The sequence below is a fragment of the Pelobates fuscus genome, chromosome 4 (assembly GCF_036172605.1).
Source record: "Pelobates fuscus isolate aPelFus1 chromosome 4, aPelFus1.pri, whole genome shotgun sequence".
NCBI classification, from domain to species: domain Eukaryota; kingdom Metazoa; phylum Chordata; class Amphibia; order Anura; family Pelobatidae; genus Pelobates; species Pelobates fuscus.
The window spans coordinates 8,741,166-8,885,344 of record NC_086320.1 but is presented as its reverse complement, the minus strand read 5'-3'; the positions used below and the strand labels follow the sequence as shown (position 1 = coordinate 8,885,344).

At 41.9% G+C, this 144,179-nt stretch overlaps 2 protein-coding genes across 2 annotated transcripts; both read left to right on the top strand.

Annotated features, from left to right (window-relative positions):
- The first annotated feature begins 5,609 nt into the window (after positions 1-5,609).
- Positions 5,610-16,181, top strand: LOC134607678 (cytochrome c1, heme protein, mitochondrial). The gene is made up of 7 exons (XM_063450220.1): positions 5,610-5,726; positions 10,218-10,408; positions 12,816-12,942; positions 13,847-14,004; positions 14,854-15,014; positions 15,316-15,416; positions 15,731-16,181. Exons 1-7 carry the CDS (start codon positions 5,640-5,642, stop codon positions 15,833-15,835), a joined length of 930 nt encoding a protein of 309 aa, XP_063306290.1. The 5' UTR covers positions 5,610-5,639; the 3' UTR covers positions 15,836-16,181.
- Positions 16,182-31,332: 15,151 nt separating this feature from the next.
- LOC134608271 (neurogenic locus Notch protein-like) lies at positions 31,333-121,785 on the top strand. The gene is made up of 22 exons (XM_063450966.1): positions 31,333-31,462; positions 32,439-32,824; positions 39,083-39,119; positions 40,070-40,213; positions 44,559-44,681; positions 51,576-51,716; positions 54,985-55,110; positions 55,292-55,414; positions 57,073-57,195; positions 63,644-63,766; positions 65,074-65,196; positions 65,791-65,913; positions 70,310-70,435; positions 74,147-74,275; positions 76,306-76,398; positions 112,529-112,624; positions 113,276-113,371; positions 114,737-114,832; positions 114,902-115,003; positions 115,215-115,320; positions 115,672-115,788; positions 121,427-121,785. Exons 2-22 carry the CDS (start codon positions 32,576-32,578, stop codon positions 121,503-121,505), a joined length of 2,475 nt encoding a protein of 824 aa, XP_063307036.1. The 5' UTR covers positions 31,333-31,462; positions 32,439-32,575; the 3' UTR covers positions 121,506-121,785.
- The last annotated feature ends 22,394 nt before the right edge of the window (positions 121,786-144,179 follow it).

The window sequence follows — 144,179 nt, the reverse complement described above, 5'->3', positions numbered from 1 at the left end:
CAGGGCACTGACCGGCAGGAGGTCAGATACCCTGTTAGTCTGGGGGGTAAAGGGGAGAAGTGTGGCGAAACCGAACTCGCCACGTGTCCTTGGAGGGGGCTGCTTGCCTGCCTCTTGCCTTTGGACTATGGACCAGACCTTATGTGAATGTGTTAACCCAGATAGTTATGCCATGGAGCCCATTCGTGTAGTTAAAGACTTCGGCTCCGTGGCGAGTGAACTGTGTGAGTAGGATCTGCGCGCTATTCGGTAGTTTTGTGCGCGCAGATCCCAGCTATCTGGGGATATGTGAAATGTCTGTGTGTTATGTGTAAATGTGACTTTATGTATTTTAAAGTGTTTTATGTCGTTTTGCAACCATGTGGTTAATGGAGTCTGCCTCTAGTCCTGGATAATTGGATTACTTCTCCAATTAACTCCAGGGCAGAAGGGAGGAAACCAGGGTGCATTGTGGGGATGTTTTTCTGCTAGCCAGGAGGGACAAAATATACTTTTAGTAACATTTGAACCCCTGGTCGGATTCATGCCATTTTTTAATATGTTGTTCCCCTGAATGGATTGATTGTGGATATGTATTTTTATGTGAATGTGATGTATGGTTTTAAAGTTACGAAAGTTGTGTAAAAGTATATTTTACACTGTATGCATAATGGGATTATGTGTCACACTAAGGGGAGGGGATGTGTGGGAGGTAACATCTTTGTCATTGGTTCTTTTATGCCTCCCCCTGGGTGTGGCCTGTATGTGTGAGTTGGAAACAAAAGCCAGGCTGGATGGGCCAGTCCAGAGTTCCTGCTTAACTCTCAAAGTGGAGTGTCGTCTCATTATTGGGGGAGGATTCGTCGTATGCTGTTCCAGTTTGACTGCTAGGAGTGTAAACCTATTCGTATGGTTTTTCCTATTCGGCTGTATACAGCATTCATATGATAGAGAGGATTCCTATGCTTCTCAGAGTCGGTGGTTGTGGTGTCTGCTGCAGTGCTTGAAGTCCTCAGGAGCGCTAGGAGCATCCATTAACGGAGGTACCAAGTCGGGGTGCCAGGCGATCCGTTACACTCTCCTTCTTCAAACTCTTCAATCGCTTGGCCTCTGTGACTCTGTCCTCTCGTGGTTTTCCTCTTATCTCTCCCAACGCTCATTCAGTGTCTCTTTTTCTAATGATACCTCCTCCCCTCGTCCTGTCTCGGTTGGAGTCCCCCAGGGCTCCGTCCTTGGTCCCCTTCTATTTTCTCTTTATACTGCCTCTCTTGGCAAACGTATTACCTCTTTTGGATTCTGCTACCACCTGTACGCTTATTATTTATTTATTTATTAAAAATTCTTAAGAAAACGCAGTCTTATTACCCATAGGGTCTCGATGCGCATACCAGCAATAAAAACAGACAAAACAATATCCAGCAAAACCACAGCATTATAATCACATTCATTTGAACCAAGTTAAAAATTTCATGTAATCCCATACGCCTGAGCAAATAAAACTGTTTTTAAGCTCCGGCGGAATTTCAGTAGATCATTCTCAAGTCTTAATGTCAGAGGCAGGGAGTTCCAAAATTGCGCTCCCTGAACATCACTCGTTCTCCCTCCGCACTTTTTCTTTTTAAAATTTGGAATCTTCAATAAGGCTAAATCAGCCGATCTCATGGATCGACTGGGAGCATAGCGTGTGAATTTATCCTTCAGATAGTCTGGTCCCATACCATGGATTGCCTTATATACCAAACAACCATTTTTAAACAGAACCCGTTCACGAACGGGCAGCCAGTGCAAGGCTCTTAATGATGGAGTGATATGGTCATTGCGGGCCACACCCGTAAGTAGCCTTGCAGCTGCGTTCTGTATCAACTGTAGCTTGTGTATGATGTTCTGAGGCAGTCCAAGGTACAGAGCATTGCAGTAGTCCAATCGGCTACCGATGATGGCGTTGACCACCGAGATTTGATCGGAGGGGGTAATGAATCTAAAAATAGACCTCAGAAGCTTCAGGTGGTAGTGGCAAGAGCTTACCACCTGATTAATCTGGGGCTTCAGTGTCAACCTGGAGTCGAAAATGACTCCCAGATCTCTGACCTTGGTGGCAGGACTCGGAGATGGAGAAAACGAGTCCGGCCATGAGGGAAAGATACTACTCACCTCCTGGTTACTGAAGATGATGCATTCAGTTTTGGAGCCATTAAGTTTTAGATAATTGGCTCCCATCCACGACTGGATATCCTGTAGGCAGGAAGAAAGATTGATTTGATCCTCCTTTTTCTTGGCCAGGCGAAAGTACAACTGGGTATCGTCGGCATAGATATGATAGGGAAGCATGTGGCGGCGGATGATATGGGTCAGAGGCCTCATATAGATGTTAAACAGGATTGGAGATAAAGCCGAACCCTGGGGGACTCCACACGTCAGGGAGATGTTAGAGGAGTAAAATTTCCCCAATTTTACCCTTTGAACCCTGTCGTGGAGAAACGAGGTCACCCAAGCCAGCGCCCTGTCATCCACACCAGCCACAGTAAGTAGCCTCTCTGTCAATCTATCATGATCGATGGTATCGAAAGCCGCCGATAAATCCAGGAGTACCAGGGCAATTTCCTCCCCTCTGTCCAAGGCCCACAGGAGATCGTCGTGGACTTTAACCAGGGCAGTCTCTGTCCCTCTACCAGGTCGAAATCCCGATTGGAAGTCATCCAGAATGTGATTAGATTCCAGGTGAGGCTGAATTTGCCATACCGCCGCTCTCTCGATGATCTTGGCCAAAAAAGGCCAGCTATATCTCTCCTCCCCAGACCTCTCCCCTGCCGTCCTGCAACGTGTCACTGCTTGCTTTTCTTCCATCTCTGACTGGATGTCCTCCCGCTTTCTGAAACTCAATCTCTCAAAAACTGAGCTCCTTGTCTTTCCTCCTCCTAATACTGATCCTCCCCTTTCGCTCTCCCTTCAAGTTTCTGGTACTAACATCAGTCCATCCTTGCAAGCGTGCTGTCTTGGCGTCATACTTGACTCTGGTCTCACCTTTGAGCCTCACATCCAGCATGTTGCCAAATCCTGTAGATTCCATCTTAAAAACATAGCCTGCATCCGCCCCTTTCTTGCACCAGATACTACCAAGAAGCTTGTCCATGCTCTAGTAATTTCCCGCATGGATTATTGTAACTGTGGCGAAAACAACCTCGCCACTGTGAACTGGAGGAGCCTGGTTGCCCGCCTGCTGCTTTTAGATTATGGACGGACAGCTAAAGGGTTAATTTTACTGTGCAGAAGGATTTATTTCTCCCTTTCTGCACAGCAGTTCGGTAGATTCCATCTACCGAACAAACAGCCGTTTACCAACCTACCCAGAGCTGTGGGAAGCTGGCCCGCGCTGTTAATGGGCCACCCAGAGGCTGGCGTGTGCCTCCCATCTACCTCCCTGAAGCCGCGGTTAACCGCGGCTTAACAAGCGTGTTCCGGCAATTGACCACCCAGTAGCTGTGGTTAACCGCAGCTTAATTGATTGTTACTGGGTGGTCGCGGTTACACTTAGCCGCCACACGATGGCGGTGTTCTGGAGCTCCCCGGGCAGCCAACGCTGTTCTGCCCGGCTTTCATGCAACAAACCCGGACACTGTTACGTGCAGGCACCGCTGAACCTCCAGCCCCTGGTTCTAATTCGTGCAGATTGAGCGTATGCATAGAAATTTGGTAGTTTATTTTATGTGAATGTTTCAACCCAGATAGCCATGCCATGGAGCCAATTCGTGTAATTAAAGACTCCATGGCAATTAAACTGTATTCGTGTGGTCTGAGTGCCATTCACCTAATAATGTGCACTCAGACCTGAGCTATCTGGGGATATGTTAAATGTGTATATTTTCTGTACCATTTGTCCTATTGTATATTTTAAAGTGATATAGTATATTTGTATCACCACGTGCATAATGGAGTCTTGCCTCTGTCCTGGGAGATAATTGAATTACTTCTCTAATTATCTCCAGGACAGAGGGGAGGAAGCCAGGATGCATTGTGGGAAAGTATTGTGGCTGTATGTACTAAAATGATACATGTCTGTCTGCTGTTTCAGTCTCCCATTTGGTCCCCTAGGGGAGTGTCCACCAGATGGGAGACCTGCATAAATACTGGGCAAGTAGCCCTCAGTAAAACAGATTCTGCTTGACCCTCAAACCGATGTGTCGTCTCGTTTTTGGGGGAATTGGATTGTATGCTGACTGCCAGGAGTGTAAGCGGATTGTATGCTTTTCCTGTTCGGCTGATTCCAGGGTTCGTGTGTTTCCAGTTCGGTAGTTGGTGAATTCGTACAGTTTGCAGTTCGAGAGATTGGTGCTTGCAGTAGCTGCTGGTCTATGGGAAAGGGGATTATCGCCTAAACGATTTTTATCCTCTTGTGAGTGAAACGGTCCGTTACAGTAACCCTCTCCTGATTGGTCTTCCCAAAAGCCGTACTGCACCCCTACAATGAATGCTGCTGCTAGACTGATTTTCCTCTCTAGTCGTTTCTCTCACACCTCACCCCTCTGCCAGTCCTTACATTGGCTTCCTGTATGCTATAGGAGTCAATTCAAGGTACTAACTCACACCTATAAAGCACTGAACAATTCTAGCCCCTCTTATATCTCCTCACAAATCCATAGGTATGTCCCTTCTCGGTCTCTCTGCTCTGCCCGTGACCACCTCCTGTCCGTTGTCCGCACCCGTACGGCCAACTCGCGCTTGCAGGACTTCTCGCGGGCGGCTCCCTTCCTATGGAATAGCCTGCCTACCGCCATCAGACTCTCCCCTAGTCTTGCATCTTTTAAGAAGTGCCTTAAAACCCATCTCTTTAGGAAAGCATATGGCCTCCAAGACTAACCCCTACCTCACATACCTGTCTCCTGTTCTCTCCTAAAGGGCAGCCCACCTTATTTGATTGCAAATTCCTGTCCTAATGTGTTTTACACCCCACCTCCTATAGAATGTAAGCTCGTTTGAGCAGGGTCCTCTTCAACCTATTGTTCCCGTAAGTTTATTTGTAATTGTCCTATTTATAGTTAACTCCCCCTCTCATAATATTGTAAAGCGCTACGGAATCTGTTGGCGCTATATAAATGGCAATAATAATAATGCTACTGGGAGTATTATTGCTGAGGAGCTCTGTTACTGGGAGTATAATTGCTGTGGAGCTGTTACTGGGAGTATAATTGCTGAGGAGCTGTTACTGGGAGTATTATTGCTGAGGAGCTCTGTTACTGGGAGTATTATTGCTGAGGAGCTCGGTGATAAAGTCACTGCCCAGCTCCATGGCTGCAGTAAGTGCACACAGAGCTCTGTCCTGTGTCTGACCCTGAGAGTCGCGCATGCGCAGAAACCCGCCTGTCAGAATCCCTCTGCTGCCGCCATCTTTGTACACCCACCGGAAATGACGTTGTGGTTGGTCTGTTTTGCTGCAGTGTTCTTTCTGTCTGGTTATCCATATCTCCTTCACTCCGGGGTGTTTGTGGTCACATGACTGCGGCAGTGAATAGGGCCAATATGGGCGTTGTGGCCCTGGGAGGTGCTATATGAAGGTGTACCAATATGGCGCCGACTGACAGCAGAGCACCAAGATGGCGTCGGCGGCGTCGGAAGTGACGTATACCGGTGTCAGGAGGGCGGGAGTTCCTGTGAGGCCGAGTAAGATGGCGGCGGCGTGCCTGGTGCTCCGGAGGTCGCTCAATGCCGGGTTACTGCGGGGTGTCCGGGCGGGCTGGCCAGGGGCCCCCCAGGTGAGAACAGAGCGCGGGCCGGGCGGGCCGGACACAGAGAGACCCCGGGGGGAGCGGGGACACAAAGGGAGTAACCGGGAGAGAGGCACTCAATGAAGGTCACCCCCTGTATACCGCGCACCGTGCCTCTCTCCCTCTGTATACCGCGCACTGTGCCTGTCTCCCTCTGTATAACACACACTGTGCCTGTCTCCCTCTGTATAACACACACACTGTGCCTGTCTCCCTCTGTATAACACACACACTGTGCCTGTCTCCCTCTGTATAACACACACACTGTGCCTGTCTCCCTCTGTATAACACACACACTGTGCCTGTCTCCCTCTGTATAACACACACACTGTGCCTGTCTCCCTCTGTATAACACACACACTGTGCCTGTCTCCCTCTGTATAACACACACACTGTGCCTGTCTCCCTCTGTATAACACACACACTGTGCCTGTCTCCCTCTGTATAACACACACACTGTGCCTGTCTCCCTCTGTATAACACACACACTGTGCCTGTCTCCCTCTGTATAACACACACACACTGTGCCTGTCTCCCTCTGTATAACACACACACACTGTGCCTGTCTCCCTCTGTATAACACACACACACTGTGCCTGTCTCCCTCTGTATAACACACACACACTGTGCCTGTCTCCCTCTGTATAACACACACACACTGTGCCTGTCTCCCTCTGTATAACACACACACACTGTGCCTGTCTCCCTCTGTATAACACACACACACTGTGCCTGTCTCCCTCTGTATAACACACACACTGTGCCTGTCTCCCTCTGTATAACACACACACACACTGTGCCTGTCTCCCTCTGTATAACACACACACACACTGTGCCTGTCTCCCTCTGTATAACACACACACACACTGTGCCTGTCTCCCTCTGTATAACACACACACACACTGTGCCTGTCTCCCTCTGTATAACACACACACACACTGTGCCTGTCTCCCTCTGTATAACACACACACACACTGTGCCTGTCTCCCTCTGTATAACACACACACACTGTGCCTGTCTCCCTCTGTATAACACACACACACTGTGCCTGTCTCCCTCTGTATAACACACACACACTGTGCCTGTCTCCCTCTGTATAACACACACACACTGTGCCTGTCTCCCTCTGTATAACACACACACACTGTGCCTGTCTCCCTCTGTATAACACACACACACTGTGCCTGTCTCCCTCTGTATAACGCACACACACTGTGCCTGTCTCCCTCTGTATAACACACACACACTGTGCCTGTCTCCCTCTGTATAACACACACACACTGTGCCTGTCTCCCTCTGTATAACACACACACACTGTGCCTGTCTCCCTCTGTATAACACACACACACTGTGCCTGTCTCCCTCTGTATAACACACACACACTGTGCCTGTCTCCCTCTGTATAACACACACACACTGTGCCTGTCTCCCTCTGTATAACACACACACACTGTGCCTGTCTCCCTCTGTATAACACACACACACTGTGCCTGTCTCCCTCTGTATAACACACACACACTGTGCCTGTCTCCCTCTGTATAACACACACACACTGTGCCTGTCTCCCTCTGTATAACACACACACACTGTGCCTGTCTCCCTCTGTATAACACACACACACTGTGCCTGTCTCCCTCTGTATAACACACACACACTGTGCCTGTCTCCCTCTGTATAACACACACACACTGTGCCTGTCTCCCTCTGTATAACGCGCACCGTGCCTGTCTCCCTCTGTATAACGCGCACCGTGCCTGTCTCCCTCTGTATAACGCGCACCGTGCCTGTCTCCCTCTGTATAACGCGCACCGTGCCTGTCTCCCTCTGTATAACGCGCACCGTGCCTGTCTCCCTCTGTATACCGCGCACCGTGCCTGTCTCCCTCTGTATACCGCGCACCGTGCCTGTCTCCCTCTGTATACCGCGCACCGTGCCTGTCTCCCTCTGTATACCGCGCACCGTGCCTGTCTCCCTCTGTATACCGCGCACCGTGCCTGTCTCCCTCTGTATACCGCGCACCGTGCCTGTCTCCCTCTGTATACCGCGCACCGTGCCTGTCTCCCTCTGTATACCGCGCACCGTGCCTGTCTCCCTCTGTATACCGCGCACCGTGCCTGTCTCCCTCTGTATACCGCGCACCGTGCCTGTCTCCCTCTGTATACCGCGCACCGTGCCTGTCTCCCTCTGTATACCGCGCACCGTGCCTGTCTCCCTCTGTATACCGCGCACCGTGCCTGTCTCCCTCTGTATACCGCGCACCGTGCCTGTCTCCCTCTGTATACCGCGCACCGTGCCTGTCTAGCAACTTATAGAGTGTAACTGTATATTTTATGCTATTACCTGTATTGTGTAGTTCATCGAATAAAAGATCAATGTATGCAGCATTCGTATGTTACAGCACACCAATACCGCTAATGTTCAGTCTGGTTATCCACGAACAGTGAATCACCGCACTGTTCGTGGAATAAGCAAAGTACCGAATGGGAGACCACCCCTAGCAGGTCGTTTGTCTCCAATTAGGTACTTTGCAACAATGTATCCGTGCTAATTGAGGTCTGTTGCGGGTTGCCACCATTCATATACCGAATACGTGGCGGCGGCTATCTTTGTTCACGGAAAGCCAGCAGGGTTTCGTCGTTGAATGCCTGGAACCAAATTCCGCTACTTGGCAACACAAGCCCCGCTGGACTTCTGAGCTGTTCGGGAGTTTTCCGTTTTCTGGACTTTTATTCCCTCCGTTAATACAACCGTTTGAAACTAAGTGGTCCTGATACTAAGTTCGGTTATTTGTGCTGGGATCTGAGCGCAAGTTCACTTAACTGTGCGCCCAGGTTCCAGCTATGTAATAAAGGGTTTAATAGCTGCCTAGAAGAATATTACGTTGCTTATGGATTTTAATGTAAAAACTGTATTTCTCTGTACCAAGAGATCCCATTAGCAATGCATTCTGGGTTAAGTATCTCCTTGGTACAGCAGTGTATGATGGGTATTCTGTCTGTAAAACTCAGTCCCCCATGTAGTCCCCTACTGGACAAACCCTGTAATGTGACTTGGGAAACCCCTTACATTTGTAACCACATACTGTGACCTGTGATTAAAACCTCAGTTGACCTCCAAGCTATGTGTCGTCTAGTCTTTGGGAGAAAGGGATTGTAACGACGCTACCTGGATTTTACCTACTTTATTCTGTCTGCCAGCGGAGATACCGTGGATAATACTACTACTCCGCTACACCTATATACTTATTAACCCTTAATAGGGAACACATGGGATGGGCGGCAGCATTGTAACAAGGCTGTGTGATACAAAGTAAATACAAATACAAAAAGAGAAGTCCTGCGCTCACTCCCATCACTACTGGGCCGGCAGCAATGACTACAGTACACATCAGTCCCAATATATAGTAAAAACCAAAGAAAATAAAGTTACCTGCGCTCTCTCCTTAATCCCTATGTATATTTAGACAAATGGAGGTCATTTAGTTGCTCCAATGGCCATTGGAGGGAATGCCCGCCTGCCCAAGCTGGTAACAGTTTATCATATGACTGCGTTTAATAGCAAATTCTATTGCAGTGCAGGAAGATGGTTTGAAGGCCTTTTTACTAGGTTATGTTGGTCCAATAAACTGTTCAGGACATCTCGTGTAAATAGAATGTGAGCTGAGTTTTATAATTACCCCCACCCCCCCCCCAAGAAAAATCAAAAAACGTGAAGTAATTTCCCCACAACAATTATGGGATATCAAGTGTTGTGATTTTTTTTGTTTGTAACTTTATTTAGAATCTGTTTTATCTTCGCCCCTTTTGTCTGTGAATTGGATGAGTCCATTGTAGGTCACACATAGAATGTTTTTAACAATTTAGTAGATTTAGCCGCATTGAAAGCATGCCTGCATTTATTGGGGATATATCGAAACCGCTTGCAGATGCTGCTGTACTGTTGTCTGCAGCCTTTGTAAGCCCCCAGTCAGGCGGCTCATTGAGAAGTTTTTAAAAGTAGCCCTGGTGGGAAGGCAGGGCGCTCTAGCTTAGCACGTCTGTCCACAAATAGGAAGAAAACCAATTTCAGAAATACCTCCCTGGCTGTTGGACATTAGTATGAAATTATTTTTTAAACATTCAAATTTAAATCAGCCGTTTATAAACTGCAATTAAGAGGAGATCCTCTCCTCCTGACACACAGCAGTACTCGATGGGTGGAGTGTCACTTTAACTGAAAATGGCAAATTTAGAAGTATTTATCCAAAATCTCTGGACCTTGAGGCCTGTAAGGTTTTTATTTTTATTGCTGGTCTCAGGAAGGGCCAGGAAGGGTGAACGCGTAAATCTGATTAAATTTACGTAAAAGCTATTTCTTTGCGTAAGAACTGTGCAAGTCCCAGGCATTTCCCTCAAAATGATCACATTTAACCATGTGGTTCACTTGTCCCAGAATTGTTGCTTTTCGCACAATTACATCTGTCAATGGCTTTCCTTTTAGGCAAACATGTCGTTTTCCAGCATGTCCTCTGGCAGGAAGGTGGCACTCTCCACACTTGGTGTCATCGTCGCTGGTGGATCTGGCTTGGCTTTTGCACTCCATCAATCTGTCAAAGCAAGCGAATTAGAGCTGCATCCTCCAAATTACCCGTGGAGCCACAATGGTTTCCTCTCCTCTCTGGATCATACCAGGTACTGTATCTCTCTAGGGGTCTGTAAATCCAGTCAATGTGTGTCTTCGTAATACAGATTAAGGAACAGCGCACACATAAAAATACAGTTTTACATTTTATTAGACTGCTTAAAATCACCTATCGCAGCAAACAAATATAGGGAGTCAGTTCCACCATATGGGCCATATTGTATCAAGCCCACCACTACGTCACAGTACCCCAATATCTGAGGGTCCTAAATTAATTCCAACATGGAATAATACTCCCAGTAACAGAGCTCCACAGCAATAGTGCTAAATAAGCTAAAGAGCATTGTGAATATATATAATGCAAAAAGAGGTGGTTTAGGATATTAATGTCACTTTTATTAGAATTATTTTTGGTATAGAACAGATATATGCAGTGTGAGTATATACATAAAAGCACGATCACTTTAATGGTTTAATTTGGACACATGTTCTTGAATGGTTTCACTTTAATTGTGCATTATATTATTTCACAATGCTCTTATAACAGATTAATAAAATACACTTTAACTTATTTATCACTAATGTTTCCCATGTTAAAATTAGTCTAGAGCCCACCGATATTGGGGTAGTGTGAAGTATTGGTGGGCTGCCTTAAAGGGATACTATATAATACTACTAAAAATCAAATGTGGGGTTTCAGTACCACCATATGGCCATATTGTGTTAAAGGGACACTATAGTCACCTAAACAACTTTAGCTTAATGAAGCAGTTTTGGTGTATAGAACATGCCCCTGCAGCCTCACTGCTCAATCCTCTGCCATTTAGGAGTCAAATCACTTTTGTTTGTGTCCATGCAGCCCTAGTCACACCTTCCCTGGCTGTAACGGTCAGCCTGCATGAAAACAAATGGTTTTATTTTCAATCAGATGTAACTAACTTTAAAGGTTTATCTCCTTCTCTGTAAATTGAACTTTATCTCACACAGGAGGTTCCTGCGGGGTCTAACAAGCTATTAACATAGCAGGGGATAAGACATTCTAAATTAAACAGAATTTCCAATAAAGATATTCTAAACATTAGATGACTCGCTAGGAAGGCTGTGTAAGTCACATGCAGGGAGATGTGATTAGTGCTGCATAAACAAAGTGATTTGACTCCTAAATGGCCCAGAATGGAGCAGGGAGACTGTAGGGGCATGTTCTATACACCAAAACTGCTTCATCAAGCTAACGTTATTTTGGTGACTATGGTGTCCCTTTAACACAGTATGGCTATATGGGGGAACTGAAACCCCATATTTGTTTGCCGAGATGATTTTAGATAGTCTTATAAAAACTACTCTGTTCCTTAATCTGTATTATGTATAAAATTTGGTCTCTAGGGCAGCACCATTCCTGTAAAATGCGTGTTTTTGGGTGTGCCTGCTTACTATTTCCATGGTGTTCCTTCTGGTATAATTTAGCAGAGTGCAGTAGAGGTGCGAGTGTTCTCACTTGGCTTGTACAATGGCTCAGAGACCACTCGCAGTCCGTATCATCCTATACTGCTACAGTAAATCATAATATGGTCTGTATTAGATCCTTTATTGCATTTCTAACATTATGTTGCACTCTGATACAGTGAACCTGTACAATGTCTGTCTCCAGGGGCTTTATTTATAAATGTTCAGGAGTTGAATAAACTTACTTGGCAATACTTTTAGAATGTATTATTGTATTTTGCTGTTTGCTTTTATTAATCCTTTCGCATGAGTTAACTACTTGTGATTGCTAAACCATATGTCCCATAAACCATTGCTTGGTTTCTCAGTGGAGATTAGAATCCGCTAATAAACCGCTTCCTTTTTTTTACAGAAGATTCTTATTTGTGGCAAATGAGGGTTATATTTAGGAGTATCAATATTTGTTTTAACTTTTTTATAGATCATCAGGAATGTCATGCTTTTTTCTAACTTTCCTCCAGTATGTACTGTCCCTTTAAATGTAGAGATGGTTGACTTTCAGGACTGCTCATCCTTAGCTTGGACTTTTACCCAAACCATCTTTTTAGATTAGTGTTTAGCTCGGTACTCCCACCTTAGTGTTGTAATACACTAGTTAACACTTCTGCTTAATTTAGAGACAGCCCCTCACATGAAGATGATGGGAACACCATGCACTTCCGCCCCTTGCAAAGAACCGCTTGGACCAGTGACTCCACCTTCTCTTAGAGCAAGAGCGCCTTGTGCAAGCCCTTCCCCTCTGCTTACTGCAGGAGTGTCTGTCTTGTACCAGGCTCACCACCATTGCTTGTCTTTATATTCATTTTACTACGTGTTGCTCTTTGTGTTTTGACAAGAACCAGCCGGGAGTACTTCCCCTCTTTATATAGGCTGCATTGTCCACTTACATGGGATATTTAAATAAATTTACCAGTTAGAACGTGCAGTTGCTAATTGCAGTTTCCTCTCCCTCAGTGTCCGCCGTGGCTATCAGGTGTACAAACAGGTGTGTGCTTCGTGCCATAGTATGGAATACCTGGCATTCAGGAATCTAGTCGGAGTATCCCACACAGAGGCGGAGGCCAAGGCCCTGGCTGAAGAGGTAAGTCATGCTATCCAACCAGCAGAATGATCCTCTTCTTCCCCACAGTGGATTGGTTCTATCCCCAACTACACTGCTTACCTGTATGGTGCTGTACAACTCCCCCAGTTCTCCTAGAGTGTCTTCTTCATGCAAGTCGTGTCATAGACCTTAAGGGGACATAGTAGGTAAACCCTTTCATGTCACTGAATTAATTATTGCACCTGGAGTCACCTTGCACAGATGCTTTATTCAGTGTAAATATTTTTATTGGCTTTTATTAAGCGCTAACATATTCCAGTGCTTTGCAATTGGGGGAAAAAATACAGTGTGATGTCTACAGATCAATACAGATGGTAAGAGAGCCTTACCCATGACCTGACATCTATACCATGCTCGAAAAATAACACTAGGATAGGAGCCCTCTGCTCACCAACGCCCCCTACTGTAGGAATGGCTGTGATGGGCCTATAGTGGTCAGCTGACACTCAGCCAATCACAGGAGCCCACTGCTGCTCAGTATTCCTTATTAGCTCAAGCAGCCGGAAGTGAATGAGGCAGGAGATTATAGTTTAGCAGTAAACAGTTTAACGCTGAGTGGAAGGACAATGCCAGGGGATTCAAGTCACTGCAAAAAAATTTTTTTTTTTTTAATGAGACCAAATTTAGAAGAAAAAACACATTGTCCCTGTAAAAAGAAAAATCCCCTTTAAATGACGCAGCACATAGTCTGTATATTTGTTCACTTTCTACGTATGAATAACATTTTTCAACGCTGTCCCCACAAAATATGCAGCTGGTTTTAGAAGCGATGTTTCAGAAATATATGGTTAATCCCTGGGTTTTCTCCAGCTCTTCCCAGAACAGCTGTAGGAGCAATTTGTAGTAACTGCAGCCTGATGTTAAATCCTCCCTTGTCTTTCAGTATGAGATTCTGGATGGTCCGGATGATAACGGGGAGATGTTCACTCGTCCGGGAAAGTTGTCGGACTACTTCCCAAAGCCGTATCCAAATCCTGAGGCAGCCCGAGCTGCAAACAACGGTGCGCTGCCCCCCGATCTCAGCTACATTGTAAACGCCAGGTAAATCAAACTCTGCTTTATCTACCTTTATAATTGTAATGTTTAGAATCCAAAGATGTTTTTCATGTTAAGGAGCTGACCTATCCCTTAGTCCCTCACCCCAGTCAATGCTGCAGAGGTGTTTACTGGGTTAAGAACAGGTGGAAGTGATGTCATTCCCCCATGCTCTGTATCTGCTCGATACGAATTTAGTCACTAAAATGAGAAGTGAAATCAATTTCAAATTAAAGACCAAAGTAATCGAGCTGTGAGCATATCTGACCGGGAGACGTTTTCTGGTTCTGCTATTTTGTCCTTAAATTTTAAAGTCACTTTGAATTCCCTGAAATTCTTATTTTAGTGAATAGTGTTTGGAAGGGGGAATATCTGCACAATGCTGTGCTTCTGCCAAATTATGCGTCTGTATATAAATAATCTTAATGGTGCATTTTACAGCACCCCTGGTTTGTATTCTACTTTATCTCCTGGGTACAGCAATCAAAGGAGGGCAAACGGGAGATCCCCAGACGTTGTACATCTGCAACTTGAACGAGATTTCATCCTAAATACGAACAGGGTGATTTAGTAAACTGAGTTTCACATTTTAAGATCAAAATAGCTGCACTGGAGAAATTCTTACTCTGCTTCCAGTTAAACTTCTTTCGTTCACACTGAATTCTCTCTCTAGTGATAAACCCTGTTAGAATGTATGTTTAAAACGTTTAAGTTTCCCTGAAGCCATGTCTAATTCAGACTGTAGGTTATATCACAATCAGCCACTAGGTGGCAGTATGTAATTTCTGATATGCTGGGTTATTGGTCTGATGCTGGTTATCTGCCTGTCTGACTAGGAATGAATCTGTGTTCTAGGCACGGCGGGGAGGACTATGTATTCTCTCTTCTCACTGGATACTGTGATCCTCCAGCTGGGGTTCCATTGAGGGAAGACCTTCATTACAATCCCTACTTTGTAGGCCAGCTCATTGGAATGGCGCCACCCATTTATAACGAGGTCCTGGAATATGATGACGGTAAGTAAAGTTGATGTAGAGCTCCATGTGTCCAGACAAATCATGGTTATAACCCAGCCCTTCAGGCCCTCTATATCTGCAGGAAGACCTTTTAAACATTTATTTTCTTATGAACTTTCACTTTGAATTTGCAACCATTCTCATTTTAGTAAATGACATGTAAAACTGGAAATATACATTGTTGGAGATGTCTATTTTAATCTAGCTGGTAATTAGGGCATTTCCTGTCCTCGTTCATTTAGCGCCCTCTCTCCTGCCCTGTTGTAAATGGGTTCATTGACGCCTCTGTGTTTGATTCTAGGAACACCAGCCACCATGTCTCAGGTTGCTAAGGATGTCTGCACATTCCTGAGGTGGGCCGCGGAACCCGAACATGATCATCGCAAGCTCATGGGCCTCAAAGTGAGTCTGTCAACACTTTCTCTACTTAAAGGGAACTGTCACATGCTTAATTTTAGCACAAACTAATAAATATCTAAAAAAAATAAAAATAAAATACTAATGGTAATGCTATTTAAAACTTGTATAATAGATGACTATATAGTATATTGGCATTGTAAGGTTGGTATTTTTGGGAATGCAGATCATTATTTTTTTTTATCTGGTTAGAAAGGGGTTTAGCCGTGTGTTTTCTGGTCATGTGATTATGGTGGGTGTTACTCTTGATGCCCAATAAGAGCCCCCCACTAAGGTGTATGTCCCGCTTTCTCTCCCAGGTGCTGTTGATCTCCTCAATTCTGATCCCTGTATTGTACTACATGAAGAGACATCGATGGAGTGTACTCAAGTCTAGGAAGATTGCTTACAGACCGCCCAAGTAAGGATTGTATGATCACGTCAGCACTCGAAGAACTTCCTCATACAATGGGTTCGTGGCTTCCTCTGGGACAATGCGATGAATAATGTTTCCAATTGGTCCTTTTCCTCCCTCTGAGCAGGAGGTGGGATTTTAAAGAACGCGTATCCTTGTCAGATTATGAGACCACTTTGCATTCATGGCTCTCGTTTTCTGTTTTTTTTGTTAAATCAAAATATTCATCTGCTTCATAAGCCATCTAGGGAGGAAAAGGGATTTATTGGGCATGGGAGAACACATGGTTTGAAAATGTCTGTCCATTCCCTTCACGGGGAATCTAATAAATTAAAAATATTTCTTTTAAAACCAAATGGATGGTGGGATTATTCTCTCTTATTCACATGTTGAAGGGTCATCCTAAGCAAGTGGTTTTTTTTTTTTTTTTTTTTGGAGTGTTTCATTCCAATTCTATATATACATAGGGGTTAAGCCCTGAGACACTACTGGAGTATTTCTCCAGTGTTTTAGGCTCAGAGGAGGAGATCTGGCGAGTACTGCACATCGGTATACTTAGTTGTTTCAGGGTTTAGTACCCTCACACCAACACATGGCAGGCTTATCATCAGATAAATCCACCAGAGATGCATGGTACACAGACATTGATTCGGTCTCCTCTGAGCAACCTATGAATGATTCAGTTACACATTCACACATAAATTCAGCCTTTAATCATTTGACATCTTTGTTTTAACAACAAATTAAAACTGGGTGGGAAATTGCCTCCCTGGAAAAATACCTGAGTAAAGATCTGATACCAAGAGGAATTAGAGTACAGAATATTACTGCCTCCCACATTGAAGAGACAATGTATTACTGAATGGGAGGAGGCAGCTGCAACTTGTTCTCGTAAGTTCATGGATATACTGTGCAGAGAAAAACTACTAGTGGGTTTTAGGAAGTAGAGGAAGTTGAAAAGATCCAGCTTCATAAAGAAGATCCAAACTTTGGACAACTAGAAATCATCAGACTCAAAAACCAGCTTTATTTCAGTCAATCATAAAAACACGGAAACACTCTAAATTTATGAGAGATTCCAAGGATTTCAAAACAGGGAATGCATATGGTAAATCTAAAAAGAACAGGAGAATTTACTTTGACCAATTCTTAACTTCTGAATACGACACTAGCGGCTCTGAGTCTGATGGTCCATCTATTTCCTTTGATTCCAACCCTAAGGGTATTCTTAAAAAGGAGTGGTTTTTTTTTTTGTGAGACCAAATTTAGAAGAAAAACCACATCCAAGGACAAGAAGTCGATCATTCCTACAAAATCACAAAAGGAGGAAAACCTATTGACAAACGAAAGTCAAATTGTTACTCTGTTCTCACATTATTTATCTACATGAGCAATACAAGTTCTACATAGAGGCATGTCCTTTGTCCCCACTCCAGAATTGAACAAGTTCTATTGGACAAAGGACATACACCTCTTTGCACATAAATTACCCTTACACAAATGTCACTGTATCCAAAGACATGACTCTCCTTGACAACCTTGTAGGTCTCCTCAAAAGTAAAGAACTTTAAAAAAAATAAAAACTGCACCCATCACTAATCTTAAAAATAAGTGAATTTACCCCACATATATCTGAGTTCAAATACATTGATCTCTTCGTGGAACTCACGTGTGGAGAAATTGAAAAAAATTGAGGAAGATTTATCCCTCCGACATAACTTAAATGCTAATGAAAAAAGGGCACTTAGGGCCACCCGATGGGCCCTCTCCTTCAGGGGCCCGGTCAGCGCTGTTGCCGTGGTACAGCGCGACTGAGCCCCTTTAAAAAAAAAAAAAAAGGAGCCGCAAGTGCTGAGGGAGGAAGAGCCGTGCCGACTCCCATCATCCCCAGCCACCCTCCTGCAAAGAAAAGGTAAGAGACAGGAGGGTGGCTAGAAAATGAGCACTGTGTGTGTGTGTGTCTGTTTCAGTATGTGTGTCTGTTAGAATGTATCTGTGTCCTTTTTGTATCAGTGTGTGTGTGTTTGTGTCTGTCTGTGTATTCCTGTGGGTGGTATTTGGAGGTGGGCCCCAGGGGGCCCAGACCCTGAGCTGAGTTAGGGGCCCCAAAATTTCTGGTGGCGGCCCTGTGCCAAACCTCAGGTCTAGTGTACCTACTGACGTGTAGCTGTAACCTAAAATATGTGGGGAAAACAAGCAAAGCATTTAAGAAGCGCATTCTAGAACATGTCAATTCAGTCAATCCATTTAGGCTTATTGACACCCCAATATCCAAACACTTAAAGTTACATCATGGGGGGGTCTTCCCAAGGGCTACGTTTCAGTTGAATAGAAAAAAATAAAACTGGGACCAAGAAAAGGTGATCTAGACAAGAAACTATTCCAGAGAGAGCGTTTCTGGATGAATAAATTTAAAACGTTATCCTCGTCTGGGTTGGATGAAGGTTTTTCATACACTTCATTCATATCTGATTGAAACTACTGTCTCATAGCACATATATGTTGTAACGGCACCCTGGGCATAAAAGGGGTTAAAAGCCGTTTAGTAGATCTTCCCCTTCCAGAGACACAGGCACAGCTACTGCAGAACCCCAAACTCCCAAACTGGATACCAAGTAGCACTCCAAACTCCCGAACTGGAACCTCACGAATAGCTGCTAGCAGCTGAACAGGAAAAGCACCCAAGCAGCTTACACTCCTGGCAATCAGTCTTTAACAGCATACAGTAAATCCCCCCCAAGAACGAGACAAAGCTCCGTTTTGAGGGTCAAGCAGTGAACAGACAGAGCTGTGGGTTTGTTCTTATATACACATTAGTACCATGCACAGGGTTTTGGAAAACAGAATCAGCATACTCCAAATACGAACATATGTCAAAATCATCCACATTGGTTCAAAAGTTAGATCGTAGTCCTTTGTGACCAAAGGAAGCATGGCTTTTCTGCCCAAAACCCGTTCCACAGAGTCTTCTATCCTGGAGATATTTGGGAAGTAATCCAATTATCTCCAAGGCCAGAGGCAAAACTCCATTAAACACATGGCAGTAAAAAGACCGTAAAATACAATAAAATACACAAGGTTACATTTATTACATAAAATACAGACATGCAACATATCCCCAGATAGCTTAGGTCTGAGCGCACCTTATTACTGAATGGCGCTCCGACAACACACATACAGTTCAATTGCCATGTAGCCAAAGTCTTTTATTACACGAACAGGCTCCATGGCATAGCTATCTGGGTTAAATGAGTTAATTCAGTAAATCCGAGAATCTACCGAACGCCAGAGCAGAAATACATGAATAGACCTTTCTGCATAGGAAAATAAAGTATTTAAATGCCGGTCCATAGTCTAAAGGCAGCAGGCAGGCAACCAGGCTCCTCCAATGCACAGTGGCGAGATTGGTCTCGTCACATATGTCAAACAGAGTATACCATCACTTCTTTATAACCAAAATATCTTCCTTTTAAAAAAAAAAAAAAAAAAATGTATTCTTTCTCACAGCAGGTACAGTTATACGCCATTAACAGTTGGGCTTGTGCAAAAGCCCTAAATACAAGTCGAACTTATTAACAGTGTGCTATAACATGCAAGCCGATAGGCCCGCTCATTCTTTACAGATTTTTCAAACAATACTGTCCGCCGGGGATTTTTTGATATTGGTTCAGGCACCAGGATACACATGAAACTTTGATCCCAACGTAGCATTCAGTAACCCATTTGTTTCAACGTTCTTTTATTTATGTTATTAGGCCCGACTGTAGCCTATTCCCTTGTAGAGCAAGGAAATAAAAGAAAAAAAACAAGAGAAAAGAAGGAAGAAGAGGTAAAGAAGAAGGAGTAGGCGGGGGAGGGGGAAGGGTTAGTTGCCTTTTCAATGCCTTAGTCTCCCATACCCCCATACAGTCGCTCTCAGTCTCCTCCCGAACCCACTAGACTGTTGTCCCATGGTTCCCAAATCCTCTAGAAAACTGTCGTGGTCCCTTTCACCCTGGCAGTCAGGTTGGCCATTAGTTTGCTTTCCTTAATCCTAGAGAGTACGCCCGAGAACGTCGGGCCCTCCAGTGACAGCCACGCAGTTGCTACTGCTCTACGTGCACTTAAGGTGATCTTATGCACCAATTTCTGTTCTCTCCTGGTCCATCCCCCAAAATATCCTTCTTATGCTCTCTTCCATAACTATACCCACTACATTTATTGACCTGGTTCCCATATATAGCCATTCCATTTATTGACCTGGTTCCCATATATATATCTTTAATTTTACTATGGACACAAATGGTGCTAAGATACACAATTTGATTATATTTAAATTTGTAACAATCTTTCTTGACATAAGGACATCTTCATTATTACCTTTAGATTTATCATGAGCACATAGCAGAGACTTTTACAAACAAATAGTTTGTTATAAACCATAAAACGATAATACAATAATGTGAGCTACACACTAATAATGAGCATTTGAAAAGGTCAAAACTAAACTATACCACATATACATTTGATAGATACATAGACAGATAGATCGATAGATTGATCGATCGCTCTATATATATATATATATATATATATATATGTATGTTACGACACTCACCGCCAGGAGAGTGAAGCCGCCGCTTAACGGATAATCCCCCTTCTCCAACAATGCAGTTTCAGTTCAACCGATCGTCAGAACTCCCGAACGGAGCATACGAACACGGCAACTCCCGATCAGCAGTCCATACGAAATCCTTTCACAGCTATAAATAACGAAAGCGCTGTTCCAATAGTCATCCCCTTCCCCACAAACGTGACAGAAGTTCCGTATTGAGGGTCAAACAAGATCTGGCTTTACTGTGGGCTACCCGCCCGTATTTATGCGGGTCTTCCACTTGGTGGACACTCCCCTAGGGGACCAAATGGAAGACTGTAATTACAGTACGACAAAAGTACAGTTCAGACAGACCTCCCCCATAATGCATTACGTTTCCCGCTTCTTGGCCCTGGAGATAATGAGGAAGTAATGCAATTATCTCCAGGACAAAGACACATCGCCATTTTAAACATACATACTGAAAGTACATGAAACTATATAACTTTAATATAACCGAACATTTTACATTCGTGTCACATATCCCCAGATAGCCGGGATCTGAGGGCATATTATTGACGAATAGCGCTCCGATCCTATGCGTATAGTCCAATCGCCATGGAGTCAACGTTTGTACGGTCTTTCGGTATACAGTGGATTCCATGGGAAGGCTACCTGGGTGCAATACTTTAGTATGTGGTAGAACTACCGACTAGCTGGTGTTCGTGCAGGCTCGTCGAGACAGCTAAGCGACCCGTTGGTTCAACGGTGTTCGGCAGTACGAGTGTTCGTTTTTAGTTCCAGGAAATCCGGGTCGAACACCGCTGGGCTTTCGTGCTTTTAAAATGGCCGCTGCCTCGTGGTCGACATACGAACTGCGGCAGCTTTGTTCGGTCGAAATAGTAGTTCATACGGATGGATAATGGGAAACAGTCAGTACATATATGGGCAGAAAAACAGACGGATCCAATACAATAGATAACCGAATGGTTTCGTCACAATGTATATTCCCAACCCATCTAACTGATGGAACTCACTAAATAGTGCGTTATGAGGTCGGTTCACCATTCCAACCGACACTACTAATATTGGTAATATACTTTATGATAATCATGAAGGTGGAACACGATACTCAGTTAAATCCTTTATTGTAATCAAATAAACATAAAGATAAATAAACGTTTTATGGCACATTTTCTCCCGCAATGGCAACACCAATTTTAAGTATGAGACACCCAGATTAATTTAATATGAGGCATAGTAATAGTGAATAAGCTTCATAATATCCAAAAATGGTATGCTTTAAATGTAACACCTTTAGAATCCAGCTCGGTATTGTAAATTGAAAACAAACGAGACTGTAACACAAAGGTAAATTTGACACTTCATTTCAATGAAGGGGTGAACATCCAAGTAAATAGATACATTACTGCAGAATGTTTTCAAAGAACGCAGGCTCTCTGATCCCGTTAAGCGGGATAGAACGGGAATATGACATTCGAACAAATCGCTATAAAGATACTAACAATCACTCATAAACTTTGCCAACAATTGATGAATAAGTAATAAAGTTCATATCAAAGCGGATTGCATGACAGACACAACTATCTATTCACTGATTGGACCGCATTCAAGCGGAGCTTTGCCTAACTAATTGTATCATTCTCCAGGGCCACACCCTTAAATGAACGTTTGTCCTGGAGAGGGTGACTCCGAGAACTTTTACTACAGAGAACAATCAGAGCCAACAGAGAACAGTAAGTTTTGATATTTTACTAACAGGACGTTCACAGAACCACTGACTCAGTGAATGCTGTTAAAGATGGCAAGATAAAACAAACAGAGGACAACAGAAATTCCACCAGAATACAGCCACCAGAATCATAGCCACGTAACAGACTGAATCATGATCTGACATCTGAACCTGCAAATGTGAAGGAGAAGGATGAACCGACAGACATGATACATTCACCGTTAACATGGAATGTATGAAAAATGAATCATCAACATCATTATCAGAAAGACTCTGGAGAAAACAGACTGAACCTGAATTATCTTATACAGTAAGAAAGAAATGCTAAGATGGAAGCAAAAGGATGCTAGAAAATTGGTTATGGTGTCTCCTTCTTACAATCTGCAGCATTATCATAACATCAACCCTAGCTGTCGTTTTAAAACTGCATTGGGATTATGTTAACAAGCAGGAAGCACCTGAACTGAATTGGACTGCACACTATACAAGTTCTGTGATCGTGAGGACTGCCTCCAAGAACTATCTCAAAAGGAGAGACACAGCTCACAGTGAAATGAATACACTGATATTTCACAAGGAACCTATTGAGATCATTCAAAAAAACGATTATACATAAGAGAGATGTGATTGGACTATTACAAATCCTAATAATGGACTCAACGATGATGGCAAAGCATGCTGAAAACAGAAAAAGATGAGACAGATGCTTGTGAAAGACTTTGGATGCACCTATGAAGGTGATGTAAGAAAAGACTATGCAATATAGTTTATCATTGAATGACTACCGCAAATAGCCTTCTTATGCTGAAAAGAAGTGCTATGTTAATTCTGGACATTGCTATTATCCAGACAGAAGATGACCGGAAAAAGAAATAAAGGCTGATAATTGTCAACACCCAGCTGTTTCTCAAGATGGAACATGGTACTGGGGAAACCTGATTGACTATCAAAGCGCCTCACAGTACAAGACACAGATTGTTGCCTACAACTCAGAAAACGGGGGAGGGGAGTAAGAAGAGGGGGAGGGGGAGTAAGAGGAGGGCAATGGCCCCCTTCCCTGTCCGCAGGCACCGTGCGGGCAGCCGGCAGGGGAGGGAGGAAGAGAGGACCCGGGAGCTCAGCCTGCAGCTCCTCTGGGTCCTTCTTGCGCGAGCACAGATCGTTGCCGCGGTTACCACGGCAACGTTACGGCTCTTGCGAGAGTAAACTCTAGCCCTGGAGCTACGGGCTAGAGTTCACTCTAAACACTGTGACCACCAGGTATTCCTGGTGGTCACAGTGGTGAGAGTGAACTCTAGCCCAATAAACACACTGCCCCCACACACCATACACATTCACACACTGCCCCCCCATACACACACACACTGCCCCCACACAGACCATACACATTTACACACATTGCCTCACACACACACACATACACTGCCCACCCATACACACACAGCCCCCCATACTAACATTGCCACACACATACACAGCCCCCTCGTACACACATTGCCCCACACACCCTACACATTCACACACTACACCCCCTCACACACACTGAACCTTTCACACACACACTGCACCCCTTACACATTGCACCACTGCTCCTATACCCTACTACAGCCTCATATCCCAGCAGACCCCAGGTAAGTTGTCAAACTGTTCTTAAACGGTGTGACTACTTACTGTAGGAGGGGGGCCCGGCCCTCCTGGCACCATAACGACTACACAGAGCAGTAGTGGTTATTGTGCATGGATTATTTCTTTAAATAATCTACGAGTGCCCCAGTAGCCAGCAAGCCAGCCAGCCCACAGGCCGGCCAGCCAGCCAGCCAGCCAGCCAGCCAGCCCACAGGCTGGCCAGTAGCCAGCCAGCCCACAGGCCACCAGTTAGGCTTAAAGCCAGCAAGCCACAGCCTGCCAGCCAGCAAGCCACAGCCAGCAAGCCACAGCCTGCCAGCCGCAGCCAGCAAGCCCACAGCCTGCCGGCAGTAGCCAGCAAGCCCACAGCCTGCCAGCAAGCCCACAGCCTGCCAGCCGCAGCCAGTAAGCCCACAGCCTTCCAGCAAGCCCACAGACTGCCAGCCAGCAACAGTAATTAAGGTAAGAGGAGCCAACTTGGCCTAGGTATCAGCGAGCTATGTTGTGTTGCTATATTGTGAATAGGAACCAGAGTGTTGGAGAGACCCCCCTCCAGGCCCCATTAGACTCCATTGTAGTCTCTAATGGGACCTGGAGGAAATTCTTTCTAACACACTCTAAAGGACACTGAGATAGCCTCTGCTAGAATGCTCCCCCCCTCCATGGCCCATTAGCCCTCAATTGTAGTCTCTACTGGCGCCTGGAGGCGACTGTTTCCAGCAGGGACACTGAGATGGCCTCTGTTAGAAAGACCCCCTTCCAAGCCTATTAGACTCCATTGTAGTCTCTAATAGGGCCTGGAGGGTATTCTTTCTAACACACTCTCTAAAGGACACTGAGATAGCCTCTGCTAGAAAGACCCCCCTCCATGGCCCATTAGCCCTCAATTGTAGTCTCTACTGGGGCCTTGAAGGGATTATTGCACTTTTGTTCCTTGTGTCTAAAGATTGTGTAGGGTGTGGCTGGAGGCGGTGCATGGAGGCGGGACATGGGTTGCGCTTGCTGCGGAGTATGGGTGGGGCCTGTAAGGGGGCCCTTGATTTATTTTGCCCGGGGGCCCTGAGGGTTCTCAGTCCGACCCTGGACGACCTTATCCTAAATGCAATTTGAACCACTGGAGGTGCCTGGGATAAAGGGATCTGAGCCGCTCGGAGTCCCGGCATGAGTCTACGATTGAACGTATGTTCATTAGTTGCTTTGAATTAGACGCGGCCCTCAAGAAACTTCTAGGGACCGCGGGGCCCAGCTCTGGTAAGGTGGCCTCTATTTTCTCCCTGGTGAGATAGGTATCTTGTGCATCAGTCATTTGGGCGACATTACAACCTGGTTGGCAGGTTGGGAGGAATTGAGGACATTCAGGAATACCAGAACTATCTGAAAAGATCTTTATCGTTTTCCATGCGTTGGGACCTGGAAGCAACTCTTCATCTATATAGGACATCTTGCTGTACGGTCTACCTGGACGGGCTTGCCGGAACCCCTAAGAGGTACCTCCCAGACCGAAAGGTCAGACGCTCCCTGCGTTTTCCCTGGTTAGAGTCCCTGGATTTTGTTTTTTTCAACCAGGGAAATATCGACCTCCTCTACATCTTAAGAAATGGAGTCCTGGAGGGCGGATTGGACGCAAGGGGGTGCCTCCTACGCTCTCCACTGCTCGAGTTTCTCGTACGTATGGAATAGTTTTCTCTGGGAGGACCCGGCGTCAAGACTTTAGTCCACGGAGGAGGACCCATCAGGCCCTGACCAGTTCGGCTGGACCTGTTTGCTCAGCGATGGACGTTTCCCTCAAGAAGTGTTCGACACGGAGATGCGGACGAGTCTCCTCCGTTTGTTTGGTCTCAGGACCTTTCTACAGGTGCCTCGGTCTGCAGTTCCTGGATTCCCTGGACCCTTGCTCATTTGATCTCGGGGATTGTGAGACTTTGGTCTGCATGGCGGCCCTGACGTAGTTGGGTCTGGTACGGATCTCCTTATTTTGCTACCGCTTTTACAGGGTTCGGGCATTGTTTGGTCACTTTATTATCGGGGACTGCCATATCAATTAGATTAGGTAGCGCGTACAACTGTTGTCAGCGGGCCTCGCTCTGCTTAGAATTCCCTTTACGGTTCCTGAGGATGGGTATTCATCTCCCCAGGGGGTACATGCATTTTTGTCATGCTCCTATGGTGGTTTCTGTCCGGTTTTGTCCATTCACTGATTCTGGATTTATTTCAGTTGTTATACCTTGTTTTTTCTTTCAGATGGGTTTGGTGGTTCGGACCTTAGTTGTCCATCAGCCTTAGTCGGACCCGAGGGTCGTATTATTACTTTGGTAGTGCTCCCACCTTTAGGCGGTGTTCGACGTCACCGTTTGTTTAAATGGTTCTTCCCTTTTTCTCGCCCTTCATGTACCGCTTGGTTGTGGTTGGCATTGGTGGGGCGTATAGGTTTTTTCGGTTCACTTCAGTCCGTAACACTGCGACTTCAGGTACCGACATGGCGGGTGTTTTTCTCCAAGACATTGTACCCTTTCCTGCCGGTTACGAGGAGATATCTTCGCAGAGTTTAGGTTGGTACGGCGGATCGTGTTTCTTTGGTCTTTGCTGTCCGAGCGTTCAAACAGCAAATATGAAGCCTCCTGTCATGCTATAAAATTGTAGATTATACTAGCTTTAGTGTAACTATAATTTTAATTTTATTAATGACAGGAGGCGAATATTTCCCTCCCAGTTTCTCCCTCCCTTTGTTGTTTGTTGGTTTGACTGACTTGTTGTTTATTCACCTGGTCTCCTGGGTTAGGTTGGTTATCTGGGGGACTTGGGGTTTATCTGGGACACGGTACCGTCAGTATTTTATGATGGGGATTCAGGATTTTTTACTATCGGGGATATTATACTGTCAGTATTTACGATGGGGATTAATGTTTTCTCAGTACATTTCATTCGCTAATCAGTGTTTTTGACTCTATTTATCTTGTTTCAGTTTAATGGTTCTTAGATCCGACTAATCTACAGGATAAAGGTCAAGGCTTCACCCACTGGTTCCATGGTTTCAAGTTCACATGGCATTCATCGTTATGTTATTATGTTTGTTTCTCCTGTTATTGTATTTGTGGTGTATTGTTCATGTACTTTATTTGTCGCAGCGTGAAAAAGGAAATAGTTAGTTGGGAGAAGCCTTTTATAGATTCATGATTTTTTTGTCTCTGATGTTTTTATCTCTATGTTAATGTGCTGCTGTGGAGTTCTAGTAAAGAGAGACTTAAGCAAATATTCGCCTCCTGTCATTAATAAAATTAAGATTATAGGTACACTAAAGCCAGTATAATCTACAATCATAGGTTGAATAACTTCCAACTGATATTTAAGAGCCAAGATGCTTATTTATGATTTATAAAACAATGTTACAATTTGTTTCAATATACTGGGGAAATCCGTAGAGATCCAAAGTGAGCATCGGAATTTTATTTAAGTATTTTGCACCAATACTGCTGCTTCAATATCCTTTGACCTCTGGAAGATAATATTTTCCACTCTCCTTATTAATGTTATAACCTGCCTTTGCACTTTTTCTAATTCCTTAATTTCCTTTATTAAAACTAGTTCCAAGAATTGCAGCACATTTTCCAGATATGGATTTACCATGGATTTATAAAAGGGCAAAATAATAGTTTAATCACATTAAATTATATCCATTTTAATGCAAGGAATTGCCTTGGGGACATTACAACCTATGACTGGCATTGCACATTGTTGTCTTATCTATTGTCTATAATTATTCTGTTATCCCCATCTCAACTCCATGGAGGTTATAAGTTGTCTGTGGGTTCCTCATCACGAAACACATAACTTTTCACATATCTACAGTTGCAGGAAAAAGTATGTGAACCCTTTGGAATGATATGGATTTCTGCACAAATTGGTCATAAATTGTGATCTGATCATCATCCAAGTCACAACAATAGACAATCACAGTCTGCTTAAAGGACCACTCTAGTGCCAGGAAAACATACTCGTTTTCCTGGCACTAGAGTGCCCTGAGGGTGCCCCCACCCTCAGGGACCCACTCCCGCCGGGCTCTGGGGGGAGGAAGGGGTTAAACTTACCTCTTTCTCCAGCGCCGGGCGGGGAGCTCTACTCCTCCTCCTCTTCTTCCTCGCGACGTCATCGGCTGAATGCGCATGCGCGGCAGGAGCCGCGCTCGCATTCAGCCGGTCGCATAGGAAAGCATTCATAATGCTTTCCTATGGACGCTTGCGTGCTCTCACTGTGATTTTCACAGTGAGAAGCACGCAAGCGCCTCTAGCGGCTGTCAGTGAGACAGCCACTAGAGGCTCTGGAGGCTGGCTTAACCCTCAGAATAAACATAGCAGTTTCTCTGAACAATTTTCTTAGTTTTATTAAAAACACCTAATCTAGGCAAAAAATAATGGGGGTTTAGTTACACTATATGATCATACATTGCATAAGCCTGCCACAAACGTCAATGTACCCCATCTTTGGCAGGTCTTTGGCCCCCAGCAGCACCCCATTTAAGCATGTTTAGGTGAGTGCAGCCAAACCCCTTTTTCTCATATATGTATATATTTAGGAGTCTAGCCAGCTCCTTGGTTTTGCACCCCTCCCTGTTACAGGTGCCTCATCTCAGGACCCTATTTAAGTCTTGTACTGCAGAGAACTCGAGATGGAAGGATGTCCCCAAGTAAGTAGCTCATTTAGCAGACAGAGTAGGACCTGCCAAAGATGGGGTACATTGACGTTGTGGCAGGCTTATGCAATGTATGATCATATAGTGTAACTAAACCCCCATTATTTTTTGCCTAGATTAGGTGTTTTTAATAAAACTAAGAAAATTGTTCAGTACTATAATAACTGTTTAGTAGACAAGTGAGTGCGCTGGATTTTCATTTTTTCAATAAAAACATGGCAACATTTCATTCTTTGTGTGTTATTAGTTTAAGCAGACTGTGATTGTCTATTGTTGTGACTTAGGTGATGATCAGATCACATTTTATGACCAATTTGTGCAGAAATCCATATCATTCCAAAGGGTTCACATACTTTTTCCTGCAACTGTACATTGAATCTCATCTGCCACTTACCTGCCCAATTTATCCAATTCCCTCTGATTGAAGTGAAGCTGCACTGAATATGAACATCTGAGGGAAGCTATCTCTGCACCAATGAGGCTACTGATTGTTGGAACTACCTACATGATTCACCAATGGACACAGGAACTAGCCCTATTTAAAGAGATGATATAATGGGGGGAATAGGATATGTTATTTTTTACACTGTGTAAATACTATGTTTTGATTTTATTGTCACTGCGTCCATGAGGAAGTTCCTTGCGGAACGAGACGCGTAGGACCTACCGCTTTCTTTTTTATTCTATGCTGATTGGTGATCATTCACCTTTTAAAATAATAAAAGAGCTGATTTTTTTACCCTAATCCATCTGAAGTCCTGTGTACCATTGGTTATCCTGCAGTGAGAAGGGGATTACTAGCCCCCCATATCATCGGGGGAAGCACCGTATGAACGCTTAACTCTACGTCATCTCGAGAGTGCATTCTTATATAGTGCATACTGTATCACACTATTTTTTGTCTATGTTTCTTTTTTAGATTCACTTAGCCGTATCCCGAATATTCTGTTTTCTGGTATTCTTTTTATCATGTTTAGTCTGTATTGTCTTACCTAGTTTTATGTCATCAGTAAAGGACTTTCAATGCCCACGGTAAGATTACTTAAAAACTGATTAAATAGAAGTGGTCCCAGGACAGAACCCTGAGGCACTTTAATCACTAATACTCTCTGCGCTCTATCTTTCAGCCAGTGTTCTATTCAAGAACACGATTGTTTTCTAAAGCAACCGATTTTCATTTGTCTATAAAACGCCTTTACCATATCCAAACAGATTAAATCCATTGCCACACCCTGATCTATGCTTCTATTGACGTCTTTATAGTTTGACAGCATCTGTCCGTCATCAATCCACACTGAATCTTAGTAACATGTTTCAAATGGAATTCCTGAATATTATCCCCTAATCATTCTTCAAAGACTTGCCTCTGGTCCTTATTGGGTTAAAGTGGATTTTAGGGGATAATTCTAAGGTTAGATTCATTGCTGGCTGCTAATTCCCTTCCCTGAGGGAGCACAGCTGGTGCTTCTGGATAGAGGAGGGTGAGCTGCACATCAAACATTAAATGTTCACTAACACTCCCCCCCCCCCCTTACTCAGATCCACATCCTCCTTCACATAGCTTGAGACAGCCACAGCAATGCAAACTATTCCGCTTTAACCCTTGGTGTGCTGGTAGGACAGAGTACAGTATCTCCTGTTATTGTGGTGTGGATCCTGTAGTCTGTGACGGGGTTAATGTCAGTAATTATTGTATTCTGGGATACAGGGATTCAGACTAGAGATACAGTCAGGACTATCCACTAAAATGACAATTCAAAGGGAATTTCAAATTTAAGGTCAAAATATTAGAACTGGAAACATTCTCCAAGTCAGCTATGCCGTCAGTTTGGCTACTCTGGCCTTAGATTTGAAATGCTTTATTGAATAACCCTGTGTGTATAATGGCGAATGAATACTGTTATTATACAGAGCACGTCGGGGGCCATGTCTGATTAAATGAATATTATGCTCATCGATGTAAGGTGTGCGCAATGCGATGAATGAATTCTAGTAACATGCGGACACTCTGATTGGAGGAGACATGGCGATGTGTTAATAATTAGTGTAACATTGTATCAAAATAGAACATTGACAGCAATTGACAGCAAGTGAAGCATTTTATTTCCATTTTCTAGGACGATTATATGTTGCAAAAAACATTTTCTATGTCTTTTTAGAATTGAATACACAAGTATTAATAGACAGACAGGGAACTCGGTGGTTTCTCACGAGATTTTAACAAATTGTTCCAAGAGACTTTCCTCCAAGCTCTCGGCTTCTCCAGACACTTGCCATGACCCCTGTGTGTAGAGCGATGGGTGCCCAGTCTGGACTCCAGCTACACTCACAGGGTTATTTACCAACGTGAGAATTCAAAGTGAATTTCACATTTACCACCAGGGAAGCTGAAGTGAAAACAGAGTTGACTTTGAGAAGGTCCCCAGTTCTAGTTTGACTTAATTTAAAATTCCCTTTGAACTCCCACTCTAGTAAATAAAAATAGCAAGCGGTGGGAATAATTGAGGATCTGCTGCAATGGCCTCAGGTAAAGAGTTAGTGTGTTTTAAAGGAAACTTAAAGTGGACGTTTACACAATATGTCCATACGATGTGATCACATCGCCTGAAGTTATTTGAGATATGTGAGTTTAAGCTGGTGTGAAATATTTCAAGCTAAATTTTTGTGCGTACTGATCCCTGTTTGTGTTTTTTTTTATATAAATTGTGCAAATTGTGCCATTATCAAGCAATGTGTGTTATCTGTAGTGACTCCCCATTCCTGATTTTCCTAAAAGTTTGCCTGCCTCCTGACAGTCCTTGGGAAAATGTATCCAGCCCCTTAATTACAAACTGCTGCAAATGATTAGTGTCTCATGGGAGGGTTTGAGACATTAAGAGCTCTGGGAATAATGTTTAAGTCTGAATGAGGAGGAAGCCTATGGGATTCCTGCTTCGTACTGAGCTAATTCCTGAACATCTTTCAGTCGGTTGGAACCTTTGGGACACAGGGGATCAAGGTTATATTGATGTGATATATTGTATGGGCTCTGATTTCACTTCTCCTGGACTCTCCTATTTCTGGCCCTCACAATCGATCAGATTGTAAGTTCTCTGTGAAAGTTCCAGTTTATGTCTATGAGTACTCTCTGTAATTTTATCTGTTCCTCCACCCCATGGGGTGTTTCTTCTCACTGAGCGATTCTTGAACTAGTTCATGGTCCTCTCTATGATTTTTGTTTTCTTTGGGTCCTCTCTATAATTTATGTTATCATTATGTCCTCTCTAAGATTTCTATTATATTTGGTTCTCTTTATGGTTTTCGATTATACCACGGTTCTTTCTATGATATCTATTTTCTATGGGTCCTCTCCATCATTTTTCAGGAACTTTCTCTGATATCTGTTATATTATTTTTAGATTCTTTCTATAATCTGTTTTTTTAGGCCCTCTCTATCAGTATTCTTTGGGTCCTCTCTATGATATATGTTATCTTTTGGTCATCTCTATGATTTCTGTTTTCTTTCTGTTTTCTCTATGATATCAGTATTCTTTGGGTCCTCTCTATGATATCTGTTTTCTTTTGGTCATCTCTATGATTTCTGTTTTCTTTCTGTTTTATCTATGATATCAGTATTCTTTGGGTCCTCTCTATGATATCTGTTATCTTTTGGTTATCTCTATATCAGTATTCTTTGGATCCTTCTTTGGGTCCTCTCTATGATATCTGTTTTCTTTCTGTTTTCTCTATGATATCAGTATTCTTTGGGTCCTCTCTATGATATCTGTTTTCTTTTGGTTATCTCTATATCAGTATTCTTTGGATCCTTCTTTGGGTCCTCTCTATGATATCTGTTTTCTTTCGGTTATCTCTATGACACCTAGTTTATTTTGGTCCATTCTATGACTGGTGTTCTCTAGACTCAGAACTTTATATATTCTTGTGGGTTCTGTATTTTTACTAACATTGTTTGTGCATATATTTTCATTTTTAAGGCAGAGTGTTTCTGAGGATTGGTACTCTGAGGATGCTTACATAAAGACAGAGTTATTGGACTCTATCTCTATCTTCAATCAAAGCTATAGAGTGATTGGTACTCAAGACTGGAGGACAGAGTCTGTTTGGGTAAAATATGACATCTGTGCAGAGCCTCATACCCCTGTTATTTTTCTACTTTGTCACATCATCTTCCCAGTATGAGCCACAATCTAAGCCCCATGGCAAGGAAGAGGTCATACCCAAGAGCCAACTAACAGCACAAGGACCTACAGTCCAGCCTAGAAGACCACAGACAGCTCAAGGATCTGGGATTCAGAATGAGGAAATTCATCTTCCAAAAAACAACTTGCAAGTTACTCCAAAGCCATCATTGCAACTCAAGGTAAACAAAGGCCAACACATCTATTCACCTGTACAAGTAAATCATACAACATGTAGCTTCCTGGTGCTAATAATACTACGTTCTAAGACTAATATCACATTCTAAGACTAATGATACAGCATTCTAAGAGTAATAATAACACTTTCTAAGACTAATACTTCATTATAACACAGTCTGAGACTAGTAATAACACATTCTGAGACTAGTAATAACACATTCTGAGACTAGTAATAACACAGTCTGAGGCTAGTAATAACACATTCTGAGACTAGAAATAGCACATTCTGAGACTAGTAATAACACAGTCTGAGGCTAGTAATAACACATTCTGAGACTAGTAATAATGCATTCTGAGACTAGTAATAACACATTCTGAGATTAGTAATAACACATTCTGAGACTAGTAATAACACATTCTGAGACTAGTAATAACACAGTCTGAGGCTAGTAATAACAAATTCTGAGGCTAGTAATAACGCATTCTGAGGCTAGTAATAACACATTCTGAGACTAGTAATAACGCATTCTGAGGCTAGTAATAACGCATTCTGAGGCTAGTAATAACACAGTCTGAGGCTAGTAATAACACATTCTGAGGCTAGTAATAACACATTCTGAGGCTAGTAATAACACATTCTGAGGCTAGTAATAACACATTCTGAGACTAGTAATAACACATTCTGAGGCTAGTAATAACGCATTCTGAGGCTAGTAATAACACATTCTGAGGCTAGTAATAACGCATTCTGAGGCTAGTAATAACACATTCTGAGACTAGTAATAACACATTCTGAGGCTAGTAATAACACAGTCTGAGGCTAGTAATAACACAGTCTGAGACTAGTAATAACACATTCTGAGGCTAGTAATAACACAGTCTGAGGCTAGTAATAACACAGTCTGAGGCTAGTAATAACACATTCTGAGGCTAGTAATAACGCATTCTGAGGCTAGTAATAACACATTCTGAGGCTAGTAATAACACAGTCTGAGGCTAGTAATAACACATTCTGAGGCTAGTAATAACACATTCTGAGGCTAGTAATAACGCATTCTGAGGCTAGTAATAACACAGTCTGAGGCTAGTAATAACACATTCTGAGGCTAGTAATAACACATTCTGAGACTAGTAATAACGCATTCTGAGGCTAGTAATAACACATTCTGAGACTAGTAATAACACATTCTGAGACTAGTAATAACGCATTCTGAGACTAGTAATAACACATTCTGAGACTAGTAATAACACAGTCTGAGGCTAGTAATAACACATTCTGAGGCTAGTAATAACACATTCTGAGGCTAGTAATAACACATTCTGAGGCTAGTAATAACACAGTCTGAGGCTAGTAATAACACATTCTGAGGCTAGTAATAACCCATTCTGAGGCTAGTAATAACACATTCTGAGGCTAGTAATAACACAGTCTGAGGCTAGTAATAACCCATTCTGAGGCTAGTAATAACACAGTCTGAGGCTAGTAATAACGCATTCTGAGGCTAGTAATAACGCATTCTGAGGCTAGTAATAACGCATTCTGAGACTAGTAATAACACATTCTGAGACTAGTAATAACACATTCTGAGACTAGTAATAACACAGTCTGAGGCTAGTAATAACACATTCTGAGGCTAGTAATAACGCATTCTGAGGCTAGTAATAACACATTCTGAGGCTAGTAATAACGCATTCTGAGGCTAGTAATAACACATTCTGAGGCTAGTAATAACACATTCTGAGGCTAGTAATAACACAGTCTGAGGCTAGTAATAACATATTCTGAGACTAGTAATAACACATTCTGAGGCTAGTAATAACACATTCTGAGGCTAGTAATAACACAGTCTGAGGCTAGTAATAACACATTCTGAGGCTAGTAATAACACATTCTGAGATTAGTAATAACACAGTCTGAGGCTAGTAATAACCCATTCTGAGACTAGTAATAACACATTCTGAGGCTAGTAATAACACATTCTGAGGCTAGTAATAACACATTCTGAGGCTAGTAATAAAACATTCTGAGGCTAGTAATAACACATTCTGAGGCTAGTAATAACACATTCTGAGGCTAGTAATAACACATTCTGAGGCTAGTAATAACACAGTCTGAGGCTAGTAATAACACATTCTGAGGCTAGTAATAACACATTCTGAGACTAGTAATAACACAGTCTGAGGCTAGTAATAACACATTCTGAGGCTAGTAATAACACATTCTGAGGCTAGTAATAACACAGTCTGAGGCTAGTAATAACACATTCTGAGGCTAGTAATAACGCATTCTGAGACTAGTAATAACACATTCTGAGACTAGTAATAACGCAATCTGAGGCTAGTAATAACACATTCTGAGGCTAGTAATAACACAGTCTGAGGCTAGTAATAACACATTCTGAGGCTAGTAATAACACAGTCTGAGGCTAGTAATAACACATTCTGAGGCTAGTAATAACACAGTCTGAGGCTAGTAATAACACATTCTGAGGCTAGTAATAACGCATTCTGAGGCTAGTAATAACACATTCTGAGGCTAGTAATAACACATTCTGAGGCTAGTAATAACACATTCTGAGGCTAGTAATAACACATTCTGAGGCTAGTAATAACACATTCTGAGGCTAGTAATAACACATTCTGAGGCTAGTAATAACACAGTCTGAGGCTAGTAATAACACATTCTGAGGCTAGTAATAACACATTCTGAGGCTAGTAATAACACATTCTGAGGCTAGTAATAACACAGTCTGAGGCTAGTAATAACCCATTCTGAGGCTAGTAATAACACAGTCTGAGGCTAGTAATAACGCATTCTGAGGCTAGTAATAACGCATTCTGAGGCTAGTAATAACGCATTCTGAGACTAGTAATAACACATTCTGAGACTAGTAATAACACAGTCTGAGGCTAGTAATAACACATTCTGAGGCTAGTAATAACGCATTCTGAGGCTAGTAATAACACATTCTGAGGCTAGTAATAACGCATTCTGAGGCTAGTAATAACACATTCTGAGGCTAGTAATAACACATTCTGAGGCTAGTAATAACACAGTCTGAGGCTAGTAATAACACATTCTGAGACTAGTAATAACACATTCTGAGGCTAGTAATAACACATTCTGAGGCTAGTAATAACACAGTCTGAGGCTAGTAATAACACATTCTGAGGCTAGTAATAACACATTCTGAGATTAGTAATAACACAGTCTGAGGCTAGTAATAACCCATTCTGAGACTAGTAATAACACATTCTGAGGCTAGTAATAACACATTCTGAGGCTAGTAATAACACATTCTGAGGCTAGTAATAAAACATTCTGAGGCTAGTAATAACACATTCTGAGATTAGTAATAACACATTCTGAGGCTAGTAATAACACATTCTGAGACTAGTAATAACACAGTCTGAGGCTAGTAATAACACATTCTGAGGCTAGTAATAACACATTCTGAGACTAGTAATAACACATTCTGAGGCTAGTAATAACACATTCTGAGGCTAGTAATAACACATTCTGAGGCTAGTAATAACACATTCTGAGGCTAGTAATAACACAGTCTGAGGCTAGTAATAACACATTCTGAGGCTAGTAATAACACAGTCTGAGGCTAGTAATAACACATTCTGAGGCTAGTAATAACGCATTCTGAGACTAGTAATAACACATTCTGAGACTAGTAATAACGCAATCTGAGGCTAGTAATAACACATTCTGAGGCTAGTAATAACACAGTCTGAGGCTAGTAATAACACATTCTGAGGCTAGTAATAACACATTCTGAGACTAGTAATAACGCATTCTGAGGCTAGTAATAACACATTCTGAGGCTAGTAATAACACAGTCTGAGACTAGTAATAACACATTCTGAGGCTAGTAATAACACATTCTGAGGCTAGTAATAACACATTCTGAGGCTAGTAATAACACATTCTGAGGCTAGTAATAACACAGTCTGAGGCTAGTAATAACACATTCTGAGACTAGTAATAACACAGTCCGAGACTAGTAATAACACATTCTGAGGCTAGTAATAACACATTCTGAGGCTAGTAATAACACATTCTGAGGCTAGTAATAACACATTCTGAGGCTAGTAATAACACATTCTGAGGCTAGTAATAACACATTCTGAGGCTAGTAATAACACAGTCTGAGGCTAGTAATAACACATTCTGAGGCTAGTAATAACACATTCTGAGGCTAGTAATAACACATTCTGAGGCTAGTAATAACACAGTCTGAGGCTAGTAATAACACATTCTGAGACTAGTAATAACACAGTCCGAGACTAGTAATAACACATTCTGAGGCTAGTAATAACACATTCTGAGGCTAGTAATAACACATTCTGAGGCTAGTAATAACACATTCTGAGGCTAGTAATAACACATTCTGAGGCTAGTAATAACACATTCTGAGGCTAGTAATAACACAGTCTGAGGCTAGTAATAACACATTCTGAGGCTAGTAATAACACATTCTGAGGCTAGTAATAACACATTCTGAGGCTAGTAATAACACATTCTGAGGCTAGTAATAACACATTCTGAGGCTAGTAATAACACATTCTGAGGCTAGTAATAACGCATTCTGAGGCTAGTAATAACACATTCTGAGGCTAGTAATAACACAGTCTGAGGCTAGTAATAACACATTCTGAGGCTAGTAATAACACATTCTGAGGCTAGTAATAACACATTCTGAGGCTAGTAATAACACATTCTGAGGCTAGTAATAACATATTCTGAGGCTAGTAATAACACATTCTGAGACTAGTAATAACACATTCTGAGGCTAGTAATAACACATTCTGAGGCTAGTAATAACACATTCTGAGGCTAGTAATAACACATTCTGAGGCTAGTAATAACACATTCTGAGGCTAGTAATAACACATTCTGAGGCTAGTAATAACACATTCTGAGGCTAGTAATAACACAGTCTGAGGCTAGTAATAACACATTCTGAGGCTAGTAATAACACATTCTGAGGCTAGTAATAACACATTCTGAGGCTAGTAATAACACATTCTGAGGCTAGTAATAACACATTCTGAGGCTAGTAATAACACATTCTGAGGCTAGTAATAACGCATTCTGAGGCTAGTAATAACACATTCTGAGGCTAGTAATAACACAGTCTGAGGCTAGTAATAACACATTCTGAGGCTAGTAATAACACATTCTGAGGCTAGTAATAACACATTCTGAGGCTAGTAATAACACAGTCTGAGGCTAGTAATAACACAGTCTGTTCAATTATGTCGTTGGATACTTTGATATAGACCTATCTTGTTAATATACACCACAAGCAATAAATGGTGCTTAAAAAGAATAAAAGCCAAATATGTACAAATATAAACCCCCCAAAAAGTGGTATGTGCGATATTCAAAATAGATTTTTTTTTCTTTACTTAAAACAAATTTTCTTAAAATGGATACTTTCCTTGGTTACATAACTCCAAACAAAGAAGCATAAATAATAAAACCAAGTGTGTACTGTGATTATAAAAATGTCAAAATAAACTATTAAATGCTAACTCACATTATGTAGAGCCATTTTTTTTATGGCTCAAAAAGAACAGTGTTGGTGTCTTATAAAGTACCACCACCCCTTCCCGTTCCTGCGGGTCGTTTTGGTAAGATGGATTAAATAGGTAAATAAAATATTGGGATCTTTAGTAACATTTTAACCCATTAAGGACCAAACTTCTGGAATAAAAGGGAATCATGACATGTCACACATGTCATGTGTCCTTAAGGGGTTAAAGAAATATTGAATCTGAGTGCACTCACATGGTAAGGAGCTCGAGGTATAGAAGCAGTGTGTTATATAGGGATAACATTTTCCCTTTATTGCAGCAAACAGGATCTCCAGATAGTCAGCTCTTTATCAAATACTTTATTGGAATCCACAAAAGGTATGAAATAGACTGAGAAAGAGCATAAAACAAATGTGGATTGATTGAAACAACACTTAGAATGTCAACCAGAGAGCACAACATTACAGTCACAGGAAAGCAGTATATGTAAACACTAGAGTAAGTCGAACCCACAATCATGGATCATACCTCATTGACAGGGGGTTAAATGGAAAATACGAACGGGGAAAGGGAGAAAGTGAAAAGAATGGAAATGTTTTACTTACTTTTACCCCCAAAATTCACTTGATAAAACCTTATTTAATATTTGTTGAATGTTATTGGGGGTTGTCTCTGTAAGCATTTTTTGATCTTTATTATGTCTGTTTTAGGCTATCAGTGTCTCTGGTATCGATAACAGCTACGCAGGTGAGTATGAAATTAATGGCTCCATGTGTTAATGGCTCCAAGGTAAAGCTTTGACCGTCCGGCCACGAGGTGATGGCCCAAAATAGTTCCAGGGAAATAGGTGCCCCGGCCGGTCTCTGTTCGGGGGTTCCTGTGCAAACACCATACAAGGGATTCTCCTTATTTCAGGGAGCGAATGCTCCTCCTAGTCGGTAGTTCCCATCTCCCGAACGTTGTTTACATAGTTGGTCGGGAAATATAGTCTTTACTGGGGTTCGTGCGAGTGCCTAGCCAAAAAGGGTCCTAGGCACTCGACGCCCAAGTACGGCTGCCCACGTTCGGGAGATAAAATGGCCGCCATTCTTTTGTCAACCACGTGTATTCGGTTACACAAAATGGCGGCCACCCAGGGTAAGCATTCATTAATTACTTCCCTTGCGGTTTCGCACTTGAGTTGCTGGTGTGAACGTTCTAATGGGATACAGGGCTGGTCCTCGTTCCGGAGTCGAATACAGTGTGTTTAACCCTAACCCTAATTTTGGCCGATAACATCATGGCCGATAACATCATGGCCGATAAAGGTTGGGTTAACAGTGAAATGGTCTGATCAATGGGGCTTTGTTTTTCTTCACAGAAAGCTTGTCTTTAATAAGAAATATCATTCTATCTCAGGGCTCCCAAACCTTGGGTGTTGGCCAGACCATTATCTCTCTATATTTTTATATTTAACTGCAAATCCGTCCTCCTCCTACAAGATGGCCGCCTGCTATGCAATGGTGTAAAATGGCTGAACGCATAGCCAATGCCCCCAAATGCTCTGTATATCTGGAAAGATAGAATAATTCAGAATGAGGTTGCCTTTAAGAATATTGCCGCTCCCCCTTCACTGGTTTTATTCACTGTTTCTCAGAATGTGTATCATTTCTCAGATAAAATACAATGAATATAAAATCTATTTTTCTGTGTTTCAGCAGGGGACGGATCTTACTCCTGTCCTGGCAATCAGATACATGATGGCTTGCGGTGCGGCTGTCCTGATGGTTTATTTCTGGAAGGGGATCACTGCGCATGTCCCACCGGATTCACACTGCTCTCCGGGGGCCTAAATTGTGCCGGTAATAGAGAACCATTAACACAATCAGTGAAAGTAAACTATGACTTTCTGTCTGCTACAGAGGTCTAACACGTCTTATCTGACACTGGACTACCACTTCTTTTTTATTTTTTATTTTTGAATTTTTTACATTCTTTATTTTTGTCGTGCATGAGTAACAATCATAGGACAGTAATGCCACAACAGCATACTTAGACAATGTGAACATGCAAGAGTGTGAACTGTTATGTAGCATTCAGAAGGTACGCACCTATTTTTATATAGTAATAATAGCAGAATCAAGCTGGGCACATGCTGGTTAGCAATAATGATTTTTCCTGTTGTTTGGTAACAGTAGCGTGGGGTTAGTTAGTGTGTTGAATGTCATCGCTTTAACCTCGGGCCCTAGGTATTGTCTCGTTTAACTGCGCTCAAGTGTAGTATACATATATTCCAAGCAATAATAGGCTGTCTGACCAGTCATATCCTACAGTAAATATAAAACTTAGGTCATGTGTCAATCATTGTGTCCGTCTCTAGGTAAGTCGTATTAACCAGATACATTAAGTATGCTCGTTCAAATCCTGCTTATGTCAAATTAGTTGAACAGTAATTAACCATGCTTTTATGATTACAAGAAATGACAGCTATCTAGTAACAGGTTGGATGGGTCAACAAGCTGTGTGCTCATATTTACAGTGTGGTCTTTGGGCAAACATATTGATGTAGTATATCTCCAGGCAGCAGATCCCATGCGGTAGTGGTACAGAGTTCCTGAGGGAAAGATGGTGAAAGGTAAAACAGTTCCGGTTGTAAAAGTCCCTCTTCAGAGGAATGATATATGTCCCCTGCAGTTGCTGATGTATTGTATCAGGGCGCCCGGTCTGTTGCCGGTTGCTGAGGATCTCTTCGACAACAGTGGTGTGTATGATTAATTCTTCGCTTCTCCACGTGTCGCTGGTGTCCCTGTGGGGCGATTTATTTCCCTGCCTTGAAGAGTGAGGGAGTACCGGGACCCCGCGGGAGGTCTCTGAGGGTTCTGTTTCAGTGAAGGTGGGAGTCCTTCTAGAGTGCAAGGGTACTTGCAAGTGGGTGGTCTGTTTCTGTGGTGTTTACAATCCGCTCTTTGTCCTGCCGCTGTGGATAAACAACCTGTGAGGGTTCTGGTCCCAACACCATTCCACGTGGCCTCCGCCATCTTGGTGTCATTGCCTGGAGCGTGGGTCTTGGCGGCCCTGCTGCTTCACTTGTCGGTGGTCGGGTCCCGAGGGTGGAGACTGGGATCACCCCCCCGGTCCAGAAGGGGGGGGGTACGGGGCCGGTACCCTCGCGGGTCTGACTTTGAGCACCGAACAGTATGCGGCAGGGCAGCGGCCGGCCGCCCCGCTCGCCTCTGGAGTAGGCCTCGGTAAAGTCAGGTAGGATTCCTCCTCCAGGGGACTGAAGCCTGTTGGGCCAGCCTCACCCTGGATCGCCAATATATCGCTTATTTCTGTCTTAGGCTGCAGGAGCTGGTCTCGCATGCGACCGGCCCGCCCCCTTTACTACCACTTCTTTTATGACACTACACTATCAGTTATTGTATGACAATGGACTACCACTTCATGACTGATAGTGGACTACCCCTTCTTAAATGACAATGGACTACCACTTATATGACAGGTAACTACCACTTTGTGTCTGACAGTTAACTACCACTTCTTATATGACACTGGACTACCACTTCATGTCTGACAGTGGACTACCATTTCCTTCCTACCTGACATTGAACTATAACCACTTCCAATTCTATACAGAAAGCTAATGCTTCTGTTTTAAATATGGACTACTGTATCTTGTCTGACAGTGGACTACCACTTCCTACCTGCTACAGTGGACTGCCACTTCCTATCTGCTACAGTGGACTACCACTTCCTACCTGCTACAGTGGACTACCACTTCCTATCTGCTACAGTGGACTACCACTTCCTATCTGCTACAGTGGACTGCCACTTCCTACCTGCTACAGTGGACTAACACTTCCTACCTGCTACAGTGGACTGCCACTTCCTATCTGCTACAGTGGACTGCCACTTCCTATCTGCTACAGTGGACTGCCACTTCCTATCTGCTACAGTGGACTGCCACTTCCTATCTGCTACAGTGGACTGCCACTTCCTATCTGCTACAGTGGACTGCCACTTCCTATCTGCTACAGTGGACTGCCACTTCCTATCTGCTACAGTGGACTGCCACTTCCTATCTGCTACAGTGGACTACCACTTCCTATCTGCTATAGTGGACTACCACTTCCTATCTGCTACAGTGGACTACCACTTCCTATCTGCTACAGTGGACTGCCACTTCATATCTGCTACATTGGACTACCACTTCCTATCTGCTACAGTGGACTGCCACTTCCTATCTGCTACAGTGGACTACCACTTCCTATCTGCTACAGTGGACTGCCACTTACTATCTGCTACAGTGGACTACCACTTCCTATCTGCTACAGTGGACTACCACTTCCTATCTGCTTTAGTGGACTGCCACTTCCTATCTGCTACAGTGGACTACCACTTCCTATCTGCTACAGTGGACTACCACTTCCTATCTGCTACAGTGGACTGCCACTTCCTATCTGCTTCAGTGGACTACCACTTCCTATCTGCTACAGTGGACTACCACTTCCTATCTGCTACAGTGGACTACCACTTTCTATCTGCTACAGTGGACTACCACTTCCTATCTGCTACAGTGGACTGCCACTTCCTATCTGCTACAGTGGACTGCCACTTCCTATCTGCTACAGTGCACTGCCACTTCCTATCTGCTACAGTGCACTGCCACTTCCTATCTGCTACAGTGGACTGCCACTTCCTATCTGCTACAGTGGACTGCCACTTCCTATCTGCTACAGTGGACTGCCACTTCCTATCTGCTACAGTGGACTGCCACTTCCTATCTGCTACAGTGGACTGCCACTTCCTATCTGCTACAGTGGACTGCCACTTCCTATCTGCTACAGTGGACTACCACTTCCTATCTGCTACAGTGGACTACCACTTCCTATCTGCTACAGTGGACTGCCACTTCCTATCTGCTACAGTGGACTACCACTTCCTATCTGCTACAGTGGACTGCCACTTCCTATCTGCTTCAGTGGACTACCACTTCCTATCTGCTACAGTGGACTACCACTTCCTATCTGCTACAGTGGACTGCCACTTCCTATCTGCTACAGTGGACTGCCACTTCATATCTGCTACATTGGACTACCACTTCCTATCTGCTACAGTGGACTGCCACTTCCTATCTGCTACAGTGGACTACCACTTCCTATCTGCTACAGTGGACTGCCACTTACTATCTGCTACAGTGGACTACCACTTCCTATCTGCTACAGTGGACTACCACTTCCTATCTGCTTTAGTGGACTGCCACTTCCTATCTGCTACAGTGGACTACCACTTCCTATCTGCTACAGTGGACTACCACTTCCTATCTGCTACAGTGGACTGCCACTTCCTATCTGCTTCAGTGGACTACCACTTCCTATCTGCTACAGTGGACTACCACTTCCTATCTGCTACAGTGGACTACCACTTCCTATCTGCTACAGTGGACTACCACTTTCTATCTGCTACAGTGGACTGCCACTTCCTATCTGCTACAGTGGACTGCCACTTCCTATCTGCTACAGTGGACTGCCACTTCCTATCTGCTACAGTGCACTGCCACTTCCTATCTGCTACAGTGCACTGCCACTTCCTATCTGCTACAGTGGACTGCCACTTCCTATCTGCTACAGTGGACTGCCACTTCCTATCTGCTACAGTGGACTGCCACTTCCTATCTGCTACAGTGGACTGCCACTTCCTATCTGCTACAGTGGACTGCCACTTCCTATCTGCTACAGTGGACTGCCACTTCCTATCTGCTACAGTGGACTACCACTTCCTATCTGCTACAGTGGACTACCACTTCCTATCTGCTACAGTGGACTACCACTTCCTATCTGCTACAGTGGACTACCACTTCCTATCTGCTACAGTGGACTGCCACTTCCTATCTGCTACAGTGGACTACCACTTCCTATCTGCTACAGTGGACTACCACTTCCTATCTGCTACAGTGGACTACCACTTCCTATCTGCTACAGTGGACTGCCACTTCCTATCTGCTACAGTGGACTACCACTTCCTATCTGCTACAGTGGACTGCCACTTCCTATCTGCTTCAGTGGACTACCACTTCCTATCTGCTTCAGTGGACTACCACTTCCTATCTGCTACAGTGGACTACCACTGCTTGTCTCAAAGTGGACTATTAGTCAGAAACCGGGAAGAGCTTCTCCCAAACATTGAGGTAAAACGTGTTTATTTCAGATATCAATGAATGTGCGGATCAAGAATCTCCATGTGGATTACACTCCAACTGCACCAACACAGCCGGTTCCTTCTCGTGCCGCTGTCTGCGAGGATTTCTTAAGGGACAGAGTGGGTGTGAAGGTAAGTGCTGAGCATATTCACAGTTATTCTGTATTTATTGTACGTTCCATTACCCCATTCTTTCTAAACGATAAACTGTGACTGCCACCAAAGGGACATTATAAACATTAACATGTGCAGCGGTGTGGTACAAAGCTGGGAAGGAATGGAGGATTTCAGGAAAAAACAAACCAGATTTTCAGACTAGAAAAGACATTTCAGAGACAATATATTAGCATTATACAAACTCAAACAACTGTCTGTTCATTGGGAAAGTTATTTCCCCAACAGCATCTCAAGGAGTTCTTTACAGGAAGCACAGTAAAGATGTGGAATTCACTCCCAGCTCAGGCTGAGCGGTGCGTTTCCATTGGTACCAGACATGTTAATAACATAATATACTTATTACTTTATCATTCATTGACATATTAGCAGTAATAACCATTAGTATTTAATGTGAAGAAAATCAAGTCACCAATCTACCAGTTACCGGACGATCAGTTATTTCAGGGAATTCTTATAAAAATATTTAATTTAGGTCTTTATTTTAACAAATGCATTCTTTATAGACATCCCTACATTAAAACAGAATATGTCAATCCTAGATTTTTCATTTGTTATATTTTATTAACTCTTTATTTAGTTGTTTTTTTGTTATTTTATTAAAGACATATGTATGTGGTGCTTTTATGGCATTTTGTAGTTACAATGAAAGATTAAGTATTGTTACAAGATAACACAATACCAGGAAATGAAAAACAGAGATTGATAACAGAAATTTGTAAAAATGACTATCTATTCAGTCTTTGCTATGCACTTGGTTTTCGTATAAGACGGGGTTAGCGTGTACATGATGGTGATCGTTAGGGATGTGCAAGGGGCAAAATATTCGGTTCGGTTCGGAAATTCGGGTAAGTAAAAAAATTCAGAACTTTGACAATTTGTTTCGGGACTTCCAAAATTCGGAACTTCAGCAATTCGGAACTTCGGTAATACAGGGTTTTGGCAATTCGGAACTTTGGCAATTTGGGACTTCGACAATTCGGAACTTCAGAATTCAGAACCTCTTTAGGGCTCCCTAACCCTACCCCTAACCCTACCTCTAACCCTTAACCCTATTTCTACCCATAACCCTATGCCTAACCCTAACTCTACCTCTACCCCTAACCACCACAAACACGTACACATCTATAGGGCTCCCAGTGCCAGGAATTAGCTTATTGGTCAAGATTCTTGTCATCATTCACAGAATTTTTACTCCCTTTCTTGTTTTGCCACTTTTAAGAAATCCGAAGCACTTCGCCACTTCTGAAATTCGGCACTTCTGCAACTCGCTTCAGTTCAGCACTTCGGAAATTCGGACTTTGGAAATTCGACAATTCAGCACGTCGGACATCCGGAAGCATTCGGTTGTCCGAATTGCCCAAAATACGTCCGAATTCACATTCGGAATGAGACGTATTGCACACGTCTAGCGATCGTTACGTATATACATTTGGGTTGCATAAGGGTATGTAGAGGACCGTTATATATAGTGGTGTAGAATAAAAGTAATGAGTATATCAAGCACATGTATTATAAGTTCATCCACCAGTTTTTAGAGGGCAGTGGTACGTGTAGTGTAGGTATAACGCATTTTTGTGTGCAGTCAAGGCTTGCTGGTTTTTATGTTTTTTGTTATTTAAAAAGGTTCTGGTGTTTCCCTCTACTGCTCAGCATTTGTTAAACTAGTGCAGTGGTCATTGTGGGAGGTTCTTATAGGGTAAGTAAGTAGATTTGCTGCGGGCAGGTTCCCAGAGATCAGGTCTCCGGGTTTGAGGAGTTAAGGTCGGTGGGGCTGGGGTCCCAAGTTTACTAAGATGTATGTCTCTTAGTTGTGGAGGAGGGGAATAAAAAAGAAAAAAGGGAGAGAAAAAAAAGGGGAGAGGGGGGGTTAGTGAGACTAAGGGGAGATATATTGCTGTAGGAGTTTATTGCTAAGGGGGTGTATATTGTTTGTAGGAGTTTAAAGTCAGAATTGTCACTCCACTGTTTTTACCCATGGAGGAATTTGATAGAAAGTATTTGTTAAAGTGTCTGCTCAGGAGAGGGAATTTATCTCATTTATCTCTCCAGTCTGAGGGTTCTGTCAGAGGGCCTAGGTCCCTCTCCCAAGCCAACACATAGTTTAAACAATCATCAGTGAATATTTGGGTGATGTGCAAGTATATAATGGAGATTTGGCCCTTCTGGATGCAGCAACATGCACATGTTTTCTCAAAGGAGGTGAGAGGTGTGGTGCCAGCTTTTTTGATGAAGGGGGTAGTCAGGAAGCTTTCCAGTGGATGTATCAGAAATAGTCGAAGGTGTTGAGGGCTGTGGTCCTCGGAAAGTCTGTGAAAGCGATGAGTTGTTGGTCATGAAAGAAGTGGTGTAATCTGAACAGGTCATTGTCTTAAAAGTGTGCGAACTCTGTGGGTGACATACCTGGGGCGAAATGTGGGTTACGTAATATTGGGGTTATCAGTGAAGGGTACAAAGTAAGAGAGCATTTGAGTGGCATCCGGTCCCAGATTTTAAAAGACAGGAGTAGGGTGGGAAAAGTGGGAGGTAGCTGAGCTCTGGCTTGTTTGGGAAGCCGTAGATATAGTGTTGGGAAATCTCTACCTAGGATGTAGTGTTCCAGGTCGACCAACCGCTTAATATCTATTGGGGCGTGTAGATTTTAAATTTTCGTCAATTGTGCAAGTAGTGAGTGAGGTGAGGTAAGCCTAATCCTCCGTTTCTGTTTTGGATGTATAAGGTTGGGTTGCCCTTTTGACCCCAGCTCGTTTGTTGGCCCACATGAACTTGTCTATTTGTGTTTGTAGGAGTTTAATGTCTGCCAATGATATAGGGATGGGGAAAGCTTGAAATAAATAGAGGAATCTGGGCAGCTAGTTTTCCCAGCCATGAGATGGACAGTCCAGTCCATGTAGTGAGCTCTTGCGATGCTTTTTGAAGGAGAGGTGTATAGTTGAATCGGTATGTCTGGGATAGATCTGCTGGGAGGTGTGTGCTTAAGTAATGTATGCTAGTGGCTTGAAAGGTGAAATGGTATGTTTGTTGCAAATTAGATAGGGTAGTAGGTTCTATATAGAAAGGCTTCTGTTTTTTCGATGTTGAGCTTGTATCCGGAGATAATGGCATATTAATCTAATGCTAGGAATAGGTTTGCCAAATATTGAAATGGTTCCGTAATGGAAAGGAGTAAGTCATCTACATTCACTGCTGTTTTGTAAACCTCTCTGTGGATTTTAATGCCTTTGATAGTTTGAGCATTGCGTAGAGTTTGTAGGAGGAGTTCCAGGGATGGGGCAAAGAGGATGGGGGAAAGAGGGCAGCCCAGTCGTGTGCCGTTGTATATATGGAAGGAAGGGGGGTGGGTGGGTAAGAGGGAGTAGTAGGTTTGCTGTGGGGGTAGAATAGAGTATGCCCAGAGCGTCTATTATGTTTCGAGGGAAGCCAAATTTGCAGGGGGTAGCGAAAAGAAAAGGCCAGAGTAAACGGTCGGAAATTTATTTTCAGCGTCTACGGAGAGAAATAGTGTGGGTATGTGGCAGTGGTGGACTGTCCATAGGAGGTCGAATGTGCGTTGTGTGTTGTCACTGGAGTGTTGGAAGGGGATGAAACCAACTTGGTCTAGGTGTGTAAGGGATTTAGTCTGTCTGATATGAGTTTCATGAACATATTTATGTCCACATTGAGTAGTGAGATAGGGCGGAAGTGTCCAGGTTCTGTGAGGGTCTTATGAGGTTTGGGGAGTAGGCATATATTTGCCTGTAGCATATCATGTGGAAGTGCTTCTACCTGGAGGATGGTGTTGAAGAGAGTGCATAGATGTGGGAGGAGTGTGTTAGCGTAGGTTTTATAATAAATGCCTGGGCATTTGTTTGGTTTTATTGTTTTAAGGGTTTTGCTCAGTTCTTCCTCGGTGATAGGTGTGGATAGCATAGAGGACGCCTCGGGTTTTAGGGAGGGTAGGGCGATATAATTGAGGTATCGTTCAGTTAGGTCTGCAACTGAAGTGGGGTTGGCACCAGCTTGAGGGTTGTGGTCGTAAAGAGAGCTGAAGTATTCCTGGAAGACTGTGGCTATTTGGTCTGCTTGGACTCTAATTTTCCCCTCTGGGTCTGTGATTCTGTCTATGTGCTTATGTGCAGTGCATTGTTTTAATCTGCGGGCTAGTAGACTGTCTGCTTTATTTAACTTTTCATAGAAAAGTTGTTTCGTCCATTGTAAGGCTCTTATGGAGTTGTTGGCCATGAAGATGGAGGGGAGGGGAAGAGTGCTAGGTGCATTCTAAGGAAGGACCTGCCAGAAGTCGCTGTTTGGGACATTGGGTGCATATACGGAGGTAAATCCGTAGTTGTGGGTGCCAATACTACCTGTTATAGTGATGTATCGCCCTTGGGGGTCACCAGTTGTGCAGTGAATGGACATTGGGCAAGATTTGCATATCGAATTTGCCACTCCATTGTTTTTACCTGTAGGGGAACTGGCTAGAAAGTATATGTTAAAGTGTCTGCTCAGGAGGCTTGGAAGAAGTGGGTTTTCTGAACTAGTAAGATTTCTGCACGGGATCTGTTGGCCCATCTCATGAGTTGGTGGCATTTAGGTGGGTTAATAAGGCCCTTGCAATTTACGACAGGCAGTACGGTAGTGAGCATGGTGGGTGACAGGGGCAAGGCTGCAGTCAGTCGTCCAGAGGAGTGGGGCGACTCCTGTGGGCAAGGATGGGTTGCTTTCTAGGTCAGAGCCCTTGGCCCAGCGAGGGGCGGAGGTATGGTAGGGATTTGGGGAGCAGGGAAGGGGTAAAGGGCAGGAGAAGAAAAAGAAGAGGAGGAAGAGAAAAGAGAGAGAGAAGAAAAAAAGAAGAAAACAGTGGGGAGTCTAGAGTGTGTTCCTGGTTTTATACAGGCAATGCCAGGTTATGAGTAGGCGGAGAGTATCCCTTTCAATAGGTAGGGTATTAGCACCCCTCGAACTGTAAGAGGAGGGTCAATGTGGGTGGGGAGTTATAGTATGGGTGTGGGAATAGATCTTGGAAGGTGTGAACCTCTTCCTGAGAGAATCCTACCCCCCTGAGCGTAGCCTTGACCGTTTCACCGTGATGCGATAGCTTTTGTAGCTTATGGAGTTAGTGAGCATGTTGAGGTATTGATGTTGTAGTTGCGAGCCAATGTGCTTTTAATGGAGTAAGTCATAGTAAGAGACAATTGTAGAAACAATAATTAAGTGCAAAAAAAAGTTAATAAAGGATAAAAGTGTAAACAAAACTTATTGAATATTGAGTGCATAATATGTAGGTGTGGTAGGCCGTCCCCAACTTTGCCTCCCAGGAGTCCTCAGAGGGTCTATGGTTCCCTGTCTCGTTTCCAGACCTGGTCTGAGGTGTGGATCCCTTGCGGGAGACTTCCCATGTAAAAGGGATGGTCCCTCCCTGTGGTAAAGATGGTTCAGTACCTGGGGGTGGGGGGGGGGAGGCATATGTGTGCATAAAGGCTGGATATGGGAGCTTTGTTTTGGTATTATATGGACTTATTTTGGTATTATATACCTTTTCATTTATTGGCAATAAAATAGAGCTTTTTTTTTACCACCTGCTCCGTTTATACTCTTGGATATGGGAGCTGGTTGAAATGTTGCTGCGCTCCGGGTGCGTCTTGGTCCACTTTGTATTCGGACTTCTGTAGGGGGGGTTGTGAGGGGAGATTTGCGGGCCCTGTGGATAGAGGGAATTGTAGTACATTTTTAGTGCTTGCTGGGGTGTAATTACATTTTGAACTCTAGGTGTGGTAGTGGACATATGGCCATGGAGGCCTGAACGGTAGGCCTTTAAGGGTGTGGTAATTGAGGATTTTTTTGGGGCCCAAAGGGGTAGTTATACCTTGGCTTATTAGTACAGTACATTGCATGCAAACCTTTAAATCCTTTTCACAATGATATTACAAAAGCAAAACGTCCGTTGGTCTCATGGCATTCGGAACAAGGACGTCACAAATGGGGTCTGTTCTTTGCCCCCCATAGTTGTGAGGGTAGTTGGGGACAATCTCCACAATGTGGTGGGGATAACTTGGCTTGATGGGCTGATAAAGGTGCTATTAAGGCGGATTATTAGCTCGGGGGAGGGAGAGCAAACGACTCACACGTCTGTCTCCATGAGAGGTCAAGCTCCTCCCTCCTCGGTTTTATTGTTAATTACCATTAATAGGAATGTCTGAGGTAAACCCTTATGGGAGCAACGTTTTTTACAGACTCAGTTTCATTAGCATTAACACACACATTTACACAGAGAGGACATTGACACACACAGAGGAAACTGACACTCACACTTACACACAGAGGAAACTGACACACATAGAGGAAACTGACACTCACACACAGAGGACACTGACACACACACACAAAGGAAACTGACACACACACACAGAGGAAACTGACACACACACACAAAGGAAACTGACACACACACACACACACACACACAGAACACTTTGTTACACACAGATGTCGATATTCATTAGAAAGATCTTTAATGAGAGTGGGAACGTGTTCTATAGAAATAGCTAGAAATGGAATAAAATAAAATAGATGGACTTTAGGCCGACGCATTTCTGTAGAAGTTTTAATAAAAAATAAGTTTCCAAACTCCTTCGAGTGATTGCATTATTTACAAGTGTCTGTTTGGTTTGATTTAAAAAGGGTCATTGCCTCAGGACCTTCAGGCTCTGCATCTACCCATTGTTCCTAAAAGCCTGGTTTTGGGCCCTTGATGTTTGTCTTTTTGAGTGTTGAAGTTATTTTTATTTATTTTCAGTTTAGTTTTCTCTTTGTTTAGTAACGGGTGACAATTTAGGAAAGACCCACAGAACATTCAGTCTGTTCTTCTTTCAGATGTTGATGAGTGTCAAGTTGCCGAAGTGACCGGACTCCAGGCCTGTCCCCCTCGGGCTTCCTGCCGTAACACGGAGGGCTCCTTCGCCTGCTCCTGCGCGGAGGGCTTCGTTTTGAGTTTGAATGGGAAGCAGTGTGTGGGTGTGTATTGGGAAAGGTCTGGCCTCCTACTCGAAGGAGAGAACCACAAACAGAGATATTGGTGACTGATCCCTGAAATGCGGTAACATCCCAAACTGCAAGAAAAACTTAGATCAATAGCACACAGACTCATAAAGGACAACGGTCACCTCAAAATAATTTTAAATATAACAATCCATTCATCAAGTTTTAAAAATAAATAGATTCTTTGTAAAATTAATTAAATGTAAAAATAGAGAAAAAACCCCAACCTTTAGTATGACAGGATCCTTCAGCCACACGCATATACCTAGGGTTAGACATTGATTGAACGTGACAGTTATTGGGTCAGACATTGATTGAACGTGACAGTTATTGGGTCAGACAGTGATTGAACGTGACAGTTATTGGGTCAGACAGTGATTGAATGTGACAGTTATTGGGTCAGACAGTGATTGAACGTGACAGTTATTGGGTCAGACAGTGATTGAACGTGACAGTTATTGGGTCAGACAGTGATTGAACGTGACAGTTTTTGGGTCAGACAGTGATTGAACATGACAGTTATTGGGTCAGACAGTGATTGAACATGACAGTTATTGGGTCAGACAGTGATTGAACGTGACAGTTATTGAGTCAGACAGTGATTGAATATGACAGTTATTGGGTCAAACAGTGATTGAATGTGACAGTTATTGGGTCAGACAGTCATTGAACGTGACAGTTATTGGGTCAGACAGTGATTGAATGTGACAGTTATTGGGTCAGACAGTGATTGAACATGACAGTTATTGGGTCAGACAGTGATTGAATGTGACAGTTATTGGGTCAGACAGTGTTTGAACGTGACAGTTATTGGGTCAGACAGTGATTGAATGTGACAGTTATTGGGTCAGACAGTGATTGAATGTGACAGTTATTGGGTCAGACAGTGATTGAATGTGACAGTTATTGGGTCAGACAGTGATTGAACATGACAGTTATTGGGTCAGACAGTGATTGAACGTGACAGTTATTGGGTCAGACAGTGATTGAATATGACAGTTATTGGGTCAAACAGTGTCCCCCTCGGGCTTCCTGCCGTAACACGGAGGGCTCCTTCGCCTGCTCCTGCGCGGAGGGCTTCGTTTTGAGTTTGAATGGGAAGCAGTGTGTGGGTGTGTATTGGGAAAGGTCTGGCCTCCTACTCGAAGGAGAGAACCACAAACAGAGATATTGGTGACTGATCCCTGAAATGCGGTAACATCCCAAACTGCAAGAAAAACTTAGATCAATAGCACACAGACTCATAAAGGACAACGGTCACCTCAAAATAATTTTAAATATAACAATCCATTCATCAAGTTTTAAAAATAAATAGATTCTTTGTAAAATTAATTAAATGTAAAAATAGAGAAAAAACCCCAACCTTTAGTATGACAGGATCCTTCAGCCACACGCATATACCTAGGGTTAGACATTGATTGAACGTGACAGTTATTGGGTCAGACATTGATTGAACGTGACAGTTATTGGGTCAGACAGTGATTGAACGTGACAGTTATTGGGTCAGACAGTGATTGAATGTGACAGTTATTGGGTCAGACAGTGATTGAACGTGACAGTTATTGGGTCAGACAGTGATTGAACGTGACAGTTATTGGGTCAGACAGTGATTGAACGTGACAGTTTTTGGGTCAGACAGTGATTGAACATGACAGTTATTGGGTCAGACAGTGATTGAACATGACAGTTATTGGGTCAGACAGTGATTGAACGTGACAGTTATTGAGTCAGACAGTGATTGAATATGACAGTTATTGGGTCAAACAGTGATTGAATGTGACAGTTATTGGGTCAGACAGTCATTGAACGTGACAGTTATTGGGTCAGACAGTGATTGAATGTGACAGTTATTGGGTCAGACAGTGATTGAACATGACAGTTATTGGGTCAGACAGTGATTGAATGTGACAGTTATTGGGTCAGACAGTGTTTGAACGTGACAGTTATTGGGTCAGACAGTGATTGAATGTGACAGTTATTGGGTCAGACAGTGATTGAATGTGACAGTTATTGGGTCAGACAGTGATTGAATGTGACAGTTATTGGGTCAGACAGTGATTGAACATGACAGTTATTGGGTCAGACAGTGATTGAACGTGACAGTTATTGGGTCAGACAGTGATTGAACGTGACAGTTATTGGGTCAGACAGTGATTGAATATGACAGTTATTGGGTCAAACAGTGATTGAATGTGACAGTTATTGGGTCAGACAGTCATTGAACGTGACAGTTATTGGGTGAGATAATGATTAAATGTGACAGTTATTGGGGAGAATAGAGCATAGAGCTAGCACTCTACACACAGAGACCGTCAGACTTACTGTATAAAGGGGGGGATAGAGCATAGAGCTAGCACTCTACACACAGAGACCGTCGGACTTACTGTATAAAGGGGGGGATAGAGCATAGAGCTAGCACTCTACACGCAGAGACTGTCAGACTTACTGTATAATGGGGGGATAGAGCATAGAGCTAGAACTCTACACGCAGAGACCGTCAGACTTACTGTATAAATGGGGGGATAGAGCATAGAGCAAGCACTCTACACACAGAGACCGTCACTTACTGTATGAAGGGGGGGGGGGTAGAGCATAGAGCAAGCACTCTACACACAGAGACCGTCACTTACTGTATAAAGGGGGGGATAGAGCATATAGCTAGCACTCTACACACAGAGACCGTCAGACTTACTGTATAAAGGGGGGGATAGAGCATAGAGCTAGCACTCTACACGCAGAGACTGTCAGACTTACTGTATAATGGGGGGATAGAGCATAGAGCTAGCACTCTACTCAAAGAGACCATCTGACTTATTGTATAATGGGGGGAATAGAGCATAGAGCTTGCACTCTACACGCAGAGACCGTCAGACTTACTGTATAATGGGGGGATAGAGCATAGAGCTAGCACTCTACTCACAGAGACCATCAGACTTATTGTATAATGGGGGGATAGAGGAAGGAGCTGTGGATTAAAGACAATGGTTTTACTGTAGTTTTGAGTCAGAGCAGGTCAGAGCCAGCATTCCTCTCTGTTACTGTCCTCATCATCGCAAAGATCTGCAAAATTTTCTATAATCTCACTTTGTGTGCTGCAATTTCAGGGTCCATTAATAGTGTACATTAGTAGGCACACATGGTACATTAATGTTAATAATAATTGTTACACAGACTGTGTTATTATATTGCCATCAGTTACCAGGATTAGTTCACATTGTATCATAGTACTCCCTCGTCCTGGCAGATATTGATGAGTGCTCCTTCGAGGAGAAGTGTCGGAGAGAGTTGGGGAATTTATGTGTGAACACAGAGGGAAGTTACCATTGTGCCTGTCAGTCGGGGTTTCATGAGTCCGGACCCACCTGTATTGGTAAGTAAAATGCGTAGGGATCATGTCATCGGAATGCGTTAACATGCTAGTTGTTTTGTATAAGTTCACATTTAGCAGAGGACATGATGATCATGACTGGGCAGCCAGTAAGATATTTCATGCTAGTTTAGAGGGTATAGAAGTGAACGGTTTCATTTGATGACCACTCTCTGCCCCCCAGATGTGGACGAGTGTGCAGAGAAGCCCTTTATTTGCTCTGGACGTGGCATCTGTGAGAACACACTGGGAAGTTACCTCTGTGGCTGTCAGCTTGGATTTCGTGGCAATGGAACATACTGTGAAGGTAAGTGCATTGTGTGTGCAGTGTAATATTGAGTGTCACCTCCCCTCATCTTAGCCTAGAATGTGGGTGCAGTGTGAGATGGGGTGTCACCTCCCCTCATCTTAGCCTAGAATGTGGGTGCAGTGTGAGATTGAGTGTCACCTGCCCTCATCTTAGCCGAGAATGTGGGTGCAGTGTGAGATGGAGTGTCACCTCCCCTCATCTTAGCCTAGAATGTGGGTGCAGTGTAATATTGAGTGTCACCTCCCCTCATCTTAGCCTAGAATGTGGGTGCAGTGTGAGATGGGGTGTCACCTCCCCTCATCTTAGCTTAGAATGTGGGTGCAGCGTGAGATGGGGTGTCACCTCCCCTCATCTTAGCCTAGAATGTGGGTGCAGTGTAATATTGAGTGTCACCTCCCCTCATCTTAGCCTAGAATGTGGGTGCAGTGTGAGATGGGGTGTCACCTCCCCTCATCTTAGCTTAGAATGTGGGTGCAGCGTGAGATGGGGTGTCACCTCCCCTCAGATTATCTTAGAATGTGGGTGCAGCGTGAGATGGGGTGTCACCTCCCCTCAGATTATTTTAGAATGTGTATACAGTGTAAGATGGGGTATCACCTCCCCTCATCTTAGCCTAGAATGTGGGTGCAGTGTGAGATAGGGTGTCACCTACCCTTATCATAGCTTAGAAGGTGGGTGCAGTGTAATATTGAGTGTCACCTCCCCTCATCTTAGCCTAGAATGTGGGTGAAGCGTGAGATGGAGTGTCACCTCCCCTCAGCCTAAAATGTATTTATTATTTTTTTTTTATAAAATATTTTACCAAGAAGGATACATTGAGATTTCTCTGTTTTCAAGAATGTGGGTGCAGTGTGAGATGGGGTGTCACTTCCCCTCAGATTATTTTAGATGGTGGGTGCAGTGTGAGATGGCGTATCACCTTCCCTCAGATTATTTTAGAATGTGTATACAGTGTAAAATGGGGTATCACCTCCCCTCATCTTAGCCTAGAATGTGGATGCAGTGTGAGATAGGGTGTCACCTACCCTTATCTTAGCTTAGAAGGTGGGTGCAGTGTGAAATGGCGTATCACCTCCCCTGAGATTATCTTAGAATGTGGATGCAGTGTAAGATGGGGTGTCACCTCCCCTCAGATTATCTTAGAATGTGGGTGCAGTGTAAAATGGGGTGTCACCTCCACTCAGATTATCTTACAATGTTGGTGCAGTGTAAGATGGGGTGTCACCTCCCCTCAGATTATCTTAGAATGTGGATACAGTGTAAAATGGGGTGTCACCTCCCCTCAGATTATCTTAGAATGTGGATACAGTGTAAAATGGGGTGTCACCTCCCCTCAGATTATCTTAGAATGTGGGTGCAGTGTGAGATTGGGTGTCACCTCCCCTTGATTTAGCTTAGAATGTGGGTGCAGTGTGAGATGGGACATCACCTCCCCTCAGCTTAACTTAGAATGTGGGTGCAGTGTGAGATGGGGTGTCACCCGTCTTCAGTTTGTAGATCCTGGGATTCTCCCATGTTGATACAGAAGGCATTCCTCATTCCTCATTAGGGATAGCATCTGAGCAGTGTAAAAATGGGTTAACTTAACATTCTCAAAATGGATATTGTATGGACGCCCATTGGGTCAACCCGAGATTATGCTTTTACTCACACAGATGAGAATGAGTGCTCCTCAGGAAAGCATGGCTGTGACTCGAACGCTCACTGTGGGAATGTCATCGGCTCCTACTTCTGCCAGTGCTACCAGGGTTTCAATGGTGATGGACACAGCTGCTATGGTAAGAATGGAGGACGTATACCATTAAACCTGCCATATGGTCGAAATCCATATACCGGTATGTTTACCAAAACCAATAAAACATACAAAAACGCTTATATTGATACATATTGCCGAAAATATCATATTTCAGACTTCATGCTAGATGTTGCCCCATTACATGTATAGATTGAATGGTCTGTTAGTTGTTCTTTAAACTGAATGCTCCTGTGATGCTCCTCGCCCACTACAGCCACAAAACTTGTAATTTAGACCTTTGTCCAGGTGGCACATGGGCACAGAAAGATGAGCTAAAAAACCTGTTCACACATTTACAAGAATTTTGTTTTCACAATATATATAGATGAAATGCTGGGCTCTGTAATGGACTAGCAGGTCCTACTTGCACGGTGGATGTACTATAAGCACAGTGTGATGAACACATTATTTTAAATACAATATATATATGTACCCTATGGAGTATGGGTTGTTATTATTATTATTTATTTATTACTGCCATTTATATAGCGCCAACAGATTCCGTAGCACTTAACAATATTATGAGAGGGGGATTTAACTATAAATAGGACAATTACAAAAAACCTACGGGAACAATAGGTTGAAGAGGACCCTGCTAAATCGAGCTTACATTAGTACCTTGAATTGACTGCTATAGCATACAGAAAGCCAATGTAAGGACTGGCAGAGAGGTGAGGTTTGAGAGAAATGACCAGGGCCGGACTGGCCCACCGGGATACCGGGAAATTTCCTGGTGGGCCGTCGGCACCTGGGGCCAGGCAGACACCTGGGTCTGCTGGCAGCCGCTGGGGGACTTGTACTGGCGGCCGCTGGGGGGACAGGCTGTTCTGTCTCTGCTCCCCAGCGCGCAGCTTAAAGAGACTGCGGCCAGAATATGACGTCATATTCCGGCCGCGGTCTCATGCAGCAGCGCGCGAGGGTGGGGGAGCAGAGACAGAACAGCCTGCTCCCCCAGCGGCCGCCAGTACAAGACCCCCAGCGGCCGCCAGCAGACCTCCCCCAGCTGCCACCAGCACAAGTTCCCCAGCGGCCGCCAGCAGACCTCCCCCAGCTGCCGCCAGCACAAGTTCCCCAGCGGCCGCCAGCAGACCTCCCCCAGCGGCCGCCAGACTCCAGCACAAGTTCCCCAGTGGCCGCCAGCAGACCTCCCCAGCGGCCGCCAGACTCCAGCACAAGTTCCCCAGCGGCCGCCAGCACAGACAGCCGTCTGCACTGCACGACCCCCTGGCAGGTAGTAGTAATGTGTGTTATGGTGTGTCTGCCTGTCTGTCCGTCATGGGGTGTGTTATGGTGTGTGTGTATGTCTGTCCGTATGGTGTGTGTGTGTGTGTCTGTCCGTCGTGTGTGTGTGTGTCTGTGCGCCATGGGGAGTGTGTCTGTCCGTCATGGGGAGTGTGTCTGTCCGTCATGGGGAGTGTGTCTGTCCGTCATGGGGAGTGTGTCTGTCCGTCATGGGGTGTGTGTCTGTCCGTCATGGGGTGTGTGTCTGTCCGTCATGGGGTGTGTGTCTGTCCGTCATGGGGTGTGTGTCTGTCTGTGTCATCGTGTGTGTGTCTGTCTGTGTCATCGTGTGTGTGTCATGGTGTGTGTGTGCGCGTCTGTCTGTGTCATGGTGTGTGCGTCTGTCTGTGTCATGGTGTGTGTGTGGGTCTGTCTGTGTCATGGTGTGTGCGTCTGTCTGTGTCATGGTGTGTGTGGGTCTGTCTGTGTCATGGTGTGTGTGGGTCTGTCTGTGTCATGGTGTGTGTGTGGGTCTGTCTGTGTCATGGTGTGTGTGGGTCTGTCTGTGTCATGGTGTGTGTGTGGGTCTGTCTGTGTCATGGTGTGTGTGTGGGTCTGTCTGTGTCATGGTGTGTGTGGGTCTGTCTGTGTCATGGTGTGTGTGTCATGGTATGTGTGTGTGGGTCTGTCTGTGTCATGGTGTGTGTGTCATGGTATATGTGTGTGTGTCATGGTGTGTCTGTCTGTCTGTGTCATGGTGTGTGTGTGGGTCAGTCTGTGTCATGGCCTGTCATGGTGTGTGTGTGTCATGGTATATGTGTGTTTCTGTGTCTGTCATGGTGTATATGTGTGTTTAAAAATAGTGTTTTTGCTCACCTTTTTTTCCCCCATGCAGCGTGCTGGTCTCCCCTCTACTGGCCCTGCCTCTATGGCTAAGATCATCAAGCTTGATGATCTCAGCCAATCCAATGCTTTGCCATAGGATTGGCTGCAAAACACTACACCAATAATCATCTCCTCATAGAGATGCATTGAATCAATGTATCTCTATGGGGAACGTTCAGCGCCTTCAGAGTGTGGAGGCCCTGAATGTAGGTGCACTGACACAGGAAGCACCTCTAGTGACCGTCTGAGTGACTGTCACTAGCGGTGTCACTTTGAAGCAATGTAAACACTGCCTTTTCTCGGAAAAGTTAGTGTTTACGTTGAAAAGCCTGTAGAGACATGCTATAGATACCAGTACCACTACATTAAGCCGTGTGTGTGTGCAGTGGTGTATCCTGGTTTTGTGCTGCCCTAGGCAGGACAAAACTCAGGTGCCCCCCTCCTCCCCCCCCACGCCACCCACACCCAACCCTTCCCTCCGCCCGCGTTCTAAATACACACACACACAAACTAGCAGACACACACACACACAAACTAGCAGACACACACACACACACAAACTAGCAGACACACACACACACACACACACAAACTAGCAGACACACACACACAAACTAGCAGACACACACATACACACAAACTAGCACACACACACACACAATAACAAACACACACACACACACACTAACAGACATACACACACACACTAACAGACATACACACACACACACTAACAGACATACACACACACACTAACAGACATACACACACACTAACAGACATACACACACACACACTAACAGACATACACACACACACACTAACAGACATACACACACACACTAACAGACATACACACACACACACTAACAGACACACACACACACACACACACTAACAGACATACACACACTAACAGACATACACACACACTTACAGACATACACACACACTAACAGACATACACACACTAACAGACATACACACACTAACAGACATACACACACACTAACAGACATACACACACACACACTAACAGACATACACACACACACTAACAGACATACACACTCACTAACAGACAGACACACACACACTCACTAACAGACACACACACACTAGCAGACACACACACACACACACACACTAACAGACACACACACTAACAGACACACACACAGACACACACACACTAACAGACACACACACTAACAGACACACAGACACACACACTAAAAGACACACACACTCACTCATACTAACACATTTTTTTGAACCCCCCCCCAGCCTCCTTACCTTTGGGAGTGCTGGGGGGGTGCCGCAGAGTGAGGCTGGGAGGCGGAGCCGGAATATAACATCATATTCCGGCTCCCAGCCTCACTCTGTGGCGCGCAAGGGAGCTGAGCAGACCGCTCAGAGGAAGTGCTCCCTCGCCAGCCGCCCGCCCGCCCGCCCGCCCGCCCAGCCGATCAGCCCGACCGGCAGCCCAGCATGTCTGTTAGCCGCAAGGCTAACAAGGCATTTGCCCTGGGCATTTGGGGGTGGCGTTTTTGCCGCCCCCTGGAAAATGTCGCTCAAGGCTAAAATGTCCCTGTGTGTGTGCGCGTCTGCTAGTGAGTGAGCTTGCTTGCATGTATGTGCCTGCTAGTGAGTGAGCTTGTGTTTTTATGTCAATGAGCTGATGTATATCAGTGAGATTGTTTGTTTGTCTATGAGGGTGTGTATCAATGAGCTTGTGTGTGTCATTGAGATGTCAGTGTCTGCATGTGAGTATGCTTACTGTGTAATTAAACGTTTTACTCTGAAAGGACCAATATTTTATATTAGAAAAAGCTATATATATATATATATATATATTATATATTACTCAAACATCTGTCATCTGGGGTGGTAAGACATAGCCTTACATATTACATGCAACAATATATGGCGCAGTGACTTATGGGGCTGGCATAACATTTTTTTCCAGGGCAGCTTTGTATCCCCAGTCCGGCCCTGGAAATGACTAGAGAGGAAAATCAGTCTGGCAGCAGCGTTCATTATGGACTATAGCGGTGCAGTATGGCTTTTGGGAAGACCAATCAGGAGAGGGTTACAATAATCCATGCAGGAAATTACCAGAGCATGGACAAGCTCCTTGGTAGCATCTTGTGTAAGAAAGGGGCGGATGCGGGCTATGTTTTTAAGATGGAATCTACAGGATTTGGCAACATGCTGGATGTGAGGCCAGAATCAAGTATGACGCCAAGACAGCGCACTTGCAAGGATGGACTGATGTGGGTACCACAAGCTTGAAGGGAGAGTGAAAGAGGAGGATCAGTATTAGGAGGAGGAAAGGCAAGGAGCTCAGTTTTAGAGAGATTGAGTTTCAGAAAGCGGGAGGACGTCCAGTCAGAGATGGAAGAAAGGCAAGCAGTGACATGTTGCAGGATGGCAGGGGAGGAGAGATTTAACTGGGTGTCATCAGCGTACAGGTGGTAGTGGAGTTTAAAAGAGGTAATAAGTTTGCCAAGAGAGGCAGTAATAGAAGGGGACCAAGGACAGAGCCTTGGGGGACTCCAACTAAGACAGAATGAGGGGAGGAGGTATCATTAGAAAAAGAGACACTGAATGAGCGTTGGGAGAGATAAGAGGAAAACCACGAGAGGACAGAGTCACAGAGACCAAGCGAATGAAGAGTTTGAAGAAGGAGAGCATGATCAACGGTGTCAAAGGCCGCTGAGAGGTCAAGAAGAATTAGTATGGAGTAGTGGCCTTTGGATTTAGCTGCGATTAGGTTGTTAATAACTTTGATAAGCGCAGTCTCAGTAGAGTGGAGAGGGCGGAAGCCAGATTGAAGAGGGTCAAGGAGAGAGTTGGAATTGAGGAAATGAGACACACGGGTAAAGACAAGTCTTTCCAGAAGCTTTGAGGAAAAAGGGAGCAGGGATATGGGACGATAGTTAGAGGGGGTGGACGGGTCGAGGGATGTTTTTTTTTAGTATAGGTACTACAGTGGCATGTTTAAGGTCAGCAGGGACAATGCCAGAAGAGAGAGAGAGCAGTTGGAGATGTGCATTAAGGAAGGCACGAGACAAGTGGAGAGAGATCTAATAAGGTGAGATGGGACAGGATCGAGCGGGTAAGTGGTGGGGCGAGAGGAAAAGAGAAGAGCGGCCACCTCTTGGTCAGTAGCCGGGGAGAATTTTATTAATGATAAACGCTACCGACAGACCCTACAGACTTTTCCTCGTTATTAAATCTGCTGCTCCAGATATACTCTGAATAAATGAGAATTGACCATCATTGTCTGTCCTGTGTAACACGCAGGATTGTTATTAGTTATCTGGTATTATCAGTTTAAAACATGCACAGCCTTTCCAGGCAAGTTTAACAGAAAAGCCATGTTTGTAAGTACGTATAAAGCCATGCCAGTAAGTACGTATAAAGCCATGCCGGTAAGTACGTATAAAGCCATGCCGGTAAGTACGTATAAAGCCATGCTGGTAAGTACGTATAAAGCCATGCCGGTAAATACGTATAAAGCCATGCCGGTAAGTACGCATAAAGCCATGCCGGTAAGTACGTATAAAGCCATGCCGGTAAATACGTATAAAGCCATGCCGGTAAGTACGTATAAAGCTATGCCGGTAAGTACGTATAAAGCCATACCGGTAAATACGTATAAAGCCATGCCGGTAAGTACGTATAAAGCCATGCCGGTAAATACGTATAAAGCCATGCCGGTAAGTACGTATAAAGCCATGCCGGTAAGTACGTATAAAGCCATGCTGGTAAGTACTTATAGCGCCATGCCTGTAAGTACGTATAAAGCCATGCTGGTAAGTACGTATAAAGCTATGCCGGTAAGTACGTATAAAGCCATACCGGTAAATACGTATAAAGCCATGCCGGTAAGTACGTATAAAGCCATGCCGGTAAATACGTATAAAGCCATGCCGGTAAGTACGTATAAAGCCATGCGGGTAAGTACGTATAAAGCCATGCGGGTAAGTACGTATAAAGCCATGCTGGTAAGTACTTATAGCGCCATGCCTGTAAGTACGTATAAAGCCATGCTGGTAAGTACGTATAAAGCCATGCCGGTAAGTACGTATAAAGCCATGCCGGTAAGTACGTATAAAGCCATGCGGGTAAGTACGTATAAAGCCATGCGGGTAAGTACGTATAAAGCCATGCCGGTAAATACGTATAAAACCATGCCGGTAAGTACGTATAAAGCCATGCTGGTAAGTACGTATAAAGCCATGCCGGTAAGTACCTATAAAGTTTTAGAAAAATACCCAGAAAAACTAATTTATTTACAAATACTGTGTACCTCGCAGATATCGATGAATGCTTAGTGGGAAACGGAAGCTGCGACCAGCTATGTGTGAACCAGGCCGGCAGCTACGAGTGCCAGTGCCGCCCCGGCTACATACTGCAGGATGATGGCAGGAACTGTACAGGTAAGATGAGCATGGGATGTGTTAATTCTAACGTTTAATTCATTGCACACTGCTTGGAATTCCTTGATTGACAATATCGGTGATAATTGGAGAAACTCCGGTCTGTGAAATTCCATAAACGCAATCCTTCACATTCATGATCTGTTACAAAACTCTTCTTTGTACCAGCCAGTTGGGTGGAGACCATGACAGTTGTCTTTAGATGAAGTAAATCTATGTATTGTAACAGGACACAATAAAATCATAAAGTCATGTCAGGTCTCACAGATGACCAACTGTTTGTGGTCCTGGTGGATTTGTATTGCGTGTGCCTGCGTCTTTCTCATAGCTCATTGTAGTCAGCGACTGAAATACACTTTAATAAGGCCAAGCCCAACAAAACAGCGACTGAATGTCTTCCAATAAAATGTATACTTTATTATCAGCAGTTGTTTTCCCAGATTTGGCATTATCCCTAAAGGACAATACGAGCACTCCAGCTTGCTTGTGACTGTTTATAAAAGTGACAGTTTCAATAAAAATCAGCACTTTTGTAATTGGGGATAGAAACACCTTCCTGGCTGTCAATCAGACAACCGTGGCCAATCAGACATTCATGGCCAATCAGACATTCGTGGCCAATCAGACAACCGTGGTCAATCAGACATTCGTAGCCAATCAGACAATCGTGGTCAATCAGACAATAGCAGTCAATCAGAATGCCAGGGAGCTTTTCCTCCACTTCGGTTAGCTCCACTGAGCCGATGGAAGCAGCAGGAGTGCTCGGTTGGAATGTGCCTTCCTTCCCCCTTCTCAACGAGCTTAATTACAGCACTGAGAAGCATAGGAAGCAACCATCGCATACACGTCTGTCACTTGCCATTCCAGCGCAGAGGACCTCAATGAGAGACCTCTGATTGGTGTATTCCCAGCACACACTGAAAGAGAGAGGGCAAGACTTGCAAAGGCTGCAGACAAGAGATCTGCAGCTTTAACAATCTGTTATTATATATACCCACAAAGAAAAATGTATAATTAAATGCATGGATGTTTCAATTGGCGGATGTCTACTATTTAGAGATTCATTGGTTTATTTTGGGCAGTGGAGTGTCCCTTTAATTACTATAGACAAAAGTCCTACTTTGTGCTTGTAATTGGGAATGGTGTGCCCCAGTGACATTGCACCTCAGTATACGGGTCAGGGCGCAGCCATCCTGCCAGTCTGCCTCGTATATTGGGTAAACTGATTAATCCGAGCATCGCCTTCTTAGTGTTTTATACCAGCTGCCTTGTGATATTTACTAAGCTGATTTCACTAACATTGACAGATGCTGACGAGTGCCAGACAAACAATGGGAACTGCATGCAGATCTGCAGAAACACGTTTGGATCATTCGAATGTCTTTGTCGGAAGGGATTCCAGCTGCACGTGGACCTCAGGGGATGTGTTGGTGAGAATGAGCGATAGGTGGATCTAAATATCACAACAGCCGGCCTTAAATCTAACGCAAAATGTGAACAGTCATATTTATGTAAATAAGCAATTCTCAGCCAATGCTATACTGTGGGTTCGTATGACTGGCAAAAGTAAAAAATAAATAAAAGGATCTGCAATGGTAATATGTGCATTTACAAATCTCACCACTAGGTGCCCCCCAAGCTCTAAAAATACACCTTCAGAAAGTTACCATATTACATACATGCTGGAAGGTGGGATTATTCACTGAACTCTGGATTGTATCAAAATGTAGGTTAAAATATCCAACCTGCAACCATATCTCTCCTGACGAGCCATTTTAAAGGGGTTTATTCACTAAACAGCGCATTGTAGTGAATTCAAATTACGGACAAAGAGAGGGATCTGGCCAGTTCTCAATCTGCTCCAGTTAGAGAAATGTGCAACCGAGGTTTCAGATCAGCACAATTCAGTGTTTAGTGGGTAATTCCCACGTTTACTGTGATCCTTTTATTTCTTATTAAATTTCATCTCATTTTGTCCTACTGGCTGTCAGACCGACTCAGGAATACTTTGTGTCGTTTTCCAGATATCGACGAGTGTAAAATCGGGAATGGAGGCTGCTCTCACACATGTAATAACACAGACGGCAGCTTCCTGTGTCTGTGCCCCGTTCACCAGGCTCTCGCCCCGGATCGTAGAACCTGCATTAGTGAGTGAAGGACAGAATATGGATATCACTTAAGCTGGATCTGTCTGTCTGTCCGTCCTTCCACTGGTTACCAAAGGCTTATGGGAGTAAACGTTCACAGATGGAGTTTAGCGGTGGGGGATGTATTCGGATCTCGTGCTAAATGGAGAATATGTTTGGGAAATAAGTTCCAGATAATGTTATTCCTGAATTTACCAGATAATGATGATGATGATAATGATGATGATGACGATCATGAGAAATAGATGGAAAAAGGAGCATGCAGGCTCCCCTGAGGGGGTATATGTTAAACCCTTTCCTTCCAAAACCCATAGACTGCTGACCTCCCCCAGAGAACATCTTCCTACCCAACACCCCAAAAGTTACCACCTTCACATCCACCTCCCCTCCCAGAGAACATCTTCATAATGAACCCCAAAATCTACCACCTTCACTTCCACCTCCCCTCCCAGAGAACATCTTCCTACTGAACCCCAAAATCTACCACCTTCACATCCACCTCCCCTCCCAGAGAACATCTTCATAATGAACCCCAAAATCTACCACCTTCACTTCCACCTCCCCTCCCAGAGAACATCTTCATAATGAACCCTAAAATCTACCACCTTCACTTCCACCTCCCCTCCCAGAGAACATCTTCCTACTGAACCCCAAAATCTACCACCTTCACTTCCACCTCCCCTCCCAGAGAACATCTTCATAATGAACCCCAAAATCTACCACCTTCACTTCCACCTCCCCTCCCAGAGAACATCTTCCTACTGAACCCCAAAATCTACCACCTTCACATCCACCTCCCCTCCCAGAGAACATCTTCATAATGAACCCCAAAATCTACCACCTTCACTTCCACCTCCCCTCCCAGAGAACATCTTCATACTGAACCCCCAAATCTACCACCTTCACTTCCACCTCCCCTCCCAGAGAACATCTTCCTACTGAACCTCAAAATCTACCACCTTCACTTCCACCTCCCCTCCCAGAGAACATCTTCCTACTGAACCTCAAAATCTGCTACCTTCACTTCCACCTTCCCTCCCAGAGAACATCTTCCTACTGAACCCCCAAATCTACCACCTTCACTGCCACCTTCCCTCCCAGAGAACATCTTCCTACTGAACCCCCAAATCTACCACCTTCACTGCCACCTACCCTCCCAGAGAACATCTTCCTACTGAACCCCCAAATCTACCACCTTCACTGCCACCTTCCCTCCCAGAGAACATCTTCCCAATGACCCCCAATATCTACCACCTTTGCTGCCACCTTCTCTCCCAGAGAACATCTTCATACTGAACCCCAAAATCTACCACCTTCACTGCCACCTCCCCTCCCAGAGAACATCTTCCTACTGAACCCCAAAATCTACCACCTTCACTGCGACTGCACAAATCTAAACAAGTCAACAGCTCTTTTATAAATAGAGATATTTTACTAATTTATGTATTTATGAACAGTCTATCGTGTAGAATCTGTGTATATAATACATAAAACAGCTTCATTTTCAGGACAATCTCTGAAAAGTAATCGTTTTATTGAAAAGGTCTTGGTAATTTAGGGGTTTAACGGGAACTTTAATATTCAGTTTACTTATCCCTATATTTAGCATATATATTTTTGTGAAGAGTTAAAAATAAATAAGTGGGTGCCTCCATCTCTGGCTAATGGGGAGTTATTAACTGGTTATGGGTGATGTTTAATGTTTTACTCAATGATGTCGATTCTGGAGAAGTGACAGTTATATTTATTTGGAATATTTGGGGTGTCACAATACATCAAAAAGAAATAACAATAAAAGCTGCGCCTAGTAACAATAAAAATAAAAATAAATAGTCCAAATAAAATAAATGGATAAAAAGGAGAAAGTCTTATCTAAGAGTGTCTCGTGCAGTCGTCTAGTACGGCAATATTCAGTCTGCAACGATTGTCCTTATTTGGTTCTTCCTTGTAAATCCACTCATATGTAAAAGACAAAAGGGTATATACAGGAAGCCGGATAGTGTAGTAAGTTTAAATAAAAGTGAATAAAATATATAAAACTCTTGAATGCAAACTCACATTTGGGAGAGCTAAAACCTGCTCTGGTGGGAAGGGCGTTCAGCGGTATAATCCCCGCTTATGGGATATACAGTAGGTGTCCTTCGTCTGAGGTAAATTTTCTCCGTCCTTGATACGATAGGCACTCGGGTAGAGAGAAACAACCAATAGTGCACACTGGATAAAAAGCTAATTGATAAAATAAAGAAATAAAATAGGTACTCACAAGGGGGGAGCAGAACAACTGCTCCCTATTGATAGTGCTGGTGGTATTATCCCCACCTAGGATTACTTGGGGTCCGGAGTGATGATTAAAATGCCAGGTAAAAAGTGGATAAATATGTATTAAAAATACAATTAAAAGTAACAAAATATACTTTAATGTTAAAAATACACAATATTATAACCATAAACGCGTTTCGCCAATACGGCGTTATCAATATGGGAAAAAAGAACCTGATACCTAGCAGAAAGAGCATTAAATAACAAGTACAATACTTTAAAATTGGCGCCAAAAATTAGGCAACCAATCACAGAGAGAGTAAGAACTAATGTCAAAAATCATAATAAAAACAGTTAAAATCAGTTATGAGGTGGTTACAATTTATAATTGCAGCAACAGTGTGCCAATACATGTATAAAACGAACTCTTTAACAAAAGAAAATCGAAACCATGTATGAAATATAGCTCGGTCACATGACCGGCATAAACAACCAGGGGGGTATTGGGAAATGTAGTCGGACACCGGCAAGCACTGCGCAGCTGCCGGCGTCCTAATAGGGAATCGGTTGGGAAGGGGGCGCGGTCTGAATCACGTCAGCACGCACTCTTACATGCGGCTGACGTGAAGGGGAAGGACGATGGCTCGCACAAGGCTGCGGCCGTCGACATGGGAGGAAGATTGGGTCTATGACGCGGCGGGTAGCAGCCGTCGTCATAGAAACCGGAAACATAGTGCCGGTCGGCTCGCACAAAGCTGCGGCCGGCTGGAGGAATGAAGAACAATAAAATGGATTAAAAATATATAAAATATATATAATTAGTTGTATAAAATATATATAATTAAATATAAATAAAAACCACATCTTAAGAAATACACCATGTCTGATCACCTACTGCAGTGTGACCAGGCATGATGAGAATAGAAAAGGGGAAATATAAAACAGAGTAAAAGATGGCTTAAAGTGGCAGCTGTAAAAATCAGATAAAATCCAGAGAGAATACAATATAGATAAAGGGAATAGTAGCAGCAGTGTGAATAATTATAAGAAGTTAAACAAGTCAAAATCAACATTCAGACCATGGGGGGCAAGGGTTTGGAGTGTGTGAACCCACTCCATTTCTTTTTTACCTAGAATATTTTTGATATTACCACCCCTCCATGGAACAACACATTTTTTTATCCCAATACATTTTAACATTTTAGGGTCTTTGTTATGCATAATAAAGTGTTTGGATACTGAATGATTCAGGTATCCATTTTTGATGTTTCTGCAATGCTCGCTTAAGCGCGTCTTTAGGCACCTTGTGGTCATTCCAACATATTGGAGGCCACAGGGGCACTCAAGCAGATATATAACATTCTTTGTAGAGCAATTAATAAAGTCATTTATTTTATAAACCTTGTTTGTCCTTTTTGATGTAAATTCGGTAACTTTCTGAGGGACATTGGGGTCAGTGGTTCTGCAGACTATGCACATTTTGCACTTACAAAAACCTTTAATTTGAGGAAAGAAAGATACTGGTGGGGTCTTTTTAATTTCTTTAGTAAAATTCTTAGTTAAGATTGACTTGAAGTTTTGTGCTCCCTAAATATAATATTTGGACGTTCAGGTATAATTTTATTTAGTATTTCATCTTGTTTCAAGAGGTGCCAGTGTTTTCTTATGACCTTTTTTATATTGTTGCTTTTATTATTAAAATTGAAAATAATTGGTAATGGCATAGTCGTATCTGTGGATTTAGGTTTGTATTTTAAAAGTTCATTTCTGTCTTTTTTTTGGATATTCCTGATCGTTGCAGACTGAATATTGCCGTACTAGACGACTGCACGAGACACTCTTAGATAAGACTTTCTCCTTTTTATCCATTTATTTTATTTGGACTATTTATTTTTATTTTTATTGTTACTAGGCGCAGCTTTTATTGTTATTTCTTTTTGTTGTATCTCTCTTAAGGGTTTTTGAGGGATTCCCTTATCAAGTTGCTGCCTACTGTGTTATCTAGCGCTCACTCATTGTTCTGTTTTTTGTCACAATACATGTTTGTGCTCTGGACTCTACGTTATTGATGTGGCTCTGTAACCCAGAGATCTCGCTTTCTCCGTCCCCAATAAACATGGCAGCCTTTCGTTGGCAGACATCACGTCGTGTGCCCTGCAGAACGGCGGCTGTGAGCATATCTGCAGTAAGAGGCAGGAGGGCAGCATTGAATGTCAGTGCCACCCGGGCTGGGTCCTCAGCAGGAACGGAAAGACGTGTGATGGTGAGATTCCTGTTTTTCACCAATTTACCATTTATTACTTTTTATTAAGAGCTGCAATAGCCTGCTGTGCACGAACAGCGATATCAACCTCTAGGGGGCAGTCAGCGACAAAGGCCTAACTTTAATATTGTTGGCTAAATGTTTCAAATCATTTTTTATATTTTTTAATAAACTTTCAAAATTATTTGAAGAATTTATACAAAAATATTAAATCAAGTGTGAATATCTGTTTGTTATAATAGACACTGTGAAGCCAGAGTATACTTTTGGGGTATAGTTGTAGTTTCTTAGTGTTATCTCTGGAGTCTGGGGTTCGCACATTCCTCTGACATTGACCGGTGGTTGTTATGGTCCGATAGATAGAAGATTTCATTTTCCCTTTATTGCGCTTGGGACGAAGGCTCCTTTCCAGTGTATTTGGTAAATGTTACCAAGAAGTCATTACACGGCTAAATGGCCGCTCTAGCGTTAGTATTAGCTGCTTCTGAACTGCAGCTCCCACCATTAGTGACTTGGAAGTACCGGCTAATCCTATAGAGTATAATAGGATTTACAGTCATGTCACTAAGTATTACCGGCTTTTTCTATCTCTATGTAGCCTAGCCTGGCATTGCTTGGCACTGACCTCTGACTGACTCTTTCCATGTCACTAAGTATTACCGGCTTTTTCTATCTCTATGTAGCCTAGCCTGGCATCTCTTGGCACTGACCTCTGACTGACTCTTTCCATGTCACTAAGTATTACCGGCTTTTTCTATCTCTACGTAGCCTAGCCTGGCATTGCTTGGCACTGCCCTCTGACTGACTCTTTCCATGTCACTAAGTATTACCGGCTTTTTCTATCTCTATGTAGCCTACCCTGGCATCTCTTGGCACTGACCTCTGACTGACTCTTTCCATGTCACTAAGTATTACCGGCTTTTGCTATCTCTATGTAGCCTACCCTGGCATCTCTTGGCACTGACCTCTGACTGACTCTTTCCATGTCACTAAGTATTACCGGCTTTTGCTATCTCTATGTAGCCTACCCTGGCATCTCTTGGCACTGACCTCTGACTGACTCTTTCCATGTCACTAAGTATTACCGGCTTCTGCTATCTCTATGTAGCCTACCCTGGCATCTCTTGGCACTGACCTCTGACTGACTCTTTCCATGTCACTAAGTATTACCGTCTTTTGCTATCTCTATGTAGCCTACCCTGGCATTGCTTGGCACTGCCCTCTGACTGACTCTTTCCATGTCACTAAGTATTACCGGCTTTTGCTATCTCTATGTAGCCTACCCTGGCATTGCTTGGCACTGCCCTCTGACTGACTCTTTCCATGTCACTAAGTATTACCGGCTTTTGCTATCTCTATGTAGCCTAGCCTGGCATCTCTTGGCACTGACCTCTGACTGACTCTTTCCATGTCACTAAGTATTACCGGCTTTTGCTATCTCTATGTAGCCTAGCCTGGCATTGCTTGGCACTGCCCTCTGACTGACTCTTTCCATGTCACTAAGTATTACCGGCTTTTTCTATCTCTATGTAGCCTACCCTGGCATCTCTTGGCACTGACCTCTGACTGACTCTTTCCATGTCACTAAGTATTACCGGCTTTTTCTATCTCTATGTAGCTAGCCTGGCATTGCTTGGCACTGCCCTCTGACTGACTCTTTCCATGTCACTAAGTATTACCGGCTTTTTCTATCTCTATGTAGCCTACCCTGGCATCTCTTGGCACTGACCTCTGACTGACTCTTTCCATGTCACTAAGTATTACCGGCTTCTGCTATCTCTATGTAGCCTACCCTGGCATCTCTTGGCACTGACCTCTGACTGACTCTTTCCATGTCACTAAGTATTACCGTCTTTTGCTATCTCTATGTAGCCTACCCTGGCATTGCTTGGCACTGCCCTCTGACTGACTCTTTCCATGTCACTAAGTATTACCGGCTTTTGCTATCTCTATGTAGCCTACCCTGGCATTGCTTGGCACTGCCCTCTGACTGACTCTTTCCATGTCACTAAGTATTACCGGATTTTTCTATCTCTATGTAGCCTACCCTGGCATCTCTTGGCACTGACCTCTGACTGACTCTTTCCATGTCACTAAGTATTACCGGCTTTTGCTATCTCTATGTACCCTACCCTGGCATCTCTTGGCACTGACCTCTGACTGACTCTTTCCATGTCACTAAGTATTACCGGCTTTTTCTATCTCTATGTAGCCTAGCCTGGCATTGCTTGGCACTGCCCTCTGACTGACTCTTTCCATGTCACTAAGTATTACCGGCTTTTTCTATCTCTATGTAGCCTACCCTGGCATCTCTTGGCACTGACCTCTGACTGACTCTTTCCATGTCACTAAGTATTACCGGCTTTTGCTATCTCTATGTAGCCTACCCTGGCATCTCTTGGCACTGACCTCTGACTGACTCTTTCCATGTCACTAAGTATTACCGTCTTTTGCTATCTCTATGTAGCCTACCCTGGCATTGCTTGGCACTGCCCTCTGACTGACTCTTTCCATGTCACTAAGTATTACCGGCTTTTGCTATCTCTATGTAGCCTACCCTGGCATTGCTTGGCACTGCCCTCTGACTGACTCTTTCCATGTCACTAAGTATTACCGGCTTTTGCTATCTCTATGTAGCCTACCTTGGCATTGCTTGGCACTGACCTCTGACTGACTCTTTCCATGTCACTAAGTATTACCGGCTTTTTCTATCTCTATGTAGCCTACCCTGGCATCTCTTGGCACTGACCTCTGACTGACTCTTTCCATGTCACTAAGTATTACCGGCTTTTGCTATCTCTATGTAGCCTACCCTGGCATCTCTTGGCACTGACCTCTGACTGACTCTTTCCATGTCACTAAGTATTACCGTCTTTTGCTATCTCTATGTAGCCTACCCTGGCATTGCTTGGCACTGCCCTCTGACTGACTCTTTCCATGTCACTAAGTATTACCGGCTTTTGCTATCTCTATGTAGCCTACCCTGGCATTGCTTGGCACTGCCCTCTGACTGACTCTTTCCATGTCACTAAGTATTACCGGCTTTTGCTATCTCTATGTAGCCTACCTTGGCATTGCTTGGCACTGCCCTCTGACTGACTCTTTCCATGTCACTAAGTATTTCCGGCTGCTGCTATCTCTATGTAGCCTAACCTGGCATTGCTTGGCACTGCCCACTGACTGACTCTTTCCATTTCACTAAGTATTACCAGCCGCTACTATCTCCATGTAGCCTACCCTGGCATTGCTTGGCACTGCCCACTGACTGACTCTTTCCATGTCACTAAGTATTACCGGCTGCTGCTATCTCCATGTAGCCTATCCTGGCATTGCTTGGCACTGCCCTCTGACTGACTCTTTCCATGTCACTAAGTATTACCGGCTTTTTCTATCTCTATGTAGCCTAGCCTGGCATTGCTTGGCACTGCCCTCTGACTGACTTTTTCCATGTCACTAAGTATTACCGTCTTTTGCTATCTCTATGTAGCCTACCCTGGCATTGCTTGGCACTGCCCTCTGACTGACTCTTTCCATGTCACTAAGTATTACCGGCTTTTGCTATCTCTATGTAGCCTACCCTGGCATTGCTTGGCACTGCCCTCTGACTGACTCTTTCCATGTCACTAAGTATTACCGGCTTTTGCTATCTCTATGTAGCCTACCCTGGCATTGCTTGGCACTGACCTCTGACTTACTCTTCTCATTCGCCAGATCTCGATGAATGTGCTGACTTCACCCATGGGGGCTGTGAACAGGACTGCCAGAACCTCCCAGGAACCTATAACTGCAGCTGCTCTAAGGGATTCACTCTGCGGCTCGATGACCCAACTAAATGCCAGCGTAAGATGGCGGCCGCAATTATCCACACACCAACAAATCAGGAGAGTGTTATACAGAGAGTGACAGTAACAGAGGCAGTGAGAGAGCGTTATACAGAGAGTGACAGTAACAGAGGCAGTGAGAGAGCGTTATACAGAGAGTGACAGTAACAGAGGCAGTGAGAGAGCGTTATACAGAGAGTGACAGTAACAGAGGCAGTGAGAGAGCGTTATACAGAGAGTGACAGTAACAGAGGCAGTGAGAGAGTGTTATACAGAGATTGACAGTAACAGAGGCAGTGAGAGAGCGTTATACAGAGAGTGACAGTAACAGAGGCAGTGAGAGAGCGTTATACAGAGAGTGACAGTAACAGAGGCAGTGAGAGAGCGTTATACAGAGAGTGACAGTAACAGAGGCAGTGAGAGAGAGCGTTATACAGAGAGTGACAGTAACAGAGGCAGTGAGAGAGAGTTATACAGAGAGTGACAGTAACAGAGGCAGTGAGAGAGCGTTATACATAGTTAGTGACAGTAACAGAGGCAGTGAGAGAGCGTTATACAGAGATTGACAGTAACAGAGGCAGTGAGAGAACGAGTACTGTAGGTGGGCTTATAGTGGGGTATAACATACTGTAGGTGAGTTTATAGGTGTGCCTAAAGTGGAGTATAAAGTACTGTAGGTGAGCTTATATTGGGGGTATAAAATACTGTAGGTGTGCTTATATTGGGGGTATAAAGTGTGAGCTTATAGTGGGGTATAAAGTACTGTATGTAGGTGGGTTTATAGTGGGGTATAAAGTACTGTAGGTGAGCTTATAGTGGGGGTATAAAGTACTGTAGGTGGGTTTATAGTGGTGTATAAAGTACTGTAGGTGAGCTTATAGTGGGGTATAAAGTACTGTAGGTGGGTTTATAGTGGGGTATAAAGTACTGTAGGTGAGCTTATAGTGGGGTATAAAGTACTGTAGGTGGGTTTATAGTGGGGGTATAAAGTACTGTAGGTGATCTTATAGTGGGGTATAAAGTACTGTAGGTGAGCTTATAGTGGGGGTATAAAGTACTGTAGGTGAGCTTATAGAGGGGGTATAAAGTACTGTAGGTGAGCTTATAGTGGGGGTATAAAGTACTGTAGGTGAGCTTATAGTGGGGGTATAAAGTACTGTAGGTGAGCTTATAGTGGGGGTATAAAGTACTGTAGGTGGGCTTATAGAGGGGTATAAAGTACTGTAGGTGGGCTTATAGTGGGGTATAAAGTAATGTAGGTGAGCTTATAGTGGGGGTATAAAGTACTGTAGGTGAGCTTATAGTAGGGGTATAAAGTACTGTAGGTGAGCTTATAGTGGGGTATAAAGTATTGTAGGTGAGTTTATAGTGGGGGTATAAAGTACTGTAGGTGAGCTTATAGTGGGGTATAAAGTACTGTAGGTGGGCTTATAGTGGGGTATAAAGTACTGTAGGTGGGCTTATAGTGGGGTATACAGTACTGTATGTGAGCTTATAGTGGGGTATAAAGTACTGTAGGTGGGCTTATAGTGGGGTATACAGTACTGTAGGTGAGCTTATAGTGGAGTATAAAGTACTGTAGGTGGGCTTATAGTGGGGTATACAGTACTGTAGGTGAGCTTATAGTGGGGTATAAAGTACTGTAGGTGGGCTTATAGTGGGGTATAAAGTACTGTAGGTGGGCTTATAGTGGGGTATACAGTACTGTAGGTGAGCTTATAGTGGGGTATAAAGTACTGTGGGTGGGCTTATAGTGGGGTATAAAGTACTGTAGGTGGGCTTATAGTGGGGTATACAGTACTGTAGGTGAGCTTATAGTGGAGTATAAAGTACTGTAGGTGGGCTTATAGTGGGGTATACAGTACTGTAGGTGGGCTTATAGTGGGGTATACAGCACTGTAGGTGAGCTTATAGTAGGGGTATAATTTACTGTAGGCATGCTTAGAGTGGGGTATAAAGTACTGTAGGTGGGCTTATACTGGTGGTATAAAGTATTGTACGTATGGTCTACTTCAGGTTAATTTTTTCTCTCATAACTCCTGTTTCCAGCTGTATGTCACCCTCCGTGCCTGAACTACGGTGTGTGTGTGGCACCAGACACCTGTGACTGCCCTGTGGGGTACCCAGGCCCCGGATGCTCAGGTAGGTTTGGCATTGGATGGACATATTGAGGCCATTGGGAGGATATGTGAATACCATTTACCACAAATAGGAACTGAAGAGGATGTACCTAATGTAGGGGTTCTCTGAGAAACTTGTCTGGTTAAGCTGACCAGACTAAATCTGGCAGGATATAAAACATGGTATAAACAGACGGCACAGACTGAATATGGCGGGATATAAAACATGGTATAAACAGACGGCACAGACTGAATATGGCGGGATATAAAACATGGTATAAACAGACGGCACAGACTGAATATGGCGGGATATAAAACATGGTATAAACAGACGGCACAGACTAAATCTAGCAGGATATAAAACATGGTATAAACAGACGGCACAGACTGAATATGGCGGGATATAAAACATGGTATAAACAGACGGCACAGACTGAATATGGTGGGATATAAAACATGGTATAAACAGACGGCACAGACTGAATATGGCCGGATATAAAACATGGTATAAACAGACGGCACAGACTGAATATGGCGGGATATAAAACATGGTATAAACAGACAGCACAGACTGAATATGGCGGGATATAAAACATGGTATAAACAGACGGCACAGACTGAATATGGCGGGATATAAAACATGGTATAAACAGACGACACAGACTGAATATGGCGGGATATAAAACATGGTATAAACAGGCGGCACAGACTGAATATGGCGGGATATAAAACATGGTATAAACAGACGGCACAGACTGAATATGGGGAGATATAAAACATGGTATAAACAGACGGCACAGACTGAATATGGCGGGATATAAAACATGGTATAAACAGACGGCACAGACTGAATATGGGGAGATATAAAACATGGTATAAACAGGCGGCACAGACTGAATATGGGGAGATATAAAACATGGTATAAACAGGCGGCACAGACTGAATATGGCGGGATATAAAACATGGTATAAACAGGCGGCACAGACTGAATATGGCGGGATATAAAACATGGTATAAACAGACGGCACAGACTGAATATGGGGAGATATAAAACATGGTATAAACAGACGGCACAGACTGAATATGGGGAGATATAAAACATTGTATAAACAGACGGCACAGACTGAATATGGCGGGATATAAAACATGGTATAAACAGACGGCACAGACTGAATATGGCGGGATATAAAACATGGTATAAACAGACGGCACAGACTGAATATGGCGGGATATAAAACATGGTATAAACAGGCGGCACAGACTGAATATGGCGGGATATAAAACATGGTATAAACAGACGGCACAGACTGAATATGGCGGGATATAAAACATGGTATAAACAGACGGCACAGACTGAATATGGGGAGATATAAAACATGGTATAAACAGACGGCACAGACTGAATATGGCGGGATATAAAACATGGTATAAACAGACGGCACAGACTGAATATGGGGAGATATAAAACATGGTATAAACAGGCGGCACAGACTGAATATGGCGGGATATAAAACATGGTATAAACAGGCGGCACAGACTGAATATGGCGGGATATAAAACATGGTATAAACAGACGGCACAGACTGAATATAGCGGGATATAAAACATGGTATAAACAGGCGGCACAGACTGAATATGGGGAGATATAAAACATGGTATAAACAGACGGCACAGACTGAATATGGGGAGATATAAAACATGGTATAAACAGACGGCACAGACTGAATATGGCGGGATATAAAACATGGTATAAACAGACGGCACAGACTGAATATGGCGGGATATAAAACATGGTATAAACAGACGGCACAGACTGAATATGGCGGGATATAAAACATGGTATAAACAGGCGGCACAGACTGAATATGGGGAGATATAAAACATGGTATAAACAGACGGCACAGACTGAATATGGCGGGATATAAAACATGGTATAAACAGACGGCACAGACTGAATATGGCGGGATATAAAACATGGTATAAACAGACGGCACAGACTGAATATGGCGAGATATAAAACATGGTATAAACAGGCGGCACAGACTGAATATGGCTGGATATAAAACATGGTATAAACAGACGGCACAGACTGAATATGGGGGGATATAAAACATGGTATAAACAGACGGCACAGACTGAATATGGCGGGATATAAAACATGGTATAAACAGACGGCACAGACTGAATATGGCGGGATATAAAACATGGTATAAACAGACGGCACAGACTGAATATGGCGGGATATAAAACATGGTATAAACAGACGGCACAGACTGAATATGGGGAGATATAAAACATGGTATAAACAGACGGCACAGACTGAATATGGCGGGATATAAAACATGGTATAAACAGACGGCACAAACTGAATATGGGGAGATATAAAACATGGTATAAACAGACGGCACAGACTGAATATGGCGGGATATAAAACATGGTATAAACAGACGGCACAGACTGAATATGGGGAGATATAAAACATGGTATAAACAGACGGCACAGACTGAATATGGCGGGATATAAAACATGGTATAAACAGACGGCACAGACTGAATATGGGGAGATATAAAACATGGTATAAACAGACGGCACAGACTGAATATGGGGAGATATAAAACATGGTATAAACAGACGGCACAGACTAAATATGGCGGGATATAAAACATGGTATAAACAGACGGCACAGACTGAATATGGCGGGATATAAAACATGGTATAAACAGACGGCACAGACTGAATATGGGGAGATATAAAACATGGTATAAACAGGCGGCACAGACTGAATATGGCGGGATATAAAACATGGTATAAACAGACGGCACAGACTGAATATGGCGGGATATAAAACATGGTATAAACAGACGGCACAGACTGAATATGGGGAGATATAAAACATGGTATAAACAGACGGCACAGACTGAATATGGCGAGATATAAAACATGGTATAAACAGACGGCACAGACTGAATATGGGGAGATATAAAACATGGTATAAACAGACGGCACAGACTGAATATGGCGAGATATAAAACATGGTATAAACAGACGGCACAGACTGAATATGGGGAGATATAAAACATGGTATAAACAGACGGCACAGACTGAATATGGGGAGATATAAAACATGGTATAAACAGACGGCACAGACTGAATATGGGGGGATATAAAACATGGTATAAACAGACGGCACAGAATGAATATGGCGGGATATAAAACATGGTATAAACAGGCGGCACAGACTGAATATGGCGGGATATAAAACATGGTATAAACAGACGGCACAGACTGAATATGGGGAGATATAAAACATGGTATAAACAGACGGCACAGACTGAATATGGCCGGATATAAAACATGGTATAAACAGACGGCACAGACTGAATATGGCGGGATATAAAACATGGTATAAACAGACGGCACGGACTGAATATGGCGGGATATAAAACATGGTATAAACAGACGGCACAGACTGAATATGGGGAGATATAAAACATGGTATAAACAGACAGCACAGACTGAATCTGGGGAGATATAAAACATGGTATAAACAGACGGCACAGACTGAATATGGGGAGATATAAAACATGGTATAAACAGACGGCACAGACTGAATATGGCGGGATATAAAACATGGTATAAACAGACGGCACAGACTGAATATGGCGGGATATAAAACATGGTATAAACAGACGGCACAGACTGAATATGGATATAAAACATGGTATAAACAGGCGGCACAGACTGAATATGGCGGGATATAAAACATGGTATAAACAGACGGCACAGACTGAATATGGGGAGATATAAAACATGGTATAAACAGACGGCACAGACTGAATATGGCCGGATATAAAACATGGTATAAACAGACGGCACAGACTGAATATGGCGGGATATAAAACATGGTATAAACAGACGGCACGGACTGAATATGGCGGGATATAAAACATGGTATAAACAGACGGCACAGACTGAATATGGGGAGATATAAAACATGGTATAAACAGACGGCACAGATTGAATATGGCGGGATATAAAACATGGTATAAACAGACGGCACAGACTGAATATGGCGGGATATAAAACATGGTATAAACAGACGGCACAGACTGAATATGGGGAGATATAAAACATGGTATAAACAGACGGCACAGACTGAATATGGCCGGATATAAAACATGGTATAAACAGACGGCACAGACTGAATATGGCGGGATATAAAACATGGTATAAACAGACGGCACAGACTGAATATGGCGGGATATAAAACATGGTATAAACAGACGGCACAGACTGAATATGGCGGGATATAAAACATGGTATAAACAGACGGCACAGACTGAATATGGCGGGATATAAAACATGGTATAAACAGGCGGCACAGACTGAATATGGGGAGATATAAAACATGGTATAAACAGACGGCACAGACTGAATATGGCGGGATATAAAACATGGTATAAACAGACGGCACAGACTGAATATGGCGGGATATAAAACATGGTATAAACAGACGGCACAGACTGAATATGGGGGGATATAAAACATGGTATAAACAGACGGCACAGACTGAATATGGCGGGATATAAAACATGGTATAAACAGACGGCACAGACTGAATATGGCGGGATATAAAACATGGTATAAACAGACGGCACAGACTGAATATGGCGGGATGTAAAACATGGTATAAACAGACGGCACAGACTGAATATGGCGGGATATAAAACATGGTATAAACAGACGGCACAGACTGAATATGGCGGGATATAAAACATGGTATAAACAGACGGCACAGACTGAATATGGCGGGATATAAAACATGGTATAAACAGACGGCACAGACTGAATATGGGGAGATATAAAACATGGTATAAACAGACGGCACAGACTGAATATGGGGAGATATAAAACATGGTATAAACAGACGGCACATACTGAATATGGCGGGATATAAAACATGGTATAAACAGACGGCACAGACTGAATATGGGGAGATATAAAACATGGTATAAACAGACGGCACAGACTGAATATGGGGAGATATAAAACATGGTATAAACAGACGGCACAGACTGAATATGGCCGGATATAAAACATGGTATAAACAGACGGCACAGACTGAATATGGGGAGATATAAAACATGGTATAAACAGACGGCACAGACTGAATATGGCGAGATATAAAACATGGTATAAACAGACGGCACAGACTGAATATGGCGAGATATAAAACATGGTATAAACAGACGGCACAGACTGAATATGGCGAGATATAAAACATGGTATAAACAGACGGCACAGACTGAATATGGGGAGATATAAAACATTGTATAAACAGACGGCACAGACTGAATATGGCGGGATATAAAACATGGTATAAACAGACGGCACAGACTGAATATGGCGGGATGTAAAACATGGTATAAACAAACGGCACAGACTGAATATGGCCGGATATAAAACATGGTATAAACAGACGGCACAGACTGAATATGGCCGGATATAAAACATGGTATAAACAGACGGCACAGACTGAATATGGGGAGATATAAAACATGGTATAAACAGACGGCACAGACTGAATATGGCGGGATATAAAACATGGTATAAACAGACGGCACAGACTGAATATGGCGAGATATAAAACATGGTATAAACAGACGGCACAGACTGAATATGGCGGGATATAAAACATGGTATAAACAGACGGCACAGACTGAATATGGCGGGATATAAAACATGGTATAAACAGGCGGCACAGACTGAATATGGCGGGATATAAAACATGGTATAAACAGGCGGCACAGACTGAATATGGCGGGATATAAAACATGGTATAAACAGACGGCACAGACTGAATATGGCGGGATATAAAACATGGTATAAACAGACGGCACAAACTGAATATGGCGGGATATAAAACATGGTATAAACAGACGGCACAAACTGAATATGGTGGGATATAAAACATGGTATAAACAGACGGCACAGACTGAATATGGGGAGATATAAAACATGGTATAAACAGACGGCACAGACTGAATATGGCGAGATATAAAACATGGTATAAACAGACGGCACAGACTGAATATGGCTGGATATAAAACATGGTATAAACAGACGGCACAGACTGAATATGGCGGGATATAAAACATGGTATAAACAGACGGCACAGACTGAATATGGCGAGATATAAAACATGGTATAAACAGACGGCACAGACTGAATATGGGGAGATATAAAACATGGTATAAACAGACGGCACAGACTGAATATGGCGCGATATAAAACATGGTATAAACAGACGGCACAGACTGAATATGGCGAGATATAAAACATGGTATAAACAGACGGCACAGACTGAATATGGCGGGATATAAAACATGGTATAAACAGACGGCACAGACTGAATATGGCGGGATATAAAACATGGTATAAACAGACGGCACAGACTGAATATGGCCGGATATAAAACATGGTATAAACAGACGGCACAGACTGAATATGGGGAGATATAAAACATGGTATAAACAGACGGCACGGACTGAATATAGCGGGATATAAAACATGGTATAAACAGACGGCACAGACTGAATATGGCGGGATATAAAACATGGTATAAACAGACGGCACAGACTGAATATGGTGGGATATAAAACATGGTATAAACAGACGGCACAGACTGAATATGGGGAGATATAAAACATGGTATAAACAGGCGGCACAGACTGAATATGGGGAGATATAAAACATGGTATAAACAGACGGCACAGACTGAATATGGGGAGATATAAAACATGGTATAAACAGGCGGCACAGACTGAATATGGGGAGATATAAAACATGGTATAAACAGGCGGCACAGACTGAATATGGCCGGATATAAAACATGGTATAAACAGACGGCACAGACTGAATATAGCGGGATATAAAACATGGTATAAACAGACGGCACAGACTGAATATGGTGGGATATAAAACATGGTATAAACAGACGGCACAGACTGAATATGGGGAGATATAAAACATGGTATAAACAGGCGGCACAGACTGAATATGGCCGGATATAAAACATGGTATAAACAGACGGCACAGACTGAATATGGCGGGATATAAAACATGGTATAAACAGACGGCACAGACTGAATATGGTGGGATATAAAACATGGTATAAACAGACGGCACAGACTGAATATGGGGAGATATAAAACATGGTATAAACAGGCGGCACAGACTGAATATGGGGAGATATAAAACATGGTATAAACAGACGGCACAGACTGAATATGGGGAGATATAAAACATGGTATAAACAGGCGGCACAGACTGAATATGGGGAGATATAAAACATGGTATAAACAGACGGCACAGACTGAATATGGCGAGATATAAAACATGGTATAAACAGACGGCACAGACTGAATATGGCGGGATATAAAACATGGTATAAACAGACGGCACAGACTGAATATGGCGGGATATAAAACATGGTATAAACAGACGGCACAGACTGAATATGGCGGGATATAAAACATGGTATAAACAGATGGCACAGACTGAATATGGCGGGATATAAAACATGGTATAAACAGACGGCACAGACTGAATATGGGGGGATATAAAACATGGTATAAACAGACGGCACAGACTGAATATGGCGGGATATAAAACATGGTATAAACAGACGGCACAGACTGAATATGGCGGGATATAAAACATGGTATAAACAGACGGCACAGACTGAATATGGCGGGATGTAAAACATAGTATAAACAGACGGCACAGACTGAATATGGCGGGATATAAAACATGGTATAAACAGACGGCACAGACTGAATATGGCGGGATATAAAACATGGTATAAACAGACGGCACAGACTGAATATGGCGGGATATAAAACATGGTATAAACAGACGGCACAGACTGAATATGGGGAGATATAAAACATGGTATAAACAGACGGCACAGACTGAATATGGCCGGATATAAAACATGGTATAAACAGACGGCACAGACTGAATATGGGGAGATATAAAACATGGTATAAACAGACGGCACAGACTGAATATGGGGAGATATAAAACATGGTATAAACAGACGGCACAGACTGAATATGGCCGGATATAAAACATGGTATAAACAGACGGCACAGACTGAATATGGGGAGATATAAAACATGGTATAAACAGACGGCACAGACTGAATATGGGGAGATATAAAACATGGTATAAACAGACGGCACAGACTGAATATGGCGAGATATAAAACATGGTATAAACAGACGGCACAGACTGAATATGGCGGGATATAAAACATGGTATAAACAGACGGCACAGACTGAATGTGGCGGGATATAAAACATGGTATAAACAGACGGCACAGACTGAATATGGGGAGATATAAAACATGGTATAAACAGACGGCACAGACTGAATATGGGGAGATATAAAACATGGTATAAACAGACGGCACAGACTGAATATGGCGAGATATAAAACATGGTATAAACAGACGGCACAGACTGAATATGGCGGGATATAAAACATGGTATAAACAGACGGCACAGACTGAATGTGGCGGGATATAAAACATGGTATAAACAGACGGCACAGACTGAATATGGGGGGATATAAAACATGGTATAAACAGACGGCACAGACTGAATATGGCGGGATATAAAACATGGTATAAACAGACGGCACAGACTGAATGTGGCGGGATATAAAACATGGTATAAACAGACGGCACAGACTGAATATGGCGGGATATAAAACATGGTATAAACAGACGGCACAGACTGAATGTGGCGGGATATAAAACATGGTATAAACAGACGGCACAGACTGAATATGGGGAGATATAAAACATGGTATAAACAGACGGCACAGACTGAATATGGCGAGATATAAAACATGGTATAAACAGACGGCACAGACTGAATATGGCGAGATATAAAACATGGTATAAACAGACGGCACAGACTGAATATGGCGAGATATAAAACATGGTATAAACAGACGGCACAGACTGAATATGGCGAGATATAAAACATGGTATAAACAGACGGCACAGACTGAATATGGCCGGATATAAAACATGGTATAAACAGACGGCACAGACTGAATATGGCCGGATATAAAACATGGTATAAACAGACGGCACAGACTGAATATGGGGAGATATAAAACATGGTATAAACAGACGGCACAGACTGAATATGGCGGGATATAAAACATGGTATAAACAGACGGCACAGACTGAATATGGCGAGATATAAAACATGGTATAAACAGACGGCACAGACTGAATATGGCGGGATATAAAACATGGTATAAACAGACGGCACAGACTGAATATGGCGGGATATAAAACATGGTATAAACAGACGGCACAAACTGAATATGGCGGGATATAAAACATGGTATAAACAGACGGCACAAACTGAATATGGTGGGATATAAAACATGGTATAAACAGACGGCACAGACTGAATATGGGGAGATATAAAACATGGTATAAACAGACGGCACAGACTGAATATGGCGAGATATAAAACATGGTATAAACAGACGGCACAGACTGAATATGGCTGGATATAAAACATGGTATAAACAGACGGCACAGACTGAATATGGCGGGATATAAAACATGGTATAAACAGACGGCACAGACTGAATATGGCGAGATATAAAACATGGTATAAACAGACGGCACAGACTGAATATGGGGAGATATAAAACATGGTATAAACAGACGGCACAGACTGAATATGGCGCGATATAAAACATGGTATAAACAGACGGCACAGACTGAATATGGCAGGATATAAAACATGGTATAAAGAGACGGCACAGACTGAATATGGGGAGATATAAAACATGGTATAAACAGACGGCACAGACTGAATATGGCGGGATATAAAACATGGTATAAACAGACGGCACAGACTGAATATGGCGGGATATAAAACATGGTATAAAGAGACGGCACAGACTGAATATGGCGGGATATAAAACATGGTATAAACAGATGGCACAGACTGAATATGGCGGGATATAAAACATGGTATAAACAGACGGCACAGACTGAATATGGCGAGATATAAAACATGGTATAAACAGACGGCACAGACTGAATATGGCGGGATATAAAACATGGTATAAACAGACGGCACAGACTGAATATGGCCGGATATAAAACATGGTATAAACAGACGGCACAGACTGAATATGGGGAGATATAAAACATGGTATAAACAGACGGCACGGACTGAATATAGCGGGATATAAAACATGGTATAAACAGACGGCACAGACTGAATATGGCGGGATATAAAACATGGTATAAACAGACGGCACAGACTGAATATGGTGGGATATAAAACATGGTATAAACAGACGGCACAGACTGAATATGGGGAGATATAAAACATGGTATAAACAGGCGGCACAGACTGAATATGGGGAGATATAAAACATGGTATAAACAGGCGGCACAGACTGAATATGGCCGGATATAAAACATGGTATAAACAGACGGCACAGACTGAATATAGCGGGATATAAAACATGGTATAAACAGACGGCACAGACTGAATATGGGGAGATATAAAACATGGTATAAACAGACGGCACAGACTGAATATGGCGAGATATAAAACATGGTATAAACAGACGGCACAGACTGAATATAGCGGGATATAAAACATGGTATAAACAGGCGGCACAGACTGAATATGGGGAGATATAAAACATGGTATAAACAGGCGGCACAGACTGAATATGGGGAGATATAAAACATGGTATAAACAGACGGCACAGACTGAATATGGGGAGATATAAAACATGGTATAAACAGGCGGCACAGACTGAATATGGGGGGATATAAAACATGGTATAAACAGACGGCACAGACTGAATATGGGGAGATATAAAACATGGTATAAACAGGCGGCACAGACTGAATATGGGGAGATATAAAACATGGTATAAACAGACGGCACAGACTGAATATGGGGAGATATAAAACATGGTATAAACAGGCGGCACAGACTGAATATGGCGGGATATAAAACATGGTATAAACAGACGGCACAGACTGAATATGGGGAGATATAAAACATGGTATAAACAGACGGCACAGACTGAATATGGTGGGATATAAAACATGGTATAAACAGGCGGCACAGACTGAATATGGCGGGATATAAAACATGGTATAAACAGGCGGCACAGACTGAATATGGGGAGATATAAAACATGGTATAAACAGGCGGAACAGACTGAATATGGGGAGATATAAAACATGGTATAAACAGACGGCACAGACTGAATATGGGGAGATATAAAACATGGTATACACAGACGGCACAGACTGAATATGGGGAGATATAAAACATGGTATAAACAGACAGCACAGACTGAATATGGGGAGATATAAAACATGGTATAAACAGACGGCACAGACTGAATATGGGGAGATATAAAACATGGTATAAACAGACGGCACAGACTGAATATGGGGAGATATAAAACATGGTATAAACAGACGGCACAGACTGAATATGGGGAGATATAAAACATGGTATAAACAGACGGCACAGACTGAATATGGGGAGATATAAAACATGGTATAAACAGACGGCACAGACTGAATATGGCGGGATATAAAACATGGTATAAACAGACGGCACAGACTGAATATGGCGGGATATAAAACATGGTATAAACAGACGGCACAGACTGAATATGGCGGGATATAAAACATGGTATAAACAGACGGCACAGACTGAATATGGCGGGATATAAAACATGGTATAAAGAGACGGCACAGACTGAATATAGCGGGATATAAAACATGGTATAAACAGACGGCACAGACTGAATATGGCGGGATATAAAACATGGTATAAACAGACGGCACAGACTGAATATGGCGAGATATAAAACATGGTATAAACAGACGGCACAGACTGAATATGGCGGGATATAAAACATGGTATAAACAGACGGCACAGACTGAATATGGCCGGATATAAAACATGGTATAAACAGACGGCACTGACTGAATATGTCGGGATATAAAACATGGTATAAACAGACGGCACAGACTGAATATGGGGAGATATAAAACATGGTATAAACAGACGGCACAGACTGAATATGGCGGATATAAAACATGGTATAAACAGACGGCACAGACTGAATATGGCGGGATATAAAACATGGTATAAACAGACGGCACAGACTGAATATGGCGGGATATAAAACATGGTATAAACAGACGGCACAGACTGAATATGGGGGGATATAAAACATGGTATAAACAGACGGCACAGACTGAATATGGCGGGATATAAAACATGGTATAAACAGACGGCACAGACTGAATATGGCGAGATATAAAACATGGTATAAACAGACGGCACAGACTGAATATGGGGAGATATAAAACATGGTATAAACAGGCGGCACAGACTGAATATGGCGGGATATAAAACATGGTATAAACAGACGGCACAGACTGAATATGGCGGGATATAAAACATGGTATAAACAGACGGCACAGACTGAATATGGCGAGATATAAAACATGGTATAAACAGACGGCACAGACTGAATATGGCGGGATATAAAACATGGTATAAACAGACGGCACAGACTGAATATGGGGGGATATAAAACATGGTATAAACAGACGGCACAGACTGAATATGGCGAGATATAAAACATGGTATAAACAGACGGCACAGACTGAATATGGCGGGATATAAAACATGGTATAAACAGACGGCACAGACTGAATATGGCCGGATATAAAACATGGTATAAACAGACGGCACTGACTGAATATGTCGGGATATAAAACATGGTATAAACAGGCGGCACAGACTGAATATGGGGAGATATAAAACATGGTATAAACAGACGGCACAGACTGAATATGGCCGGATATAAAACATGGTATAAACAGACGGCACAGACTGAATATGGCGGGATATAAAACATGGTATAAACAGGCGGCACAGACTGAATATGGCGGGATATAAAACATGGTATAAACAGACGGCACAGACTGAATATGGCGGGATATAAAACATGGTATAAACAGACGGCACAGACTGAATATGGCGAGATATAAAACATGGTATAAACAGACGGCACAGACTGAATATGGCGGGATATAAAACATGGTATAAAGAGACGGCACAGACTGAATATGGCGGGATATAAAACATGGTATAAACAGACGGCACAGACTGAATATGGCTGGATATAAAACATGGTATAAACAGACGGCACAGACTGAATATGGCGGGATATAAAACATGGTATAAACAGACGGCACAGACTGAATATGGGGAGATATAAAACATGGTATAAACAGACGGCACAGACTGAATATAGCGGGATATAAAACATGGTATAAACAGACGGCACAGACTGAATATGGCGGGATATAAAACATGGTATAAACAGATGGCACAGACTGAATATGGCGAGATATAAAACATGGTATAAAGAGACGGCACAGACTGAATATGGCGAGATATAAAACATGGTATAAACAGACGGCACAGACTGAATATGGCGGGATATAAAACATTGTATAAACAGACGGCACAGACTGAATATGGCGAGATATAAAACATGGTATAAACAGACGGCACAGACTGAATATGGCGGGATATAAAACATTGTATAAACAGACGGCACAGACTGAATATGGCGGGATATAAAACATGGTATAAACAGACGGCACAGACTGAATATGGCGGGATATAAAACATGGTATAAACAGACGGCACAGACTGAATATGGCGGGATATAAAACATGGTATAAACAGACGGCACAGACTGAATATGGCGGGATATAAAACATGGTATAAACAGACGGCACAGACTGAATATGCCGGGATATAAAACATGGTATAAACAGACGGCACAGACTGAATATGGCGGGATGTAAAACATGGTATAAACAGACGGCACAGACTGAATATGGCGGGATATAAAACATGGTATAAACAGACGGCACAGACTGAATATGGCGGGATATAAAACATGGTATAAACAGACGGCACAGACTGAATATGGCGGGATATAAAACATTGTATAAACAGACGGCACAGACTGAATATGGCGGGATATAAAACATTGTATAAACAGACGGCACAGACTGAATATGGCGGGATATAAAACATGGTATAAACAGACGGCACAGACTGAATATGGCTGGATATAAAACATGGTATAAACAGACAGCACAGACTGAATCTGGGGAGATATAAAACATGGTATAAACAGACGGCACAGACTGAATATGGCGGGATATAAAACATGGTATAAACAGACGGCACAGACTGAATATGGCGGGATATAAAACATGGTATAAACAGATGGCACAGACTGAATATGGCGAGATATAAAACATGGTATAAACAGACGGCACAGACTGAATATGGGGAGATATAAAACATGGTATAAACAGACGGCACAGACTGAATATGGGGAGATATAAAACATGGTATAAACAGACGGCACAGACTGAATATGGGGAGATATAAAACATGGTATAAACAGACGGCACAGACTGAATATGGCGAGATATAAAACATGGTATAAACAGACGGCACAGACTGAATATGGCGGGATATAAAACATGGTATAAACAGACGGCACAGACTGAATATGGGGAGATATAAAACATGGTATAAACAGACGGCACAGACTGAATATGGGGAGATATAAAACATTGTATAAACAGACGGCACAGACTGAATATGGCGGGATATAAAACATGGTATAAACAGACGGCACAGACTGAATATGGCGGGATATAAAACATGGTATAAACAGACGGCACAGACTGAATATGGGGAGATATAAAACATGGTATAAACAGACGGCACAGACTGAATATAGCGGGATATAAAACATGGTATAAACAGACGGCACAGACTGAATATGGGGAGATATAAAACATGGTATAAACAGACGGCACAGACTGAATATGGCGCGATATAAAACATGGTATAAACAGACGGCACAGACTGAATATGGCGGGATATAAAACATGGTATAAACAGACGGCACAGACTGAATATGGCGGGATATAAAACATGGTATAAACAGACGGCACAGACTGAATATGGCGGGATATAAAACATGGTATAAACAGACGGCACAGACTGAATATGGCGGGATATAAAACATGGTATAAACAGACGGCATAGACTGAATATGGGGAGATATAAAACATGGTATAAACAGGCGGCACAGACTGAATATGGGGAGATATAAAACATGGTATAAACAGACGGCACAGACTGAATATGGCGGGATATAAAACATGGTATAAACAGGCGGCACAGACTGAATATGGGGAGATATAAAACATGGTATAAACAGACGGCACAGACTGAATATGGGGAGATATAAAACATGGTATAAACAGACGGCACAGACTGAATATGGCCGGATATAAAACATGGTATAAACAGGCGGCACAGACTGAATATGGGGAGATATAAAACATGGTATAAACAGGCGGCACAGACTGAATATGGGGAGATATAAAACATGGTATAAACAGACGGCACAGACTGAATATGGCGGGATATAAAACATGGTATAAACAGACGGCACAGACTGAATATGGCGGGATATAAAACATGGTATAAACAGGCGGCACAGACTGAATATGGGGAGATATAAAACATGGTATAAACAGGCGGCACAGACTGAATATGGGGAGATATAAAACATGGTATAAACAGACGGCACAGACTGAATATGGCGGGATATAAAACATGGTATAAACAGACGGCACAGACTGAATATGGCGGGATATAAAACATGGTATAAACAGACGGCACAGACTGAATATGGCGGGATATAAAACATGGTATAAACAGACGGCACAGACTGAATATGGCGGGATATAAAACATGGTATAAACAGACGGCACAGACTGAATATGGGGAGATATAAAACATGGTATAAACAGACGGCACAGACTGAATATGGGGAGATATAAAACATGGTATAAACAGACGGCACAGACTGAATATGGCGGGATATAAAACATGGTATAAACAGACGGCACAGACTGAATATGGGGAGATATAAAACATGGTATAAACAGACGGCACAGACTGAATATGGCTGGATATAAAACATGGTATAAACAGGCGGCACAGACTGAATATGGCCGGATATAAAACATGGTATAAACAGACGGCACAGACTGAATATGGGGAGATATAAAACATGGTATAAACAGACGGCACAGACTGAATATGGCGAGATATAAAACATGGTATAAACAGACGGCACAGACTGAATATGGGGAGATATAAAACATGGTATAAACAGACGGCACAGACTGAATATGGCGGGATATAAAACATGGTATAAACAGACGGCACAGACTGAATATGGCTGGATATAAAACATGGTATAAACAGACGGCACAGACTGAATATGGGGAGATATAAAACATGGTATAAACAGACGGCACAGACTGAATATGGCGAGATATAAAACATGGTATAAACAGACGGCACAGACTGAATATGGGGAGATATAAAACATGGTATAAACAGACGGCACAGACTGAATATGGGGAGATATAAAACATGGTATAAACAGGCGGCACAGACTGAATATGGGGAGATATAAAACATTGTATAAACAGACGGCACAGACTGAATATGGCGAGATATAAAACATGGTATAAACAGACGGCACAGACTGAATATGGCGGGATATAAAACATGGTATAAACAGGCGGCAAAGACTGAATATGGGGAGATATAAAACATGGTATAAACAGGCGGCACAGACTGAATATGGGGAGATATAAAACATGGTATAAACAGACAGCACAGACTGAATATGGCGGGATATAAAACATGGTATAAACAGACGGCACAGACTGAATATGGCGGGATATAAAACATGGTATAAACAGACGGCACAGACTGAATATGGCGGGATATAAAACATGGTATAAACAGACGGCACAGACTGAATATGGGGAGATATAAAACATGGTATAAACAGACGGCACAGACTGAATATGGCGAGATATAAAACATGGTATAAACAGACGGCACAGACTGAATATGGCTGGATATAAAACATGGTATAAACAGACGGCACAGACTGAATATGGCGGGATATAAAACATGGTATAAACAGACGGCACAGACTGAATATAGCGGGATATAAAACATGGTATAAACAGACGGCACAGACTGAATATGGCGGGATATAAAACATGGTATAAACAGACGGCACAGACTGAATATGGCGGGATATAAAACATGGTATAAACAGGCGGCACAGACTGAATATGGGGAGATATAAAACATGGTATAAACAGACGGCACAGACTGAATATGGCAGGATATAAAACATGGTATAAACAGACGGCACAGACTGAATATGGCGGGATATAAAACATGGTATAAAGAGACGGCACAGACTGAATATGGGGAGATATAAAACATGGTATAAACAGACGGCACAGACTGAATATGGCGGGATATAAAACATGGTATAAACAGACGGCACAGACTGAATATGGCGGGATATAAAACATGGTATAAACAGACGGCACAGACTGAATATGGCGGGATATAAAACATGGTATAAACAGACGGCACAGACTGAATATGGCTGGATATAAAACATGGTATAAACAGACGGCACAGACTGAATATGGCGAGATATAAAACATGGTATAAACAGGCGGCACAGACTGAATATGGCGAGATATAAAACATGGTATAAACAGACGGCACAGACTGAATATGGCGAGATATAAAACATGGTATAAACAGGCGGCACAGACTGAATATGGCGGGATATAAAACATGGTATAAACAGACGGCACAGACTGAATATGGCTGGATATAAAACATGGTATAAACAGACGGCACAGACTGAATATGGGGAGATATAAAACATGGTATAAACAGACGGCACAGACTGAATATGGCGAGATATAAAACATGGTATACACAGACGGCACAGACTGAATATGGGGAGATATAAAACATGGTATAAACAGACGGCACAGACTGAATATGGCGGGATATAAAACATGGTATAAACAGACGGCACAGACTGAATATGGCCGGATATAAAACATGGTATAAACAGACGGCACAGACTGAATATGGGGGGATATAAAACATGGTATAAACAGACGGCACAGACTGAATATGGCGGGATATAAAACATGGTATAAACAGACGGCACAGACTGAATATGGCGGTATATAAAACATGGTATAAACAGACGGCACAGACTGAATATGGCGGGATATAAAACATGGTATAAAGAGACGGCACAGACTGAATATGGCGGGATATAAAACATGGTATAAAGAGACGGCACAGACTGAATATGGCGAGATATAAAACATGGTATAAACAGGCGGCACAGACTGAATATGGCGGGATATAAAACATGGAATAAACAGACGGCACAGACTGAATATGGCGGGATATAAAACATGGTATAAACAGACGGCACAGACTGAATATGGGGAGATATAAAACATGGTATAAACAGACGGCACAGACTGAATATGGCCGGATATAAAACATGGTATAAAGAGACGGCACAGACTGAATATGGGGAGATATAAAACATGGTATAAACAGACGGCACAGACTGAATATGGCGGGATATAAAACATGGTATAAACAGACGGCACAGACTGAATATGGGGAGATATAAAACATGGTATAAACAGACGGCACAGACTGAATATGGCGGGATATAAAACATGGTATAAACAGACGGCACAGACTGAATATGGCGGGATATAAAACATGGTATAAACAGACGGCACAGACTGAATATGGCGGGATATAAAACATGGTATAAACAGACGGCACAGACTGAATATGGCGGGATATAAAACATGGTATAAACAGACGGCACAGACTGAATATGGGGAGATATAAAACATGGTATAAACAGACGGCACAGACTGAATATGGGGAGATATAAAACATGGTATAAACAGACGGCACAGACTGAATATGGGGAGATATAAAACATGGTATAAACAGACGGCACAGACTGAATATGGCGGGATATAAAACATGGTATAAACAGACGGCACAGACTGAATATGGCGGGATATAAAACATGGTATAAACAGACGGCACAGACTGAATATGGCGGGATATAAAACATGGTATAAACAGACGGCACAGACTGAATATGGCGGGATATAAAACATGGTATAAAGAGACGGCACAGACTGAATATGGCGGGATATAAAACATGGTATAAACAGACGGCACAGACTGAATATGGCGGGATATAAAACATGGTATAAAGAGACGGCACAGACTGAATATGGCGAGATATAAAACATGGTATAAACAGGCGGCACAGACTGAATATGGCGGGATATAAAACATGGAATAAACAGACGGCACAGACTGAATATGGGGAGATATAAAACATGGTATAAACAGACGGCACTGACTGAATATGGCGAGATATAAAACATGGTATAAACAGACGGCACAGACTGAATATGGCGAGATATAAAACATGGTATAAACAGACGGCACAGACTGAATATGGGGAGATATAAAACATGGTATAAACAGACGGCACAGACTGAATATGGGGAGATATAAAACATGGTATAAACAGACGGCACAGACTGAATATGGGGAGATATAAAACATGGTATAAACAGGCGGCACAGACTGAATATGGGGAGATATAAAACATGGTATAAACAGACAGCACAGACTGAATATGGCGGGATATAAAACATGGTATAAAGAGACGGCACAGACTGAATATAGCGGGATATAAAACATGGTATAAACAGACGGCACAGACTGAATATGGCGGGATATAAAACATGGTATAAACAGACGGCACAGACTGAATATGGCGAGATATAAAACATGGTATAAACAGACGGCACAGACTGAATATGGCGAGATATAAAACATGGTATAAACAGACGGCACAGACTGAATATGGGGAGATATAAAACATGGTATAAACAGACGGCACAGACTGAATATGGGGAGATAAAACATGGTATAAACAGACGGCACAGACTGAATATGGGGAGATATAAAACATGGTATAAACAGGCGGCACAGACTGAATATGGGGAGATATAAAACATGGTATAAACAGACGGCACAGACTGAATATGGGGAGATATAAAACATGGTATAAACAGACGGCACAGACTGAATATGGCGAGATATAAAACATGGTATAAACAGACGGCACTGACTGAATATGGGGAGATATAAAACATGGTATAAACAGACGGCACAGACTGAATATGGCGAGATATAAAACATGGTATAAACAGACGGCACAGACTGAATATGGCCGGATATAAAACATGGTATAAACAGACGGCACAGACTGAATATGGCGGGATATAAAACATGGTATAAACAGACGGCACAGACTGAATATGGCGGTATATAAAACATGGTATAAACAGACGGCACAGACTGAATATGGCGGGATATAAAACATGGTATAAACAGACGGCACAGACTGAATATGGCGGGATATAAAACATGGTATAAACAGGCGGCACAGACTGAATATGGCGGGATATAAAACATGGTATAAAGAGACGGCACAGACTGAATATGGCGGGATATAAAACATGGTATAAAGAGACGGCACAGACTGAATATGGCGAGATATAAAACATGGTATAAACAGGCGGCACAGACTGAATATGGCGGGATATAAAACATGGAATAAACAGACGGCACAGACTGAATATGGCGGGATATAAAACATGGTATAAACAGACGGCACAGACTGAATATGGGGAGATATAAAACATGGTATAAACAGACGGCACAGACTGAATATGGCCGGATATAAAACATGGTATAAAGAGACGGCACAGACTGAATATGGTGGGATATAAAACATGGTATAAACAGACGGCACAGACTGAATATGGGGAGATATAAAACATGGTATAAACAGACGGCACAGACTGAATATGGCGGGATATAAAACATGGTATAAACAGACGGCACAGACTGAATATGGGGAGATATAAAACATGGTATAAACAGACGGCACAGACTGAATATGGCGGGATATAAAACATGGTATAAACAGACGGCACAGACTGAATATGGCGGGATATAAAACATGGTATAAACAGACGGCACAGACTGAATATGGCGGGATATAAAACATGGTATAAACAGACGGCACAGACTGAATATGGCGGGATATAAAACATGGTATAAACAGACGGCACAGACTGAATATGGGGAGATATAAAACATGGTATAAACAGACGGCACAGACTGAATATGGGGAGATATAAAACATGGTATAAACAGACGGCACAGACTGAATATGGCGGGATATAAAACATGGTATAAACAGACGGCACAGACTGAATATAGCGGGATATAAAACATGGTATAAACAGGCGGCACAGACTGAATATGGCGGGATATAAAACATGGTATAAACAGACGGCACAGACTGAATATGGCGGGATATAAAACATGGTATAAAGAGACGGCACAGACTGAATATGGCGGGATATAAAACATGGTATAAACAGACGGCACAGACTGAATATGGCGGGATATAAAACATGGTATAAACAGACGGCACAGACTGAATATGGCGGGATATAAAACATGGAATAAACAGACGGCACAGACTGAATATGGGGAGATATAAAACATGGTATAAACAGACGGCACTGACTGAATATGGCGAGATATAAAACATGGTATAAACAGACGGCACAGACTGAATATGGCGAGATATAAAACATGGTATAAACAGACGGCACAGACTGAATATGGGGAGATATAAAACATGGTATAAACAGACGGCACAGACTGAATATGGGGAGATATAAAACATGGTATAAACAGACGGCACAGACTGAATATGGGGAGATATAAAACATGGTATAAACAGACGGCACAGACTGAATATGGCGGGATATAAAACATGGTATAAACAGACGGCACAGACTGAATATGGCGAGATATAAAACATGGTATAAACAGACGGCACAGACTGAATATGGCGAGATATAAAACATGGTATAAACAGACGGCACAGACTGAATATGGCGGGATATAAAACATGGTATAAACAGACGGCACAGACTGAATATGGCGGGATATAAAACATGGTATAAACAGACGGCACAGACTGAATATGGGGAGATATAAAACATGGTATAAACAGACGGCACAGACTGAATATGGGGAGATATAAAACATGGTATAAACAGACGGCACAGACTGAATATGGCGAGATATAAAACATGGTATAAACAGACGGCACAGACTGAATATAGCGGGATATAAAACATGGTATAAACAGGCGGCACAGACTGAATATGGCGGGATATAAAACATGGTATAAACAGACGGCACAGACTGAATATGGCGGGATATAAAACATGGTATAAAGAGACGGCACAGACTGAATATGGCGGGATATAAAACATGGTATAAACAGACGGCACAGACTGAATATGGCGGGATATAAAACATGGTATAAACAGACGGCACAGACTGAATATGGCGGGATATAAAACATGGAATAAACAGACGGCACAGACTGAATATGGGGAGATATAAAACATGGTATAAACAGACGGCACTGACTGAATATGGCGAGATATAAAACATGGTATAAACAGACGGCACAGACTGAATATGGCGAGATATAAAACATGGTATAAACAGACGGCACAGACTGAATATGGGGAGATATAAAACATGGTATAAACAGACGGCACAGACTGAATATGGGGAGATATAAAACATGGTATAAACAGACGGCACAGACTGAATATGGCGGGATATAAAACATGGTATAAACAGACGGCACATACTGAATATGGCGGGATATAAAACATGGTATAAACAGACGGCACAGACTGAATATGGCGGGATATAAAACATGGTATAAACAGACGGCACAGACTGAATATGGCGGGATATAAAACATGGTATAAACAGACGGCACAGACTGAATATGGCGAGATATAAAACATGGTATAAACAGACGGCACAGACTGAATATGGCGAGATATAAAACATGGTATAAACAGACGGCACAGACTGAATATGGCCGGATATAAAACATGGTATAAACAGACAGCACAGACTGAATATGGCGGGATATAAAACATGGTATAAACAGACGGCACAGACTGAATATGGCGGGATATAAAACATGGTATAAACAGACGACACAGACTGAATATGGGGAGATATAAAACATGGTATAAACAGACGGCACAGACTGAATATGGCGGGATATAAAACATGGTATAAACAGACGGCACAGACTGAATATGGCGAGATATAAAACATGGTATAAACAGACGGCACAGACTGAATATGGCGAGATATAAAACATGGTATAAACAGACGGCACAGACTGAATATGGGGAGATATAAAACATGGTATAAACAGACGGCACAGACTGAATATGGGGAGATAAAACATGGTATAAACAGACGGCACAGACTGAATATGGGGAGATATAAAACATGGTATAAACAGGCGGCACAGACTGAATATGGCCGGATATAAAACATGGTATAAACAGACGGCACAGACTGAATATGGGGGGATATAAAACATGGTATAAACAGACGGCACAGACTGAATATGGGGAGATATAAAACATGGTATAAACAGACGGCACAGACTGAATATGGGGAGATATAAAACATGGTATAAACAGGCGGCACAGACTGAATATGGCGGGATATAAAACATGGTATAAACAGACGGCACAGACTGAATATGGCGGGATATAAAACATGGTATAAACAGACGGCACAGACTGAATATGGCCGGATATAAAACATGGTATAAACAGACGGCACAGACTGAATATGGCGAGATATAAAACATGGTATAAACAGACGGCACAGACTGAATATGGGGAGATATAAAACATGGTATAAACAGACGGCACAGACTGAATATGGGGAGATATAAAACATGGTATAAACAGACGGCACAGACTGAATATGGGGAGATATAAAACATGGTATAAACAGGCGGCACAGACTGAATATGGCCGGATATAAAACATGGTATAAACAGACGGCACAGACTGAATATGGCGGGATATAAAACATGGTATAAACAGACGGCACAGACTGAATATGGCGAGATATAAAACATGGTATAAACAGACGGCACAGACTGAATATGGCGGGATATAAAACATGGTATAAACAGACGGCACAGACTGAATATGGCGGGATATAAAACATGGTATAAACAGACGACACAGACTGAATATGGGGAGATATAAAACATGGTATAAACAGACGGCACAGACTGAATATGGCGGGATATAAAACATGGTATAAACAGATGGCACAGACTGAATATGGGGAGATATAAAACATGGTATAAACAGACGGCACAGACTGAATATGGCGGGATATAAAACATGGTATAAACAGACGGCACAGACTGAATATGGCGAGATATAAAACATGGTATAAACAGACAGCATAGACTGAATATGGCGGGATATAAAACATGGTATAAACAGACGGCACAGACTGAATATGGCGGGATATAAAACATGGTATAAACAGACGGCACAGACTGAATATGGCCGGATATAAAACATGGTATAAACAGACGGCACAGACTGAATATGGCTGGATATAAAACATGGTATAAACAGACAGCACAGACTGAATATGGCGAGATATAAAACATGGTATAAACAGACGGCACAGACTGAATATGGCGGGATATAAAACATGGTATAAACAGACGGCACAGACTGAATATGGCGGGATATAAAACATGGTATAAACAGACGACACAGACTGAATATGGGGAGATATAAAACATGGTATAAACAGACGACACAGACTGAATATGGCGGGATATAAAACATGGTATAAACAGACGGCACAGACTGAATATGGCGGGATATAAAACATGGTATAAACAGACGGCACAGACTGAATATGGCGGGATATAAAACATGGTATAAACAGACGGCACAGACTGAATATGGCGGGATATAAAACATGGTATAAACAGGCGGCACAGACTGAATATGGCGGGATATAAAACATGGTATAAAGAGACGGCACAGACTGAATATGGCGGGATATAAAACATGGTATAAACAGAAGGCACAGACTGAATATGGGGAGATATAAAACATGGTATAAACAGACGGCACAGACTGAATATGGCGGGATATAAAACATGGTATAAACAGGCGGCACAGACTGAATATGGCGGGATATAAAACATGGTATAAAGAGACGGCACAGACTGAATATGGCGGGATATAAAACATGGTATAAACAGAAGGCACAGACTGAATATGGGGAGATATAAAACATGGTATTAACAGACGGCACAGACTGAATATGGGGAGATATAAAACATGGTATAAACAGACGGCACAGACTGAATATGGCGGGATATAAAACATGGTATAAACAGGCGGCACAGACTGAATATGGCGGGATATAAAACATGGTATAAAGAGACGGCACAGACTGAATATGGCGGGATATAAAACATGGTATTAACAGACGGCACAGACTGAATATGGCGAGATATAAAACATGGTATAAACAGACGGCACAGACTGAATATGGCGGGATATAAAACATGGTATAAACAGACGGCACAGACTGAATATGGCGGGAAATAAAACATGGTATAAACAGACGCACAGACTGAATATGGGGAGATATAAAACATGGTATAAACAGACGGCACAGACTGAATATGGCAGGATATAAAACATGGTATAAACAGACGGCACAGACTGAATATGGCGGGATATAAAACATGGTATAAACAGACGGCACAGACTGAATATGGCGGGATATAAAACATGGTATAAACAGACGGCACAGACTGAATATGGGGAGATATAAAACATGGTATAAACAGACGGCACAGACTGAATATGGCGAGATATAAAACATGGTATAAACAGACGGCACAGAATGAATATGGCGGGATATAAAACATGGTATAAACAGACGGCACAGACTGAATATGGGGAGATATAAAACATGGTATAAACAGACGGCACATACTGAATATGGCCGGATATAAAACATGGTATAAACAGACGGCACAGACTGAATATGGGGAGATATAAAACATGGTATAAACAGACGGCACAGACTGAATATGGCGAGATATAAAACATGGTATAAACAGACGGCACAGACTGAATATGGCGGGATATAAAACATGGTATAAACAGACGGCACAGACTGAATATGGCCGGATATAAAACATGGTATAAACAGACGGCACAGACTGAATATGGCGAGATATAAAACATGGTATAAACAGACGGCACAGACTGAATATGGCGAGATATAAAACATGGTATAAACAGACGGCACAGACTGAATATGGCCGGATATAAAACATGGTATAAACAGACGGCACAGACTGAATATGGGGAGATATAAAACATGGTATAAACAGACGGCACAGACTGAATATGGCGGGATATAAAACATGGTATAAACAGACGGCACAGACTGAATATGGCCGGATATAAAACATGGTATAAACAGACGGCACAGACTGAATATGGCGGGATATAAAACATGGTATAAACAGACGGCACAGACTGAATATGGCGGATATAAAACATGGTATAAACAGACGGCACAGACTGAATATGGCCGGATATAAAACATGGTATAAACAGACGGCACAGACTGAATATGGGGAGATATAAAACATGGTATAAACAGACGGCACAGACTGAATATAGCCGGATATAAAACATGGTATAAACAGACGGCACAGACTGAATATGGTGGGATATAAAACATGGTATAAACAGACGGCACAGACTGAATATGGCGAGATATAAAACATGGTATAAACAGACGGCACAGACTGAATATGGCGGGATATAAAACATGGTATAAACAGACGGCACAGACTGAATATGGCGGGATATAAAACATGGTATAAACAGGCGGCACAGACTGAATATGGCGGGATATAAAACATGGTATAAAGAGACGGCACAGACTGAATATGGCGGGATATAAAACATGGTATAAACAGAAGGCACAGACTGAATATGGGGAGATATAAAACATGGTATTAACAGACGGCACAGACTGAATATGGGGAGATATAAAACATGGTATAAACAGACGGCACAGACTGAATATGGCGGGATATAAAACATGGTATAAACAGGCGGCACAGACTGAATATGGCGGGATATAAAACATGGTATAAAGAGACGGCACAGACTGAATATGGCGGGATATAAAACATGGTATTAACAGACGGCACAGACTGAATATGGCGAGATATAAAACATGGTATAAACAGACGGCACAGACTGAATATGGCGGGATATAAAACATGGTATAAACAGACGGCACAGACTGAATATGGCGGGAAATAAAACATGGTATAAACAGACGCACAGACTGAATATGGGGAGATATAAAACATGGTATAAACAGACGGCACAGACTGAATATGGCAGGATATAAAACATGGTATAAACAGACGGCACAGACTGAATATGGCGGGATATAAAACATGGTATAAACAGACGGCACAGACTGAATATGGCCGGATATAAAACATGGTATAAACAGACGGCACAGACTGAATATGGCGGGATATAAAACATGGTATAAACAGACGGCACAGACTGAATATGGCGGATATAAAACATGGTATAAACAGACGGCACAGACTGAATATGGCCGGATATAAAACATGGTATAAACAGACGGCACAGACTGAATATGGGGAGATATAAAACATGGTATAAACAGACGGCACAGACTGAATATAGCCGGATATAAAACATGGTATAAACAGACGGCACAGACTGAATATGGTGGGATATAAAACATGGTATAAACAGACGGCACAGACTGAATATGGCGAGATATAAAACATGGTATAAACAGACGGCACAGACTGAATATGGCGGGATATAAAACATGGTATAAACAGACGGCACAGACTGAATATGGCGGGATATAAAACATGGTATAAACAGGCGGCACAGACTGAATATGGCGGGATATAAAACATGGTATAAAGAGACGGCACAGACTGAATATGGCGGGATATAAAACATGGTATAAACAGAAGGCACAGACTGAATATGGGGAGATATAAAACATGGTATTAACAGACGGCACAGACTGAATATGGGGAGATATAAAACATGGTATAAACAGACGGCACAGACTGAATATGGCGGGATATAAAACATGGTATAAACAGGCGGCACAGACTGAATATGGCGGGATATAAAACATGGTATAAAGAGACGGCACAGACTGAATATGGCGGGATATAAAACATGGTATTAACAGACGGCACAGACTGAATATGGCGAGATATAAAACATGGTATAAACAGACGGCACAGACTGAATATGGCGGGATATAAAACATGGTATAAACAGACGGCACAGACTGAATATGGCGGGAAATAAAACATGGTATAAACAGACGCACAGACTGAATATGGGGAGATATAAAACATGGTATAAACAGACGGCACAGACTGAATATGGCAGGATATAAAACATGGTATAAACAGACGGCACAGACTGAATATGGCGGGATATAAAACATGGTATAAACAGACGGCACAGACTGAATATGGCGGGATATAAAACATGGTATAAACAGACGGCACAGACTGAATATGGGGAGATATAAAACATGGTATAAACAGACGGCACAGACTGAATATGGGGAGATATAAAACATGGTATAAACAGACGGCACAGACTGAATATGGCGAGATATAAAACATGGTATAAACAGACGGCACAGAATGAATATGGCGGGATATAAAACATGGTATAAACAGACGGCACAGACTGAATATGGGGAGATATAAAACATGGTATAAACAGACGGCACATACTGAATATGGCCGGATATAAAACATGGTATAAACAGACGGCACAGACTGAATATGGGGAGATATAAAACATGGTATAAACAGACGGCACAGACTGAATATGGCGAGATATAAAACATGGTATAAACAGACGGCACAGACTGAATATGGCGGGATATAAAACATGGTATAAACAGACGGCACAGACTGAATATGGCCGGATATAAAACATGGTATAAACAGACGGCACAGACTGAATATGGCGAGATATAAAACATGGTATAAACAGACGGCACAGACTGAATATGGCGAGATATAAAACATGGTATAAACAGACGGCACAGACTGAATATGGCCGGATATAAAACATGGTATAAACAGACGGCACAGACTGAATATGGCGGGATATAAAACATGGTATAAACAGACGGCACAGACTGAATATGGCGGGATATAAAACATGGTATAAACAGACGGCACAGACTGAATATGGCCGGATATAAAACATGGTATAAACAGACGGCACAGACTGAATATGGCGGGATATAAAACATGGTATAAACAGACGGCACAGACTGAATATGGCGGATATAAAACATGGTATAAACAGACGGCACAGACTGAATATGGCCGGATATAAAACATGGTATAAACAGACGGCACAGACTGAATATGGGGAGATATAAAACATGGTATAAACAGACGGCACAGACTGAATATAGCCGGATATAAAACATGGTATAAACAGACGGCACAGACTGAATATGGCGGATATAAAACATGGTATAAACAGACGGCACAGACTGAATATGGCGAGATATAAAACATGGTATAAACAGACGGCACAGACTGAATATGGCGAGATATAAAACATGGTATAAACAGACGGCACAGACTGAATATGGCCGGATATAAAACATGGTATAAACAGACGGCACAGACTGAATATGGCGGGATATAAAACATGGTATAAACAGACGGCACAGACTGAATATGGCGGGATATAAAACATGGTATAAACAGACGGCACAGACTGAATATGGCCGGATATAAAACATGGTATAAACAGACGGCACAGACTGAATATGGCGGGATATAAAACATGGTATAAACAGACGGCACAGACTGAATATGGCGGATATAAAACATGGTATAAACAGACGGCACAGACTGAATATGGCCGGATATAAAACATGGTATAAACAGACGGCACAGACTGAATATGGGGAGATATAAAACATGGTATAAACAGACGGCACAGACTGAATATAGCCGGATATAAAACATGGTATAAACAGACGGCACAGACTGAATATGGTGGGATATAAAACATGGTATAAACAGACGGCACAGACTGAATATGGCGAGATATAAAACATGGTATAAACAGACGGCACAGACTGAATATGGCGGGATATAAAACATGGTATAAACAGACGGCACAGACTGAATATGGCGGGATATAAAACATGGTATAAACAGGCGGCACAGACTGAATATGGCGGGATATAAAACATGGTATAAAGAGACGGCACAGACTGAATATGGCGGGATATAAAACATGGTATAAACAGAAGGCACAGACTGAATATGGGGAGATATAAAACATGGTATTAACAGACGGCACAGACTGAATATGGGGAGATATAAAACATGGTATAAACAGACGGCACAGACTGAATATGGCGGGATATAAAACATGGTATAAACAGGCGGCACAGACTGAATATGGCGGGATATAAAACATGGTATAAAGAGACGGCACAGACTGAATATGGCGGGATATAAAACATGGTATTAACAGACGGCACAGACTGAATATGGCGAGATATAAAACATGGTATAAACAGACGGCACAGACTGAATATGGCGGGATATAAAACATGGTATAAACAGACGGCACAGACTGAATATGGCGGGAAATAAAACATGGTATAAACAGACGCACAGACTGAATATGGGGAGATATAAAACATGGTATAAACAGACGGCACAGACTGAATATGGCAGGATATAAAACATGGTATAAACAGACGGCACAGACTGAATATGGCGGGATATAAAACATGGTATAAACAGACGGCACAGACTGAATATGGCGGGATATAAAACATGGTATAAACAGACGGCACAGACTGAATATGGGGAGATATAAAACATGGTATAAACAGACGGCACAGACTGAATATGGGGAGATATAAAACATGGTATAAACAGACGGCACAGACTGAATATGGCGAGATATAAAACATGGTATAAACAGACGGCACAGAATGAATATGGCGGGATATAAAACATGGTATAAACAGACGGCACAGACTGAATATGGGGAGATATAAAACATGGTATAAACAGACGGCACATACTGAATATGGCCGGATATAAAACATGGTATAAACAGACGGCACAGACTGAATATGGGGAGATATAAAACATGGTATAAACAGACGGCACAGACTGAATATGGCGAGATATAAAACATGGTATAAACAGACGGCACAGACTGAATATGGCGGGATATAAAACATGGTATAAACAGACGGCACAGACTGAATATGGCCGGATATAAAACATGGTATAAACAGACGGCACAGACTGAATATGGCGAGATATAAAACATGGTATAAACAGACGGCACAGACTGAATATGGCGAGATATAAAACATGGTATAAACAGACGGCACAGACTGAATATGGCCGGATATAAAACATGGTATAAACAGACGGCACAGACTGAATATGGCGGGATATAAAACATGGTATAAACAGACGGCACAGACTGAATATGGCGGGATATAAAACATGGTATAAACAGACGGCACAGACTGAATATGGCCGGATATAAAACATGGTATAAACAGACGGCACAGACTGAATATGGCGGGATATAAAACATGGTATAAACAGACGGCACAGACTGAATATGGCGGATATAAAACATGGTATAAACAGACGGCACAGACTGAATATGGCCGGATATAAAACATGGTATAAACAGACGGCACAGACTGAATATGGGGAGATATAAAACATGGTATAAACAGACGGCACAGACTGAATATAGCCGGATATAAAACATGGTATAAACAGACGGCACAGACTGAATATGGTGGGATATAAAACATGGTATAAACAGACGGCACAGACTGAATATGGCGAGATATAAAACATGGTATAAACAGACGGCACAGACTGAATATGGCGGGATATAAAACATGGTATAAACAGACGGCACAGACTGAATATGGCGGGATATAAAACATGGTATAAAAAGGCGGCACAGACTGAATATGGCGGGATATAAAACATGGTATAAACAGACGGCACAGACTGAATATGGTGGGATATAAAACATGGTATAAACAGACGGCACAGACTGAATATGGCGGGATATAAAACATGGTATAAACAGACGGCACAGACTGAATATGGCGGGATATAAAACATGGTATAAACAGACGGCACAGACTGAATATGGCGGGATATAAAACATGGTATAAACAGACGGCACAGACTGAATATGGCGGGATATAAAACATGGTATAAACAGACGGCACTGACTGAATATGCCGAGATATAAAACATGGTATAAAGAGACGGCACAGACTGAATATGGCGGGATATAAAACATGGTATAAACAGGCGGCACAGACTGAATATGGTGGGATATAAAACATGGTATAAACAGACGGCACAGACTGAATATGGCGGGATATAAAACATGGTATAAACAGACGGCACAGACTGAATATGGTGGGATATAAAACATGGTATAAACAGACGGCACAGACTGAATATGGCGGGATATAAAACATGGTATAAACAGGCGGCACAGACTGAATATGGTGGGATATAAAACATGGTATAAACAGACGGCACAGACTGAATATGGCGGGATATAAAACATGGTATAAACAGACGGCACAGACTGAATATGGCGGGATATAAAACATGGTATAAACAGACGGCACAGACTGAATATGGGGAGATATAAAACATGGTATAAACAGACGGCACAGACTGAATATGGCTGGATATAAAACATGGTATAAACAGGCGGCACAGACTGAATATGGTGGGATATAAAACATGGTATAAACAGGCGGCACAGACTGAATATGGTGGGATATAAAACATGGTATAAACAGACGGCACAGACTGAATATGGCGGGATATAAAACATGGTATAAACAGGCGGCACAGACTGAATATGGTGGGATATAAAACATGGTATAAACAGACGGCACAGACTGAATATGGCGGGATATAAAACATGGTATAAACAGACGGCACAGACTGAATATGGTGGGATATAAAACATGGTATAAACAGACGGCACAGACTGAATATGGCGGGATATAAAACATGGTATAAACAGACGGCACAGACTGAATATGGGGAGATATAAAACATGGTATAAACAGACGGCACAGACTGAATATGGGGAGATATAAAACATGGTATAAAGAGACGGCACAGACTGAATGTGGCGGGATATAAAACATGGTATAAACAGACGGCACAGACTGAATATGGCGGGATATAAAACATTGTATAAACAGACGGCACAGACTGAATATGGCGGGATATAAAACATGGTATAAACAGACGGCACAGACTGAATATGGCGGGATATAAAACATGGTATAAACAGACGGCACAGACTGAATATGGCCGGATATAAAACATGGTATAAAGAGACGGCACAGACTGAATGTGGCGGGATATAAAACATGGTATAAACAGACGGCACAGACTGAATATGGCCGGATATAAAACATGGTATAAACAGACGGCACAGACTGAATATGGCGAGATATAAAACATGGTATAAACAGACGGCACAGACTGAATATGGCGAGATATAAAACATGGTATAAACAGACGGCACAGACTGAATATGGCCGGATATAAAACATGGTATAAACAGACGGCACAGACTGAATATGGCGGGATATAAAACATGGTATAAACAGACGGCACAGACTGAATATGGCTGGATATAAAACATGGTATAAACAGACGGCACAGACTGAATATGGGGAGATATAAAACATGGTATAAACAGACGGCACAGACTGAATATGGCGGGATATAAAACATGGTATAAACAGACGGCACAGACTGAATATGGCCGGATATAAAACATGGTATAAACAGACGGCACAGACTGAATATGGCGGGATATAAAACATGGTATAAACAGACGGCACAGACTGAATATGGCGGATATAAAACATGGTATAAACAGACGGCACAGACTGAATATGGCCGGATATAAAACATGGTATAAACAGACGGCACAGACTGAATATGGGGAGATATAAAACATGGTATAAACAGACGGCACAGACTGAATATAGCCGGATATAAAACATGGTATAAACAGACGGCACAGACTGAATATGGCCGGATATAAAACATGGTATAAACAGACGGCACAGACTGAATATGGTGGGATATAAAACATGGTATAAACAGACGGCACAGACTGAATATGGCGAGATATAAAACATGGTATAAACAGACGGCACAGACTGAATATGGCGGGATATAAAACATGGTATAAACAGACGGCACAGACTGAATATGGCGGGATATAAAACATGGTATAAACAGGCGGCACAGACTGAATATGGCGGGATATAAAACATGGTATAAACAGACGGCACAGACTGAATATGGTGGGATATAAAACATGGTATAAACAGACGGCACAGACTGAATATGGCGGGATATAAAACATGGTATAAACAGACGGCACAGACTGAATATGGCGGGATATAAAACATGGTATAAACAGACGGCACAGACTGAATATGGCGGGATATAAAACATGGTATAAACAGACGGCACAGACTGAATATGGCGGGATATAAAACATGGTATAAACAGGCGGCACAGACTGAATATAGCGGGATATAAAACATGGTATAAACAGACGGCACAGACTGAATATGGGGAGATATAAAACATGGTATAAACAGACGGCACTGACTGAATATGGCGAGATATAAAACAAGGTATAAAGAGACGGCACAGACTGAATATGGCGGGATATAAAACATGGTATAAACAGGCGGCACAGACTGAATATGGTGGGATATAAAACATGGTATAAACAGACGGCACAGACTGAATATGGCGGGATATAAAACATGGTATAAACAGACGGCACAGACTGAATATGGTGGGATATAAAACATGGTATAAACAGGCGGCACAGACTGAATATAGCGGGATATAAAACATGGTATAAACAGACGGCACAGACTGAATATGGCTGGATATAAAACATGGTATAAACAGACGGCACAGACTGAATATAGCGGGATATAAAACATGGTATAAAGAGACGGCACAGACTGAATGTGGCGGGATATAAAACATGGTATAAACAGACGGCACAGACTGAATATGGCGGGATATAAAACATTGTATAAACAGACGGCACAGACTGAATATGGCGGGATATAAAACATGGTATAAACAGACGGCACAGACTGAATATGGCGGGATATAAAACATGGTATAAACAGACGGCACAGACTGAATATGGCGGGATATAAAACATGGTATAAACAGACGGCACAGACTGAATATGGCCGGATATAAAACATGGTATAAAGAGACGGCACAGACTGAATGTGGCGGGATATAAAACATGGTATAAACAGACGGCACAGACTGAATATGGCGAGATATAAAACATGGTATAAACAGACGGCACAGACTGAATATGGTGGGATATAAAACATGGTATAAACAGACGGCACAGACTGAATATGGCCGGATATAAAACATGGTATAAACAGACGGCACAGACTGAATATGGGGAGATATAAAACATGGTATAAACAGACGGCACAGACTGAATATGGCCGTATATAAAACATGGTATAAACAGACGGCACAGACTGAATATGGCGGGATATAAAACATGGTATAAACAGACGGCACAGACTGAATATGGTGGGATATAAAACAGGAAGATGTGATTATTAGTCTGTTGGCTGTCACGGGCCATGATGGACACCTAAATAATATAAGAACATTTTGGGTTTAACAACAGATAGTACTGCAGGCAAGAAGATGAGAAATGTGCTGGTTATTTATTTTGTGACCCAGATGACTCACATGACTCACATTCGACAATTCAAGAAATAATATATTTTTTTATCTCCTCCCAGCAATGTGCTCCCCTCCTTGTGGTCATGGAGGAACCTGCATGCGACATAACATGTGCCAGTGTCCAACTGGATGGGCTGGTCCCGGCTGTCAGACAGGTAGGTTTTCTATCTATATAACACTCACCTGGGAGGGCAGAACCTGCCTGCCAGACAGAGCTTTTCTATCTATATAGGGACCTACCTGGGAGGGCAGAACCTGGCTGTCAGACAGAACTTTTTGAGATAAACCCAAAGTCACACCCTGGAGCCTGGATATTATAATAGATTAATGTATTGCCAGGTTCCCAGAGGGAATAGAATAGAATGGATATTATCATGGATGGAACATACTTGTGTATTAGGGAGGATAGGTATTGCCAGGTTCCCAGAGGGAATAGAATGGCTGCTCATTTTACAAATGCCCAATTTAGTAGACATGCAAGTTATTCACTAAAGTGAGAATTCAAAATGATCTGACGGTCAATTTGAAATGTAAGGTCAAAATAACCGATCTGGAAACATTCTCGAAGTCTGTGATACATTGACTTTGGTTACTGTGACTTTACATTTTTGAAATCAATGTGTGTTGAAATCACAGATTTCGATAACGGTGACATTGACGGGCTTCTCATTTTAGCTGTAATTTCTATACATTGATCCACAGGATTATGTTTCTATTTACCATTTTCTCCCCAAATGTCCATGTCATTCTCACCTTCACTGAGAGTGCATCTCATATGATGTAATGACTTTGGTTTTTCTCTTTAGCGGTGTGTGAGCTGCCCTGTGCCAATGGGGGGCGTTGTGTTGCTCCTGACACGTGTGAGTGCCCGTTCGGATACAGCGGAGGACAGTGTTTGATTCGTAAGTCTCTTTCAATCTCAGACCTTTATCAGTATTAACCACACTCTCACAAACTGGGTTTTTGGTGTAGGATGACTATCAATCGTCACAGGGCTATTTCAAGATTCATTATCAATCTAGCCCTCAGTAGTTGTTAGGATGGTAGAAGTAATCTGATGCCATTCCTTGGTAACGGGGCAAACCATTTTACAACAGTTTGCATTGTTATCCGGGTCCCCATCGGGAGCCAGAGCTTCTCTGTAGGCAGGTTTATCACAGAGGCAGGAAGTTGATCTTGCCATTGATCACTCGCAGTCAATGAATCACAGCGATGCACACACAGACTCAAGGCACCATGATGACCAGTGATTTAATGGTCATGGTGCATGGAGTCTGTCATGAAGTGGTCATGGTGTTTGGAGTAACCGTTTAATAAGCAGGAGAGACAAATAATATTTCAGTACAGTTTGCGGGGAGGGAGCACCAATTATAAGATGAACTAAAATTCATTTAACTGTTGTGAGAATTTTGAGAGATTTTTGAGAGTGAGTGTACTGTATAAGTGTTTATGCATTAAAATATTACTGTTGTGCATCAGCAGCATATCTCCAGCAGGACCTGAGAAAAGTTCATCTTGGATGCAGTAATTGCGAGAAATCTTCCCACAATTTATCAACACAACATTTTAAATCAAAGCTGAGTTTTTGAACCCAAGGGACCCAAAACTGAAATCTAGACTGTAGCTCTCACTTTCTAAGCAGTGCCTAATATGTGGTACTTATAGTCCAGCTTCCAGCTGCTGTCATTAATACAGCAGCTGAGGGTGGGGTGGAGGGGGGGATCACCCCGAGCAGCACTTTTTTGGGCCCCTGTGTATTATGTGAAATGTGCTGCCCGGGCTGGGACATTTTTTCCGTTGGGCTGCAGTATCAATGCTGGCAATGCCTTGAGGTAATCAGGGGCCCGTGGACTTTAAATAATGCACTGCACTCCCTGTCACTTTGGGAGTTCCCCCATGGCCTACAGGCAGTAAGTGAGTTCAGGTCACTTCCTCCCAGCAAACTGGGTGCCACATGGGGAGGAAAGGAGGAGGAAAGAAGGAAGAGAGGGACTAAGGAAGCCTGGAGTCTCAGACTCCCATCAGCCTCGGTCAGCCAGCTCTCACTGGACGCCAGGGAAGCCACCCTTCTGTGCCCAAAAAGTAAGGAAACAGGAAGGTGGTAAAATATGTGGGCGCTCGCCTTAGAGTGCACCGGCCGAGGGGCACAATATCTAAGTGACTGGCTGGAGGGGAGGGCACATCAGGCAGATCATGTGACATATAAATATATATGTGTATGTATTTTGAATACTATAGTAATTAAAGTAAATGTCTATTATCCCTAGCTGTCTGCTCTCCGTCCTGTCTGAATGGAGGAAAATGCATTGATGTCAATAAGTGTGTGTGCCCCAGTGGGTGGATGGGTGCCCGATGCCAGATCGGTAAGAACCAATGGACTGTAGCTTGCATTGTTACCTGCGTCTGTGTTCTCACGCTGTTTATTTTTCCAGAACCGGTACGCTGTGAGAAGAAATGTGAAAATGGGGGGAAATGCATCGGGTACAACACCTGCCGCTGCCCACCTGGGTTCCTGGGGACACAGTGTGAGACTGGTGAGATAATTTGGGAAGCAAAAAGGGGGAACCATTGAATATAAACTGGACTCTTCTTTACTGCTTTATAAAACCCCAAACCAGCTAACAATGAATAGGAGCAGGGAACAAAAACAGTCTCAGAACACGCCTGGCACCATAACCACTGCTGCCCGTCTGAGGCCCGTTCCTTTAATGAAATCATGGCTCAATCTATTCTCCTTTCCTCTAGCGGTGATTGAACCTTGTGTCCCCCCATGTCAGCATGGGGCCACATGCCAGCAGTTTAACAAATGTGCCTGCGCAGAAGGCACTGCCGGACATAGATGTGAAAAACTGTGAGTAATGGCAAGGATTATGGGATACCAGTATAGGAAGCTGTGAGCAATGGCGGTATGAGTGTGAAGGATTATGGGATACTAGTATAGAAAGCCTTGAGTAATGGCGGCATGAGTGTGAAGGATTATGGGATGTCTGTATAGGAAGCTGTGAGCAATGGTGGTATGAGTGTGAAGGATTATGGGATGTCTGTATAGGAAGCTGTGAGCAATGGCGGTATGAGTGTGAAGGATTATGGGATGTCTGTATAGGAAGTTGTGAGTAATGGCGGTATGAGTGTGAAGTGAAAGCAGGGAGTGATAGGAGTTGTAATTTTATAAAGTGTGTCAGTTTAAGTTTTCCTCTTCCAGGACTTGTCCTATTGTTACCACAAAGGTGAGCACATCGCGGGCTATCAGACAGGGGGTGCGAGAAAGCTACGTAGAACGATGCGGCCCGCTAGGCGTCCAACTGTGCACCAAATATCGGTACGTAATTGGAAACTGCGAACGAGTCACACTTCACTCATTCAGTTACAGTGAAATCTAGTACCATGGTGTTATGGTAACATTGTTATATAGTAACGCAGTAACATAGTTACACAGCAATATAATATTGTAGTTATAGTGAAATCTAGTACCATGGTGTTATGGTAACATTTTCATAGTAACGCAGTAACATAGTTACACAGCAATATAATATTGTAGTTATAGTGAAATCTAGTTCCATAGTGTTATGGTAACATTGTTACATAGTAACATAGTAACGCAGTAACGCAGTAACATAGTTACACAGCAATATAATATTGTAGTTACAGTGAAATCTAGTACCATGGTGTTATGGTAACATTGTTACATAGTAACGCAGTAACATAGTTACACAGCAATATAATATTGTAGTTATAGTGAAATCTAGTACCATGGTGTTATGGTAACATTTTACATAGTAACATAGTAACGCAGTAACATAGTTACACAGCAATATAATATTGTAGTTGCAGTGAAATCTAGTACCATGGTGTTATGGTAACATTGTTACATAGTAACATAGTAACGCAGTAACATAGTTACACAGCAATATAATATTGTAGTTACAGTGAAATCTAGTACTATGGTGTTATGGTAACATTGTTACATAGTAACATAGTAACGCAGTAACATAGTTACACAGCAATATAATATTGTAGTTACAGTGAAATCTAGTACCATGGTGTTATGGTAACATTTTATATAGTAACATAGTATCACAGTAACATAGTTACACAGCAATATAATATTGTAGTTACAGTGAAATCTAGTACCTTGGTGTTATGGTAACATTGTTACATAGTAACATAGTATCACAGTAACATAGTTACACAGCAATATAATATTGTAGTTACAGTGAAATCTAGTGCCATGGTGTTATGGTAACATTGTTACATAGTAACATAGTAACGCAGTAACATAGTTACACAGCAATATAATGTTGTAGTTACAGTGAAATCTAGTACCATGGTGTTATGGTAACATTGTTACATAGTAACGCAGTAACATAGTTACACAGCGATATAATATTGTAGTTATAGTGAAATCTAGTACCATGGTGTTATGGTAACATTTTACATAGTAACAAAGTAACGCAGTAACATAGTTACACAGCAATATAATATTGTAGTTACAGTGAAATCTAGTACCATGGTGTTATGGTAACATTGTTACATAGTTACATAGTAACGCAGTGACATAGTTACACAGCAATATAATATTGTAGTTATAGTGAAATCTAGTACCATAGTTTATGGTAACATTGTTACATAGTAACATAGTAACGCAGTAACGCAGTAACATAGTTACACAGCAATATAATATTGTAGTTGCAGTGCAATCTAGTACCATGGTGTTATGGTAACATTGTTACATAGTTACATAGTAACGCAGTAACATAGTTACACAGCAATATAATATTGTAGTTACAGTGAAATCTAGTACCTTGGTGTTATGGTAACATTGTTACATAGTAACATAGTATCACAGTAACATAGTTACACAGCAATATAATATTGTAGTTATAGTGAAATCTAGTACCATGGTGTTATGGTAACATTTTACATAGTAACATAGTAACTCAGTAACGCATTAACATAGTTACACAGCAATATAATATTGTAGTTGCAGTGAAATCTAGTACATGGTGTTATGGTAACATTGTTATATAGTAACGCAGTAACATAGTTACACAGCAATATAATATTGTAGTTATAGTGAAATCTAGTACCATGGTGTTATGGTAACATTTTACATAGTAACATAGTAACGCAGTAACATAGTTACACAGCAATATAATATTGTAGTTATAGTGAAATCTAGTTCCATAGTGTTATGGTAACATTGTTACATAGTAACATAGTAACGCAGTAACGCAGTAACATGGTTACACAGCAATATAATATTGTAGTTACAGTGAAATCTAGTACCATGGTGTTATGGTAACATTGTTACATAGTAACATAGTAACGCAGTAACATAGTTACACAGCAATATAATATTGTAGTTGCAGTGAAATCTAGTACCATGGTGTTATGGTAACATTGTTACATAGTAACATAGTAACGCAGTAACATAGTTACACAGCAATATAATATTGTAGTTACAGTGAAATCTAGTACTATGGTGTTATGGTAACATTGTTACATAGTAACATAGTAACGCAGTAACATAGTTACACAGCAATATAATATTGTAGTTACAGTGAAATCTAGTACCATGGAGTTATGGTAACATTTTATATAGTAACATAGTATCACAGTAACATAGTTACACAGCAATATAATATTGTAGTTACAGTGAAATCTAGTACCATGGTGTTATGGTAACATTGTTACATAGTAACATAGTATCACAGTAACATAGTTACACAGCAATATAATATTGTAGTTACAGTGAAATCTAGTGCCATGGTGTTATGGTAACATTGTTACATAGTAACATAGTAACGCAGTAACATAGTTACACAGCAATATAATGTTGTAGTTACAGTGAAATCTAGTACCATGGTGTTATGGTAACATTGTTACATAGTAACGCAGTAACATAGTTACACAGCGATATAATATTGTAGTTATAGTGAAATCTAGTACCATGGTGTTATGGTAACATTTTACATAGTAACAAAGTAACGCAGTAACATAGTTACACAGCAATATAATATTGTAGTTACAGTGAAATCTAGTACCATGGTGTTATGGTAACATTGTTACATAGTTACATAGTAACGCAGTAACATAGTTACACAGCAATATAATATTGTAGTTATAGTGAAATCTAGTACCATAGTTTATGGTAACATTGTTACATAGTAACATAGTAACGCAGTAACGCAGTAACATAGTTACACAGCAATATAATATTGTAGTTGCAGTGCAATCTAGTACCATGGTGTTATGGTAACATTGTTACATAGTTACATAGTAACGCAGTAACATAGTTACACAGCAATATAATATTGTAGTTACAGTGAAATCTAGTACCATGGTGTTATGGTAACATTGTTACATAGTAACGCAGTAACATAGTTACACAGCAATATAATATTGTAGTTATAGTGAAATCTAGTACCATGGTGTTATGGTAACATTTTACATAGTAACATAGTAACTCAGTAACGCATTAACATAGTTACACAGCAATATAATATTGTAGTTGCAGTGAAATCTGGTACCATGGTGTTATGGTAACATTGTTACATAGTAACGCAGTAACATAGTTACACAGCAATATAATATTGTAGTTACAGTGAACTCTAGTACCATGGTGTTATGGTAACATTGTTACATAGTAACATAGTAACCCAGTAACATAGTTACACAGCAATATAATATTATAGTTATAGTGAAATCTAGTACCATGGTGTTATGGTAACATTGTTACATAGTAACATAGTAACCCAGTAACATAGTTACACAGCAATATAATATTGTAGTTGCAGTGAAATCTAGTACCATGGTGTTATGGTAACATTGTTACATAGTAACGCAGTAACATAGTTACACAGCAATATAATATTGTAGTTACAGTGAAATCTAGTACCATGGTGTTATGGTAACATTGTTACATAGTAACGCAGTAACATAGTTACACAGCAATATAATATTGTAGTTATAGTGAAATCTAGTACCATGGTGTTATGGTAACATTTTACATAGTAACATAGTAACTCAGTAACGCAGTAACATAGTTACACAGCAATATAATATTGTAGTTACAGTGAAATCTAGTACTATGGTGTTATGGTAACATTGTTACATAGTAACATAGTAACGCAGTAACATAGTTACACAGCAATATAATATTGTAGTTACAGTGAAATCTAGTACCATGGTGTTATGGTAACATTTTATATAGTAACATAGTATCACAGTAACATAGTTACACAGCAATATAATATTGTAGTTACAGTGAAATCTAGTACCATGGTGTTATGGTAACATTTTATATAGTAACATAGTATCACAGTAACATAGTTACACAGCAATATAATATTGTAGTTACAGTGAAATCTAGTACCATGGTGTTATGGTAACATTGTTACATAGTAACATAGTATCACAGTAACATAGTTACACAGCAATATAATATTGTAGTTATAGTGAAATCTAGTACCATGGTGTTATGGTAACATTGTTACATAGTAACATTGTAACGCAGTAACATAGTTACACAGCAATATAATATTGTAGTTACAGTGAAATCTAGTACCATGGTGTTATGGTAACATTGTTACATAGTAACATAGTATCACAGTAACATAGTTACACAGCAATATAATATTGTAGTTACAGTGAAATCTAGTACCATGGTGTTATGGTAACATTGTTACATAGTAACATAGTATCACAGTAACATAGTTACACAGCAATATAATATTGTAGTTACAGTGAAATCTAGTACCATGGTGTTATGGTAACATTGTTACATAGTAACATAGTAACCCAGTAACATAGTTACACAGCAATATAATATTGTAGTTACAGTGAAATCTAGTACCATGGTGTTATGGTAACATTGTTACATAGTAACATAGTAACGCAGTAACATAGTTACACAGCAATATAATATTGTAGTTACAGTGAAATCTAGTACCATGGTGTTATGGTAACATTGTTACATAGTAACATAGTAACGCAGTAACATAGTTACACAGCAATATAATATTGTAGTTACAGTGAAATCTAGTACCATGGTGTTATGGTAACATTGTTACATAGTAACATAGTAACGCAGTAACATAGTTACACAGCAATATAATATTGTAGTTACAGTGAAATCTAGTACCATGGTGTTATGGTAACATTGTTACATAGTAACATAGTAACGCAGTAACATAGTTACACAGCAATATAATATTGTAGTTAAATACAAATACAGTAACCTTTTTAGATAGCAATTTATTAACATATTCCTGTGTATTGCAATCCTCTCGTACTATTCCACAAAAGAGGATCCTGGAAGGATAAAAATATTGCTGATAATCTACAGCGTTTCAAATTATTTCATATTTCTAAATAAACTTTGAAAATGATTTCATATTTAGAACAATATTTTAACAATAATGTTGATACTTGATCTATTAATATTTTTTATCTATGGTTTTTAAAAAGTTAATATTTTCAGAATCTTTTTAAACATTTATCCAAAAATATAAAATTGAGGCAATATTCAGGAAACACGTGTTTAATCTTTTGGAGTTGATTGGTCTCTGTGGCACTTTTGCTTTTCTAATTTAACCTCTCTAACAGCTATTTTGCAAATTCTGTTGGCATCGTTATATTTAATAAATGATACCTGTGACCCATCTGACTTACATTTATTAGTTTAGTTTTTTGTTCCCAAATTAAAATTTTTATTATATTGGTTTCTTATTATATTCCTTTCTGTTATATCTATAGCTTTGTATTTAGTATATGTAGACCTTGGTGTAAGTTGATAGGTATTTATAACAATAATTTTAATAAAATCCACTTATCCTGCTGTTTTTTCCCCTGTATGGTGGAACTCACATAAAGCATTTTTTTAAACATTTAATCCATCGAATGCACATTTGCCCTTGTGATCCATGTTGTTTTCTAAACATGGTGTCTTATTTTAGGATTAATCAGGTGCGAGTTCACGTCCAGGTCTATGTAGTTGGCTACAAAATCCAATGCCCAAGCAGAGCCAAAGTGTGAGGGGTGGAGTTACAACCTACTTCAGAATTCCTTGATGTAACAACACACGTTCCGGCAACCAGCAAAATCTTCCTCAAATAACTCCAACCATGGCCGATGATCTCTTCACCAATATATGGGCATATTTATATGTGTAATAAATCGATTCCTTCTCCCGTTAATTCGGTTGTCTAAAAAAAAAAAAATAAAGAATATAATTCTATAAAGTGTAATAATTCATGAATGTAATTTGAGACTAATATTTCTGTGCTTGTTGATGTAAGTAATCTGCTTTTTACTTCACATTGGTTCACTTTTGTTATGGAGTAATTCATTTCTGTGCCTCACACAGACTTGCTACACACTTCCAGAAAAAAAGTTTAAATTGTTTACCTTCCTTTATTGCACACTGTGCTTAATTTAGAATTTGTTATCTCCTATTCTGTTAATTTGCTACTGCAGTCTGCAGCAGCCTCCTGTGTTAATAGAGCTGGAGATAAGAGTGTCTAAAGAAAACACACTGTGCTGTCAGATCTGATAAAAAAATGAAACCGTTTTTCATGCAGACCATGTCAGTCACAGCCAGGGGAGGTTTGGCAAAAAGAGAAACAAAAGGTGATTTAACTCTGAAATGGCAGATAATTGAGCAGTGAGACTGCAGGGGCATGATCTATACACCAAAACTGCTTCATTAAACTAAAGTTGTTTTTAAAGCCAATAGTGTCCAATTGGTAAGGTGTCAGCAAACTATTAGCTTCAAAGGACTTTATAGGCATCCATCTTCTCAATGAAGTGGTCTGGGTAACACATCTCTGTCTTTTTAACCCTGCAGCTGAACACAAAAGCACTTTGTAGAAAGGAAGACAGCCACTAGAGGCGCTTCTGCAGCTATAACCAAGTTCTAATTAATTGTAGCTTAAATGACTTTCCTAGAGAGTATCTGATTGGTACAGTGCAGCGTGGTACTGCGCTTCAGCCTCCCACTGCTTCTTTATGGGTGGCAGCACAGAGAGCCGCACGTCGCAGGATGTAAGATAAGTACATTTTACCTTTTAAACCCGGCATGACCCACGGTTGGGGGAGGGAGTGGACACCTACATAGGAAGAGGAACACAATAACATTACATAGTAACATAGGCTGAAAAGAGACTTAAGTCCACCAAGTTCAGTCTTCCTCACATATGTTTTTGCGGTTGATCCAAAAGAAGACAAAAAAAAAACCCCAGTCTTAAATGCTTCCAATTTTGCAACAAACTCGGAAAAAAATCCTTTTGACCCCAAAATAGCAGTCAAATGTCTCCTTGGATCAAGCAGCTATTATCCCACTAATTAGAAATTATATCCCTGTATGTTATGTTTTTGGAAGTATTTATCCAATTGATGTTTAACCCCCTAACACCGTAACGGCTTTTAGCCTCCGCGACCTCCATTTACTCACCTCCACCGCGATCCTCTTGTGGGGGACTGCCTGACATCCCAGGCATTTCCCCCTCGGCAATTTAGGCCCCCGGGGGCCATGTGATCGCTCTGAAAGAACAATCACGTGGTCAGTATAGCTGGCTTAGGATCTGCCAGCAGGAGGACCTGCCTAAACTGACAAGCATTCAGGGGTAAAAAAATATATATATATGATGTATATATTATATATTGCATATATATATATATAGATATATATATATACATATCACACACACACATATATATATATATATACAAAAATTGCAAAAGATAGCACTCCAAGGACTTATATAAAATGTAACTTTTATTTACCTTCAATAAAAAAACAGTCTATATATATACACACATACAGTAATTGCATATAATATATATTTTAATAAAATTTAAATAATAAAAATATAAAATTAATTAAATAATAATAAAAAATACATATATATGCAATTTCATTCTAAAAGTATTTTGATATATATATATATATATATATATATATACATATATATATATCAAAATACACTTAGAATGAAATTATATATATATATATATATATATATATATATATATACATATATAAATCCAGGGAGTGCAGAATTATTAGGCAAATGAGTATTTTGACCACATCATCCTCTTTATGCATGTTGTCTTACTCCAAGCTGTATAGGCTCGAAAGCCTACTACCAATTAAGCATATTAGGTGATGTGCATCTCTGTAATGAGAAGGGGTGTGGTCTAATGACATCAACACCCTATATCAGGTGTGCATAATTATTAGGCAACTTCCTTTCCTTTGGCAAAATGGGTCAAAAGAAGGACTTGACAGGCTCAGAAAAGTCAAAAATAGTGAGATATCTTGCAGAGGGATGCAGCACTCTTAAAATTGCAAAGCTTCTGAAGCGTGATCATCGAACAATCAAGCGTTTCATTCAAAATAGTCAACAGGGTCGCAAGAAGCGTATGGAGAACCCAAGGCGCAAAATAACTGCCCATGAACTGAGAAAAGTCAAGCGTGCAGCTGCCAAGAGGCCACTTGCCACCAGTTTGGCCATATTTCAGAGCTGCAACATCACTGGAGTGCCCAAAAGCACAAGGTGTGCAATACTCAGAGACATGGCCAAGGTAAGAAAGGCTGAAAGACGACCACCACTGAACAAGACACACAAGCTGAAATGTCAAGACTGGGCCAAGAAATATCTCAAGACTGATTTTTCTAAGGTTTTATGGACTGATGAAATGAGAGTGAGTCTTGATGGGCCAGATTGGTAAAGGGCAGAGAGCTCCAGTCCGACTCAGACGCCAGCAAGGTGGAGGTGGAGTACTGGTTTGGGCTGGTATCATCAAAGATGAGCTTGTGGGGCCTTTTCGGGTTGAGGATGGAGTCAAGCTCAACTCCCAGTCCTACTGCCAGTTTCTGGAAGACACCTTCTTCAAGCAGTAGTACAGGAAGAAGTCTGCATCCTTCAAGAAAAACAAGATTTTCATGCAGGACAATGCTCCATCACACGCGTCCAAGTACTCCACAGCGTTATTAAACCTGCCGACAAGGGGGGTGGCATAGTAATAATGGATAGGGAGTACTATGTAGAAGAATCATTGAGGCAACTTAATGACGGATTTACATACACCAAATTGAAAGGTGACCCAACTAATGAGAAGAAAGAGACATTTTTGGAGTTTTTAGGGAGGGGCCTAATGATGGAGGTCATATCAAAAACGGAGTATGAATATCTGGCGGTCTTGCACCCGAGGATACCTGTGTATTACTTCCTCCCTAAAATCCACAAACATGAAACCAACCCACCAGGAAGACCCATCATTTCGGGCATAGGTTCAGTGTCAGCCCCCCTGTCGGAGTACATCGACCTACTTTTGCAGCCTATAGTTAAAGAGACCAAGGCTTATTTAAGGGACACTGGTCAGATCCTCCGACTGTTGGAGGAGGTAGAGTGGAGGGACGGGGATATTCTTGTAACAGCGGATGTCTCATCCCTCTACTCGATCATTCCACATCAGAAAGGCATTGAAGCCGTCAAACATTTTCTGTCCACCTCCAATTTATCCTCTAACCATCAAGCCTTCATTTTAGAGGGCATCCATCTCATTTTGACTAACAACTATTTTCACCATATAGATTCGTTTTATCTGCAGATCCTTGGGACGGCGATGGGGACCAGGTTCGCACCTAGCTATGCAAATTTATTCATGTCCCATTGGGAGGAGTCCTTCATATATGCGGGACATAGCTGGGTGCAGAATCTGGTCACCTATCGCCGTTACATTGACGATCTGTTTTGGATTTGGAGAGGTTCTAGGGAGGAACTTACTGCATTTTTTTCATATTTAAATTCAAACTCTTGGGGTGTTAGACTGACCATGGACCATAGTGACAGCCAGGTCAATTTTTTGGACCTGCGAATTTTTATTTCCAATACCAAGATTTGCACTGAAACCTTCTTTAAGAAGGTAGATGTAAATAGCTTTATTTTTTACGATAGCTGCCACTATGGTCCCTGGTTGGATAACATCCCCAAAGGACAAATGATGAGGATCAAAAGGAACTGCACCAGTACAGACTCTTATGAATCCCAGGTGCACAAGCTAATGAATGACTTCACAGTCAAGAACTATCCAAAAGCAATACTGGACAAGGCATATAAGGAAACAAGCATTGTAAGTAGGGATGATCTTCTAAAGAACGATAAAAAACAAATCAAAGGGGGAGAGAATAAGATTAATGAGGTCCCACTTATTTTCGATTATTCAGGGAAAAATAAAGAACTGAAGAGAATTGTAAATAAGTACTGGTTTATTTTACAGGAGGACCCTCTTCTGGATCAAATAGTCCCCAAAAAACCTAGGATCATTTATAGAGGGACGCCTAGTATTAAAAATCATCTCGTGAGAAGTAGCTTTAAACAGGATAATCGTATAAAAACCTTTTTGGATCAAGGCGTAGGTTTCTTTCAATGCGGATACTGTCTAGCCTGCAGGACCATAGGAGCACCGAAAGGTGTGAAAAAAGAATTAAGAGGGGGAAACACAAAACAGATATATCAAATCAAACAGTTAATAACGTGTCATACCACTAATTGCGTCTATGTCCTCACATGTCCATGCAACATGCACTATGTGGGGAAAACCACCAGACAGATACATATCCGCATTGAGGAACACCTACGTAATATTAAAAGGGGGTTCAAGGAGCACCCTTTGTCTTCACACTTCATACACAAGCACCAAGGAGATGCGACCAAACTCCAGTTTATTGGGATTGAAAGGGTTAATAGAAATTGGAGGGGGGAGAATTTGGACAATAAACTAGCAAAACAAGAGATGAGGTGGGTGTTTAAATTGAAGTCGTTATCCCCTAGAGGTTTAAATGGGGATTTTGAGGTCTGCCATTTCCTCTAATGGATAATTAAATCGCAAAGCCTGTTATGTATTTTTGTTATGATGTTTAACATCTTTCTCCTTTTTCTCTAGAAGAGAAGCTGCCAATACTTATATGTCAGTTAGATGTATGCATAATATACACCTTTTGATAATAGATTTTGAAATAGGATGAATTCCTTTTAAATGTACACATTTTCGCTATATTTATAGCACTCCTCTAGTATAAATATGATTTGAAAAGATATAACATAGTGGGACTGCATTTATGCAGAAAACTTTTTCTCCAAGACAGCAGAACTTCTCCTATAGATCTAAAGGGATTAGAGCTGGTATCCATCACTCTTTTGGGATGGATAACTACAGATCCTTATATTGCATTGAGCTATATATCGGGACGTAACAATAATGCGTGATAATTTGTAATGAATACCACTTCAAAGTATGTAATATAGCAGTATAGATCTTTTCACTATTTAAATATTTCTTATAATTATTATCCAGCTTCCTACACTTGGATCTCTAGGTGAGGTTCTGCCCACATAAGCTGTATATTATACTGTATTGATCCTGTATTTTATGTCATAAGTTTTATTATTTATTTTTATTACATATTCTTTGTATCAATGTAGTCTTAACATGATTTATACATGACATTCTGTATGAGTAGTTATGTGCAATAATAGGTTGGACACTAGCCCTTTAATGTGAGTTACCTGTTTGAAAAGTATATACGTATAAGTATGCTGGACTAGAGATTTAAAATCCATTAGATGCATAATACCAGCCTTTCTGAGGAAACCACGCCCCCGGACCAATGAAACAGCAGAAGGGGAGGAGCGAGACACTTAAAAGACAGGGCTGGACACCAATGACGTTGTCAGAGGAAGCCTGTGGAGGCGGGCGAAACGCGTCACACACACGTCACGAGAGAGGCGGACCCGGAAGTGATCACGTGATCGGGACGGACGAAACCAGGAAGTGTTTTCATACTTGCTGTTTACATGCTTTTATGTGGGTAGCTATGTTAGCATAACCCACCACTCGCAAAGTAAGAGTTTTTAACCATTTACTTTTAATAAATTGTCTTTGATACTATTCAATTGGAGGTCCTGCCTCTCTCTGTCCTATATTGCACAGCTTTATCGGTATCCAGTGGGCTTGGAGCCTAACCAGTGTGGGAACTTTCCCTCTTAAGTGGAGCATTGCAAACCCAGAGCCTGGGGTGATAGGGCTCTGGTAAATGTGAGTTTTTTTCCCCGTATCCCCCCTTTTTTTCCACATATTTTGGACCTTGTCCAGATAGTCTGCACTATATGTTGTTATTCTCTATTTACAGATCAGTTTAGCGCGCTTTCTTTGGTAAATATCTGTCATTTAATCTGTGTGTACTTTTGTATCACTGGTTTGGAGTGCTGCCATACTGTATGTTTTATATCCTATAGCGCTGACACCCTGTTGGTTCTTATTTGTGTATAGGCTCGAAAGCCTACTACCAATTAAGCATATTAGGTGATGTGCATCTCTGTAATGAGAAGGGGTGTGGTCTAATGACATCAACACCCTATATCAGGTGTGCATAATTATTAGGCAACTTCCTTTCCTTTGGCAAAATGGGTCAAAAGAAGGACTTGACAGGCTCAGAAAAGTCAAAAATAGTGAGATATCTTGCAGAGGGATGCAGCACTCTTAAAATTGCAAAGCTTCTGAAGCGTGATCATCGAACAATCAAGCGTTTCATTCAAAATAGTCAACAGGGTCGCAAGAAGCGTATGGAGAACCCAAGGCGCAAAATAACTGCCCATGAACTGAGAAAAGTCAAGCGTGCAGCTGCCAAGAGGCCACTTGCCACCAGTTTGGCCATATTTCAGAGCTGCAACATCACTGGAGTGCCCAAAAGCACAAGGTGTGCAATACTCAGAGACATGGCCAAGGTAAGAAAGGCTGAAAGACGACCACCACTGAACAAGACACACAAGCTGAAATGTCAAGACTGGGCCAAGAAATATCTCAAGACTGATTTTTCTAAGGTTTTATGGACTGATGAAATGAGAGTGAGTCTTGATGGGCCAGATTGGTAAAGGGCAGAGAGCTCCAGTCCGACTCAGACGCCAGCAAGGTGGAGGTGGAGTACTGGTTTGGGCTGGTATCATCAAAGATGAGCTTGTGGGGCCTTTTCGGGTTGAGGATGGAGTCAAGCTCAACTCCCAGTCCTACTGCCAGTTTCTGGAAGACACCTTCTTCAAGCAGTAGTACAGGAAGAAGTCTGCATCCTTCAAGAAAAACAAGATTTTCATGCAGGACAATGCTCCATCACACGCGTCCAAGTACTCCACAGCGTGGCTGGCAAGAAAGGGTATAAAAGAAGAAAATCTAATGACATGGCCTCCTTGTTCACCTGATCTGAACCCCATTGAGAACCTGTGGTCAATCATCAAATGTGAGATTTACAAGGAGGGAAAACAGTACACCTCTCTGAACAGTGTCTGGGAGGCTGTGGTTGCTGCTGCACGCAATGTTGATGGTGAACAGATCAAAACACTGACAGAATCCATGGATGGCAGGCTTTCGAGTGTCCTTGCAAAGAAAGGTGGCTATATTGGTCACTGATTTGTTTTTGTTATGTTTTTGAATGTCAGAAATGTATATTTGTGAATGTTGAGATGTTATATTGGTTTCACTGGTAAAAATAAATAATTGAAATGGGTATATATTTGTTTTTTGTTAAGTTGCCTAATAATTATGCACAGTAATAGTCACCTGCACACACAGATATCCCCCTAAAATAGCTATAACTAAAAACAAACTAAAAACTACTTCCAAAAATATTCAGCTTTGATATTAATGAGTTTTTTGGGTTCATTGAGAACATGGTTGTTGTTCAATAATAAAATTAATCCTCAAAAATACAACTTGCCTAATAATTGTGCACTCCCTGTATATAAAAATAAATAAAAAATATATACATATAAATAGATATAACTACATAAATAATTACATAAATATACACGTAGGATTTAAATACATATATATGTATATATATTTAAATTCTACGTGTATATTTATGTAATCTTTTAACATAATTAAGTAATTTTATTAATTACAGTTTGAGGGACCAGCCTGACAACCCAGGCAGCAAGTCCAGAAAATTTAATTTGCAAGTCCTATGTTTATCCCTGTAACTTTCCAAAACACCATAAACCTGGACATGGGGGGTATTATTGTACTTGGGAGACTTCGCTGAACACAAATATGTGTGTTATAAATCAGTAAAACGATGATGATATCACCAGTAAGAGTGCAGTTTTTGTGTAACAAAAATGCAAAAAACAAATAAGAATGCTAACTTTGGTCAGCGATTGTGACCAAGTGGCTACTAAAGAACACTGGACATAGCCCATTTTGAATACCCTGGGTTGTCTACTTTTTCAAATGGTATGCCATGGTGGGGTTAATTTTAATTTCTGGGCTGCCATATTGTCTCAAAGGCAACATAGTAAATCTGGTAAATTTCAATTTGCAAAAATAGAAATTGGCAAATCTTATATCTGACCCTGTAACTTTCCAAAACACCATAAAACCTGTACATGAGGGGTATTTTTGTACTCGTGAGACATTACTCTACACAAATTCAAGTATTTTAGAGCAGTAAAATGTGTAATACTGATGATATCATTGGTGAAAGGGCAGTTTATTTGTAAAAAAGCAAAACAACAAATATAAACGCTAAATTTGGCCAGGGTTTGTGACTAAGTGGCTACTAATAAAGTCTGGACATACCCCATTTTGAATACCCTGGGTTGTCTTCTTTTTCAAATGGTATGCCATGGTGGGGTTAATTTTCATTTCTGGACTGCCATATCGTCTCAAAGGCAACCATACGGTCTTAAAGGCAACAGGCCCAGCAAACCAAACTGGCAAATTTCAATGGAAAAGGGGAAAGCCCTATATTTGACCTCTGGAAGTTGCCAAGCACTCATAAAACCTATATGTGTAGGGTACTGTGGTACTCATGAAACATTGCTTAATACAAATATGTCTATTTTATTGCAGTAAAATCTAACAGTCATACTTTTTTTAGATTTTATTCACATTCCGTTATAATTCATATATAAATATGTGATATAAAATGAAAGCCCTGTTTCTCCTGAACAAAATAATATATATATTAAGTGTGGGTACAATTAATATGAAAGAGGTGAATTATGGTTAGAAACATAGAATAGAAACAAGGAATGTGACGGCAGATAAGAACCATTCGGCCCATCTAGTCTGCCCGGTTTTCTAAATACTTTCATTAGTCCCTGGCCTTATATAGTTAGGATAGCCTTATGCCTATCCCACGCATGCTTAAACTCCTTTACTGTGTTAACCTCTACCACTTCAGCTGGAAGGCTATTCCATGCATCCACTACCCTCTCAGTAAAGTAATACTTCCAGATATTATTTTTAAACCTTTGTCCCTCTAATTTTAGACTATGTCCTCTTGTTGTGGTAGTTTTTCTTCTTTTAAATATAGTCTCCTCCTTTACTGTGTTGATTCCCTTTATGTATTTAAATGTTTCTATCATATCCCCCCTGTCTCGTCTTTCCACCAAGCTATACATGTTAAGATCCTTTAACCTTTCCTGGTAAGTTTTATCCTGCAATCCATGAACCAGTTTAGTAGCCCTTCTTTGAACTCTCTCTAAGGTATCAATATCCTTCTGAAGATATGGTCTCCAGTACTGTGTACAGTACTCCAAGTGAGGTCTCACCAGTATTCTGTACAATGGCATGAGCACTTCCCTCTTTCTACTGCTAATACCTCTCCCTATACAACCAAGCATTCTGCTAGCATTTCCTGCTGCTCTATTACATTGTCTGCCTACCTTTAAGTCCTCAGAAATAATCACCCCTAAATCCCTTTCCTCAGATGTTGAGGTTAGGACTCTATCAAATATTCTGTACTCTGCCCTTGGGTTTTTACGTCCAAGATGCATTATCTTGCACTTATCCACATTAAATGTCAGTTGCCACAACTCTGACCATTTTTCTAGTTTACCTAAATCATTTGCCATTTGGCTTATCCCTCCTGGAACATCAACCCTGTTACATATCTTAGTATCATCCGCAAAAAGACACACCTTACCATCAAGACCTTCTGCAATATCACTAATAAAAATATTAAAGAGAATGGGTCCAAGTACATATCCCTGAGGTACCCCACTGGTGACAAGCCCAAGCTTCGAATATACTCCATTGACTACAACCCTCTGTTGCCTGTCACTCAGCCACTGCCTTACCCATTCAACAATATTGGAATCCAAACTCAAAGATTGCAGTTTATTGATAAGCCTTCTATGTGCAACAGTGTCAAAAGCCTTACTGAAATCTAGGTAAGCAATGTCTACTGCACCACCCTGATCTATAATTTTAGTTACCCAATCAAAAAAATCAATAAGATTAGTTTGGCATGATCTCCCTGAAGTAAACCCATGTTGTCTCTGATCTTGAAATCCATGTGTTTTTAGATGTTCAACAATCCTATCCTTTAACATGGTTTCCATCACTTTCCCCACTACTGAAGTAAGGCTTACTGGCCTATAGTTGCCCGACTCCTCCCTATTACCTTTCTTGTGAATGGGCACAACATTCGCTAACTTCCAATCTTCTGTGACTACTCCTGTTAACAATGATTGGTTAAATAAATCTGTTAATGGTTTTGCTAGTACACCACTAAGCTTTTTTAATAGCTTTGGGTGTATTCCATCAGGTCCCATTGACTTATTTGTCTTTACTTTTGACAGTTGAAATAGAACCTCTTCCTCTGTAAACTCACGTGTAATAAATGACTCATTTATCCTTTTTTTTAACGGAGGTCCCTTTCCTTCATTTTCAGCTGTAAATACCGAACAAAAATATTCATTGAGGCAGTCAGCTAGACCTTTATTCTCATCTACATACCTTCCTTCTTTTGTTTTTAATCTAACTAATCCTTGTTTTACTTTTCTTTTCTCATTTATGTATCTGAAAAAAGTTTTGTCCCCCTTTTTTACTGACTGTGCTAGTTTCTCTTCTGTGTGTGATTTGGAAGCTCTTATATCTTGCTTAGCCTCTTTCTGCCTAATCTTATAGGTCATTCTGTCTTCCTCACTCTGTTTTTTTTTATAATTACTAAATGCTAACTTTTTGTTTTTTACTATTTTGGCCACATCTGCGGAGTACCACAGTGGTTTCTTGAATTTTTTGCTTATACTGACAAGCCTAATGCAATTTTCTGTTGCCTTCAGTAGTGCAGCTTTTAAATAATCCCATTTCTTTTGGACTCCATTTAAGTTGCTCCAGTCTGATAATGACTCCTTTACACATATTTAATTTTAGAAAAGTCTGTTTTTCTAAAGTCTAAAACTTTTGTTTTTGTGTGGTGTGACTCAGTCACTGTTCTTATATTAAACCACACTGACTGATGATCACTGGATCCTAAACTTTCACCTACAGTAATATCTGATACCAAATCTCCATTTGTTAACACTAAATCTAGTATGGCCTCTTTACGAGTTGGCTCCTCAACGACTTGTTTTAGAGACAATCCCAGTAGGGAGTTTAGAATATGTGTGCTTCTGGCACAAGTAGCTATTTTTGTTTTCCAATTCACATCAGGAAGATTAAAGTCACCCATGATGATAACTTCCCCCTTCATTGTCATTTTAGCTATTTCTTCAACTACTAGATTATCTAACTCTTCAATTTGTCCTGGGGGCCTATAAATCACACCTACACAAATTACTGTGTGATTTCCAAATTCTAACGTAACCCAAATGGACTCTATATTCGTCTCACTAACCTTTATTAGGCTAGATTTTATGCTATCCTTCACATACAGGGCCACCCCTCACCCTTTCTTGCCTTCCCTGTCTTTTCTATATAAAGAGTACCCTGGTATTGCTATGTCCCAGTCATTTTTCTCATTATACCATGTCTCAGTAACAGCGACTAAATCTACACTATCAGTTGCCATTATTGCCACAAGTTCATGGATCTTATTCCCTAAACTGCGAGCATTTGTAGACATGACTCTAAGCTTATCATTTTTTAACACACTTGCTACAGGCACCTTCTGTCCTTGTTTTGGGGGACAATTGGATTGATGTTTTATCACCCTTTTGCCCCCCCCCCCCTCCTAGTTTAAATACATCCTAGCAAACCCTCTGAACTGCTCACTGAGAACAGTTGTTCCCTTTTGAGAAAGATGCAAACCATCTTTTTTGTACAGTTTATTTCCATTCCAAACAGAGCTACCATGAGCAATAAAGCCAAATCCTTGCTCCCGACACTATTCACCAAGCCACAAGTTAAAGTCCGCCTGTCATTCTGAGTGTTATGCACAGGCAGAACTTCAGAGAGCGACAGTGTGGAAGCAACCTGCCGTATATCATTGGCAAAAACACTAAAAACGTCCTTAACCTCGGAAACCTCATTGCAAGCCAAGTCATTTGTCCCTAAATGGACAAGTACATCCAATTCCCCTTCCTGCTTTGCTTACTTAACAATATTACAGATACATCTCCTGTCTCTGTGAGCAGTAGCTCCGGGAAGACACCTCACAAGACCACCATTGTCCATCTCCACACTTCTTATGATGGAATCCCCCAACAACAACTGCTTTCTATTAGGCCTCACCATAGTCTTCAAGCCTCTCTGCACAACACCACTAGCCTCAGTGCCTCTCTGCACAACACCACTGGCCTCAATGCCTCTCTCCACAACAGCACTAGCCTCAGTGCCTCTCTCCACAACACCTCTAGCCTCAGTGCCTCTCTGCACAACACCACTAGCCTCAATGCCTCTCTGCACAACACCACTAGCCTCAGTGCTTCTCTGCACAACACCACTAGCCTCAGTGCCTCTCTGCACAACGCCACTAGCCTCAGTGCCTCTCTGCACAACACCACTAGCCTCAGTGCCTCTCTGCACAACGCCACTAGCCTCAGTGCCTCTCTGCACAACACCACTAGCCTCAGTGCCTCTCTGCACAACACCACTAGCCTCAGTGCCTCTCTGCACAACGCCACTAGCCTCAGTGCCTCTCTGCACAACACCACTAGCCTCAGTGCCTCTCTGCACAACACCACTAGCCTCAGTGCCTGTCTCCATGACACCATTACACTCTGAAAGTGCAGAAAATGAATTATGTAGAGCAACAGACTGTGCAATATGCCTTTTATCCACAACTCTAAGTCTACCAGATCCTACAGTAATCCATCTGCCATTCCTAGTATGTCTCTGTGGCAGTGGCTTTGCAGCAGTTCCAGCCTGAGTTTGTTTACCAGATAATTTACAAATCTCAGACTTCAAAAATACAATCTCCTGCCGCAAGATAGAGAACTGTCTACAGATTAGACAACAACCAAACCTCCAAAAAGTGGAACGCGAAACAAATGCATAGCAACTATTACACTGAACTAAGTCTGCCATTCCAATTAGGTGAATTATTTAAATCAAACAAACCTTAACTTTTTATTTATCCTCCTGAATACCTCAGATTACCTCCAGTTTATCTCCAGAATATCTCCAACCACAGACACTTAGAAGCAACACTCTCCAGAATATCTCCAACCACAGACACTTAGAAGCAACACTCTCCAGAATATCTCCAACCACAGACACTTAGAAGCAACACTCTCCAGAATATCTCCAACCACAGACACTTAGAAGCAACACTCTCCAGAATATCTCCAACCACAGACACTTAGAAGCAACACTCTCCAGAATATCTCCAACCACAGACACTTAGAAGCAACACTCTCCAGAATATCTCCAACCACAGACACTTAGAAGCAACACTCTCCAGAATATCTCCAACCACAGACACTTAGAAGCAACACTTAGATGAAGCAACCAAGCTATATTAGCCAAGCTACTGACAACAACTCTTATATACTCCTAAAATCACCTCCCACTAGGAATGTTTAACACCTGGGTAGGCCTCTGCTTATTTGCAAACAATAGCTAATTTAAACAGCAATCAATAGCAAGCAGCTAACTAATCAAATCAAATGCCTTATAATTACCAACAGGAAATCAAACCTTGTGCAATCAGTAACCTTTTCCTACAGATGAATCTTACCTGTAACAGTAAAAAATAAAACTCTTAGCACAACTCTTAGACAGTTGAAGCTTCTGTAAAACTCTCCAGAATATCTCCAACCACAGACACTTAGAAGCAACACTTAGATGAAGCAACCAAGCTATATTAGCCAAGCTAATGACAACAACATTGAACAGACATATATCGCAATTTCCAGGTTTTGTTTACGTTTGTTTTGATCACAACTTATACATAGAATAGAGATCAAAATTACATTTTCATACCGAGAATTTATGCCCCTGTTTATACATGACAAAACCTTTCTGGCCTTAGCAGCTGCAGATTTACATATTGCTACCTAATTTGTTGTCTATAACAATTCCCAAATCCTTCTTGTGTGTGGTTATTCCTAATTCACTACCATTTAGGGTGTAAATTGCTTGTACATTCTTGACCCCAAAGTGCATAACTTTGCATTTCTCTACATTAAATTTCATCTGCCATTTTAGTGCCCAGTCCCCCCAGCTATCTAAATCCTTCTGCAGCAAAGCAATATCTTGCTCACATTTTATTACTTTGCAAAGTTTTGTGTCATCTGCAAACACTAAAACATGGCTTTCAATGCCTATTTCAAGATTATTTATAAAAATGTTAAATAGAAACAGTCCCAAAACAGAAACCTGAGGGACACCATTTACCACTTTTGTCCAGCCTGAAAATGTACCATTAATGACAACCTGTTGTACTCTATCCTTAAGCCAATGTTCTACCCAAGAACAAGACTATTCAACTAGACCAATTTCTTTTAGTTTGAAGACTAACCTATTGTGAGGAACCGTATCAAATGCCTTGGCAAAATCCAAATAGATCACATCCACTGCAACACCCTGATCTATACTGCTACTTACTTCTTCGTAGAATGCAATTAGGTTAGTTTGACATAACCTATCTTTCATAAAGCTATGTTGATTATTGCTAATAACAAAGTTCTTCCCAATAAATTCCTGAATATTATCCTTTAATAGCCTTACAAACATATTCCCAGTCACAGAAGTTAAGCTCACAGGTCTATAATTTCCAGGCAAGGATTTTAAACCTTTTTTAAATATAGGAACGACATCTGCCTTCCTCCAATCTTCCGGTACAATACCTGAAACAAAAGAATCTTGAAAGATTAAATACAGAGGTTCACTTTTTTCCCCACTTAGCTCCTTAAGTACTTGTGGGTGAATACCGTCAGGCCCCGGAGCTTTATTTACATAAATTTTCTTTAACTGCTGTAGCACCTTGTCTCGAGTTGTCCTGTTATGGGCTAATGCAAATATTGTATTTCTCAAACTGTGTACTTTGTCTTTAAGAGATATTGAAAACTGATAAGGTGTTAGAAATGGAATATATTGGTTTTCATACATGTTTCTTTAAGCAATAACCTTTTACCTACTTTCAGTGCATAATATGTTTATGCAATTTTGTCCCAGACAAAATACAATAACAATAATGCATAAACAAGCTTTAAGGGTATGCTACGACTCTTTCAGTACATAAAATACTGCGGTAACCCTAAATAGATAAAGATGATCAGACTTTAAGATGCCATCTTGTCCTAAGTCAGGGAATTTTCCATGTGTGCACTCTTTTATTTTAGTTATTGCCTTGTATATTTGCCAAGTCAAGGGAGGTCCTAAAATGAATAAAGTAAAAGAAGTGTTACTTTTTTATATATTAACATTGGTAACCCTAACGTGAAGACACCTAAGGAATAAATATGTGTACCTTTTAAATGTTAACACAGAGAGGGGAGATTTGGAGACAGACGCTCCATCTTATAATGACAGAGAGGCTGACATGACGGCATGTTCAGGAGGGTATGTTATTCTATTAATGATATTTGCAAGCATATAGTTTAATCTTATAAAATCTGCTATAAATTATAGTAATGGTTTTTCTATGTCTATATTTATATTTTTATTTAATAAAATATTTTAAAAGACAAAACTTTATTGCTTCCAAGACAATCCTTATTTTATATTGTATTCTCAATTATTTCTATATATTAAATAGAGGATCTCTTACTAATTACATGTATATAAAATTATGGCTAAGATATCTGTATGGTTAGTCCGGCTAAGTTCTGTGCTTTAATATGTTATCGTGGTAAATAGGGGAACCAGCTGCGGTTTCAATCCAATCACAAGTTATCTGCAAGCTATTTGCAGCAATCGTTTGCATATCTCTTGCCATTGGATCCTCATTAATAAATACTGAAGAAAAATAGTTATTTAAAATTTCTGCCTTTTCCTGGTCTTCATTAACCAACAGACCCATCTCTGTTTTCAGTGTACCTACACTTAAATTTTTTGTTTTTTTTAGAATTGATGTACTTGAAAAAAAAATTTGAGGTTGTTTTTGCATTCTTTGGCTATCAATTTCTCATTTTCTAGTTTAGCCACTTTAATTGCCCTTTTTGCAAGCATTATTGGCTTCCTTATATCTTATATAGGATGCATCTGATTGGTCCGATTTAAATACTTTAAAAGCCCTTTTCTTATTTTTAATCTCTTGTTTTACTCCTCTACTAAGCCACATTGGTTTCAATTTGTTTCTTTTATATTTATTACCCAATGGTACATACTGTGAAATGTACCTTTCTGATATTTGTATTCATGTGTGTATTCCTGAAATTATAGTATTCATTTAAAATATTCAACCGGTGAAGAGTTTGTCACATATCTGTGATGTTGTTACTGTAATCTCCGGGGATATACAAAGATTCATGGAATGCACATCAGATACCTTTAAAACAATGGAGAGACATATACTTGGAGGAGAATTTGCAGACACTGCCTGGTTTATCCAGTCAATGCAGAATCTATAGAGCACGCTGATTTGTAGTAAAATGTGTTCCTAAGAGATTATATCTTAACATGTTTTTATTTTGAGACTTTTTATAAGGGAGGATGGGGTGAGGTGTAATTAGACTTATCCCAACTTTGGCCGACATGATTAGACTCCTTCTACCTAGTGATGTACCGAACTGTTCGCTGGCGAATAGATCCTGGCGAACATAGCGTGTTCGCGTTCGCCACGGCGGGCGAACACATGCGCGGTTCGATCCGCCCCCTATTTGTCATCATTGAGTAAACTTTGACCCTGTGCCTCATGGTCAGCAGACACATTCCAGCAAATTAGCAGCAGACCCTCCCTTCCAGACCCTCCCACCTCCCTCCTGTACAGCATCCATTTTAGATTCATTCTGAAGCTGCATTCTTAGTTAGAGGAGGGAAACTGTAGCTGCTGCTCATTTGATAGGGAAATTGATAGCTAGGCTAGTGTATTCAGTGTCAACTACAGTCCTGAATGACTCATCTGATCTCTGCTGTAAGGACAGCACCCCAAAAAGCCCTTTTTAGGGCTAGAACATCAGTCTGCTTTTTCTTTCTTTTTTTTGTCTGTGTAATGTAATTGCAGTTGCCTGCCTGCCAGCTTCTGTGTCAGGCTCACAGTGGATACTGTGCCCACTTGCCAAGTGCCACCACTCATATCTGGTGCCACAATAGCTTAAGCTTACATTTAAAAACAAATTATTTTTTTTCACTGTAATAGATTGAATAGCAGTGAGTTGTCTGCCAGCTTCTGTGTCAGGCTCACAGTGGATACTGTGCCCACTTGCCCAGTGCCACCACTCATATCTGGTGTCACAATAGCTTAAGCTTGCATTTAAAAACAAATTATTTTTTTTCACTGTAATAGATTGAATAGCAGTTAGTTGTCTGCCAGCTTCTGTGTCAGGCGCACAGTGGATACTGTGCCCACTTGCCCAGTGCCACCACTCATATCTGGTGTCACAATAGCTTAAGCTTGCATTTAAAAACAAAAAAAACTTTTTCACTGTAATAGATTGAATAGCAGTTAGTTGTCTGCCAGCTTCTGTGTCAGGCTCACAGTGGATACTGTGCCCACTTGCCCAGTGCCACCACTCATATCTGGTGTCACAATAGCTTAAGCTTGCATTCAAAAACAATTTTTTTTCACTGTAATAGATTGAATAGCAGTTAGTTGTCTGCCAGCTTCTGTGTCAGGCTCAAGTGGATACTGTGCCCACTTGCCCAGTGCCACCACTCATATCTGGTGTCACAATAGCTTAAGCTTCCATTTAAAAACAAAAACATTGTTTTCACTGTAATAGATTGAATAGCAGTTAGTTGTCTGCCAACTTCTGTGTGAGGCTCACAGTGGATACTGTGCCCACTTGCCCAGTGCCACCACTCATATCTGGTGTCACATTAGCTTAAGCTTGCATTTAAAAACAATTTTCTTTTTCACTGTAATAGATTGAACAGCAGTTAGTTTTCTGCCAGCTTCTGTGTCAGGTTCACAGTGGATACTGTGCCCACTTGCCTAGTGCCACCACTCATATATGGTGTCACAATAGCTTAAGCTTGCATTTAAAAAATGTTTTTTTCAGTGTAATAGATTGAATAGCAGTTAGTTGTCTGCCAGCTTCTGTGTCAGGCTCACAGTGGATACTGTGCCCACTTGCCCAGTGCCACCACTCATATCTGGTGTCAAAATAGGTTAAGCTTGCATTTAAAAAAATTTTTTTTTCACTGTAATAGATTGAATAGCAGTTAGTTGTCTGCCAGCTTCTGTGTCAGGTTCACAGTGGATACTGTGCCCACTTGCCCAGTGCCACCACTCATATCTGCTGTCACAATAGCTTAAGCTTGCATTTAAAAACAAAACATTTTTTTCACTGTAATAGATTGAATAGAAATTAGTTGTCTGCCAGCTTCTGTGTCAGGCTCACAGTGGATACTGTGCCCACCTGCCCAGTGCCACCACTCATATCTGGTGTCACAATAGCTTCAGCTTACATTTAAAAACAAAAAACGTTTTCACTGTAATAGATTGAATAGCAGTTAGTTGTCTGCCAGCTTCTGTGTCAGGCTCACAGTGGATACTGTGCCCACTTGCCCAGTGCCACCACTCATATCTGGTGTCACAATAGCTTAAGCTTGCATTTAAAAACATTTTTTTTTCACTGTAATAGATTGAATAGCAGTTAGTTGTCTGCCAGCTTCTGTGTCAGGCTCACAGTGGATACTGTGCCCACTGGCCCAGTGCCACCACTCATATCTGGTGTCACAATAGCTTAAGCTTGCATTTAAAAACACATTTTTTTTCACTGTAATAGATTGAATAGCAGTTAGTTGTCTGCCAGCTTCTGTGTCAGGCTCACAGTGGATACTGTGCCCACTTGCCCAGTGCCACCACTCATATCTAGTGTCACAATATCTTAAGCTTGCATTTAAAAACACATTTTTTTTGTCTGCCAGCTTCTGTGTCAGGCTCACAGTGGATACTGTGCCCACTTGCCCAGTGCCACCACTCATATCTGGTGTCAAAATAGCTTAAGCTTGCATTTAAAAAGAAAAAAACCTTTTTCACTGTAATAGATTGAATAGCAGTTAGTTGTCTGCCAGCTTCTGTGTCAGGCTCACAGTGGATACTGTGCCCACTTGCCCAGTGCCACCACTCATATCTAGTGTCACAATAGCTTAAGCTTGCATTTAAAAACAAAAATATTTTTTTCACTGTAATAGATTGAATAGCAGTTAGTTGTCTGCAAACGCCTGGGTGTCAGGCCTTCAGCGTGTACTCTGCCAACCTCTGCAAGTGCACTTTGCCACTCATATCTGGTGTCACAATAGCGTGCCTTTAAAAAGCAAAAAAGTTTTTCACTGTAAGCTAATAGCAGTCAGTGTCCTTCAAGTGGGTGTCAGGCCTTCAGCGTGTACTCTGCCAACCTCTGCAAGTGCACTTTGCCACTCATATCTGGTGTCACTATAGCGTGCATTTAAAAAGAAGAAAAGTTTTTCACTGTTATAGATTGAATAGCAGTTAGTTGTCTTCAAGCGGGTGTCAGGCCTACAGTGTGTACTCTGCCAACCTCTGCCAGTGCACATTGCCACTCATATCTGGTCTCACAGTAGCTTGCAAGCATAGTACCACTAATCCCAAAAAAAATGACAGGCAGAGGCAGGCCACCCCGCAGGGGCCATCATGTTCGTGGTGCTGTGATTCCCTTTGGCCCTAGAATAATGCCTAGTTTTCAGAGGCCACGTACCCTGAACTTGAAAAGTTCATAGGACATAGTTCTGAGGACATAGTTGACTGGCTAACACAGGACACCCAATCTTCTACAGCTTCCGCTCAGAACCTTGACGCACCATCCTCCTCCAGCTTAGCTTCGGGCACCTCTCAAGATACCACTCACCCGCCATCACTTGTGGCCACCAACACTAGCACTAGCCGCTTCACTTGGTATGTCAGAGGAGTTATTTACACATCCGTTTGAAGAAATGAGTGATGCGCAACCATTATTGCCAGAGGATGTAGATAACAGGGATATGTCTCAGGCAGGCAGCATTACACACATGGACGTACGGTGTGATGATGATGATGTTGTACCCGCTGCTGCTTCCTTTGCTGAGTTGTCAGATACAAGTGAAGCGGTTGATGATGACGATGCGTCCATGGATGTCACGTGGGTGCCCACTCGGCAAGAAGAAGAACAGGGCGAAAGTTCAGATGGGGAGACAGAGAGGAGTTGGAAGCAGGGGGAGGTCGTCGCAAGGGGCTAGTGGCACAGTCAGACAGCATGCATCGGCACCTGGGGTCAGCCCGACAGCACGCCAATCAACGCATGCCCTCCACCAGAATGCTGTCATTGCAGAGCTCAGCAGTGTGGCATTTTTTTGTGTGTCTGCCTCTGACAACAGCGATGCCATTTGCAACCTGTGCCAAAAGAAACTGAGTTGTGGGAAGTCCAACACCCACCTAGGTACAACTGCTTTGCGTAGGCACATGATCGCACATCACAAACGCCTATGGGATCAACACATGAGTACAAGCAGCACACAAACTCAAAGACGCCATTCTCCTCCTAGTCCAGCATCTTCAGCCATGTCAACCACTGCTGTCCTCCTTGCCCCATCTCAACCATCTGCCACTCCGTCTCTCACCTTGAGCAGTTCCCGGTCATCTGCCCACAGTCAGGTGTCTGTCAAGGACATGTTTGAGCATAAGAAGCCAATGTCAGAAAGTCACCCTCTTGCCCAGCGTCTGACAGCTGGCTTGTCTGAACTATTAGCCCGCCAGCTTTTACCATACAAGCTGGTGGAGTCTGAGGAGTTCAAAAAATTTGTGGCTATTGGGATACCGCAGTGGAAGGTACCCGGACGAAATTTCTTTGCACAAAAGGCAATCCCCAACCTGTACTCGATTGTGCAAAAGGAAGTAATGGCATGTCTGGCACACAGTGTTGGGGCAAGGGTCCATCTGACCACTGATACCTGGTCTGCAAAGCATGGTCAGGGCAGGTATATCACCTACACTGCGCATTGGGTAAACCTGCTGATGGCTGCCAAGCATGGAATGCGTGGCTCTGCAGAGGAGTTGGTGACACCGCCACGACTTGCAGGCAGGCCTGCTGCCACCTCCTCTACTCCTCCTACTCCATCCTCTTCCATAACCTACTCGGCTGAGTCCTCTTCTGCTACTTCGTCTTGCTCCACATCAACGGCACCCCCCCAGCTCCCAGGTACTATTCCACATCCCGGATACGGCAGTGTCACGCCGTCTTGGGTTTGACTTGCTTGAAAGCAGAGAGTCACACCGGACAAGCACTCCTGTCCGCCCTGAACGCACAGGTGGAAAAGTGGCTGACTCCGCAGCAACTGGATATCGGCAAAGTGGTTTGTGACAACGGAACAAATTTGTTGGCGGCATTGACGTTGGGCAAGTTGACACATGTGCCGTGCACGGCACATGTGTGTAATCTGATCGTACAACGATTTGTGCATAAGTACACAGGCTTACAGGACGTCCTGAAGCAGGCCAGGAAGGTGTGTGGCCATTTTAGGCGTTCCTACACGGCCATGGGGCACTTTGCAGATATCCAGCGGCGAAACAACATGCCAGTGAGGCTCTTGATTTGCGACAGCCCGACACGTTGGAATTCAACACTCCTAATGTTCGACCGCCTGCTCCAACAAGAAAAAGCCGTTAATGAATATTTGTATGACCGGGGTGCTAGGACAGCCTCTGGGAAGCTGGGAATTTTTTTGCCACATTACTGGACGTTCATGCGCAATGCCTGTAGGCTCATGCGTTCTTTTGAAGAGGTGACAAACCTAGTCAGTCGCACTGAAGGCACCATCAGTGACATCATACCATTTGTTTTCTTCCTGGAGCATGCCCTGCGAAGAGTGCTGGATCAGGCCGTAGATGAGCGTGAAGAGGAAGAGGAAGAGTTGCGGTCACCATCACCCAGCAGAAACAGTCTTATCAGCATCGCTTGCTGGACCTGCGGCAACGCTGAAAGAGGATTGTGAGGAAGAATGTGGCTATGAGGAGGAGGAGGAAGACCAACCACAACAGGCATCCCAGGGTGCTCGTTGTCACCTATCTGGTACCCGTGGTGTTGTATGTGGCTGGGGGGAAGAACATACCTTCATTGAGATCACTGAGGAGGAGGAACGGGAAATGAGTAGCTCGGCATCCAACCTTGTGCAAATGGAGTCTTTCATGCTGTTGTGCCTGTTGAGGGACCCTCATATAAAAAGGCTGAAGGAGAACGACCTGTACTGGGTGTCCACGCTACTAGACCCCCGGTATAAGAAGAAAGTGGCAGAAATGTTGCCGAATTACAACAAGTCGGAAAGGATGCAGCATTTGCTAAATAAATTAAAAAGTATGCTTTACACAGCGTATAAGGGTGA

Coding starts and splice junctions, on each gene's coding strand:
- LOC134607678 (XM_063450220.1), top strand. CDS start 5,640: ATGGCGGCGGCGTGCCTGGTGCTCCGGAGGTCGCTCAATGCCGGGTTA. Junction 12,943..13,846: donor CCAAGGCCCTGGCTGAAGAG/GTAAGTCATGCT, acceptor CTTGTCTTTCAG/TATGAGATTCTGGATGGTCC. Junction 15,015..15,315: donor GGTCCTGGAATATGATGACG/GTAAGTAAAGTT, acceptor GTTTGATTCTAG/GAACACCAGCCACCATGTCT.
- LOC134608271 (XM_063450966.1), top strand. CDS start 32,576: ATGACATCTGTGCAGAGCCTCATACCCCTGTTATTTTTCTACTTTGTC. Junction 74,276..76,305: donor TGACCCAACTAAATGCCAGC/GTAAGATGGCGG, acceptor TCCTGTTTCCAG/CTGTATGTCACCCTCCGTGC. Junction 113,372..114,736: donor CGGAGGACAGTGTTTGATTC/GTAAGTCTCTTT, acceptor TATTATCCCTAG/CTGTCTGCTCTCCGTCCTGT.